This window comes from Macrotis lagotis, chromosome 6 (genome assembly GCF_037893015.1).
Source record: "Macrotis lagotis isolate mMagLag1 chromosome 6, bilby.v1.9.chrom.fasta, whole genome shotgun sequence".
NCBI lineage: Eukaryota > Metazoa > Chordata > Mammalia > Peramelemorphia > Peramelidae > Macrotis > Macrotis lagotis.
Genome location: NC_133663.1, coordinates 108,247,166 through 108,391,344, shown reverse-complemented (window position 1 = coordinate 108,391,344; position 144,179 = coordinate 108,247,166).

Below are 144,179 nucleotides of genomic sequence, written 5' to 3'. Positions count from 1 at the left end.
CCCTGACTGTCTTGGGTTATTCTGAGTCATACTGGCTATGGCAGGGTCCTCTGAATCAGTGTCTTCAGAGTCACTGTCACCTGAGTCACGGGCAGTGCCTTGTAATATTGTGGGAGGGGAAGGATCTTGTCCCGAAAGGCAGGAGTGTACAGCTGTTACTATGGAATAGAAGCAAAGGGGGGGGGGGGGGGGGCTTGAAGTCCCCAAAGGCTTCCCTCCTCTGGGCCAGTGCAAGAACACAGCTCCAAATGTCAGGATTGATGACATGTGAGGCCTCTACCCAGGGAGCTGCTGTCTTTACCAGGGACAAGGTGGCTATGCATTCTTTGAGGGAGCATTTTACTCTTCAAGATTTAAGAAGTGATTGAACCACCAGTGCCTGGGCCATGCAGGACCCAGAAGGATAGTTGCCCATCTTTGGCTATCTCGCTTTCTTTTCAGGAAACAGTATGAGAAAGAAAACTAGAGGAAGAAAAGAAGACAGGAAAGTGAAAGTATGATAAGAATGGTATAACTGGTTACAGGGCCTGCAGGAGGTGGGGAAGAGCTGTTGCTTTACTCAAGGTTGGGAGGGGGGACCTGCCAGAGATTGCCTGAAATTTCAGACTGGTTCCCGGGTTTCCGGCACCATTTGTTGTCAGGCGGGACTCTTCCCTCTGTGGAACCTCTGTGACTGCTGAAGAGAGACAACTCACACAGGCGATCAGGGGGCAAGTCCAATTTATTTCTGCTTCTGTAAGCTTATATACTATATTCTATATGCAGAAGCAGGGTATGCGAGGATCTCCTGAGGCCTATATCAGATTGGCCTGAGCCTCTTGCATTGCCTTAGTGGACTGTCTCTATGCGGAAATTTGTCAAGAAAGCGATGGGTGAAATAGGGAAGTAGATGGGTAGATATGGAGGGGGGTAGATATGGGGTGCTTCCCAGTTTCCTTGTGGCCGAGGATTTGAGGCGACCAAGGTTTGCCTTAGCCTGTATCCCGGAGTTTGCTCTACAGGACTTCATCTCATGTCCTGCAAGGCCAGTAGGTATGCTGTGGGGAGGCCTCCTACAATTTCTGTTGTTTTTACTATTAATATAAGTTAATCCTTACCCTTTACCTACCAAAATCCAGCTTTTTAAGGAATACTCATTGCAAAAACCAAGGAAAATCCATTTATCTTAATCAGAAGCAAAATAGAAATCTGAATATATGGTAGATAGAGTGGAAGTGTTCCCATTGAATGTGATATAACCACTGAAACAAACAAAAAAAAGATACCTAGATGTTACTAGAAAGGTCTCCAAAATCTCAAGAGTAGCAAGCAGGGGGATGTGATGAAGATTTCCATTTTATGTTGCATCTTTCTAGTGTCCTTTTCCTTTAGCAACATGAAGTGCAGCTATTTTATTCCATTTTGACTCTTAAAGCTGTAAATTAGTAATGTCCAATGTGACTGAAAACTCAGTTACTAAAAAGAAAGGAATTAAAATTCTCTAGATTTTGTCAACTTCATGAGTCCCTTTGCAATCTTCTCAACCAATGATGGGGGAATCCAATAACAATGAGATTTGGGACAGATGCTAATATAATAAAAAAATATAATTTTCATGAGGTAGCAATTTAAATACATTGTTCAACTTTTTTAAAATTTTTCTGAGTTAACTCTATTATTAGGGAACTTAAGATTTATTTTCTTTTCCTTTCTCTTGAAAAGAAATATTCATTTTGAATACTGCTTCCTCACCATGAGGACAATTAATGTGAGGAAAAATAATATATAATAAATATATATATATATATATATATATTTAAGTATGCAAAACATACATCCAAACAAATCATATGTCAAAAAAGCAAGGAACTTAAGGAAAATGGTACAATTATGCTTCATTATGAATATAGACTTCATTGGTTTCCTTGGAAGGGAATAACATTTTTCATTTTAAATTCATTGAAATTATCTTGAATCATTGTATTTCTGAAAATAGGTAAAATGTTCACAATTGAACATTTACTATAATTATGTTACTCTTCATTCTCCTTTATATTATTTCATGTAATTCTTCCCAGTCTTTCCTAAAACCAACCCACTCATCTTTTTTTTAATAGCACAATAGTATTCTATCCTAATCATATGCCACAGTTCATCAGTCATTTACCAATTTTGGGGTATTCCCTAAAATTAAACTTCTTAGTTTCTATTAAAAAAGAGTGGCTATAAAAATTTAAATGTCTTTGGAATAGAAATCTAGTAGCAGCATTATTGTGTCAAAAGGTTTGAACTGTTTTATAGGACTTTGGCCATAGTTCTAAATTGATCTCCAAAATGATTAGATAACTTCACTACTTTAGCAACAATTTTTTTTCACATCCTCAACAATTGTTATTTTCCCTTTCTAACAGCAGGATGAATGTGAGATAGTAATTAATTTTTTGAAAAAAATTAATACATATATATTTAAATCCTTTTCCTAGAACCATAGGTTTTATTTTCTCTTCTTTAAACTGTTTTTGTTCTTGTATTTTGACCAAATTTCAACTGAGGAATGATTAATATTCTTAAACATTTGACATATTTGAGAACTGAGTTCTTTATCAAAAAAGTTTCCTGCAAAATTTCACTCACACACACACAATTTCCTGCTTCTATTGTTAGCTGTATCTGCTTTGTTTTTATAATTATAAGAATTTTTATATAATCAAAATTAAATCTCTGAATCTGGTCATGCTTTCTGTCTTTTATTTGGCTATAAAAAATCTTGCCTTATCCATAGATCCTACTAGCAAAATTTTACTTCATTCCCCAATTTATTTAAGCTATCACCCTTTATATTGAAATCATGTACTCATTTTACCTTATGTTGCTATAGAATGTGATATACTAGTTTTCCCAGCAAGTTGTGTTTCTTATTTGTCAAGCACTGAGTTCCCATAACAAAAGTTTAGATATGTGGGTTATCAAACACAAGATTACTATCTTCATTTACATTCTGTTTTGTGTACATAATATATAGTATGCCCCTCTCCTACTCTATTTCTTTTTTTAATGTTTTCTTTTTTTTATTATTTTTTGAATTTTACAATTTTTCCTCCAATTTCACTTCTCTCCCCCCACCCCTACCAGGGGACAGTCTGATAGTCTTTACATTGTTTCCATGCTACATATTGATCAAAATTGAATGCACTGAGAAAGAAACCCTATCCTTAAGGAAAAAAAATAGACTATAAGAGATAGCAAAATTACATAATAAGATACCGTTTTTTAAAAACTAAAGGTAATAGTCTTTATCCTTCATTTAAACTCCACAATTCTTTCTTTGGATGCAGATGGTATTCTCCATCATAGATACCCTAAAATTGTCCTTCACTGTTGCACTGATGAAATGAATGAGGCCATTAAGGTTGATCATCACCCCCATGTTGCTTTTAGGGTGTACAACATTCTTCTTGTTCTGCTCATCTTGCTCAACATCAGTTCATACAATTTCTCTGAATTCCCATCCCTCCTGGTTTCTAATAGACCAGTAGTGTTCCATTACATACATATACCACAATTTGTTCAGCCATTCCTCAATTGATAGACATTCGGTCAATTTCTACCACAAACAGAACAGCTTTGAATATTTATTTGTGCAAGTGATGTTTTTACTCTTTTTCATGATCTCTTCAGGGTATAGGCCCAGTAGTAGTAATAGTAGTATTGCTGGATCAAAGGGTATGCACATATTTATTGCCCTTTGGGTGTAATTCCAAATTGCTTGCCAAAAAGGATGGATGAGTCCACAGTTCCACCAACAATGTATTAGTGTCCCAGGTTTTCCACATCACTTCCAGCATTTATCATTGTCCTTTCTGGTCATATTGGACAATCTGAGAGGTGTAGAGTGATACCTCATAGATGCTTTAATTTACATTTCTTTAATCAATAATGATTCAGAATAATTTTTTTTATTTGAGGCTTTTGTCAGAAATGCTAATTGTAAAAACTCTTTCCCAATTTACTACATTTCTTTTGATCTTGGTTACAGAGATTTTGTTTGTGCAAATCCTTTTTTAATTTAATGTAATCAAAATTAGTTTGATTAGATGTTCTCCGTCTCTTTCTTGGTCATAGACTGCTTCCCTTTCAATAGATATGACAGGTAAACTATTCCTTGATCACCTAGTTTGCTTATAATATAATACTTTATGTCAAAATCTTGTACCCATTTTGATCCTTTCTTGGTATAGGTTGTGAGGTGTTGGTCTAATCCAAGTTTCTGTCATAACAATGTCCAATTTTCCCAACAGTTTTTGTCAAAGAGAAAGATTTTATCCCTGAAGCTGGACTCTTTGGGTTTATCAAACAGCAGTTTACTATAATCATTTCCCGCTAACTCATTTGCACTTAGCCTATTCCACTGACCCACCACTCTGTTTCGTAGCCAATAGTAGACAGTTTTGATGACTGGTGCGATATATAATATAATTTTAGATTTAGTAGAGCTAAGCCACCTTTTTATTTTGCACTTTTCTTTTCATTAAATCTCTGGAAATTCTTGACTTTTTTATTTCTCCAAGTCAATTTACTTATAATTCTAACTCTTAAAGTAATTTTTTAAAATTTTGATTAGTAAGACACTAAATAAGTAAATTTAGGTATAAATGTCATTTTTATTATATTAACTCAGCCTATACACAAGCAGTTGCTATTTGCCCATCTTTTTAAATCACATTTTATTAGTAAGAGAAGTGTTTTGTAATTGTTTTCATAGGGTTTCTGAATCTGCCTTGGCAGGTAGATTCTTAAATATTTTGTATTTTCTGAAGTTACTTTGAATAGGATTTTCTTTCTATCTCTTGCTGCTCTATCGTTCTAGTAATATATAGAAATTCTGAGGATTAATGAGTGTTTATTTTCTATCCTGTGACTTTGCTGAAGTTGCTATTGTTTTCAATAGTTTTTTAGATGATTTTTAAGGGTTCTCCAGGAATACCATCATGCCAGCTGCAAAGTGTGAGAATTTTGTTTCTTCCTTCCAAATTCTAATTCCTTCGATTTCTTTTTCTTCTCTTATTGGTGAAGCTAATATTTCTAACACAATATTGAATAGTAATAGTGATAATGGACATCCTTGTTTAGCCTCTGATCTTATTGGAAATGCCTCTAGCTTAGCCTCATTGCATACAATGTTTGTTGATAATATCAGATAGATACTGCTTATCATTCTAAAGAACAATGCATTTATTCCTATGCTCTCTAGTGCTTTTAAGTGCTTTATTTTGCCAAAGAGTTTTTCAACATCTATTGATATAATCATATGATTTCTGATAGTTTGTTATTGATATAGTTAATTAAACAAAGAGTTTTCCTAATACTGAATGAACCCTGCATTCCAGGGATAAATCTTGCTGGGTCATAGAGTATGAGTCTAGTGATAACTTGTTGCAATTGCTTTGCTAAAATTTTATTTAAGATTTTTGGATCTATATTCATTAGGGGAGATAAGTCTATAATTTTCTTTCTCTATTTTGACTCTTACTTACTTAGATATCAGCAGCATATTGATGTCATAGAAAGAGTTAGGCAGAATTCTGTCCTCATCTATTTTTGCCAATGAGTTTATATAGAATTGGAACCAAATGTTCTTTAAATGCTTGTTGCAATTCACTTGTGAATCTGTCTGGCCCTAGAGATCTTTTCTTGGAGAATTCAATAAAGGTGTTTTTGAATTTTTTTTTTTTGAGGTAGGGTTATTTATGTATTTAATTTTCTCTTCATCTAACCTGGGCAACTTATATTTTTTAAATATACACCCCTTTGACTTAGATCATCAGATTTATTAGCAAACAGTTGAGCAAAATAATTCTACATTGTTACTTTAGTTTCCTCCTCATTGGGGGTGAGTTCACCTTTTTCATTTATGATACTGGTCATTTGGTCTTCTAATTTCCTTTTTAAAATCAAGTTAACCAGAGGTTTATCAAGTTTTAATTGTTTTTTTTCCATTAAACTAACTCTTGGTTTTATTTATTAGTTCAATAGTTTTCTTGCTTTTCATTATGATAATTTTCCCTTTAATTTTTAGAATTTCTAATTTGATATTTATTTGGGGGGTTTTTAATTTTTTCTTTCTCTAAGTTTTTTAGTTGAATATTTAGTTCATTTATTTCTTCTTTCTCCAATTTATTCATTAAAGCATTTAAAGAAATAATATATCCCCTGATACCTGCCTTGCTGTATCCCATAAGCTTTGGTATTTTGTCTCATTATAGTCATTATTTAGGATGAAATCATTAATGCTTTCTTTAATTTGTTTTTTGATCCATTCATTCTTTAAAATGAGGTTATTTAGTTTCTAATTAGTTTTAGGTCTATCTCTCCCTGACCCATTATTACATGTGATTTTTCTTGAATTATGAACTGAGAAGGATGTATTCATTATTTCTGTAATTCAGCATTTGATTATTAGGTTTTAGTTCATGGACAATTTTTGTGTAACTTCCATGTAATGTGGGGAAAAAGTATATTCCTTTAAGTCCCCATTCAAATTTCTCCAAAGGTCTATCATATCTTGGTTTCCTAGCATTATTTACCTCCTTAACTTCCTTCTTTTTTATTTTATGGTTAGATTTATGTATATCTGAGAGCAGGAGGCTGAGGTCTCCTACCAGAAGAGTTTTTCTGTCTGTGTCTTCCTGTAACTCATTCAACTTCTCCTCTGAGAATTTGAATGCATTGCCACTTGGTGCATACATGTTAAGTTTTGAAATATCTTCATTGTCAATGGTACTATTTTTGCAGTTGTTTTGTCTGAGAAAAGGATTGATACCCCTGATTGCCAGCCAAGATGGCAGAGAGAAGACAGGCACAGTTCTAAAGTTGCTTGATCGTTCCCTATCTATTTTATGAAACAAACTTCTTAACAGAAATCTGATCCACAAAACCCAGAAAGAAAATTGAGGAGAAAGAATATCTACCTCCAGATTTGTTTTCCATTTTACTGGGTAAGTCTGAGGATCAACTTAATTAGCAGCAGGGTGGGAGCCCCAGGAGCCTGAGGGCCCAAGAGCCAGACATGCTTGATCAGTGAGGTTAGAGCCCATTCCACCTGGACCTCTGGGGCTTGGGTCAAATACCGAGCAGAGGTGTTGGTGTTGGTGCTGACCCTTTGCAGCTTGCTGACAGGGATGGGGGGGTGACTTCCAGTGCAGGAGAGCTAGGGACACCATCCCTGGGCTCCTCTGGTCCTGAGGAACTCTGAGTCCACACCTCCATTACAGCCAAGGCCTCTTCCCAGAACAAACACAATTACAGACAACTTCTGCCCCAGGCACGGGTATGTGAGCAGAAGAACCAGCCCAGCTGACAATAGGGAGAAGGATGACCTCACCCTAGGGTAAAGCCCACCACTGATTGAAAACAAAAGCATTTAACAACTTCAATCACTCCCTCAAGGCTAAGGGAGTAGGCCTCAATAAAGGTCACAGGCACTCCAGAGAAAGCAACCAGTACCTCTTACTGGCCAGCCAGAGAAATTGTACTCAGTGAATAAAGCCTCTAGGGATCCTAACAACAAACCTCTGGAACCAGCCCCTTCCCAAATCAAGGTCTTAGCAAAATGAAGAAAGGTCAATGGAAAGGTAGATCCATAGAAAAATTCTTCAAAGGAAAAGACTCTAACTCAGAAAAACCAAGAAACTCTGAGGAGAATATCATCTGGTCTCCAGCACAGGAAGACTTCATTGAAGAAATAAGGAAGGAGTTTAAAAATCAATTGGAAAATTTGGGAGAGTCAATTAACACCTTGAAAAAAGAAAACAAATCATTGGAAAATACAATTGGACAAATACAAAATGAGAATAATTCAGATCATCAATTGCACAAATACAAAATGAGAATAATTCTCTCAGATCCTCAATTGGTCAAAGGGAAAGCTCTTTCAAAAGTACAATTAACCAATCGGAAAACGAATTGCAAAAGGCTAATGAAGAAAACTGCTCTCTAAAAAAAAAAAAAAGAATGGAGTCTTCAGAAACTCTTGACTTCATAAGATAGCAAGAGCCTGTTAAACAAAACCAGAAAATAGAAAAAAATAGAAGAAAATGTAAAATACTTCATCAGCAAAACCATTGACCTGGAGAATAGATGAAGGAGGGGCAACCTGAGAATTATTGGACTTTTGAAGAGAAAAAAAAAGCCTGGACTTAATAATACAGACTCGTGATGGAAAATTTCCCTGATGTTGTGAACCAGAGGGGAAAATAGTTATTGAAAGAATATCTGGATCCCCTCCAACAAGTGAACCTAAAATAAAAACACCAAGGAATGTTGTGGCCAAATTCCAGAACTATCAGATAAAAGAGAAAATCCTGCAAGCAGCCAGAAAGAAACAATTTGAATACCAAGGAGCCACAGTAAGGATTATGCAGGACCTGGCTGCATCAACATTAAGGGAGCAAAGGGCCTGGAATGAGATATACCAAAGAGCAAAGGAGCTTGGAATGTAGCCAAGACTCCACTATCCCACAAAGCTGGGCCTTATTTTTCAGGGGAAAAGATAAACATTTAAGGAAATGTAAGAATTCCAAAAATTCCTGATGAAAAGACCAGACCTAAATAGAAAATGTGGACATCAGAGGGGAGCTTCAAGAGACATATGAAATGGTTAAAAAAAAAGTGGGGGGGGGAGGTAAAGAAAAAATCTGCTATCCAATAAGTTGAAACTGGCTATATCCAAGCATGGGGAAAAGATTCTTATAACTCTTGAGAATTGTAAAAGAGTGAATATACCTAGGCAGAAATGATGGACACTCATGACTTATCCATGAGACTGCTATCCAATGGGATGAAACTGGCTATAACCCTACTTGGGAGAAAGACTCTAATAACTCTCAAGAATTATAACTCTATTAGATAGAATGTACTTAGCTAGAAGTGATGGATACTTAGAATTTTCTATGACTTAGATATAATGATTTAAAAACACTAACTCCTTAAAAAAGGGGGACAGCAAAGAGATGAGAGGAGGTGGGGATCGAATGGGGTAAATCTCATTACAGTAAGAGGTACAAAATATCTATGATAATAGAGTGAAAGAAGGGAAGAGATGAGAAACACCTGAGTCTTCTTCTCATCAAACTTGGCTTAAAGTCAACTTACACACAGGTTAAGTTAATTTAAAAAACATCTAATTTCTCAAGTATTAAAAAGGGAAACGGAGAGGGAAGAATGGAGAAGTGGGGAGAAAAAAAAGGGGGAATTAACAAAAGGAAGTGAAGGGAAAAGGGAAAAGGCAAAGGGGAAAGAAAGGGGAGTGTGTGGATACAGGAAGGCAAACACTTAAGGGGGTGGTAATCAGAAACAAAATGCTGGGGAATACAGATAAAGTGGTAGAAGGGGAAAAAATACAAACAGAGGGAAGATAGCATGGAGGGCAATAAAGAATTATTATTTATATGATGATGTTTATAACTGGCTCCTCTGGTCTGAGGAACTCAGAGTCCATGCCTCCATTACAGCTCAGACCTCCTCCTGAACAAACTACTTCTGCCTCAGGCCCAGGTGTGTGAGCAGAAGAACCATCTGACAAATGACCTCAGGCCAGGGTAAAGATCACCATTTATTGAAGGCAAAAGAATTCAATAGCTCCAACTCCTCCCTTCAAGCAAAAGGAGAAGGCCTCAATCAAGGTCACAGACACTCCAGAGAAAGCAACCAACACCTCCTACTGGCCAGCCAAAGGAACTGCACTCAGTGAGTAAAGCCTTTAGCGATCCCAAGCCCCTGTGAACCAGCCCCTCCCCAACTCAAGGTCTTAGCAAAATGAAGAAGGGTCAGCAGAAAGGTAGATCCATTGAAAAATTCTTGGAAGGGTAAGACCCTAACTCAGAGAGGCCTAGAACCTCTGAGGAGAACATGATCTGGTCTTCAGCACAGAAAGACTTCCTTAAAGAAATAAGGAAGGAGCTTAAAAATTTGGGAGAGACAATTAATACCTTGAAACAAGAAAACAAAACCTTAGAAAGTACAATTGGACAAATACAAAAGGAGAACAAATCTCTCAGACAAAATGAGAATAGATCTCTCACATCATCAACTGGACAAATACAAAATGCGAATAATTCTCTCTGATCCTCAATTGGGCAAATGCAAAAAGAAAATAATTCTCTCAAAACCTCAAAATTTTCTATTACTTAGATAGAATGATCTAAAAAACACTACCTCCTTAAAAAGGGGGACAGGAAAGAGATGGGAGGAGGGAGGAGATTGAATGGGGTAAATCTCATTACTCATTACAAGAATCCTATGGTAATAGAGGGGAAGAAGGGAGCAGATGAGAAACACCTAAATCTTCTTCTCATCAGACTTGGCATAAAGTCAACCTACACATACTCAGTTAACTTATAAAACATCTAACCTTTCAAGTACCTAAAGGGGAAAAGGGTAGGGGGGGATGTAGAAAGGGAAGGGGAGTGGGGAAAAAAAGGGGAAATAACAAAAGGAAGGGAAGGGAAAAAAAGAGAAAAGGGAAAGAAAGGGGAGGGTGTGATATAGGAGGGCAAACACAGTGAAGGTGATGGTATTCAGAAACAAAATACTGGGGAATATGGATAAGGGGAGAGAAAGGGGGAAAATACAAACAGAGGAAAGATAGCACAGAGGGCAATAAAGAATTAGTAATCATAACCTTGAATGTGAATGGGATGAACTCTCTCTTAAAACGTAAGCAAATAAAAACCAGAATCTTACAATATGCTGCTTATAAAGAACTCATTTAAAGCATAGAGGTCCATATAAAGTAAAGGTAGAAGCTTGGAGAAAAATATATTTTGCATCAGCTGAAGTACAAAAAGTAGGGGTAGCAATCCTTATCTCAGAAAAAGCAGAAGCAAAAATAGATAGGTTTAAAAGAGATAAGGAAGGAAACTTTATCCTCCTAAAAGGCACCAAACACAATAAAATCATTTCAATACTGAATATATATGCACCCAGTGGGATAGCACTCAAATTCTTAGTGGAGAAGCTGAAAGAACTACAGGAAGACATAGACAGCAAAAATCTACTAGTGGGAGACCTCAGCCTCCCACTATCAGATCTAGATAAATTGAATCATAAAATAAACAAGAAAGAAGTTAAGGAGGTAAATAGATTCTTAGAAAAATTAGATATGGGAGACTTATGGAAGAAACTGAATGGGGATAGAAAGGAATATGCCTTTTTCTCTGCAGTACACAGAACTTATACAAAAATTGACCATGTGCTAGGTCATAAAAACCTAATGATCAACTGCAGATAGGCAGAAATAATGAATACATCTTTCTCAGATAACAATGCAATAAAAGTCATATGAAATATTGGGCCAAGGAGATATAGACCCAAAACAAATTGGAAACTGAATAACCTCATTTTAAAAAAATGAGTGGACCAAAAAACAAATTATAGAAAGAATTAACCACTTTATCCTGGATAATGATAATAATGAAACAACATACCAAATCCTATGGGATTCATTCAAAGTTACTGTCAGGGGATATATTATAGCTTTAAATGCATACTTAAATAAATTGGAGAAGGAGGAAATCAATGAACTAAACATGCAACTAAAAAAATTAGAGAAAGAACAAATCAAAAATCCCCAATTAAATAGCAAATTAGAAATTCGAAAAATTAAAGGAGAAATTAATTAAATTGAAAGCAAAAAACTATTGAATTAATAAATAAAAACAAAAGTTGGTATTATGAAAAAACCAATAAAATTGATAAACTTCTGGTCAATTTGATTAAAAAAAAGAAAGAAGAAAGCCAAATTGCTAGTATCATAAATGAAAAAGGTGAACTCATCATCAATGAAGAGGAAATTAATGTAATAATTCAAAATTATTTTGCCCAACTGTATGCCAATATATTTGATAATCTAAGTGAAATGGATGAATATTTACAAAAATATAAGTTGCCCAGGTTAAAAGAAGAAGATATTAAATACCCAAAAAACCCTATCTCAGAAAAAGAAATTCAACAAGCCATCATTTGACTCCCTAAAAAAAATCTCCAGGGCCTGATGGATTCACAAGTGAATTGTACCAAACATTTAAGGAACAATTGGCTCCAATTCTATGTAAACTCTTTGGGAAAATAGAGAAAGATGGAACTCTGCCTAACTCTTCCTATGAAACCAATATGGTGCTGTAACCTAAACCAGGAAGAGTTAAAAACAGAGAAAGAAAATTATAGACCTATTTCCCTGATGAATATAGTTGCAAAAATCATAAATAAAATATTAGCAAAAGGTTTACAACAAATTATCACTAGGATATTACATTTTGACAAAATAAGATTCATCCCAGGAAATGCAGGGTTGGTTCAATATTAGGAAAACTGATAGTATGATCAATAATATCAACAAAAAATCTATCAGAAATTATATGATCATATCAATAGATGCTGAAAAAGCTTTTGACAAAATACAGCATCCATTCCTATTAAAAATTCTAGAGAGTGTAGGAATAAATTGACTGTTCCTTAAAATAATTAGCAGTATCTACCTGAAACCATCAACAAGCATTATATTCAATGGGGAAAGGCTAGAGGCATTCCCAATAAGATCAGGGGTGAAACAAGGGTGCCCATTATCACCACTATTATTCAACATTCTATTAGAAATGTTAGCATCAGCAATTAGAGAAGAAAAAGTAATTGAAGGAATTAGAATTGGGAAGGAAGAGACAAAACTATCACTCTCTGCAGATGACATGATGGTCTACCTAGAGAATCCTAAGAAATCATCCAAAAAACTACTGGAAACAATTAGCAATTTTAGCAAAGTTGCAGGATATAAAATAAAGCCTCATAAATCCTCAACTTTTCTATATATGTCTAGCAAGATACAACAAGAAGTGCTAGAAAGAGAAATCCCATTCAAGGTAACCTCAGACAATATAAACTTCTTGGGAGTCTATTTGCCAAGTCAGACTCAGACTCTTTTTGAAAACAATTATAAAACACTTCTCACACAAATTAAATCAAATTTAAATAACTGGGCAAATATCAACTGCTCATGGATAGGTAGAGCTAATATAATAAAAATGACAATTCTACCAAAACTAAACTCTCTGTTTAGTACCCTACCAATCAAAATTCCAAAAAATTACTTTAATGATTTAGAAAAAATTATAAGCAAATTCATATGGAGAAATAAATAGTCAAGAATTGCCAGGAACTTAATGAAAAAAAGTGCAAAAGAAGGTGGCTTAGCCCTACCTGACCTAAAATTATATTATAAAGCATCAGTCCTCAAAACTGTTTGTTATTGGCTAAGAAATAGAGTGGCAGACCAGTGGAATAGACTAGGTGTAAAAGCAGGAGATCATTATGGTAATCTGCTCTTAGATAAACCCAAAAAGTCCAGCCACTGGGATAAAAACTCCCTCTTTGATAAAAACTGCTGGGATAATTAGAAGTTAGTATGGCAGAAACTTAGATTAGACCAACACCTAACACCCTTACCAAGATAAGATCCAAATGATTACAGGACTTAGACATAAAAAAAAAAAAACAATACTATAAGCAAATTAGAAGATCAAGTACTAGTTTACCTGTCAGATTTATGGAAAGGGGAGCAGTTTATGACTAAGGAAGAGTTGGAGAACATCACCAAAAACCAATTAGATGATTTCGATTACATTAAATTAAAAAGCTTTTGCACAGATAAAACCACTGTAACCAAGATCAAAAGAAATGTAGTAAACTGGGAAACAATCTTTACAACTAATAATTCTGACAAAGGACTCATTTCTAAAATATACAGAGAAATGAGTCATATTTTTCAAACAAAAAATCATTCCCCAATTGACAAATGGTCAAAGGATATGCAAAGGCAATTTACAGATGAGATCAAAGCAATTCGTAGCCATGTGAAAAAATGCTCTAAATCACTAATTATTAGAGAAATGCAAATTAAAGCTTCTCTGAGGTACTACCTCACACCTCTCAGATTGGCCAATATGACCAGAAAGGATAATGATCATTGTTGGAAGGGTTGTGGGAAATCTGGGACACTATTACACTGTTGTTGGAGCTCTGAACTCATCCAATCCTTCTGGAGAGCTATTTGGAACTATGCCCAAAGGGCAACAAAAATGTACATACCCTTTGACCCAGCAATGTCACTACTGGGTCTATATCCTGAAGATATGAAGAAAAGGGGTAAAAACATTACTTGTACAAAAATATTTATAGCAGCCCTGTTTGTGGTGGCAAAGAATTGGAAATCAAGTAAATGTCCTTCAATTGGGAAATGGCTTAGCAAACTGTGGTATATGTATGTCATGGAATACTATTGTTGTATTAGAAACCAGGAGGGACAGGATTTCTGCTAAGCCTGGAGGGATTTGCATGAACTGATGCTGAGTGAGATGAGCAGAACCAGAAAAACACTGTATACCCTAACAGCAACATGGGAGTGATGATCAACCTTCAAGGACTTGCTCATTCTATCAGTGCAACAATCGGGAGCAAATTTGAGCTGTCTGCAAAAGAGAGTGCCATCTGTATCCAGTTAAGTAGCTGTGGAGTTTAAACAAAGTTCAAGGACTATTCCCTTTAATTTAGAAAAAACAGATATCATCTTATGTCTGATCTTGTTACCTCTTAGAATTCTTGTCTCTTCTTTAAGGATATGATTTCTCTCTCATCACACCTAATTTGGATCAAGGTACAACATGGAAACAAAATAAAGATGGACAGATTGCTTTCCATGGTGGGGGGGGGAGTAAGATTGGGGGGAAAATTGTAAAACTCAAATAATATCTTTAATAAAAATTTTAAAAAATCTATGAGATTCACTCAAAGGATTGCTATCCCTGCTTTTTCACTTCACCTGAAGCAAAATATATTTTACTCCAACCTTTTGCCTATACTCTGTATGTATTTCTGTGTTTCAAATGAGTTTCTTGTAAGCAACATATTGTAGGATTTTGGCTTTTAATCCAGTCTGCTATTCATTTCATTTTAAGAGAGAATTCAAAGTTATAATTACTAATCCTTTATTGCCCTATATGCTATCTTCTCTCTGTTTATATTTCCCCCTTTTTTCACTTTATCCATATTCTCCAGGATTTTATTTCTGAATATTACCACCTTCAATGTGTTTGCCCCCTTGCATCTAACCCCCATCCCCATTATTTCCCTTTGCCCTTTGCCCATTCTTCCTTCTCGTAGTTCCTCTTTTCCTCCCCCCCTCCCCTTTCAACTTTTAATACTTGAAAGGTAAGATAAGTTTCTCAACTAAACTGACTATATATATATATATATATATATATATATATATATATATATATATATATATATGATAACTTTAGGTCTAATCTGATGAAAGTAAGATGTAAGATTCAGGCACTTCTCACCATCTCCTTTCTTCCCCTCTATTGCAATAGCTCTTTGGTACCTCTTTGTCTAATGTAATTCCCTCCATTCAATCTCTTTCATCTTTCTATCTCTTTACTGTTACCCCTTTTTTAAGAAGATATTGTTTTTTTTAAATCATTCTATAAGTCAAGGATAAATAATGAGTATCCATCACTTCTGACTATATTCTCTGTAATAGAGTTACAATTTTCAAGAGTTATGAGTATCTTTCTCCCAGCTGGGGATATAGCCAGTTTCATCTTATTGGATAGCAGGTTTTTTTTTTCCTTTGCCCCCTTTTTTAATCTTTTCATCGGTCTCTTGAGTCTCCTGTTTGATATTCGGATTTACTATTTAGTTCTGGTCTTTTACTCAGGAAAAGTTGGAAGTCTCCTGTTTCATTAAATGTCCATCTTTTCACCTGGAAAAGGAGGCTCAGTTTCTCTGGATAGTGGATTCTTGACTGCATTTCAAGCTCCTTTGATCTTTGGAATATCACCTTCTAGGGCCCTTCAGTCCCTTAATGTTGTAGCTCCTTCTTATCTAAATTGTTTCTTTCTGGCTGCTTGCAGGATTTTCTCTTTTATCTGAGAGTTATGAAATTTGGCCACAATATTCCTTGTTGATTTCATTTTAGGATCCCTTTCCAGAGGGGATCATTGTATTCTTTCAATAACTATTTTGCCCTCTGGGTTCCATGATATCAGGGCAGTTTTCTATCACTACTCTATTTCTTAGCCAGTACCTGATGATTTCATTTGATGATCACTCTTTTGTAATATGGGTGAAATATGATATCTTTAGCTACCCATTTGTTTATATTTTTGGTTAATTTTCTTCATGGACTTGGCATTTTATTCCTCCAAATTAATACCATTATAATTTTTCTAGATCTGTAATAGAATTTAGGTTTGTTTGGGACAGCATTGAGTAAATAAATTACTATGTATAGGGAGTTGTATTGTTTGTTATTTTTATATTTTATTTAAGGCAAATGGGTTAAGTGACTTGCCCAAGGTCACACAGCTAGGCAAATGTGTAATGTCTTTTACCAGATTTGAACTCAGATTCTCCTGACTCCAGAACTGGTGTTCTATCCACTGTACCATCTCACTGCCCCCATAGAGTTGCCCTTTTTAACTCTAGTGGTTCAGTATATCCATGAGCAAGAAATATTTATCCACATTTTTAGTTATTTCTTTATTTTTATAAAAAGCATTTGGCAATTATGTTCATATGGTTCCTTGATTTATTTTGGTAGATAAACTACCAATATTTTTAATTACATGCAGTTATTTTAAATGAAATCTATCTATCACTTCCTTTTTCACTTTGTCAGTAATATAAATATTTACTTATTATTTTTGTTTGTATTATTTTATTCCTGCAACTTGCCCAGAATGTTTTGCTTCTATGAACCTGTCCCCAAGAGATATAATGAAGTCTTCTTTTATGCAAATTGTCTACCTCTTTATATTGCTGTGTTTACATTTATTATCACTTGAAAGTGTAGAAATAAATTTACCAACTTTTGAAAGTGTCTTTCAACATGTTATTTTTATCTCATCTACCTCCATAAATTTTCTACTTGAATATCTTAATGATGTATGAGGGTTATTTGGGGTTATTGAAGAGGAATGAGCCTTTTCTGTTCTTATAAAGTTTTTAAAAATCTTCAGGTAGGACCTGGGCAATAGACTGCAATTCTAATACTAGACTAAAAAATGTTAATGATTTTCATCATGAAATGACAGATATATTCAATAATATATGTTTTTACTGGTTGATTGTGATTAATATATTTAATAACCTGAATTTATTCAACAACAAGCAAAACTATTCGCAGTAGAAAAGGAAAAAAGAGAAACTTCTATGCTTTTCTATCATGTAAAGTTGTGCTTTTAGAAGTACATTTAACTTTAAACACAACAAGAAATAATTCTATAAGATGACTTTCAGATACTCTATGAATGTAGATTCTTTCTTTATCTTTTTTCTATAATCCAAATAAAACTTCATAAAAATGCAATCATTTTTATTAAGCAAATTTCAATAATATTGAATTATATGTGTACAATATGCATACATAGTTTCACATCTATTTGCTATTTCCTTATTGTATTCTCATATGAAGTATCTCCACATTCAGTAAACAAATATGCTTCTAATGAATGGTAAACTGAAGCTGAACCAACTCTAAAATATATAGACAAAAGGGAATTAAAAATATTTTTAAAGTATTGCTTTTCTTTTCCATTTTTTCATAATTCTCTTCTGAGAATCTCAGTTTTCTCAAATTTTTCTTCTATCTCTTTTAGTTTTTTAACATCTTTTTAGAGCTCTTTCAAAAGAACTTTTTAGATTCAATATCAATTCACAATTCCTTTTGAGGCTTTACATGTAGATTTTTGTCACTGCTTTCTTCTTCTGGCATAGGGTTTTTTCCTCTTCCTTGTCACCATTAGTTTTCTATGATTAGAAAGCTCTTTTTGAAAGTTGTATTCTACTCATGGGGGACTCAGGGGACTTAGTGTACAACTTTTTTGTGCTGGGGTCCAGGGGTCTGGTTATTGGCCTTCTTCACTGGGACATCAAGTACTAGTGGCTTCCTACCAGCATTAAGATACCCTTTCTGTGTTCTAAGGCTCTCATGAAGCCCTCTGCACTGGGGTTGGGGTTTTCCTGCTAGCCTGCTGAGGCAACATTTCCCATAGCTATTTTCTGTACTATGGCCATGAGTCTCCTACTGGCTTCTCTGTTTCTCATTTAAGATGAGTTGTGCTTTTTTTTTTAACCCAAGTAAGACTGAGCTTTCCTGAAGGTCTTACAAACTATCTTGAGCTGAACAGTTAGTTGCTTTATTGTCTTTTTGTAGCATCTGTCACTTTAGAGACTGTTTAGAGATTTCATTTAAAGTTGTTTCAGAGGGAAACTAGGAAAAACTCAGGAATCTTCCTGCCTCCTGTCCACCATATTGGCTCTGCCCCAGAAAAATCCCCATATCATTTCCAACGAGCATATATTGGTGCCCAACTGAAAAAACAGCTAATAAGTTAAATTCTATTCCCATCTACCCTAAAGAATTTAGGTAACTAAATTACTCATGAAATATTTAGGTAATCTCTAATTTAAAGGCATCCAAAAAAGTTGCAATGCTAATTACTGACATCTATCCACAAGCAACATAACTGTATTTTTAAGATAGGTTCACTACCCTTCGAAACACTCAAAATGTTGCAATATCATTCCTTCCCCACAATTAATTATTAAAAATGATAATAGGACCAGGAGTTAAAGCAACCATGGTGATTTGTAAATCAATATGTATGACCCCTTCTAAAGTACAAAAAAAAAAAACAAGAGAAAAGTCAGAGTTAGAAAAATGATCTTGATTGTCACTGGCACATTGAATCACAGTACTTTCTTAATGGCAGAAAATAAAAAGGACTCTAGTTGTTCAATATACTATTTACTTCCATAATCAGACATCCAAAATTAGAGATCTTCTCAAACTAGCATCCATGAATTTAAAATAACATTTTAATAAGTTTGTTCTCCTGAATAAGTTTATTTGCTCTATATAATACATTTAATATATTATTCCAAGAGAGCATCCAGTTTTCATTTATGTAGCTAATCATTTGTATATGATTTCATCTCCTTCACTTGAAATTACCACATTTGAGTCTTCCAATATTTCTTTGCCATCTTCATATTGATGTGTTTTGTAAAAATATCTCACTAATATTAACATACCAAAGATTTCTTAATTCATTCCCTTTTTTCTTATTCCTATAGAGATATTATGGATTTTTTAAATTGATCTTTTGTTGACACTGGCAACTCTTCCTTGGTGTATAAATTCAGTACTGCAATGTTATCTAAACTTATGAAAAGTGAGTATTTTTTCATGCAAATCCTATCATTGTCTTAAATACCATCATCCTTCCAGTAATGAAAGTATGAAAAATCTGTTTTCAATAATTACATCAAGAAAGGATTTGATTTTTGTTCTTTTAAAGTATTTCCATAGCATTACGTTAGCCTTGAAAATGTTCTTTCTAATTGTTTCCTTGGTTATCACTCCTGCTGGTTGGGAAAACTATTTGTTCTCTTATTTCTGAAACTTCATTGGTTGGGAAAGAGGAGTCTTATATACTCTGTAAAGCAAATTCAAAAGAAATCAAATTCAAAATCAACCACTATCAAGTGCTAGTTTTGCTTAAGTCAGTGTACTTGTCCCTGAATAAATGGGAAAAAATTCCAAATCCCTACATGACTTTTATAGTCAGTGCTAGTGGTTAGAATTTGAAAAAAATATATATAAGGGATAAATTTTAATTCCTTAAATTGCAAAAGTTCCTAGCAATTAGAACTGCATAAGGGAAAATAGATTGCTTTTGAAATTTAATGTGAATAGCATGGGGTTTTTAAGCAGGAAGGAGTTGCATGGCAATTCACTGATTTTTCTCATAACTAACTCTTACATGGTGCAAAATTTTGATGGTCTTTTAATTAAAATCAGACCTTTAGAATGGTATTGGAGATTCAAGGAGGTTATTAAGTGTTAATTGTCAACTATAAAAATACAACTACATAATAAAAATTTATGCTGAAATTTCAGTGTTATGAGGATCAGTTATCATCTCAACAACAAATTCCATCAAAACAATAACCTACTTGATTTATGTCATATATGGTATCATCATTTACTACAAATTGTTTTTGGAAGGGCTAGAATAATTTCCCCTCTTCAATTCTATGTTCTATTTTACCCATATTGTTTTTCAATTTCAACTAAAATCCAACCTTCTATAGAAGATTTTCTTCATCTCCCTTAGTAGTTTCCCTTATATGATTATTTGCTAATTATCCTGATATAACTTTTTAGGATATAGTTATTTAATATGAAAATCTTCCTCATCAGACTATGAGCTATTTGAAATAAAGAACTGTCACTGGGCTTTCTTTGTAGCTCCATTGTTTACCAAAGTTACTGACACATATAATAGGCACTTAAGCTTTTACTAAAATTATTTGAAAAAATAGAAAATTAAGCTGTCTTTCTTACCAAATTATTTCTTTGATCTAAGTTTAAATCTGGCTCCAGTCACTTGACACTAGTTAAATTATCTTAGGCAAGTCACTGAAACCTGATCGCCACATATCCAGAGGCATCTTCATTCATCCTAATCTATATCTGGCCACTGAACCTAGGTTCTGCAGGAGAAAGTGAAGTCGATGACTATATTCAGCACCCTCTAACTGAAATCCATTTCATGTGCATTTAATGACATCACCTCCTTGATGTCATGTGCTTCTTCAAGAATGAAAAACAAACAAAAACAACAACAACTTATAACACTGACTTCTATCATGAAAATATACCACAGGGAGATTCAAAATATACTATGAAACAATCTCTAATAAACATTAACTCAAGCATTTAAAGTAAAAATATAGCAAAGAGATTATAACAGTATCCCAAAGATTATATACACAATAAATATCTTGGTTTTGAAATTTCAGTGCAAGATTGGTTCCATAATTTGAAAACTGTTGTATACCAGTCTGGAATGGACCTCTAACCTATGACTGGCCAGAATGAAAAGAACAAGCTAAAGAAAGGAGAGTCAGAAATCAAACAAAAATTTGATTAATTTCAAAGTGAAGAAAATTCTTGTGATAAAAGCTTCTCTTCCTGAGGAGATCTTGACTTACTGGAGCAAGAAAAAGGCTTATATGCTTAAAAATCTCAAGAGGGTGGACCACAATCCTTTGGTCTTGAATAAATATTTCTCATGCCAAGCAATGCAGGTATTCTGGGTGCCATAATAAAAGTCTCCAATTTGTCTCAAGTCTTAAGGGTCACTGAATATTGTGATCATGCACTGGGGGTACAGACTAAGAGTTAACATGGTGAGAATAGAAGATGATTGATCACTTTCTTCTGTAGCCCATTGCCTCTCATTTCCCTGGGAAATGGAAAGAGTTCCAACAAATCTAAAAAGTTATTGATTCTTTTGAAAATCATAAAGCCCTTAGTGAACATCTGCTTCTGATCAAAGCAATAAACTTTTCCAGAGTATGAGATAATCCTGAGCACAAAAGATTGCTGCTTATCTCAGAGCAAAGTATGCTTGCTGGTCCTTTGTTCTGGGAAACAAGGCACCTCCAAATATCTTGACACTATAAAGATAATAGAATGAATCAATAACAATAATTCATGTGTTATTATATCAAAATATTCTTTAAAATAAAACTTTTTGGAAAGCAAAATATATATTCTTCTAAAAATCCTAGGAAATAGAGGGGAAAATAGACCCTATCTCAATATAATTCATATCTTTTGGAAAACTGGAGTCATCAGAGGAAAAGCAAGTGTGTAGATTGTCATCAGTACTATTTAATAAACCAATTGTAAATATAGCAATAAAACAAAAATAAATTGATGAATAAGCACAAGCAAAAAAATCCTAAATAATCACTTTTTAGACAGAAAATAGTTTTATTTAGAGAGCACTAGACAATCAAATATAATTAATTATACAATCACTGTATCAAATTAATTGATACAAAGTGGAAGAGTAAAAGTGAAATCTACATAGAACAAAATATCATTGTATATTGCCTATGTCACCAGGAAAAGACAGAGATTTCTATTTAAAATAACTACAAAATGTATAAAATCCTTATGAGTCTTCTTACCAAGGAAAACATTTCTATATTATATGGAGCAAACTATAAGACATTTTCTAAAGAACTGAAGAATTTTTAAAGAATTGAATCAAAACATATAGTAATTGGAGAAATATTCATTGTTTTTATGTAACCAAATCTATAAAATAAAAATTACAAAACTAATTTATAATACTACTTTTTTGTTATGTAAAGTAGGAAAGGATTATTTTACATATAAGTATAATATATTAGATCTTTAACTTATTAAGGATTGGGATTGTCTTTTTGACTTTTTTTTTTGGTATTGTTAGCATTTAACTTAGTTCCTGGCAAATAATAAACACTTAATAAAGAATGATTGAGAAAGGAAAAAAAAAGTTTATAGGAAAATTAATCTTGATGAACTAAAGGCTCAAAAAAACTCAAAAGAAATGATAAAAATAAATGAAGACCAGTAGAAATAGGTTTCATTCTATTCTATAAAACAGAAGTCACCAAAATGACTCAGTAATGATTAAGAAATAGAAAGATTTTAAAACAAACTGATAATTAACATTTCTTAAGCAGGTACTTTCATGGTATTATATTTCAGGTACTGTGCCAATAATCAGGCATACTAATACAAACAAAAGGGAAAGACAACTCTTGATCACAAGTATCTTGCATTCTAATGGCTGAAGACAAGTTTGAAAAAATGCTGAGACTTCTGACCAAGATGATAGGAAAAAAAAAACTAGGAACTTTCTTAAGTTCTCTTAGGTTTATCTGAGAAACAACATTAATCAAATCTCTAAACAGATTATGGACAGAATCTACAAAAGGACAGAGGGGAACAGCTTCCACTCTGTGTATCCAGGGAAAAGCTCAGAAAACCATGGCACAGGAGGCAGGGTGACACTGGGACTAGCCTAAGGTTCTCATCTTGGGGAGAGATCTACAGGGAAATTTCTTGGATTTTGAATTTGGCAGGTTGGCTGCACAAAGGGCTGACTGGAACAGCTTCAATGTGTGTGTGTCCCATACTCTCATTCAGCCAGGAAAGGGCAGTTTGACCTAGATGGCAAGTTCTGATGTTCCCAGTCAGGACATCCAAACCCAGTGATTAACTTTCTGGTGTTGAGGTAAGGACAGTCCAGAGAACAAGCTACTGAAATTGCTAGCACTAACTGCCCTGAGCCAGTAAGCAAGTCTAAAGGGTTCTTAACATCAAAGGTCTCCTAGTAGGCCCCTTTACACACACAAGAACATTGAGATAGTGCCCAGTAACAAATTTCAAAATGAGGAGTTATCTTGGAGATAAAATGGGTACTCTTTTAGAAAAGAATGGTGGAAGAGATAATACATGTGAAGCTGCAGAAGAGAAAAGAAATTGGTCTCCAGTCCAGGAAAGACTTCTTGGAAGAGCTCAAAATGGATTCTGAAATCAAATGGAAAATTGGGAAAAGAAATAGGAAGAAAAATTAAAAACCTACAACAAAAAGAGACAAAGAAACACAAATCCTGTAAAAATTGCATAAATTAAATTGAGTAAATTGGGTAAATTAAAAATAAAATTCATCAAATGGAAAAGGAGATGCAAAAGCTAACTGAAAATGATTCTTTGAAGAATAGACTGGGGTAAGTGGAAGCTAATGACTCTATTGAACACCAAGAATCATTTAAACAAACAAAAAAATGAAAAAAATATAAAATACTTCCCTGATAAAAAAAATTAAGGAGAAATAATGCAAGAGATATTAGACTACCTGAAAGCCTCTATCAAAAAACAAAGCCTGGACAGAATTTTTCAGGAAATCAACAAAAACTGCCCTGATGTCCTGGACACAGAGTACAAAATAGACATTGAACCCACCAATCACCTACTCAAAAGGATCCCAAAATGAAAATGCCAAGGAATATTGAAGCCAAATTCCAGAATTATCAGATTAAGAAGAAAATTTTGCAGGCAGGCAGAAAGAAGCAATTCAAATACTAAGGAGCCACAGTCAGAATTACACAGGACCATAACATCAACATTAAAGGATCAAAGGGCCTGAGATATGGCATTTCAGAAAGCATGAGAGCTTGGATTAAAGCCAAGAATCAACTATCCAGCAAAATTGATCATATCCTTTCAGGGGCAATGTTGACACAATATGTGACTTTCAAACTTTTCTGATGAAAACTCTAGAGTTGACAGAAAATTTGATCTTCAAATGAGAGATTCAATAGAAACATGAAAAGGTAACCAGAGGAAAATAAAATGACTGTTATTCAATAAGGTTAAACTGGTTGCATCCCTACATGGAAAGGAGATTCTCATTAGGATTGAAAATTGTATTTTAAATGAAGTATATTTAGACCATATATGAGCATAATCTGATTTTTATAGCATGATTTAAAAATAGTAAGACATTAAAAAGGGGGTATTGTAATGAGATGGGAGGAAAAGAAAAGCAGAATGGGGTAAATTAAATGCCATGAAGAGGCAAAAGTGACCTATTAAAGTAGAAGGAAGGGAATGGTTGAGAATTGCTTGAATCTTACTCTCATAGAACTTGGCTAAAAGAGAAAATAACACATTCACTCCTTTGGGTTTAGAAATTTTTCTTATGGCTTTTGGGGTAGAGTCAAGAAGGCAACAAGAAGTTAGCAGGTTCTTGGAGGTTTTTTTTCCTATGTGCAACTAAATGAAGCTCGAAAAGCTGCAGAAAAAGAGCAAAACAAGTCCTCAACTCTAGACATCATGGAGGATCTTCAGTGGAGGTCTGTCTCTTGGGGGTAAAGGAAAAGGATAGCCCAGCTAGGAGATTGAGAAAGTCAGTGCAAAGTCCTGGTAGCAGGACAGCAGTTCAGTTCCCAGCAGCTAGGGAGCAATCCAGGCCTTAGCAGCTAGAAGGCAGTCCAGGTTCCAGCACAGAGTGCCAAACCCATAAAAAAGTCTGAACCCTGGGAACAATGGGGTAACAGACAAGACTGCGAGATGAACAGAACACTGCATAGGCAAAACTTGGACATGAAGGAGGAAGCAAACCTCTGCATAACCTGCAGCATAAGCAACACCTTTGCAAATCATAAACCAGGGAGAAAATTCCAGGCTCAGGACAAAAAAAATCTCAGGACTATAATCCCTATACCCCAGGAGCACAGCTCAAGTATCAAAATGAATCAAAAAAAAAGCAAAATGAATAATAAGAATAGAAAACTACCATTCAGTTAAAGATGATAAAAACACCATCTCAGAAAGAAAAGACAGTAACAAATTACATGCATGGGAGTCTCAAAGGATTTTATATATTGGAATCAAACCCAAAACCTTCTGGAAGAGTTTTAAAAAAATTTCTAAAATTAAAGAAGGGAGGAAGAATAAAAATGAGAAAAAGAAATGAGAGCCAACAAAATTATAAAAACTTTACTGAAGAAATCAATTCCTTTAAAAGTAAAATCATATCTCTCTGAAACCATAAATAAGCATTATATGCAACAGGGATAGGTTTGAGGCATTCCCAGTAAGATCAGGGGTGAAACAAGGATGCCCATTATCATCACTACTATTCAATATTATATTAGTAATGTTATCCTCAGCAATAAGAGAAGAAAAAGAAATTGATGTAATTAGAATAGGGAAGGAAGAAACAAAACTTTCACTCTTTACAGATGACATGATGGTATACTTAGAGAATCCCCAAAAGTCATATAAAAAACTACTAGAAATAATTATCAACTTTAGCAAAGTACCAGATCTTCAACATATATATGACTAGCAAGATACAGCAAAAAGAGCTAGAAAGAGAAATCCCATTTAAAGTAACCTGAGACAAAATAAAATATCTGGGAGTCTATCTGCCAAGGTAGACTCAAAAATTTTTGAAAGCAATTACAAAACACTTCCCACACAAATAAAATCAGATTTAAAGACCTGGGCAAACATCAACTGTTCATGGTTAGCTTGAGCTAATATAATAAAAATGACAATTCTACCAAAACTAAACTATCTTTTTAGTGCCCTACCAATCAAAATTCTAAAAAAAATCTTTAATGAGATAGAAAAAGTGGAAAATAAATTCATATGGAGAAATAAAATGTCAAGAATTTACAGGGATTCAATTTAAAAAAGTGCAAAAGAAGGTGGTTTAGCCTTACCATATCTAAAATTATATTATAAAGCCTCAGTCATCAAAACAGTCTGGTATTGGCTAAGAAATAGAGTCATGGATAAGTTGAATAGACTAGGTGCAATAGCAGAAACTGATTATAGTAATCTACTGTTTGATAAAGCCAAAGAATCCAGCTATTGGGATAAAAAACTCTCTTTGATATAAACTGTTGGGAAAATTGGAAGTTAGTATGGAAGAAACTTAGCTTAAACCAACACCTCATACCCTATACCAAGATGATGGATACATAATTTAGACACAAAAAAAACAATATTATAAGCAAACTGGAAGATCAAGGAGTAGCTTACCTGTCAGATCTATGGAAAGGGAAGCAGTTTAAGACCAAGCAAGAGATGGAGAACATCACTAAAAACAAACTAGATGGTTTTGATTACATTAAATTAAAAGCTTTTGCACAGACAAAACCACTGTAATCAAGATCAAAAGAAATGTGGTAAATTGGGAAACAATTTTTGTAACTAGTATTTCTTACAAAGGACACATTTCTAAAATATACAGAGAACTGAGTCAAATTTTCAAAAACAAACAAGCCATCTCCAAATTGACAAATAGTGGACGGATATGCAAAAGCAATTTACAGCTGAGGAAATCAAAGCAATCAATGGCCATATGAAGAATTTCTCCAAATAATTACTTATTAGAGACATGCAAATTAAAGCATCTCTGACATACCACCACACACATCTCAGACTGGCCAATATGACCAGAAAAGGCAATGATCAATATTGGAAGGATGGGGGAAATCTGGGATACTAATCCATTTTTGGTGGAGCTGTGAACCCATCCAGCCTTTCTGGTGAGCAATTTGGAATTATGCCCAAAGGGCAACAAAAATGTCCATATCCTTTGATCCAGCAATACCACTACTGAGTCTATACCCTGAAGAGATTATGAAAATGAGTTAAAAAGTCACTTATACAAAAATATTTTTAAGAGCCCTGTTTGTGGTGGCAAAAAAATGGAAATTGAATGAATGTCCTTCAATTAGGGAATGACTTAAAAAACTGTGGTTTATGTATGTCATGGAACACTATTGTTCTATTAGAAACCAGGAGATATGGGAATTCAGGGAAACCTTGAAGGATTTGCATGAACTGATGCTGAGTGAGATGAGCAGAACCAAAAAGACATTGTATATGCTAACAGCAACATGGGGGTGATGATCAACCTCAATGGACTTGCTCATCCCTTCATTGCAACAGCCAGGGACAATTTTAGTCTATCTGCAATGGAGAATATCATCTGATTCCAGAGAAAGAATTATGTTCTTTGAACAAAGATCAAAGACTATTATCTTCAAATTAGAAAAAAAATATATCATCTTATTATGTAATTTTACTATCTCATACTTTATTTTTCTTCCTTAAGGATATGATTTCTCTGTCATCACATTCAACCGAGATCAATGTATAACATGGAGACAATGTAAAGACTAACAGAATGCCTTCTGTGGGGGTGGGGGAGGGAAGCAAGAATGTGGGGAAAAACTGTAAAACTCAAAATAAATAAAATCTTGAAAAAAAAAAGAAAAAATAATTAGCAAAAAAAGTAAATTTGACCAACTGAAAAAAGAATATATCTCTTCAAAAAGTAACGCAGAAAGTAAACCAACAGGAAAAGGAAAATAAGTCATTGATGAGTTAAGTTAACCACTGGAAATTGAAACACAAAAGGTAATTGAAGAAAAGAAAATCCTAAAAATTTGAATTCAAGAAATAGAAACAAATAACTCTATAAGACACCAAGATTCTATTAAATAAAACCAAAAGACTGAAGAAATTAAAGAAGCTGTAAAATACCTTTCAGGAAAAACAATAACTTGGAAAATGAATTCAGGAGAGAAAATTTACGTATTATTTTTCTACCAAAAGCCTATAGCAAAAAAAAAAGAGCCTGGATAATATTTTTCAGGATATTTTCCTGGAAAGTTATCCTAATATACTAGATCAAGAGAACAAAAGAATGCACAAAGCACCTCCAGAAGGAAACTTCAGAATAAAAACTACAAGAAATAGCAAAGCAAATTCCAGAATTCTGAATCAAAGGGAAAAATCTACTGTAAGCAGGCAAAAAGAAGCAATTTAAATAAAAAGTAAGCCCAAACAGAATTACACAGGATTTATCAGTTTCAACATTAGAGGATTGTATGGCATAGAATATGATATTTCAGAGGGCAAAAGACCTTGAATAACATCCAAGCATTAACTACCCTGCAAAATTCAGCACATTCTGTTAGGGGGAAAATGGATTTTCAATGAAATAGAGGATTTCCAACATTTTATGATATAAAGACTAGAACTGAACATAAAATACAATCTTCAAATACAAAACTAAAGAGATTCATAAATGATAAATAGAAAGGGAGAAAACTTTAGTCAAGAATATTAAGCTGTTTACATCCCTTCAAGGGAAGACAACATGTATAACTTTAAAGAATTGTATTTTTCTTAAGATGGTTAAAGGGTTGAATATAGTTGAAGGAATTGTACTTGGAGATTATGGGTATAAATGAGACATGAAGTGACGTTGATTTTAAGGGTGGCATTTTAAGGGAAATATTTATGGGGTCTATACATAATTAAATCATGAAGTGACTTTAATAGGTACTTTAGTTAAAGAGGGTTTTTACTATATTAGGGACAGAGGATGGTAGATTATTTGGAAGGACTTGATATAAATAGATCAGAAGTGATGTTTCATTAATCCAAACTTTAGTTTTCAAGGGTGGGCAGCAAATTGGTACAGTAGATAAAGCCCTGACCTTAGAGTCAGGAGGACAGGAGTTTGAATCCAGTCTCAGATGCTTGACTCTTACTAGTTGTGTGACCTTGGCCAAGTCATTTAATCCTGATTACATCACATCCAAGGTCATCCCTAGTCATCCTCATTCCAATATAGCCACTGCACCCAGATGATGCTGGAGGAGAAAGTGAGGCTGGAGATTTAGTACAGACTCATCTCACTCAGAAATGCTTCATGTGCTTGCCATGACATCACCACCCTGATGTCATGATCTCCTTCCAAAATGAAGGCAAATATTATTATTATTAGTTAACAAGGATAACAGTGTTTTGTTTGGAGTATTAAAGGCACAGAGAGACAAAGTGTATCTGATAATTTGGTTGGCATGGTAGTAGAGATAGGAGAGTGTCCTTAAAGAGCCTAGACATGAAAAGATCATAAAGTAATTTTGCTTTGCTTAATACTCTGTCTACAATTGGAGTTAGTATGCTTTTTGGGGTGGGGAGGTTTAAACATTTCATGAAATGATTTGATTTTACAAGATACTTTGGTTCATGAATACTATTGTTCTATAAAGAAACAATGCATGGATGGATGTTAAAGGAGGGCAGAAAGAATTAGACAAATTGATGCTAAGCTGAGGGAGCAGAGCCAAGAAAACATTGTATACATTAACAACATTAGGAGATGACCAGCTATGACAGATGCCGCTTCTCTCCGCAGTTCAGAAATTTAAGACAACCTTGGGAAACCCATTATGCACATTGCCATTCATGCCAGAAAGAGAAAATAGTCTATGGAATCTGAATGGACACTAAGTTCAATTTTTCAAAAATTGTTTTTATGTTTTCCCTTCCTATCTCATAGCTTTCTTTCTTTTCCCTTAGTTCTAATTCCTCAGACCAAAAATAACTAATATTTAAACATGCTAAATACAAATGTACATTTTCAATTTTATGAAACTGTCCACTGCTGAGGGGAGGGGGGTGGGAAAGGAGTATGATAGCAAAATTTGCAACATGTAAATATGCAAATGGATGAATTTTGAAAAAAGTTTTATAACTTGCAATTTGAATGGTAAAATAAAAAAGAAAGAGGGGAAGAAAAGGGAGAGTGACTGATGGGGGGGCAGATTGAGGCAGACTATCCAAAAACCAAGCAATGGTGAGGAGGGATAGTGTGAAATGAGAAAGAAAAGTCCAAATAGAGGGGAGATAGAATGGAGGGTAAAAAAGAGTTAGTAATCATATATAAATGTTAATGGGATACATTATACATATAACATATATATGTGTGTGTATCATATATATATATAATATTATATATAAATGTTAATGGAATACATTCTTCAAAAAATGGAAGTGAATAGCAGAGATGATTAAAAGACAGATTTACAATATACTGTTCACAGGAAACAAAGCAGAAAGATATACATAGAGGAAAGCTAAATGGTTGGAATAGAATATATAATGTTTCAACTAAAATGAAAATAGCAGGGGTAGCATCATCTCAGACTAAGAAAATGCAAAAATAGATCTAATTAAAAGGGATAAGAAAGAAAACTATATCCTCCTAAAAGGTATCATAGACAATAAAGTAATATCAATATTAAACATGCATGCACCAAGTGGTATAGCATCCAAATTCTTAAGAGGAGAACCTAAATGAGTTATAGGAAGACATAGACAACAAAACTATATTGATGGTGACTCTCAGTTTTCCTCTATCAGAATTAGATATATTTAAATAAATAAACATAGAAGAAAGAAGAAGAAAGCTAATGATGTAAATAGAATGTTAGAAAAGTTAGAGATGAAAGATCACTGGAGAAAATTGAATGGGGATAGAAAGGGATAATCTTTTTTTCTTTATAGTACATACATTACATATAAAAATTGACCCAGCATTAGAGTATCAAAATCCACAATCAAATGCAGGAAGGCAGAATTATTAAATGCATTCATTTCAGATCCTAATTCAATAAAAATCACATACAATAAAAGGCCATGGACGAGATATTTCTAAAATTAATTAGAAACTAAATGATTTAATTTTTAAAGAATGGGGGGGGGGGCTCGTTGATTGGGGCAAGAGATAGAGTAACCATGCAGGAGACAGAAGGACCTAAGTTCCAGTCTGACTTCAGAGTTTGATACTTACCAGTGTGTGACATTGGAAAAAGTTACATAATCCTAATGCCTTATACAAACCAAAAATAAAGAAAAAAAAAAAGCGAAATCAAGCAGAAGCCAAAAGGAATGAGTGGGTCATATAAAAAACATAGAAGTGACTAATAATTTCATCCAAGAACATAACAATTAGGAGACAACATATCAAAATTTATAGAATACAGCCAAAGAAATTTTGGGGGCGCGGAGGTTTAGGGAAAAATTCATATCAATAAATGCTTACATAAATAAAATAGAGAGAAAAAACATTAATGAATTGGGCATGCAATTAGAAAGTTAAACACAGAACAAGTTAAAAATACCAATTATATATTCAATTAGAAATTCTTAAAATCAAATGAGGAATTAATAAAATTGAAAATAAGAAAAAAAATAAATTTAAAAATTTAAAAAAGAAAGTAAGAAAACTTCAATGATTAAATAAAAATAAGATTTGATTTTATGAAAAATATAAAAATATCTTTGGACAATTTAATTTTTAAAAAGGAAAAAAGAAAACCAAATTACCAGAACAAAAATGACCACCAAGAAAGAAAACGAAATAAAAATTTGAGGCTATTTTGTCCAACTGTATCCCTCTAACTTTGAGTATCCAAGTGGAAAGACTGAATATTTACATAGATATATACTGTCCAATTTAAAGAAAGAAGAAATTAAATATGGAAATGACTTATTCTCAGAAAAAGAAATTGAACAAGCCAACAATGAACTCTTTCAGAAAAAATCTCCAGGGTCCAGTGAATTCATAAGTAATTTCAATCAGACATTTAAAGAACAATAAATTTGAATTACATTTGAAAAATAAGTGAAGTTTTTCTCCCAAATTCCTTCTATGAAAACAATATGGGGCTGATTCCAAAACTAAGAAGAATCAAAAGGGAACGAAAAAAATACAGACCAATTTCCCAATGTATCTAGATGTAAAGAATTTAAATAAAATATCAGCAAAACAATTATAGCAAGTTATAACTAGGACAATATACTATGATCAGATGAGATTTATACCAGGAATATCATATCAATAATGAACCAAATCGAAAACATGAATATTTCAATAGGTGATGTAAAAAATTTTGAAAAAATATAACACTTATTCCTATAAAAACACTAGAGGGGCAGTTAGGTGGTGCAGTGGATAGAGCACCAACCCTACAGTCAAGAGGACCTGAGTTCATGTCTGGCCTCAGACACTTAATTGACTAGCTGTGTGAACTTGAAAAAGTCACAACCTGATTGCCTTAAGTAAATAAAATTAAGAAAAAAATACTAGAGACCATAAAATTTATTTAGTGTTCCTTATTATGATAAGCAGAATCTATCTTAAACCATTGTCAAGCATTATATATATATTGGAATAAGCTGGAAGCATTTCTAACAATATTGAAGGTGATACAAGCATGCCTTCTATCACCACTATTATTGTATTAGAAATGTTAGCACAACTATAAGAAAAGTCAAAGGAATTGAAGCAATTAGAAAAAGTAATGAAGAAACAAACTTCTCACTTTTTGCAGATGATATTATGAGATACTTAGAGAATCCTAGAAAATAATCAGAAAAAACTATTTGAAACAATTAGCAACCTTAGCAACATTGCAGGATATAAAATAAACCCACAAAAATCCTAGGCATTCATACATACAAACATATATATATATATATATATATATATATATATATATGTATATATATATATATTATATTACTGATACTGAATGTAGCTTTTTTTGTGGTAGCATAGAAACACACTCTAAGATGATGTCTACCATTTAAGGGATTGTTGAACAAAAATAATAATAATAATAATGTACTGGAAAAGTATGGTACTCCAGGAAATAATGAAGGATTTAAAGAAATCTAGAAAGATTAATACTAAATGAAAAATAACAAATTGAAAAAAATCAGGAAACTAATTTATATAATAACACATCATTGCAAGGTAAAGACCTTTCAAAATCTTTAGATAGTTAATGAAACTAATGAACAAAAATCATTCCAGTGAATTAATAATAAAGTATACTACCTATCTGCTGACAGAAAAATGATGGTGTTAAAGGGCAAAATGAGTGGCGGCTAGGTGGCATAGTGGATAGAGCATCAGTTCTGGAGTCAAGAGTAATTACCTAGTTGTATGGCCTTGGGCAAGCCACTTGATCCCACTGCCTTGCAAAAAATCTAAAAAAATAAAGAAAAATAAAGTGCAAAATAAGACTTTTTTGATAAGGTCAATTTTTTGTGGGAATATGTATATTTGTTACAGTGATTTTGAGTTTCCTTTTCTTAATAAGATAGAAGGAAAAGAAAATATATTTTTGTTAATTGAAATAAATTCTCTGATTTTTTTTTAGTTTTTTTTAGTTTAGATACATATTTTGGACATAAAAATACATCATAGGGAAGTTTAATCAGTGTCATGACTGGATGCCAAAATATCAAAAAAAAAAAACAAAAAACAAAAGGAGAGTGAGAGAGCAGTCAAAGACTAGGAGAGTATAGCATCAAAAAAGAAGCTCCAGGTGACTTGAAAAAGGATATGATATTAGGTAATTAGTTGCTATTACTAGGAGCATCTGTTAGGCATGGGTAAAGGTTTAAAAATTCAGGACAGTGTGGAAACTAGGAATTCAGTTTTTAAGTAGTGAAGGAAACCTAAGTTATAATAGATGCTGGTAATGAGTGAGGATGATTCTAAAACAAAATTTCCTTTTTTCAATTTGTTATTTGCATCAGCATTATTCCTTGGAGCAAAGAATTTAAATCCTGAGTGTTTTTGTTTTGTTTTGTTTTAGTAAACCTAGCACATGGAACAGAATTAATAATGATCAACACTTTACTATCCAAGGTTCTATTAAATAAACACTAAAAGTGTCTGTGATGGACTTGGCCTATTTTCCACAATTAAAAATAGCATTAATATTTGCTCTTGCTTCTTCTAATAGCTGGCATTTATCTAGCACTTTATACCTTACATTTGATTTGATTCTCACAACAAACCTGTGAAGTATGGGCTAATATTAGTCCCATTTTGCAAATGAAGAGACTAAGGTTGAGAAAGGTTAAATGACTTCTCAGGGATACACAGCCAATGACTGTGTGTGGCAAAATTTAAACTCAGATCTTCTTGATAACTAGTCTAGTATTTATCCACTGAACCATCTGGGTCCCTATAGCTATATTCCATTTGGTAAGCAAGAAGGCTATGATCAAAAACTTAGCAAGAAATCTCACTTTGTGACTATTTTCAGATAAGAAAGTTAAAAATATGACCATTGTACTTCTATGTTAGTTGTTGATTTTGATCTTGCAGTTGTCATACTATAAATGCCATTGTCAAAAAATATGTAATGGCAAGGATTAATGTTAAAAGCATACTAGTCTTTAAAAGAGAACTGGAGGCAGGAGGAAAGGGAATGATTTAGCCATCACAATTTTATTTCTGGAATAACCTGGAAAAATTATAAAACGTCTCACTCGTAGTTATTTTTCTCATTTCCCTAGGTAATTTGAGCACTAAAACATTTTCCTTAATATGATTTCAATTTTGCCTCCAATTGACTGATTCCATTCTAACTTCATCGTATTCCAGTTATTTATCTTCCTAACAATTTTCAAGAAATTTTGTATATTTAAAAAGTTGAGAATGAAATTTTAAAAATTAAATTTGAATTTCCTCTGGATTACAAACTTTAGTGAGCTAGGAATGAGAGTACCACACACATATAAATGACTCCTGAGCACTAACTGGAAATCCTTTGAATCTTCTTAGTATTCCTTTATAGAAATAAAATGTATTACATCTATTGAGCATTTGAGGGTACTCCACTTGCCTAAGAGAAATTAATGTAGCTCCCAGAATTAAAAACACACATTCATGGGTAGCTTACATATTCAAAACACTTCCATGAATCTGCTTACTCCAGCAAATTTTGCTAGCAGCAGATAAATACCAGGTGGATATTCTTATCCCTTGAGAATTTAAGACAATGAAGAAACCTGATCATCAGTCCAGTAGCCAGGAATAGTCTACTACAATTGTTCATTTAAGTAGAATACACTGCTCCCTTCAAATGATTGAATGTTTCTTATCTATTTACAGATTGTCAGTTTCAGATAGAAAAACAAATCACTTCTTAGTCTTGAAGAAGATAATTCCTAAGAAACCAGCCTGAGGTATAAGATCCAGTATACATTCTTGGGTTTCATACTTTGTATTTTCATAAATATTTTATTTGTTTTCCAATTATATACAATGGTTGTTTCTACATCCATTATTTTACAAGATTTTGAGTTTTACATTTTTTTTCCTCTCTACCCCCCCACAGAAGGCAGTCTGAAATAGTTTGCTTCCATGATATGCATAGAATGTGTTAAATACTTTCAAAGAAGGATTGGATTCCTGTTTTTCCAGGGACAGTGCAAAATCAACATTCTCCCATGTGAATTTTCCAAATAATTTCATTTCTTAGTGTTTTCTTCCTTCTTTAATAGCCAAACTCATTTAGCCTTATTAGGGACTTCCTTATTTTATGCAGTATATTCCTTTTGGAATATACATATTGCATTTGTCTCTTAAATAACTTAAATCCTTAAAATCTATCATGTCATATATTCTCTATTTTTCAAAATGACTAGTATGGTATTGAAAAAGAGTAGGTCTTCAATAAATTCTGGAGCAGTTAGTAAATTTAATTGCATTGAATTATGAATTTTAATTTAAGAACAAAGATGGTTTCTGTGTGATGAATATTTGTCAAAAGCAACATTTTTCCCCTGAGGCTAATTCCAGAAAAGCTTGTTATCTTATTTTCCCCACCTATGTTAAGCTTCATTTTGGGTCAAACTGTTACTCTTTCATTTGTTTTGTTTTGCTTTTTCTTAAAACTATTTGTGTCCAGTGAGACAGCCTCTGGGCAGGAGGGTTAAATGAAAACATAGTCTCTTTCAATGATACCTTGGACTCCAGCAGAAATGACACTATATCCTGTGGCAATAAAGTGAAATCTATTCCCAGACCTGTTTGACAGACACTGTCAGGTGTCAAACATTACCAGCTCACAAAAAAATTCAGCTATCTCCCCCAAATTCTGATGTAAATTTATATCATATTATATTTTGATAGAGGCAAAAGTCCTTTTATCTATATTATGTATGGATTGCAGAAATACTAAGATGGCCTATTCTGCAAAAGAAGATGGGAAACTTTCTAGTCATGATTGTTGTTTTCTTTCTTCCTGATTTTCATCCAGAGAATTACCAGTATACAACAGGAAATAATATTAAAATAAAGGTAGCATTTGTTGTTCATTCATCTATCCATGTAGGATTCTTCATGACTCCATGTTCCATATTGTCCATTGAGTAATCCTGGCAAAGATGCTGGAGTGATTTGTCATTTTCTTCTCCAATATATTAAGACAGACATTAAATGACCTGTCCAGGAGGTGGCTAGGTGGCGCAGTGGATAGAGCACTGGCCCTGGAGTCAGGAGTACCTGAATTCAAATCCGGCCTCAGAGATTTAATAATTACCTAGCTTTGTGGCCTTGGGCAAGCCACTTAACACCATTGCCTTGCAAAAAAACTAAAAAAAAAAAATAATAACCTTCCCAGAGTCGCACAAATAGTCAGTATCTGTGTCTACATTTGAACTCAAATCTTTGTGAATCAAGGTCAAGTTATTCAGATGCCCCCTATATCATAAAATAAATATTTTGTTTTTAAGTCTTAAATATTTGTTCTTGATGCTGTGTGAAGTAAGCAGATTCAGAAGAACATATTATACATTGATAACAACATTGTGTGATGATCAACTTTGTTGGACTTGATCATCTCAGCAGTGCAAAATCAAAGAAAATTTTTTTTTCTTTTACATTTTTGCAAGACAATTGAGTTATGTGGCTTGTCCAAGGCCATACAACTAGGTAATTATTGAGTGTCTAAGGTAGTCTGGACTCCTGGGCCAGTGCTCTATCTACTGAGTCACCTAGCAACTCCCAAAGAAAATTCTTAAGGACTTGTGATTCCATCCACATCTAGAGAAGGAACTTTAGAGTAGGAATACAGACCAAAGTTTACTGTTTTCAATTTTAAAAAATTGTTTTATATTTTATGCTTTATTCCCACACATTTTTTCTTTTTTTAATTTTTCTGTCACAACATGACTGATATGGAAATATGTTTAACATAGTTATATGTGAATATCTTAAATTAGATTGTGCTCTGTAGGGGATATAAGAGAGAGAGAAGGAAGGAAGGGAGAAAAATGTGAAACTCAAAACCTTACAAAAATAATTATTGAAAATTATCTTCACATGCTTTTGGCAAAATAAATAATTTAAAAATGTGATCTCACTACTGTTCTCATGTCTCTGTATTGAACAACAAAACAAAACAAATAAAAAACAAACCATGACAAATAAATTACTTAATACATAGCTTCATAACCTCTGCATTGCAAATCCCATATTGGCCATGTCTGTAAAGGTCCAAAAGGTAACCATATTTATAAACTTTCAAAGTTTAAATTTACAATGTTTCCTATATATTAGAGTTTAAGTTACAAAGCAAAACAAATTTTAAAAAATGATATTTCAGTTTCTCATTTTACCTTCCCCTTTGCCTTCTTCCACTTTTCAGCTTTTGGTGTGTCTGTGTCTTCCCCCTTTAAATTGTTATCTCTTGGAGAGCAAGGACTATCTTTTGGGGGGTTTTATTTCTTCCATCTTGTGATAATTGGCATAGAAATTAGTAGTTGCTTAATAAATGTTTATTGACTGACTCAATCATGATATTCAATGGTCACTAATTTAGCTCATTTCCTCATATTCACATCTGAAAAAATTCAAATTGTGACAAAAAAGATAAAGTTTAAAGTCAATGTATATGGTAGACCTAATTATCTATGATCCCTTTAGACAATAGTTCTCCAGTGCCCACACCTGGGTACAGCATTTTAAAAGTATCATTATTCTAAAGCACTATGCAACTTGGCTCCACTTTCTGCTCTTATTCATTAAAAATCCAGGGTCTATCCATTATCCTCAATATCAAATAAGATATCTTCTATTTGCCATGTGACCTTCAGAACCTAGCAAGTTTGAGGTTTCTTACAATTATTTCCCTTTCATGAATTTTATCACCCATCTATATTGCTCTATCTGTTCTTATATATTATAATCCATCTCCCACACTGAATTTATATTGGCTATGCCCTGGGTGGCTAGGTGGTGCAGTGAATAGATCACTAGCCCTGGAGTCAGGAGTACCTGGGTTCAAATCTGGTCTCAGACACTTAATAATTACCTACCTGTGTGGCCTTGGACAAGCCACTATTTGCCTTGCAGAAACCTAAAAATAATACTAATATATTTGCTCTGCTTAGGCATAGAATGCACCTTCTAATCTCCATCTCCTAGTTTCCTTCATAATTCACTTTAAGAGTCAAGATGAGGGGCAGCTAGGTGGTGTAGTGGATAAAGTACCGGCCTTGGAGTCAGGAGTACCTGGGTTCAAATACTTTCTCAAATACTTAATAATTACCTAGCTGTGTGGCCTTGGGCAAGCTACTTAACTCCATTTGCCTTGCCAAAAAAAAAAAAAAACCTAAAAAAAAGAAGAGTCAAGATGATAAAGAAAACAGTCAACTGAGCTCTCCCAATATTCCTTTATAAATAACTTTAATATAATTCCTCACTTTGAATCCTAGAGAGGTATAACTAACAAAAAGTTGGAGTGAATCATTCTTCTAGCTCAAGGAAATTTAGGAGTTTGGCAAGAGAGATCTATGGCATGGGGGGAAAGGGGAGGAGACTAGCTTGGAGATCATTTGGATAAACCACTGATGATGAGACTAATTGATTGTGAAAGAATCAGCAGCAACTTTAGGAGTCCTCGAGCATATGATGGGAAGGGGAACTGACAAAATGTCTGAAAGAAATTAACTTGGACCTCTGTGCAAATGCTGGACATAGGAGCAGATAACGTTTGAAAATCTATTTCCTGGATTCAGTTATGGGTTCAAAGGAAAGAGTAGAACTTTCAGTAAAAAGAAGGAGCAGGATCTCAGGGAGCAGCATCATTTCCAGTCCAAGGGGCAGGGGACCTGAAGAGTAATATTAATTACAGTCCTGAGGGATCAGGGTTTCTTGGCCAAAAACCAGACTGCAGACCAAGAAACCAATGACTACAGAATTTCTTGGATATTATCAGCTTGGAAGTACCAAAACAGTCCAAACACTGAGAATTGTCTCTGAAATACATATTGTGTAGGAAGATGACAGTGTGGGGGAGAAAATTCAAAGGTCTCCAAATATTCCTCAGCAAACAAGACACTTCAAAGTTAACACAGAGAGGCAAAAAAAAAAAATTAAACTTGGTATAAAGAACTTGAGGAAAACCTAAAGAAAGAATAAACCTAGGGCAGAAGTTTCAACTCCACTGAAGCAGTAAGCTGAGTAAAGAAATAGCTTTGGTCTCAGGAGCTTTCACCTCACAGATAATGTGGGGAGTCTAAAGATGGAAGACAGAAAGACTGAGGCATCTCAGGAAGCTCAGAACAGTACTAACTAGATTCTGTATTAGATTGCACCTATAGGCAAGAAGGAGTGAGCACACATCTACTGACTATGGACACTTGAAGAGAGGATTCCCTGATTTTCATTCTAGGGCAATGAGAATTGCTGAAGTTTTCAGCTACAGAAGAAATGACAAAGAAAGAGAATATTTGCAGTCAACAGTGCTCTGAACCCTATCACTGGCTTAAGGGTGGAGAGGAGTGCCAGAGGGTTGGACTGACAGAGAGAGAACTCAGAATATAACAACAAGAAAAACCTTAGACTTTAGATACAACTTGGATTAGAACTTGGTTGCAATTAATAATCAGGTTAAAATAAAGAAAGTAAAAATGAGTAAGAAAAGGAGAAAATATGCAAACATAGATAGTTACTATGGGGATAGAGAGGATTTGGGCTCATATTTGGAGCAAGATAGTGAAGCTAGGGGTGGCTAGGTGGCATAGTTTGATAAAGCACTGGCCTTGGAGTCCGGAGTACCTGGGTTCAAATCCTGTCTCATACACTTAATAATTACCTAGCTGTGTGGCCTTGGGCAAACCATTTAAGTCCATTTGCATTGCAAAAACCTAAAAAAAAAAGATAATGAAGCTAAATAGGTGACTATTACTTGAAAAAGAAATGGCAAATAGTCACAAGAAAAAAAGGAATTCTTGGAAAAGGCATAAAAACATTTCAAAAATCAAATAAAGACTGTCAAGAGGAGTGACTAGGGAAGGGAGGGAGAGGGAAAAAAATGAAGAATTCAAAGACCTTACCACAAAAATGAGTGTTGAATATTTATATGTGGTTGAAAATTTTATATATTTATATGTAGTCAGAATATTTATGGATTTGTATGCAGATGGAAAAATAAAGAGGTAACCTTATCTTTTAAAAAAAGAATCTAATAAAGAGTGAGGAAAAATTAGGGGAAAATAAAGGCTATCTAAGAAAATCAAGAATATTATGAAAAGTGAAGCAATTAGAGAAAAAGAAGCAAGACCATAAGGAAAAGTAATTTTTTTTAAAATTAGAATTGGACAAGGGGAAGATAATGACATTATAAGACAGCAAGAAATAATAAGACATATTAAAAAGTAGAGGAGACTCTGAAAGAACAGATCAAGAAGAGATAATCTAAGAATTGTTGAACTACTTGAAAGTTAATATAAGAAGTGAATCTTGATAAAATATTAGAAGAAATTATTAAGGAAATTGCTTTGAACTTGCAAAACAAGAATATAAAATAGAAATAAAAAAATTCACTGATCATCATCTGAAAGACATTCCAAGATGAAGAAATTCCAGGATTTACTTAGAGGAATAACATGGTCAACTTGTAAAGCACCCAGGTTAAGGAGAAAATGTTGTAAGCAAGACACACAAAAAATTCCATGGAGTTAAAATCAGAACTATACAAGACCTAAAATATTGCATAAAATAAGATCATAGGCCTTGGAACATTATGTTTTGAAAAGCAAAAGACCTGGGGTTGCCACAAAAAAAGCAATTTACCCAACAATTAGTATAATCCTGATGAGAATAAATGGATATTAAATGAACTGAATTTTAAGTATTTGTGGCAAAAAGACCAAAACTTGATGGCAAATTCAACATATGGGATCAAGAACAAATATAAGACCAATTTTATAATAAAACACCAATTTTAAAGAACTCAATAATGCTAAACTACTTACTTCTTATATATGAAAAATCTTATCAGTTTTCTTAAGATGGGATTTATTACTTGATTAGTTCAGATGAAAGGTTGGAGCTGAGCTAAATATGATGTGTTGATGTTTTAAAAAAAGAAATTTGTAGGAAAAAGTAAAAATTTTTAAAAAGATGATATATCATAAAATGAGATGTGAATGGAAGAACTGATCTAAAGAAACAGGTGGGTAAGAAGGTCTTCTCACGCTAGAACATTATTCTCATTATTTCTGTAGTGAAGAGAGAACCTCATGTGCACCTAGAAATTTATAAAAATCTTCTGAATTTATAAAGAAAAAAAGAAGGCAGAGGATTAAGATGCAGGAAGGATTTTAAAAAAAGATATATTCATTAAGATTTAGGAGGGCAACAGAAGATGAGATTGAAATGATTCTTTAAAACTGTATGGATAAAGGAGGTAGTGGTAAAAAGTAAACTAGATGTGGGAAGAGAGATAGTATAGAAAGAATGAGGAAATTCAAAAAGAAAACAGGATAGAGGGAAATAAAAATTATATAACTTAGAATGTGAAGGGAGTGAATTCATTCATAAAAAAAACAGCAGAATGTGTGGGAAAAAATAATAGCCAATTGTTTATCAATTTTATTTCTTTTTTCTTGAAACTAACTTCCAATTTCATCTATTAAGTCGATGGGTTTTCTCCTACTTTGGTCTTCTCTTTCTCTGTTTTTGAATTAAGCATTTATAGATATGAATTTCCTTTTGATTATTTTTTCTGTATCCCATAGATTTCAAATATTATCTCAGTATTGTCTTTCCCTTTAATGATACTATTACCTATTTCTATGATTTGTTACTTTACCTATTCATTCTTTGATATTAAATTTTTTCACATCATTTTAGTTTTTATTCAATATTTGTGTTATTCCTATGGAGTAATTGTAATGCATTTTGTTCTAAAAAGGAATAATTTAATAATTCTCTTTTCTGCTCTTAATTATAAAACTACTTATACCCTAATATGTCAATCTCTATAAAGATACCTTGTATCATTGTATATTCCTTTCTTAAAATATTCACTTCTGTCTATATAACTATTATATCTAGTTTATTTAAAATTCTATTCACTTCGTTGGTTTCTTATTTTTTTCTGCATTTATTTAATGCTGATGGGGAAGGCTATTATTTTTTTCACAATGTAGTGCAAAACAAATCACTAATATTAAAAATGAAAAAGGTAAACACACTACCATGGAGGATAAAATCAAAGCAATCATAAGCAATTATTTTGTACAAGCATATAAAAATATATTTAACTATTTAGAAAAAATGGAGGAATATTTTAAAAAGCATAAACTACCTAGATTATCAGAAAAGGAAAACAAATATCTAAATAAACATATTTTAGGAAAAGATATTGAAAAAACCAGACATATATATGGTTTGTGTGTGTGTGTGTGTGTGTGTGTGTGTGTATGTATGTATATGGAAAAAAATCACCAAAAGCAGATAGATTTATAAAGGACTTTTATCAAACATAGAATGATCAATTAAATAATAAATTATTTGAAATATTAGGCAAAGAAGAGATCCTATCAATTCCTTTTATGAAAAAAATCTTTTATTAAAAGCTATAGCAAGAAAAAAAACCAACGTATAGATCAAATCTTTAATGAATGCAGATGCAAAAATAGCTAGGAGATTGCAACAATATTTACAAAAATTGTGCATGTGATATACCAGATATGGAGGGATGGCTTACTATTTGGAGAACTATTAACATAATTTATTGTTTCAATAATAAAAGCAAAAAAAGTCAATGTTTATATAAATACAAGTAGAAAATCTTTTGAAATTGTACAATTCTCATTTATATTAAAACACTTGTAAGTGTAAGTTTAAATGAATTTTTCCTTAAATTGATAAAAATATTCACCTAAAATCATCAACAAGGACTATTGAAAAATGATGAGATCAAGAGTGAAAGAAGGATGTCTATTGTCACCATTAATAGATTAAAAAAAAAAAAAGTAAGAAGAACCAGAATGGACAATGAGATAATAAAACTATTTTGACAGATTTGACTATTTTCCCAGACCTCTCAACCTAGGCATTACCAAGGATAATTGGGAAGGTCAGCATTAATACTCAGCCACGCAGGAGTGAGAGCAGATCCCAGTTCAACACAGGACTCAGCATCCACCAGGGTACCAGGAGCAGACATGGGGAACCACTCAGCAGCTGTTTCCAGAGTGCTCAGTTAATGGAAGGTAAAAGTGTCAAAGGAGATTGCTGAGGTCTCTTTGTTATTCCTGAGACAGGACTCTGTTGCTTCCCCTATAATCAGATCAGGGTTACAGCCTGGGACCTCAGTGACAGAAAAAGGAGAAGCAGCAAAACAGAGCTCACTGCCTGCAGTAGAGCAAGAATCCTCACAGTTCCAAGATAGAGGGGAGTGCTTGTGATCATCCATAGACTAGAACACAGGCAGGAGAAAAGTCATACTTCTCATAAGACCTAGGAGGAATTAAGAATTTGCAAGTCCCTGGGTCCCTGAAACAGCTGTAAAAATCCTCACAAATTTGGTACAGATTTCTGGTCAAGATGGCAGAAAGAAGACAGACACTGTGATAGGTGCTCTCTCTTTCCCCTCCCAAATAACAAGAGAGAAACCTCTAAACAGAAATTTAATCAACAAAACCCAGGAAGAAAAGCTAGGAGAACACCTATGAACAGAGGGGGCCATGGATGAACCAGGAGACAAGAGCAGAGAATCAGCTGGGGACCAGCAGCTGGGGGAAGACAGAGGGCCAGCCTCAGCCATAGAGACTTTGGTGAGTGGCAGGTGTGAGATTGTGAGATCAAACTTTACCTTCAGAGTAGTCTTTGGCGGGGAGGGGGAGGGGAGCTACAGGAGGGTGAGTACCAGCATAGAGTCTCACATGCCTGGAGAATAAGCAGCTGGGCCAGGGATAGAGAGCCATACTTTCTGTAACAACCCCACCCACTCAGGGCAACAGAGTTCACTCAACAGAAAGAGATTAACTCCCTCCCCCAGGGCCAAGCACAGCATTCAAGGTCAACTCAGACACTTCTGCTGAGGACCTCACTACAGAAAAAACAACCAGCACCCCTACTGGCTGGGCCATGGAATTATTAAGCTAAGTGAACAAAGCAAGTAGGATCTTCAAAAGCAAACCTCTGAGAGCCAGCTCCCCCTCCCAAACACAAGATTAAAAAAGGCCAGAGAAAAGGGGGGGCCCAAGGTTTTGCTGATGAGGTATTTTACATTTTCTTCTATTTTTTTCTATTTTTTGGTTTTGTTTAACAGACTCTTGCTGACTTCTGAAGTCATTAGTTTCCACAGACTCCGTTCTTTTTTTTTAGAGAACAGTGCTCTTCCTTTACCTTTTGCAACTCCTTTTCCAATTGGTCAATTCTATTTTTGAAAGAGTTTTCCATTTGACCAATTGAGGTTTTGAGAGAATTATTTTTATTTTGCATTTATTAAATTGTATTTTCCAGTGATTTGTTTTCTTTTGCAAGGTGTTAATTTTCTCTCCTAAATTTTCCAATTGATTTTTAAACTCCCTCCTTATTTCTTCAAAGAAGTCTTTCTGTGCTGGAGAGCAGGTCATATTCTCCTCAAAGGTTCTAGGTCTTTCTAAGTTACTGTCTTTTCCTTCCAAGCATTTTTCTATGGACCCTCATTTGTGCTGATCTTTCTTCATTAACCTAATAACTTGTGTTAGGGAGGGGCTGGTTCATAGAGGTTTGGTGTTGGGGTGCCTAGAGCTTTTACTCACTGAGTGTAATGTCTCCAGTTCGCCAGTAAGGGGTGTTGGTTACTTTCTCTGGAGTGCCTGTGACCTTGATTGAGGCCCTCTCACTTGGCCTAGAGGGAGTGGTTGAAGCTGTTAAATATGGTTGTCTTTAATCTATAGTGAGCTATACCCTGGTGTGAGGTACTCACTCTATTGTCAGCTGAGGTGGTTCTGCTGCTCACCCATCTGTGCCTGGGGCATGAATAGTTTGTACTTGTGTTTGTTCTGTGAAGAGGCTTCAGCTGAAATGAAGTGTGGGCTTTGAGTTCCTCCAGACCAGAGGAGCCAGGGATGGATGTCTGCAACTCTGCTGCTCTTGAATTCTCCCTCCAGCTTTGCTGGCAAACTCCAGATGGTCAGTGCCACCACCAATGAATCTCTTTCCTAGATGGCCCACACCCCAAGGTTGACCAGGCTCCAGCCCCACCTCTGATGAAGACATTCAGCTTTTCAGGCCTTCAGGCTCCTGGGTTCCAGCCTGACAGCTAATCAGGCAAATCCTCAGCTGATCCAGGCTCCCAGGTTTTCACTGTCCCATGCTCCGAGCAGAGTCCATCCTCTGCACCCTGACTCACCCAGGGTCTCAAAAGACAGATTCTGAGGTGGATGTTCTTCTCCTGGTTTTTCTTTCTGGGTTTTGTTGATTGGATTTCTGTTAAGAGGTTTCATATTATTTATAAAGAAAGATCAGGAGACTTTAAAAGGGTGTACCTGTCTTCTCTCCACAATATTGGCTGCAAGCTGAAAAGATGGACTTTACATGAAAGAGGGGAATTTCAAATGTTCCTGTTGAAATGACCAAAACTGAATAAGAAGTTTGATCTTCAAGTACAGGACTCAAGTGAAGCATAGAGAGGGAGGAAGAGAAGGGTAAATGATGAACTGTCAATATTCTTGCATGGAAAGATGATACTGATAATATTCATATGAAGTTTCTCAATTAATAAAGCAAGTAGAAGGAGCTTTTATAGATGAGGCACAGGAGAGAGCTGAATTTGTAGAATTGCAAAAATGGAGTCAATGGGTGAAAGGGAAATGTACTAGGAGTAGGAGAAAGGAGAGATAGAATAGAGAAAGATATTTCATGTAACTTTTGCAATCTTAGGGAAGGGGGAAGGTGAGGGGCAATGAGGAAACCTTCATTCACATCAGAAATGACTCAGAGAGGAAACAGCACACACACACACACTCAACAGGGTATAGAAATCTAGCAGAAAAAGGAGAGAAAGAGGACTGGGAAGGGGAGGGAGGATGTGGATGCTAAAGGAGAGGGTAAATCCTAGGAGAGGATAGTCAGATGTAGCACATTTTCTATTTTCCTTTTTGCAAGGTGCTGGGATTGGGTGGTCTTGTCTGGACCATGGGATCAGGTGGTTGCTGGGTCTCTGGGGTCAGATGTGGGCTTGGGGTCTCCTGACCCCAGGGTCAGTGCTCTGGCATTTGCACCACTTGGCTACCACACAGCACATTTCTAAAGAGGGACAGAGTGAAAGGAGAGAAACATGTAATAAAAGATGGTATTGGGGGGGAATGGATGGAGGGAATTGCAATCAACAACAGCAACTGTGAAAAAAATATGGAAGTAACTACGATGATGGACTTATGATGAAGAAAGTGATCCACCCAAGGCAGTGCTGTTGGTATCAGAACACAGATCGAAACACTTTTTTCTTTCATTTACTTTATTTATCATGGGGTTTCATATTTTTGTGGGGGGGTATTTTGTTTACTCTCGAACAAGAATATTTCAGTAATATGTAAATAAATTAAAGAAAAACAAAAGTTTTTTAAAAAGACATTATTTTCTTCAGTGTTTTCTGATATCTTCTTCTCCAAGCTGCTGCCTTGACTTTCATGATTTTCCTATAGCGCTTTCATTTCTCTTTCCAATTTTTCCTCTACTGCTGTTAGTTACTTGATTTTCAAATACTGTTTTATATTCTTTCATTTCTAAGACCAATTCATATTTTTCTTCAAGGATGCACTTTGCTATCTTCTTGTGTGTGTGTGTGTGTGTGTATTTTGATTCTCCATAGGACCAACTTAATTGCCTATGGTCAAATTATTTTCTTCTGTTGTTTGATCATTTTCCCTACCTATGACTTGATTTTTATCCTTTGTTAAGATGGGACTCTGCTTCCAGAGCAGAAGATATGCTGTCTCAAGCTTTGTTTTGCTTGTTTTAAAGAATGATTTTTATTTATTTTGAGTTTTACAAATTTTCCCCCATTCTTGCTCCCCCCCCCATAGAAGGCATTCTGTTAGTCTTTACATTGGTTCCATGTTATACATTGATCTCAGTTGAATGTGAAGACAGAGCAATCATATCTTTAAGGAAGAATAATAAAGTATGAAATAGTAAAATTACATAATAATATCACATTTTTTTTCTAATTGGATGGTAATAGTTGTTGGTCTTTGTTCAAAGTCCATAATTCTTTCTCTGGAGACAGATCGTATTCTCCATTGCAGATAGACCAAAATTGTCCCTGGTTGCTGCACTGAAGGAATGAGCAAGTCCATCAAGGTTGATCATCACCCCCATGGAATGTTTTTTCCTGGTTCTGTTCATCTTGGACACAATCAGTTTATGCAAATCCTTCCAGTCTTCCCTGAATTACCATTCCTCCTGGTTTCTAATAGAACAATAGTTTTCCATGACATACATATACCATAGTTTGTTAAGCCATTCCCCAGCTGAAGGACATTCACTTAATTTCCAATTTTTTGCCAATACAAACAGGGCTGCTATAAATATTTTTGTACAAGTGATGTTTTTATACTTTTTTCATATTCTCTTCAAGGTAGAGACTCATTAATGGTATTGCTGGGTCAGAGGATATGCACATTTTTGTTGCCCTTTGGGATAATCCCAAATTACTGGAATGAGAATAATTCTCTCAAATCCTCAATTGGGCAAATGCAAAAGAAAATAATTCTCTCAAAACCTCAATTGGTCAAAAAGAAACCTCTTTCAAAAATATAATTGACTACTTGGAAAATGAGTTGCAAAAGGTAAAGGAAGAAAACTGGTCTCTAAGAAAAAGAATGGATTCTGTAGAAACTAATGACTTCAGGAGACAGCAAGAGTCTATTAAATAAAACAAAATATAGGGAAAAAAATAGAAGAAAATGTAAAATACCTCATCAGCAAAACAACTGAGCTTTAGAACAGATTGAGAGGGGACAACTTGAAAACTGTAGGTCTTCCTGAAAACATTGAAGAGATAAAAGCCTGGACTTAATATTATGGGATTTATTGTCCCATAAGGAAAATTGTCCTTATAGTATGGAACCAGAGGGGGAAAATAGTTATCAAAAGAATACATCGACCCCCTCCAGAAAGAGATCCTAAAATGAAAACACCAAGGAATGGTGTGGCCAAATGCCAGAACTATCAGATAAAAGAGGAAATACTGCAAGCAGTCAGAAAGAAACAACTTAAATACCAAAGAGCTACAGTAAGGATTACACAGGACCTGGCTGCATCAGCATTAAGGAATAGAAGGGCCTGGAACAAGATATTCCTAAGAGCAAGGGAACTTTGAGGGCAGTCAAGAATTCACTATCCGGCAAAAGCTGAGCCTTCTCATTCAGGGGAAAAGATGGACATTTAACAAAATGGAAGACTTCTAAAAATTCCTGAAGAAAAAAAAGAACTAAACAGAAAATTTGGACATCAAACAGGAGGTTCAAGAGACAAATAAAAAGGTTTAAAAACGGGGGTAAAGAAAAAAACTGCTATCCAGTAAGATAAAACTGGCTACATCCCAGCATGGGAAAAAGATTCTCAGGGTGGCTAGGTGGTGTAGGGGTGGCTAGGTGGTGTAGTGGATAAAGAATTGGTCTTGGAGTCAGGAGTACTTGGGTTAAAATCTGGTCTCAGACACTTAATAAATACTTACATGTGTGGCCTTGGGCAAGCCACTTAACCCCATTTGCCTTGCAAAAAAACCTAAAAAAAAGATTCTCATATATTTTGTAACTCTCTGAGAGAGAATATACTTAGCCAGAAGTGATGGATACTCCAGAATTTCTATGACTCAGGTAGAATTATTTAAAAAACACTTTCTCCTTAAAAAGGGGGAGAGGAAGAAGACAGGAGGATAAAGGGGATTGAGTGGGGGTAAATCTAGTTGCATTAAGAGGTACAAAAGACCTCTTTTAATAGCAGGTAAAATGGAGGAGATGAGAAACACCTGAATCTTTCTCTTGTAATACTTGGCTTAAAGTTAACTTACATACTCAGCTAACTTTAAAAACATCTTACCTTTCAAGTACTAAAAGGGGAAAGGGGAAGGGGGAACAGACAGGGAGTGGAAAAATGGAACTAACAGAAGGAAGGGAAGGGAAAAGGGGAAAAGGGAAAGGGTGGAGGGGTGGATCTAGGAGGGCAAACACACTGAAGGTGGAGGTATTCAGAAAAAATACTGAGGAATATGAATAAAGGGGTGAAAACGTGAAAGATACAAACAGAGGGAAGATAGCATGGAGGGCACTACAGAGTTAGTAATTATAACTTTCAATGTGAATGGAATGAACTCTCCCTTAAAACATAATCAAATAACAGAGTGGATTAAAAACCAGAATCCTACAATATGCTGCCTACAAGAAACTAATCTGAAGCAGAGAGAAACATACAGAGTAAAGATAAGAGCAAAATGTAATTTGCTTCAGTTTAAGTGAAAAAAACAAGAGAATTAATCCTTATCCCCGACAAAGCAGATGCATAAATAGACATCAAGAAAAGAGATAAGGGAGGAAAAAATATCCCCCTAAAAGGTACCTTAGATAGTAAATGAATTCAATACTGAATATGTGTATACCCAATGGGATAGCATCCAAACTTTAGAGGAGAAGTTGAAAGAACTACAGAAAGACATAGACCGCAAAACTTTACTATTGGGAGACCTCAACCTCCTGTTCTCGGATTTAGATAAAGTGAATCATAAAAAAAAAAAACTAGAAAGAGATAAAGAGGTAAATAGATTGTTATAAAAACCTAGATATGATAGATTTATGGAGGAAATCGAGTGGGTATATAAAGGAATATGCCTTTTTATTGCAGTATATGACACACAAAACTGACCATGTTCTAGGATATAAAAACCTAATTGTCAATTGCTGAAAAGCAGAAATAGTGAATACATCTTTCTCAGGTGATAATGCAATAAAAATCATATGTAATACTGGCTCATGGAGATATAGACCCAGAACTAATTGCAACTGATTAACCTAATTTTAAAGAATGAGTGGTTCAAGCAACACATTATAGAAAGAATTAATTATTTTTTCCTAGATTGTGACAATAATGAAATAACATACAAAAACCTATGGGATTCACTCAAAGCTGCTCTCAGGGGATATATTGTATTTTTAAATGCTCACATGAGTGAATAGGAGAAATAGGAGATCGATGAATTAAATATGCAACTAAAAAAATTAGAGAAAGAACAACTTAAAAACCCCCAATTAAACACCAAATTAGAAATTCTAAAAATTAGAGGAGAAATTGATAAAATCAAAAGCAAAAACTATTAAATTAATAAATAAAACCAAGAGTTGGTTTTATGAAAAAAACAATAAAATTGATAAGCCTCTTGTATCTAGTATCTTATATCTAATATCATAAATCAAAAAGGTGAACTAATCACCAATGAGGAGGAAATTAAAATAATAATTCAGAATTATTTTACTTAACTCTATTCCAAAAATTTGACAATATAAATGAAATGGACAAATATTTATAAAAATATAAGTTTCCCAGGTTAAATGAAGAGGAGATTTCAAAACCTAAATAAACCCATCACAGAAAAAGTAATTCAACAAGCCATTATTGAAATCCCTAGGAAAAACTCTCCAGGGTCTGATGGATTCACAAGTGAATTCTATCAAATATTTAAATTAAATTGATTCAAATTCTATATAAACTCTTTGAAAAAATAGGGAAAGATGGAACTCTAACTCTTTCTATGACAAATATGGTGCTGATATCTAAACCAAAAAGAATTAAAACAGAGAAAGAAAATTATAGTCCTATCTCCCAGATGAATATAGATGCAAAAATCTTAAATAAAATTTTAGCAAAATGATTACAACTAGTTATCACTAGGATAATCCATTATGACCAAGTAGGATTCATCTCAGGAATGTAGGGTTGGTTCAATATTAGGAAAACTATTAGTATAATTAATTTTAGCAACAACATTATAAGAAATTATAGGAATATATCAATAGATGCAGAAATAGCTTTTGAAACAATACAGCACCTATTCCTACAAAAGAAATATAGAAAGTGAAGGAATAAATGGACTGCTCCTTAGAATAATAAGCAATATCTATCTTAAACCATCAACAAGTATTACATTCAACAGGGAGAGGCTAGAGGTATTCCCAGTAGCATCAGGGATGAAACAATGATGCACATTATCACCACTACTATTCAATATTGTATCAGAAAGTTTAGCTTCAACAATAAAAGAAGAAAAACAAATTGAAGGAATTAGAATTAGGAAGGAAGAGAAAAAACTTTCTTTGCAGATGACATGATTGTATACTTAGAGGATTTCAAGTAATCATCCAAAGAACTACTGGAAAATATTAGCAACTTTAGCAAAGTTGCAGGATATAAAATAAACCATCATAAATCCTCAAAATTTTTATATATGACTAGCAAGTTACAGCAGGAAGAGTTAGAAAGAGAAATTCCATTCAAAGTAATATCAGGCAACATAAAATACCTGGGAGTTTATTAGCCAAGGCAGACTCAGAAACTTTTCGTAAACAATTACAAAACACATCTCACGCAAATAAAATCAGATTTAAGCAACTGGGCAAACATCAACTGCTCATCATTAGCTTGAGCTAATATAATAAAAATGACAATTCTACCAGAACTAAACTATCTGTTTAGTGCCCTTCTAATAAAAATTCCAAAAAATTATTTTAATAAGTTTAAAAAAAGTGGTAAGTAAATTCATATGGAGAAATAAAAAGTCAAGAATTACCAGGGATTCAATGAAAAAAAGTACAAAAGAAGGCAGCCTAGCCCTACCAAATCCAAAATTGTATTATAAAGTATCAGTCATCAAAACTTTTTGTTATTGGCTAAGAAATAAAGTGGTGGACCAGTGGAATAGACTAAGTGCAATAACAGGAAATAATTATAGAACTCTGCTCTTTGATAAACCCAAAGAGTCCAGGTGTTGGGATTAAAAACTTACTCTTCAATAAAAACTCTTGGGGAAATTGGAAGTTAGTATGGATGAAACATAGATTAGAACCACACCTCACACCCTATACCAAGATAAGATAAAAATGGATATAGGATATAGACATAAAAATATTATAAACAAACTAGAAGATCAAGGACTAGTTTACCTGTCAGTTCTATTCAAAGGGAAGTAGTTTTTGACTAAGGAATAGATGGAGAACATCACTAAAAACAAACTGGTTTTTATTACATTAAATTAAAAAAGATTTTGCACAGAAAAAAGCACTGTAACCAAGATCAAAAGAAATATAGTAAATTGGGAAACAATTTTTGCAACTAGTATTTCTGACAAAGGACTCATTTCTAAAATATATAGACCACTGAGTCAAATTTTTAAAAAGAAGCCATTCCCCAGTTTACAAATGGTCAAAGGATATGCAAAGGCAGTTTACAGATGAGGAAATCAAAGCGGTTCATAATCATCTGAAAAATTCCTCTAAATTATTAATTATTAGAGAAATGCAAATTGAAGCATCTCTAAAATACCACCTCACATCTCTCAGACTGGTAAATATGACCAGAAAGGACAATGATCAATGTTTGAAAGGTTGTGTGAAATCTGGGACACTAATACATTGTTGGTGGACCTGTGACTTCATCCAACCTTTCTGCAGAGCAGTCTGGAACTATGCCCAAATGGCAACAAACATGTGCATACCCTTTGATCCAGCAGTACCATTAATGAGTCTATACTGTGAAGAGTTGATGAAAAAGTGTTAAAATATCATTTGTACAAAAATATTTATAGCAGCCCTGTTTGTGGTGGCAAAAAATTGGAAATTATGTGAATGTCCTTCAGTTGGGGAATGGCTTAGCAAACTGTGGTATATGTATGTCAAGAAACACTATTGTTCTATTAGAAACCAGAAGGGATGGGAATTCAGGGAAGCCTGGAGGGATTTGCATGAACTGATGCTGATTGAGATGAGCAGAACCAGAAAAACATTGCACACCCTAACAACAACATGGGGGTGATGGTCAACCTTGGTGGACTCACTCATTCTATCAGTGCAACAATCAGGGACATTTTGGGGCTGTCTGTGATGGAGAATACCATCTGTATCCAGAGATAGAACTGTGGAGTTTGAAGAAAGACCAAGGAATATTTCCTTTAGTTTTGAAAAAAAACTGATATCTTATTGTCTGATATTGCTATCTCTTTTATGTTTCTTCCATAAAGATATGACTTTTCTCTTATCACATTCAACTTGGATCAATGTATACCATGGAAACAATGTCAAGACTGACAAATTGCCTTCTGGAAGTAAGATTAGCAGAAAAATTGTAAAACTCACAATAAATAAAATCTTTAAAAAATGTCCATCATTTCCTCTGGATGAGGATATTCAGTTTTTCTGGGTAGTTGTTTCTTAGTAGCATTCCAAACTCTGTTGCCTTTCCAGAATATTATATTCCATGCCCTACAAGCCCTTAATGGATATGCTGTTAAGGTCTGGGTAATCCTAACTGTAGCTCCATGATATTTGAAATGAGTCCTTCTGGTTGCTTGTAATATTTTCTCTTTAACTTTGGAGTTTTATAACTTGGCTATAATACTGCCAGAGTTTTTTTTTTATATTTTTTCAGGGGAGATTCAAACATCAGGGCAATTTTCCTGTAGAAATTATTTTAAAATGAAGTCAAGGCTCTTTTTCTGATCATGACTTTCTGGTAGCTCAATAAGTTTTAAATTATCTTTTCTAGATCTGTTTTCCAGATCAGTTGTTTTTTTCAGTGAGATATTTCACATTTTCTTCAAAGTTTTTGATTCTTTTGGTGTTGAATTATTGTCTCTTGATTTCTCGCAAAGCTATCAGCTTCCTTTAGCTCCATTCTACATCTGAAGATTTTGTGTTCCTCAGTGAGCTTTCTTATCTCCTTTTCCATCTGGCCAATTCTCCTTTTTAAAGGCTTCTTCTCCTCAATCACTTTATTGATTTGACCTAAGCTGATTTCTAACATGTTATTTTCTTTAGCATTTTTTTTGATCTCCTGGACTAAGCTGCTTATTTTATTTTCATGTTTTTCCTGCTTCTCTCTCATTTCTTTTCCAGAGTTTTCTTATATCTCTCTTACTTGATTTTCAAAATCTTTTTTGAACTCTGTCATAGTCTGAGCCCAATTTCTATATTTCTTTGAGTCTTTATATACAGAAGCTTGGCCTTTCTCATCTTCAGATTGAGTATTTTCATCCTCCATGGGACCAAAATAATTGTTTATAGTCAGGTTCTTTTTTTCCTTTTTCCTCATATCCCCATCCTTTGCCTGGTTTGTGGAGCTTCTTGAGCTTTTAAGTATTATTAGGACACACAACCCCCCACAAGGCCCTTAGTGTGTGAGGCTCTGACTGCTCTCCTGGTCTATGAATGTCTACAAGTTCACCCCTCTACCACGGGATTGTGAGGGAAGTCCCTGCTATGTGTGGGGCCTAGACTGTGACCAGGGTCTGAATATGGTCAAAGCCCAAGAGTCCTGTTCCAGGGACAGAGGATAGACCTTGGCAGTCTTCTTCCACTCCCTTACATTCAGTAGGCTGAGCACAGCTGCCTGGAGGATCCTGCTGGGTGGCTCCATGGACCTGTTGCTGTTTCCTGGCATCTGGGCTGTCCTGGCAGAACTGAGTGCTATTGCCAAGCTGAGGCCCTTGGTCTTTGTGCTCTCTCTGGTAGAGGTCTTGCTGATGATCCTCCAAGTTTTGCTTGATGTTCCCTGGAGTGTAGGTCAGGAAACTGCTTCTGCTGCTGGGAAAGGGCACCCCCAGGTGCTGTGGGACTGTTCCCAGGAGTTTGAAGTTCCTTAGCATCAGAGTGCTGGTGCCTCTCCAACCCTGTGGAAAACAGGTTTCCCACTATTTTCCAGGTTACCTTGGGCTGGAGAATTGCCTCACTGGATCTTTCTGTGGGTTCTATCTCCCTCAAAAATTTAGTTAGAGTCATAATTTTAAGATTTTTTAAATAATTTGGAGAGGGCACCTAATAGAGGCTATTCTCCTGCTGCTATCTTGGCTCCACCCCCCAAAATAACATCCTAAATACCAGTTTGGTCAAATGGAAAAAGCAGTGCAAAAAATAAGAAGTTGAATGCCTTACAAAAGCAGAACTGGCCAAATAGAAAAGGAGATACAAAAGTATCAGGATATAAAATAACCTCAAATAAATCATCAGCATTTCTATATATTACTGAAAAGTGACAGTATAAAGAGAGATAGACAGAAATGACTCTAGACAGATAAATTACCAGAGGGAACATCTGACAAAACAAAGCATGTATATAAACAAAATTATAAATAATGTTTATTCAAATGAAGTCAATTTTATTTTTTATTTTTTTTAGGTTTTTGCAAGGCAAACAGGGTTAAGTGGCTTGCCCAAGGCCACACAGCTAGGTAATTATTAAGTGTCTGAGACCGGATTTGAACCCAGGTACTCCTGACTCCAGGACCGGTATTTATCCACTGCACCACGTAGCCGCCCCTGAAGTAAATTTTAAATAACTAGAGAAATATTAAATGTTCGTGAGTAGTCAAAGCCCATATAATAAAATGACAACTTTACCTAAATTAATTACCTAAATTTACCTAAATGTCATCCCAATTAGATCATCAAAATAGCATTTTATAAATTTAAAAAATGACAATAAAATTCATTTGGAAGAAAAAATATCAAGAATAACAAAGAACTAATAAAAATCATAGAGGAATGTACTACCAGGTCTTATACTATATTATAAGGCAGCAGTTATTATATTATCTGATATTATCTAAGATCAATATAGATGTATAATCTCCAGCAGCAAATAACTTTATGTTTGACAGCTAAAAGAAAACATTTTTATGGATAAGAATTCATTATTTTGTTGAACAAAAAGGGCAACTAAGTGGCACAGTGGATAAAGAAGTGGCCTTGGAGTCAGGATGATGGGATTTTGAATGCTGCCTCAGACACTTTACTCTTATTAGCTGTGCAACCATGATTGTCTTACATTCAGTATCATGACCATATTTGACCATTAGATCTAGATGACTTTGGAGGAGAAAATGAACCTGGTGATGTAGCACAGCACCGCCTCATTCAAATTCAATTCATATGCTGTCATGGTATTACCACTCTGGATGCTATGGTCTTCATCAAGAACAAAGGACAACCATCATCATTTGGCAAAAAAACAAAACAAAAAAAACAAAAAAAAAACCTTGGGAAAGCTAGAAAGATATATGGCAGAAATTTGGCATGGGTACATATCTTACATCATTTACTTAGATAAGATCAGAATGGATACATGACCTATATAAAAAGAGAAAAATTTCAAGAACATGGAATATAAGAGTAGGCAAATAATTTATGAACAAAAAAAGTTGTAGAGAAATGGATAATTATAATTATATTAAATTTAAAAGATTTGCACAAATAAACTTAATGTAGGTAAGAGCAAAAGAAAAACCAAAAATTGGGCAGAAATTTTATAAACAGCTTCTCAGATTAAAAAGTTCATATATCAAATATAAAGAGTTTTGTCATATCTAAAATATGAATCATTTCTCAATTGCAAAATTATCAAATGATGTGAATGCATAGCTTTCTGATGAAGAACCCAAATAATTTATTGTCAAATGAAAAATGCTATAAATTGCTATTATTTAGAGAAATGTAAATTAAAACAAATTTGAGATATCTTATACTGTTAGATTGGCTAAAATAATAAGATTAAGTGATTAAAATTACAGATAATAAAGGAAAAATTGTGACATTAGTCCTCTGTTGATGGAATTATAAACTGGTCAAGAATCTCAAGGGAATTTATTTTAAAAAATGATGGAAGTTAATCCAGAATTGCTAGATCTCAAATTGTTTAACAAATCATCAGTCATCAACAAAAATCTTGCACTAGCTAAGAAATAGAGTGACAGAGCAGGGGAATAAATTAAACATACAATTATAGTTCAGTCATGTTATATGACCCTACTGATCAAACTATACCTGAGTTTTTCTTGGAAAAAAAAATACTAAAATAATTAGCTATTTCCTTCTCTAGTAGATTAAAGCAAAAACGGTTAGGTGACTTGCTTAAGTTCACCTGAGACCATATTTGAACTTAGATCTTCTTAACTCCAGTGCTCAGATCTCTATCCACTGAGTTATCTAGCTTCCCTAAGATAGGTAGACAATTGCTTTTGCTCAGTCATTTTAAATTATGTCTGATTCCTTATAACATCATTAGCAGATTGCCTGGCAAAGATATTGGAGTGGTTTACAATTTCTTTCTTCAACTAATTCTACAGATGAAGAACCGAGGCAAGCAGGGTAAAGCCACTTGCTCAGTCATACAACTACTAAGAGTATGAGACAGATTGAAACACATGAATATTAACCTTTCTGACTTCATTCAGTATGCCCCTTAGCAGCCCTCAACTACTCAATACAAAGAAGTATATGATCATATAATTCTTTTGTTTGATAAAATCAAAAATCCAAGATTTGGTAACAAGTTCACATTCTGATAAAAATTGCTGGGAAAATTGAAAATCAGATTGGTTAAAAACTAAATACAAGCTCCAATCTCAAAATGTATACAAGCCAACATAATGTCAAAATAGGTGATATTATAAGCTTATATTATATTATATTATATTATATCATATTATATTATATTATATATAATTTCACAGGACAGGTTGTCCAAAATACAACCCATGGGCTTCATGCAGGGTGCAGTGTGAATTTATGAAATCCACCTATGGGTTTTAATTTTCACAAGTGAAAAAGTAAAATAATATTTTGCATGGAATGCATATTAGATATTCTAATTCTATCTCTAATAAATAATCTCATTGATGTTAATTTTCTTTGGTTCTTTTAAACCGTTATGGATGGAATCACTCAGAATTTTCGGTCAATCTGTGAAATGCATTATGTTTGTATGAGGCAGACTAGTCTGTATGCAACTACCTTTATATTATTCTGTTGTTACTTTGTTGATTGTATTTGTTTTTGAATTTCACACTTTCATCTGTCCTATTGATGACTCACAGTCCCCCACTTTCTAAGAAAATAAAAGTACCATAATTTTTTGTTGCTCTTGCTAAACCTAAGTAAGATAATACAAAGATTAACTATTTATTCTGGGTGCAACCCTTGAATAATTATTTTATTTTAATGTCGCCCTGAGATCACCTAATGTTGGACAGCCCTGTCATAGGATAAAAAATGGGTTATTTGCTTTAACTCTTTTGGTAATAAAAAAGATTTCCTTTTATCACAGTGCTGAATATTTTATCCCAAATTTGAGTCAGAATATGAATTTCACAAGGGATCTATTATAGCTGCAGTTTATGCTAGTTTCTTACTAATTATCATATAAATTAACCTAAAATAACTAAATAACAAATAAAACATTCAGAAAACATATTTTTCAGTATAACATGCTTTGTTATCAATGCAGCAAAAATCACTGCAAGCTATGTTTTTCAGTTACAACTTATGTTGTTGAACTGCTTGCTAAAGATCAAAGCAAGCATTTACAAGCATAGGCACATTACACTGTTAATGTTATGTGTGTACCATACACTGATATCTCTCATATTTTCCTCTTTTACTGCACACTTCACAATCATATTTGTAAGTCTTCTTAAAGTTTGATGCTGAAAACTTCTGTTCAACCAGTTGATTAGGAAGAGCTTTAGTGGATGTTCTGCCAAGTGTACTGAATGTAACTGCACATTAAAAGTGAAGGTAGATGGTTCCATTAGCATAACCAGTTAAATGAAATTGAGGTAATTATCATTATTGTCAACTTCCATGGGCTTGTAAGCTTGACTATAATACCAGACTCCTAGAAGACAATACTACAGCCTTCTGAACACAATCCCTGAATTGGACTCCCACATTGAGAGATTTAATTATGTTAAGAAACGTTTGTAGAAACAAAACCAATAAACCCAAGACTAGAAAGAAATCAGGAAAACTTTTTACAAATTTTTTTGATAAAAATGTATCTCAAATATTGAAATCCTATCAAAATATCAAAATATATCAAAATACTGTTAAATTCATAAGAATGTTAGTTATTCTCAAAGGATAGGAAAAAGACTTTCAAAAAAAAAAGAAATCAAAACTATAGCCACATATATCTACTCAAAATAAGTATTTACTAGAGCAATATAAATTAAAACAAATCTGAGGAGCCTAAACTAAATCAAATACCAGATGAGTTAATATGGCAGAAAAAGAAAATGATAAATGTTGGAGGACATGTGGAAAATTCTGGAGAGGAATTTGGGAAAATGCCCATAGAACTACAGAACTGAGTTTAGCCTTTGACCAAGTATTACAATTATTATTTATATATCCAAAATAGATCAAAGAAAAAAGAATAAAAGAACTATATATATATAATATATATATATATATTATATATATATACACAAAAATATCTATGTCAGTACTTTTTAGGGTGGCATAGATTTGAAGAATGAGGAGTTGTCCCTCACCTGAAGAATGACTGAACAAATTAAGGTACTTAATTTTGATATACTATTGGGATATAAGAAATGATGAGCAATTATGAAGCTATCTGGAAGAAGAGCCAAGATAGAGGACAGAAGCCAGGAAATAGACTGGGTTATTCCCAGCTAACACCAGAAAAAACTTTAGATGAAACTTCTGAAGATATTGTGGGGCAATAGAACCCAAAAACACTGGTGGAAAACATTTTTCCAGCTTGGCAGACAAGTGCTAGTTTTTGCTAGTTTCTTACTAATTATCATATAAATTAGCCTAAAATAACTAAATAACAAATAAAACATTCAGAAAACATATTTTTCAATATAACATGCTTTGTTATCAATAGCAGCAAAAATCACTGCAAGCTATGTTTTTCAGTTACAACTTATGTTGTTGAACTGCTTGCTAAAGATCAAAGCAAGCATAGACACATTACACTGTTAATGTTATGTGTGTACCATACACTGATATCTCTCATATTTTCCTCTTTTACTGCACACTTCACAATCATATTTGTAAGTCTTCTTAAAGTTTGATGCTGAAAACTTTGATGCTGAAAAAAGTATACCAAAAAAGTGAGGGTACCACCTCCCGGAAAGAAGGTATATTATAAACCCAAGAAGTCCTGAGCAAAATGGAGGACTGTGTGGGTTTTACCTAGTACAGGGGCAATCCACCGGAACCCAAGGCCTGAGCATGGAAAGCCAACATCGAACTCTGGGTCCCACAACAAGAATCTTGGGATTAAGCTACCTGTGCCTCAAGAGCAGAGTTCAACTTAAAAAAAAATGAATAAACAGTCAAAAAGAGCCCTAACCATATAAATTTACTGTGGTGACAGGGAAGATAAAAACTAGAACTCAGAAGACAAAAATGGAAAAATGTCTATATGTGAAATGGGAATATAATTTAGTCTCAAGTCCAAAAAGTATTCTATGAAGAGCTCAGAAAGGATTTTAGAAATCAAGTAAGAGAGGCAGAAGAAAAATTGAGTAAAGAAATTATAATTATGCAGGAGAATTATTTAGAAGCAAAATTGGTAATAGAAATGAGAGTTATGCAGGAGAATTATGAAGAAAAAGTAAATAGCTTGAAAAAAGAGTATAGAAATTGATTGAAAAAATTACTACTTAAAAATAGAACTAGATAAATTAAAAATAATGTAAGAAAAAATCCTTTAAGAGAAGAATTGATCAAATAGAAAAGAAGATACATTAGCAAACTACAAAAACAAAAACCTTAAAATTAAAATTGGGAACATGGAAACTAATGATTCTATGAGGCATCAAGGATCAGTGAAACAAATTCAGAAATAGAAGAAAATGTAAAATACCTCAGAGGAAAAACAACTAACATTTGAAATTGATCCAGAAGAAACAATTCAAGAATTACTGGAATACCTGAAAGTCATGATTTAAAAAAAAAAGCCTGTATAGTATCTTTCAGGACACTATGAAGAAAAACCTAAAATGTGAGGCTAAAATAGTCCTTGAAAGTATTCTCCGATCACCTACTGAAAGAGATTCCAAAATGAAAACATCAAGGAATACTATAGCCAAACTCAAGAATTATGATTTCGTGGAGAAAATACAGCAAACAGCCAGAAAGACAGAATTTAAATACCAAGGAACTATAATGAGGATAATGTAGGACTTAACAGCTTCAACCATAAAGGATCTAAGGCTTAGAATATGTTATTGCAGAGGACCAAGGAGTTGAATTAGAACCAAGAATTAGCTACCCAGCAAAATTGAACATGTTATTTTAGAGGAAAAAGATGAACATTTCAATTGATATTTTATTTTATTTTTCCAATTATATAATTTGAAAACTTTTCAACAATCATGCACATGTATATACATATTTTAAAGTTACACAATTTTCATTCACCATTCCTTGCCTTCCCCCTCCCCTCAGCATTGAAAACTCTGATAAATATTGTACATACACATTTGTGGGTAGAATGTTTATAGATTTATCATTTTCTGAATAAGGAATCAGGATTAAGGGAAAAGAGGGAAAACATGGGATAGGAAAGAAAAACATAAGAGAAAATTTGAAATATAAATATAGTATTCTTAAGATTATGAAGATTCATTTTGTTTTCTTTTGTTTTAATTTTCTTCTTCAGGGTATGAATAACATTGTCCATGGCAAGTCTCCTAGACTTGTCCTAGAATCTGAACTGCTGAGAAGAGTAAATTACATTAAGGTTGACACATTTACAATGTTGGGTTATTTTTAGTTTTTTGCAAGGCAAATGGGGTTAAGTGGCTTGTCCAAGGCCACACAGCTAGGTAATTATTAAGTGTCTGAGGCCAGATTTGAACTCAGGTACTCCTGACTCCAGGGCCGGTGCTCTATCCACTGTGCCCATCTAGTCACCCCTACAATGTTGTTCTTAATGTATGCAGTGTTCCCTTGTTTCTATTCCCTTCATTCAGCATCAGATCCTGCAATTCATTCTTCTCTAGAGTATAATCATTCATGGTTTAGTACTGCATAACTCATATACTTTAACTTGTTCACTCATTCACAAGTTGATAGGTATCCCCTCAATTTACAATTCTCTATTGCTACAAAAAGAGAGTCTATGAATATTCTGGAACATGTGGGGCTTGCCCTATTTTTTTATGAATTCTTCTAGATATAGTTCTAGAATTAGTATTGCTAGATCAAAGTGTATGATCAGTTTTATGACTCTTTGGACATAGTTCCATATTGCTCCCCAGAATGGTTGAATCAGTTCACAACTCAACCAGAACTGCCTTAATATCCCAATTCTCTCACAAATACTCCACTCCAACACTGATCATTTTTCCTTTTTAACATCCTAACCAATTTGATATTTGTGGGGAACCTCATAATTGCTTTAATTTTTATCTAATCAGTAATGATTTGGAGCATTTTTTTCATATGATTATATATTGCTTTAATGTCCTGATTTGAAAACTGTTTTATTCATAACCTTTGATCATTTATCAGTTGGGGAATGATTGTAAACATATTAATTTGATTCAATTCTCTACATATTTTAGAAATGATAACTTTATCAAAACTCCTAGCTGTGAAAATTGTTTCCAAGTTTTCTATGATAACAGCATTGGTTTCATTAATGCAAAACCTTTTTAATTTAATATAGTCAATATGATTCATTTAGCAATTTATAATGTACTCTATTTCCTGTTTCATACATTTCACCCCTTTTAGATCCAACAGATAAGAATATTTCTTGATTTGTTATTTGGTCTATGTTATTACCCTTTATGACATGCTATTTTCCAGTTTTTGCAACAATTTTGTCATAATGAGCTCTTATCCCAAGAATTAATATCTTTGGGTTTGTCAAAAAGTCAATTACTGTATTCATTAACTACTGTTTCTTTTGAAGTTATCCTAATCCACTGATCCCTTGCACTATTTCTCAACCAGTACCAAGCACCTTTGATGACTACTGCTTTATGGTATTGTTTTAGATCTCATAGAGCTAGACCAACTGTTGTTACATTTTTTCATCAATTCCCTTGTTATTCTTTTTTAAAATTTTATTTATTTAAGTCAATGGGGTTCAGAGACATGCCCAAGGGCACACATATCTGAGGCTGGATTTGAACTCAGTTACTCCTGACTTCAGGGCCAGTGTTATCTCCACTTTGTCATCTGCCCCAATTGCCTTGATTCTCTTGACATATACATTTTGATGATATGTTTTCTAGCTTGGTAAAATAATTATTTGGTAGTTTGATTGGTATGGCACTGAATAAGTAATTTAATTTGGATAGAATTTTCATTTTTATTATAGTAATTCGACCTAACCATGAACAATTGATATTTTCCAGTTCTTTAGATATCACTGTATTCATGTAAAAAGTAATTTGTAATTGTAATTTTGTTCAAATGGTTTCTGGGTTTGTTTTAGGAGGCAGATTCCCAAGTTTTTAATTGTGTCTGCAATTACTTTAAATGAAATTTTTCTTTCTATCTCTTGCTCTTGGACATTGTTGTTCATATATAGAAATGCTGATGATTTATGTGAGTTTATATTATATCCTGCTACTTTGTTGAATTTGTTAGTTGTTTCAAGTAGTTTTTTAGCTGATATTCATACATCCTCTAAGTATACTATAATATCATCAGTGAAGATTGAAAGGCTTTGCTTCCTCATTACCAATTCTGATTCCTTCAATTTCATTTTCTTCTCTTAATGCTAAAGTTAAGATTTCTAATACTATGTTTAATTGTACTGGTGATAAAAAGACATCCTTGTTTCACCCTTGATTTTTTTGGAAATGCTCCTAGCTTATCCCTATTACGTAAAAATATTTGCTCATGGTTTTAGATAAAAATTGCTTACTAATTTAAGGAAAATGCATTTATTCCTCTAATTACTCTCTAATGTTTTTAATAGTAATAGATACATTCTGTCAAAATCTTTTTCAGCATCAAATGAGATAATCATATGGTTTGTGCTGGTTTTGTCAATGATATGTTCAATTATGTTGAGTGTTTTGTTATTAATAAACCAGCCCTGCCTATCTGGTATAAATCCTACCTGATCATGGTGTCTTATTCTAGTGATAATTTTTTGCAATCTCTTTGCTATAACGTTGCTTAAGATTTTTGCATCAATGTTCATTAAGGAGATTGGTCTATAACTTTCTTTGTCTATTTTAGTTATTCCTGGTTTAGTTAGCAGCAACATATTGATGTCATAAAAGGAATTTGGCAGATCTTCTTGTCTTCCTAGGTTTTCAAATAGTTTATATAGAATTGGAATTAATTGTTCCATAAATGTTTCAGAGAATTCACTTATAAATCCATCTACTTCTGGAGACATTTTCTTAGCGGTTCCTCTTCTGTTAATCTGGGCAGTTTGTATTTTTCTAACTGTTCATTCATTTCACTCAGGTTATCAAATTTATTGGCATACAATTTGGTAAAATACTTACAAATTATCTCTTTAATTTCCTACTCATTGATGGTGAGTTCACCTTTTTTGATACTGCAAACTTTATTTTTTTCTTTCTGTTTGATCAGATTAAAATAAGGTTTATCTATGTTATTGTACTTTATATATAAAACCAGCTCTTAATTTTATTTATTATTTCAATGGCTTTCTTGCTTTATTTTTTAGATATTTTATTAATTTCTCCCTTGATTTTAAGAATTTCTGATTTCATATTTAATTAGAGATCTTTAATTTGTTCTTTTTCTTGCTTTTTTTAGTTGCATACCCAATTCACTTAGATCCACTTTATTTTATTCATATAAATATTTACAGTTATAAAATTGACCCTAAAAATTCTTTGAAAACATCCCATAAATTTTAGTATATTGTCTCGTTGTTTTCAATTTCATGGAGGAAATATTATTTCTATGACTTGCTGCTTGATTAAAATTAAGTTATTTAACTTCCAATTAACTTTTGATGTATCTTTCTATTGTCCATTATTACATGTAATTTTTATTGCACCATGATCTGAAAAGTATGCATTCATTATTAACACATTTCTGCATCTGATTGTAATTTTATGCACTAGCACATCATCAGTTATTGTAGAGGTTACATGAACTGCAGAGAAAAAGTATCATGAATTTTTTCTATCCCCATTCAATTTTCTCCAGAGGTCTATCATATCTAAGTATTCTAAGATTTTATTCATTTTCTTAACTTCCTTCTTGTTTATTTTGTGTTTTGGTTCATCTAGTTCTGAGAGGAGGTTGAAGTCACCCATTATTAAAGTTTTGCTCTCTATGTCTCCTTGTACTCCATTCAGCATCAACTCTAAGAATTTGGACAGTAAGCCACTTGGTGCATATATGATTAATAATGATATAACTTTATTGCCTATGGTGCCTTTTTAGAAGAAATGGCTTTCTTTCGTAACCCCTTTAATGATATCTATTTATAATTTTACTTTGTCTGAGATCTGGACTACTACCCCTGATTTCTTTGATTCAGTTGAAGCATAATATATTTTTCTCCAATCTATTAACTTTACCCTGGTGTGTATCTCTCTCTCTACTTCAAATAAGATTCTGTTTTTAAATCCATTCTTCTATCCATTTCCTTTTTATGGGAGAATTCATCCCAATCATATTTGTAGTGAAGATGACTAATTCTTTCCATTTATGCATTTTTCTTTCCTTTCTTCTTACTCCTCCTCAGCAAATTTTACTCTATTTTCCCTTTAATTTTTTCTTTTAAATTTTACCTTTCATCTTATTTTCTCTAAGATCTGTACCTTCCCTTTTATCAGACCCTTCTTCCTTTTACTTTCCTTCCCCCCCCCACTTCCCTGTAGAGTAGGATATATTTTTAAGCACAATTTGGAATGTATCTTATTCTCTCCCTGGGGCAAATATATTAAAAAAGGATTTATTCAGTGTTCACACCTGCCCTTCTTTCCCTCTCTTATAGTATATCTCTATGATTCTTCACCAAGTGTTATTTATCCACTAATGCCTAACCTTCTCCTTCTTTTATGTTTATATTGTTTTAAAGCTGTCTGATACATTACATGCCTTTTATCTAATTATACTACTTTTAAATAGCCTGAAAGAACTACTATCAACCAAAGTACTATCAAAGGTTGATTGCTTGCTTGCTTGCTTGTTTGATAAGCACCCCCCTTCTGTCTTTTTTTTTTAAGTTTTTGCAAGGCAGTGGGGTTAAATAACTTGCCCAAGGCCACACAGCTAGGTAATTATTAAGCATCTGAGATGGGATTTGAACTCAGGTACTCTGGACTTCAGGGCTCTTGCTCTATCCACTGTGCCGCCACTCCCCTTCTGTCTCATTAGAAATACACTTTTCAAAAATCATGAATCTCATCAATTATAATCACTTTATACCTTATTCTCTTTTCATATACTCTCCATGGGCACACAATCCTCATGAGCCAAAGCATTATGCAAAACCAAATCATTTCATGAACCATTTGTTGCCTCCCAAGCAAAAGCTCTCCCATGCTCCCCTCCCTTTATTTACCCAACTATGGTACTTAAAACCTTTTAAGCATGGATTAAGATAAAATCACTTCTTAATCTCCTTATGTACAACCCTTCTAAATAGGTTCCTAATGTCTGCTCCTATGGTACTACAAACCTCTGATTATTTAGTAAAGTAAGGTCATTTCTCATTTAATTAACTATAGAATATTTAAGAACTTTAAGTACTGGGAAACTCTAAAGGTCTCTTAAGATCTTTACAATTGATTGTAAGGAATGGAAGACAGTGACTCAGGACTGCCCACATAGAGAAAGTGTTAAGTTCTAAGGGAAAGACAGAATTGAAATAGGTCAAAGGAAATATAAGACACATTAGTTTAAACACCCCAGCAAACCACCTGGGCTCTTTGTCTGCAAACATAGTGATATCATTTTGGTCTTCTTCTACAGAAAGAGAAGAACCAGCCATTTACAGATCCTTTAAATTCAATCTCTTCAACTATATTCAACATGTTAACTATTTTAAGAGAAATACAATTATCAAGAGTTACAAGTATTATATCTTCCCTTGTAGGGTTGTATATAATTTAATGTTCTTGACTGCCATTTGTTTTATTTTTCCCCTTCTTTTTTTTCTAACCTTTAAATGCTTCTCTTCAGTCTTATGTTTGGAGACTGAACTCTCTATTCTGTTCTTCTATTTTTATCAGGAAATTTTGGTACTCCTCAATTTCATTGAACAGCCTTCTTTTCTACTGCAGAATAAGCTGAATTTTTAAGGTTAGTAAATATTTGTTTGTAAACCAAGATTCCTTGCCTTCTGAAATATGATATTCCAGATAATCCAGTCCTTCATTGTAGAAGTTGATAAATTCTGTGTAAGTGTGATTTTTATTTGTTGTTTGAAGCATTTTCTCTTTTATTTGAGAATTATGGAATTTGGTTATGTTAGTCCTTGTAGTAACTATTCCTGGAGTCTCTTTCTGGAGGGCTGCTGCCTATTCTTTCAATGGCTATTTTGTCTTCTTGAGCTATCAGATTTGGACAGTTTTCCTTGAAGGATATTTTTTCCAGGCTCTTTTTTTGATAGACCAATAATTCGTAAACTATGTTTCCTAGATCTATTTTCCAGGTTGTTTGCTTTTTCCTAAAAGGTACTTTGTTTTCTTAAATTTTGTATACCATTTAACTTTCTTTGATGGAATTGTCTACATAGAGTCATTGTTTTTTTTGGCCCAATAATAACTAGGGGGGGGGGTATTTTCTTCAGTTACTTTTTGTGTCTCCTTTTCCATTTGGTTAATTTCACTTTTTTTGCTGACTTGCATTCCTTTTTCAGTTGGATGATTTAAGTTTAAGATATATTGTATTCATGTTCCAGTTGGACCATTTAATTTTGAACATTACCTTCATTTTTCTAGTTGGATTTTTTTATAAGAAAGATTTTATTTAGGGGTAGCTAGGTAGCACAGTGGATAGAGAACTGCGCCTAGCGTCAGGAGTACCTGAGTTCAAATTAGGCCTCAGACACTTGATAATTACATAGCTGAGTGGCCTTGGGCAAGCCACTTTACCCCATTTGCCTTGTAAAAAAAAAGCTAAAAAAAAGAAAGATTTTATTTATTTTGAGTTTTACAATTTTTTCCCCCATTCTTGCTTCCCTCCCCCACACCTCCATAGAAGACATTCTGTTAGTCTTTACATTGCTTCCATGTCGTACATTGATCTCAGCTCAATGTGATGACAGAGAAATCATATACTTAAGGAAGAAAAATAAAGTATGAGATAGCAAAATTACATAATAATATATATATTTTTTTTCTAATTAGATGATAATAGTCTTTGGTTTTTGTTCAAACTCCATAATTCTATCTCTAGATAGAGATGGTATTCTCCTTAGCAGATAGTCCAAAATTGTCCCTGGTTGTTGCACTGAAGGAATGAGCAAGTCCATCAAGGTTGATCATCACCTGCATGGAATGTTTTTCTGGTTCTGTTCATCTTGTTCAGTATCAATTCATGCAAATCCTTCCAGGCTTCCCTGAATTCCCATCCCTCCTGGATTTTAAAAGGAACATAGTGTTCCATGACATACATATACCACAGATTGTTAAGCCACTACCCAAATGAAGGACATTTACTTAATTTCCAATTTTTATTGCCCCACAAACACTGTTATAAATATTGTTGTATAAGTGATGTTTTCACCCTTTTTCATAATGTCTTCAGGATATAGACCCAGTACTGGTATTTCTGGACCAAAGGGTATGCACATTTCTGTTGCCCTTTGGGCATATTTCCAAACTGCACTGCAGAAAGGTTGGATGAGTTCATAGCTCCACCAACAATGTATTAGTGTCCCAGATTTCCCTCATCCTTTGCAACATTGATCATTGTCCTTTCTGGTCATATTGGCCAGTCTGAGAGGTGTGAGGTGGTCTCAGAGATGCTTTAATTTGCATTTGTCTAATACGAAATGATTTGGAACAATTTTCATGTGTCTGTGGATTGCTTTGATTTCCTTAGCTGTAAATTGCCTTTACATATTCTTTGAACATTTGTCAGATAGGGAAATGGCTTGTTTTTTTTTTTTTTAATTTGACTCAGTTCTCTGTATATTTTAGAAAGGAGCCCTTTGTCAGAAATACTAGTTGCAAAAATGGTTTCCCAATTTACAATAATTTGTTTGGATCTTGGTTAAAGTAATTTTGTCTGTGTGAAATCATTTTAATTTAATGAAATCAAAATGATCTAGTTTGTTTTTAATGATGTTCTCCATCTCTTTCGTGGATATAAACAGCTTCTCTTTTCATATATCTGACAATTAAACTACTCCTTGATCTTCTAGTTTGCCTATAATACTGGTTTTTATATCTATATCCTATATCCATTTTAATCTTATATTGGTATAAGGTGTGAGGTGTTGGTCTAATCTAGGTTTATTCCATACTAACTTCCAATTTTCCAAACAGTTTTTATCCAAGGGAGAGTTTTTAATCCCAATAGCTGAATTCTTTGGGTTTATCAAACAAAAAATTACTATAATCATTTTCTACTACTGCACCTAGTCTATTCAACTGATCCACAACCCTATTTCTTAGCCAATACTAGACAGTTTTGATAACTAATGATTTATAATGTAATTATCGATCTGGAAAGGCTAAGACACCTTCTTTTGCACTTTTTTCATTGAATCCCTGGAAATTCTTGACTTTTTATTTTTCCATATAAATTTACTTACAACTTTTTCTAATTCATGAAAGTAATTTTTTGCAATTTTGATTGATAGGATACTAAATAAGTAATTTAGTTTTGGTAGAGTTATCCTTTTTATTATATTATCTCAACATATCCATGAACAGTTGATATTTGCCCAGGTATTTAAATCTGATTTTATTTGTGTGAGAAGTGTTTTGTAATTGTTTTTAAAAAGTTTTTCAGTCTGCCTTGGCAGGTAGACTCTCAGGTATTTTATTTTGTCTCAGGTTGCTTTGAATGGGATTTCCCTTTCTAGCTCTTTCTGCTAAATCTTGCTAGTCACATATAGAAATGTTTAGGATTGATGAGGGTTGATTTTATATCTTGCTACATTGCTGAAGTTCCTAATTATTTTGTTTTTTTAGGGGTTTTTTTTAGATATCTTTTTTGCAAGGCAATTGGGTTAAGTGGCTTGTCTAAGGCCATACAGCTAAGTAATTATTAAGTGTCTGAGACCAGATTTGAACTCAGGTCCTCCTGACTCCAGGGCTGGTGCACTATCCACTGCACAACCTAGCTGCCCTTACTAATTATTCTAGTAGTTTTTAAGATGACTAATTGGGATTCTCTAGGTATATGATCATGTTATCTGCAAAGAGTGACAGTTTTGTCTCTTTCTTCCCAATTCGAATTACTTCAATTGCCTTTTCTTCTCTTATTGCTGAGGCAAAAATTTCTAATATGATATTGAATAGTAGTGGTGGAAAAGGGGATCCTTGTTTCACCCCTGATTTTATTGGGAATGCCTCAAGCCTGTCCCCATGGCATTTAATACTTGTTGATGATTTCAGATAGATACTGCTTATTATTCTAAGGAACAAACCATTTATTCCTACACGCTCTAATGTCTTTATTAGGAAGGGATGTTGTATTTGGTCTAAAGTTTTTTCAGCATCTATTGATATGATCATAAGATTTCTGATAGGAATGCTATTAATATAATTAATTGTACTAACAGTTTTCCTAATATTGAACCAACCCTGCATTCCTGGGAATAAATCCTACTTGATCATAATGTATTATACTAGTGTTAAATTGTTGTCATTGTTTTGATAAGATTTTATTTAAGGTTTTTGCATATATATTAATCAGGGAGATAAATCTATAAATTTCTTTCTCTGTTTTTCCTCTTATTGGTTTATGTATCAACACCATAATGGTGTCATAAAAAGAGTTAGGCAGAGTTTCATCTTCCCCTATTTTTCCTAAGAGTTTATACAGAATTGGAACCAATTGTTCCTTATATGTTTGATAGAATTCACTTGTGAATCCATCTGACCCTGCAGATTTTTTTCTTAAGGAGTTCAATAAAGGCTTGTTGAATTTCTTTTTCTGATTTATGGTTATTTACATTTTTAATTTCCTCTTCATTTAATCTGGGCAACTTATAGTTATGTAATATTCATCGATTTCATTTAGATTTTCAAATTTATTGGCATGTAGTTGTGCAAAATAATTCTGAATTACTATTTTAATTTCATCCTCATTGGTGGTGAGTTCATCTTTTTCATTTATGATACCTGCAATTTGGTTTCCTTCTTTCTGTTTTTTAATCAAATTGATGAGAGGTTTAGCAATTTTAATGTTTTTTTCATAAAACTAGCCCTTGTTTCTATTAGTTCTATAGTTTTCTTGCTTTTGATTTTATTAATTTCTCCTTTCATTTTTAGATTTTTCTAATTTTGTCTTTAATTAGGGGTTTTTAATTTGTTCTTTTTCTGATTTTTTAGATGCATATTTAGTTCTTTTATTTTCTCTTTCTCTAATTTATTCATGTAAGAACTTAAAGATATAATATATCCCCTTACAGACACCTTGAGTGTATCACATAGTATTTGGTTTGTTGTTTCATTATTGTCATTATCTAGGATGAAATCATTAATTCTTTCTATAATTTGTTGCATTATCCACTCATTCTTTAACATGAGGTTATTTAGTTTTCAATTAGTTCTGGGTCTATATCTCCCTGACCCAGTGTTGCATATCATTTTTATTGCATTGTGGTCTGATAAAGATGTATTCACTATTTCTGCCTTTCTGCAACTGATTTTTAGGTTTTTATGTCCTAGTACATGGGTAATTTTTAGGTGAGTGCCAAGTACTGCAGAAAAAAAAAATTATATTTGTGTCTATCCCCATTTCATTTCCTCCACAATTCTATCATATCTAGGTTTTCTATTAATCTATTTACCTCCTTAATTTCCTTCTTGTTTATTTTATGAATAGATTTATCTAAATCTGAGAGCAGGAGGTTGAGGTCTCCCACTATGAGAGTTTTGCTGTCTATGTCTTCCTATGGTTCTTTTAACTTCTCTTCTAAGAATTTGGATGCTGTGCCATTATGTGCATACATATTCAGTATTGAATTCATTTTAATATCTATGGTACCTTTTAGGGGGAGAGAGTTTTCTCCCTTATCTCTTATAATGCTATCTAATTTTTGTAGCTGCTTTTTCTGATATAAGGATTTCTACCCCTGCTTTTTTCAATTCAGCTGAAGCAAAATATAATTTTCTCTGACCTTTTAAGTTTACTCTATATGTACCTCTCTTCTTCAAATGAGTTTATTGTAAGCAGCATATTGCAGGATTCTGTTTTTTAATTCACTCTTCTATTAGGTTACATTTTAAGGGAGAGTTCATCCCATTCACATTCAAAGTTATAATTACTAACTCTTTATTGTCCTCCATACTATTTTCCTTGTGTTTTTATTTCACCCCTTTTAACCTTTAATGATATTCCCCAGTATTTTGTTTCAGAATACCACCACCTTCAGTCTCTCTCTGCCCTTTTATATCAACCTCATTTCCCTTTCTTTCCCATTTCCCTTTTCCACTTTTTCTCTTCCTTCTGTTAGTTCCCCTTTTTCTCCCCCTCCCTGTGCCCCCCTCCCCTTTTTCCTATTTTAATGCTTGAAAGGTAAGATAAGTTTCTTAACTTAACTAAGTGTTTCTAAGTTAACTTTAAGTCATGTCTGATGAGATGGAGATTCAGGTGGTCCTTACCTCCTCCCTTCTTCCCCTCAATTATAATAGGTCTTTTGTACCTCTTGATGTAATGAGATTTAACCCATTCAGTGTCTGCCATCCTCCCATCTCCTTACTATCCCCCATTTTAAGGAGGTAATGTTTTTAAATTATTCTATCTTAGTCATAGAAAAGTTATGAGTATCCATCACTTCTGTCTATGTATATTCTCTTTAATAGAGTTACAATTCTCAAGAGTTATGAGAATCTTTTTCCCAAGTGGGTATATAATCAGTTTCATAGCAGTTTTTTTCTCTACCTTTTCATGTGTCTCTTCAGTCTCTTGTTTGATGTCCAAATTTTCTATTTAGCTCTGGTATTTTCATCATGAAAGCTTGGAAATCTCCTATTTCATTACATGGCCATCTTTTCCCCTGGAAGAGAATTCTCATTTTTCCTAGGTAGTGGATTATTGGCTGCATTCCAAGGTCCCTTTCTTTTTGGAAAAATCTTATTCCAGGCCATTTGATCCCTTAAAGTTGCTGTGGCCAGGTCCTGCATAATCCTTACTGTGGCTCCTTGTTATTCAATTTTTTTCCCTTTCTGGTTGCTTGCAGGATTTTTCTTTTATCTGATAGTTTTGTAATTTGAAGACAATGTTCCTTGGTGTTTTCATTTTAGGGTCTCTTACCAGAGGGGATTTATGTATTCTTTCAATAACTATTTTCCCCTCTGGTTCCATGATATAAGGGCAATTTTCCATCACTAAATCCTGTAATATTAGGTCCAGGATTTTTTTTCTCTTCAATGTTTTCACAGAGGACGATAATTCTCAGATTCTCCCGTCTTGATCTGTTCTCAAGGGTTTTGCTGATGAGGTATTTTACATTTTCTTCTATTTTTTTTTAGATATTTTGGTTTTGTTTACCACAATCTTGTTGTCTCATGAAGTCATTAGTTTCCACAGATTCCATTCTCTTATTTAGAGAAGATTTTTCTTCATTTATCTTTTACAATTCCTCTTCCAGTGGGTCAATTCTATTTTTGAAGTTTTCCATTTTCCCAAGTGTAGTTTTGAAAGAACAATTTTCTTTTTGCATTTGCCCAGTTGAAGATCTGTGAGAGATACTTTAATTTTGTATTTATCCAATGTATTTTCCAAGGATTTGTTTTTTTGTTGTGCGAAGTTAATTATGTCTTGCAATGTGTTAATTTTCTCTTGAGTTTCTTTTACCAATTTTCCCAACTGATTTTTAAACTCCTTCTTGATTTCATCAGGGAAGGCTTTCTGGGCTGGAGACCAATTCATATTCTCCTCAGCAGTGCTAGATCTCTCTGGGTTAGAATCTGTTGCTTCTAAGTATTTCTCCATGATTTAAACATACATAATTTTCTTAAACTTTATCTAATGGAAATATGAGGGGAAAATTCAGGTAAAATTCCTTTCTATAATATCCTTTTCCTATTCCCTTTTCTCTACAGTCACTGTTAATGTTCTCTCTCTAGATTATCTTTCCATTATTCACAGTTTATATTTTGTAGGCAGATTAATTTTTAAATTTGATCTCCCTCATTATAATGTTCCTTTCTATGTATCCCCAGAATTTAGCATAATACTTAGAACATAGTGAAAGTTTAATAAATGATAGGTTGGGGTGGCTAGGTAGCCAAGGGTATAAAGCACTGGCCCAGGAGTCAGGAGTACCTGGGTTCAAATCCAGTCTCAGACATGTAATAATTACCTAGTGGCCTTGGGCAAGCCACCTAACCCCATTTGCCTTGCAAAAAAACCCCTAAAAAAATGATAGGTGAATGATTGATTTATTTCAGTTCTTTCCCCTAGAAATCTTAAAGATAGATTGACCACTTCTCAAGGTATTGTAGAGGGGGTAGTTTTTATTGGTCCCTAAATTTGTATTGTTTGCTTATTTTAACATCCTTCTCTTCTTTAATTTTGAGTTTCTTATTTCTCCACCCCTCCAATATCCTCTCCCATTCATTGGGAAGTCAAAAAACATACTAAGAAGTATAATAACTGAGGAATTGCAATCTGAGTTTTCTAATTTATTAGCAAAAGAAGAACAATAAGCAGGCCAATGAATTCCTCAGTTAGTCCTAAGATCTTGAATACAAAGTGCAATGGAATTAATGTATTACAAAATTAATTAATTAAGACAAAATCATGAAAAGAAAACACTTAATAGACATTAAAAGAGGTAATCTGATTTCAAAATGGAGAAAAGTTTAGTGAAAGTCAAATTGCAAGAGGGAAAGATTAGATTTTGGTCAAGCTAGGAAACATTGACTATTATTAGAGGTTATTTTCCATCACATGTATGAAAAAAATAGATGATTTATGCCATCCTGTTTTTCATGAATGATTTCCAGAAGAAAAAAAAAGTTAGAGAATAAAACATGACAGACCAAGATAGAGGAAAATGTTCATAAGATAGAATCTTATGGGGTCACTTCATTCACATGCCAAACCAATTGTATTTTTTAAAAGGTCTTTACTCAATTTCAAGAGGGAATAAGATTGAAAAGTATTAGAGAAGAGGAGGATATAACAAGGTAATTGGAATTTATTTGACTCTTTGAGAGAGGTTTGATAGAAAATGTAAAGTTAATGCAAAGATGAAAGTGTCACTACAAAGGCTACCTGTGAAAATTAACTAATTGCTAATTCTTTCTAAATATTAGAAATTAAAGGGTAAAATAATAAAATCAAAAGCAAGAAAACTATTGAATTAATAAATAAAACCTAAAGTTATGTTTGGAAAGAAGACTATAAAATAGGAAAACTTTTGGTTCATTTGATTTAAAAAAAAGAGCAAAGCCAAATTATTTGTATCAAAAATGAAAAAAGTGAATTCATCACCTATGAGGAAATTAAAGTAATAATTCAAAACTATTTTGCCCCACTGTATGCAAATAGATATGATAATCTAAGTGAAATTGATGTATATTTACAAAAATATAAGTTGTCCAGGTTAAATCAAGAGGAAATTAAATACCTAAATAATTCTAAGAAAACAAAGTCAACAAGTCATCAATGAAATCCCTAAGAAAAACATCTCCAGGGTCAGATGGATATGCAAATAAATTCCACTAAACATTCAAGGAACAATTGATTCTGATTCTACATGAACTATTTGGAAAAAAAAGGTGAAGACAGAACTCTGCCAAATTCCTTCTATGATGTCAATATAGTGCTGATACCTAAACCAGGAAGATCAAAACAGAGAAAGAAAATTATAGACTTATCTCCCTGATGAATATAGATCAAAAATCTTATATAAAATATTATTAAATCAATCACAGCCAGTTATCACTAGGGTAAGACACTATGACCAAGCAGGATTTATTCCAGAAATTCAGGGTTGGTTTAATCTTAGGATAACTGTCACTATAAATGACTACATTAATAACAAATCATACAGAAATTATAAGATCATCTCAATAGATGCTTTAAAAGCCTTTGACAAAATACAGTATCCTTTCCTACTTAAAACACTAGAAAGCATAGGAATAATTGTGTTGTTCCTTAAAATGATAAACAGTATCATCTGAAACGATCAACAAACATTATATGCAAAGGCAATTAACTAGAAGCATTCCCAATAAGAACAGGGGTAAAACAAGAATATCTGTTATCATCACTACTATTCACTATTGTATTAGAAATGTTAGCTATAGCTATAAGAGAAGAAAAAGGAATTGAATGAATTCACATTGGGAAAGAAGAAAGAAAACTCTCATTCTTTGCATATGACATGATGATACATCTAGAGAACCCTAAAAAATCATCTAAGAAACTACTGGAAACAATTAACAACTTTAGCAAAGTCACAGGATATAAAAGAAACTCTCATAAATCTTAAACATTTCTATCCATATTATTAACAAGAAACAGTAGAAAGCATTAATAAAAGAAATCTCATATAAAATAGCTTCAGACAAAATAAAATACTTGGGAGTCCACCTACCAAGCAGACTCAGAAACTGTCTGAAAACAACTGTGAAACACTTTATGCACAAATAAAATCAGATCTAAATAACTGGGCAAATATCAACTATTCATCGATAGGTTGAGCTAATATAATAAAAAGAACAATTCTACCTAAACTATTTTAGTTCCATACCAATCTGACTTCCAAAAATCACTTTAATGAGCTAGGAAAAAAATAGAAACTAAATTCATAGCAGTCCTTTTTGTACTGTCAAAGAATGGGAAATTGAGGGCATGCCCATCAATTGGGGAATGGTTGAACAAGTTATGGTACATGAAAACTATGGAATATGATTGTTCTATCAGAAATCATAAATGGTCAAACTCTAGAGAGGAATGGAATGTCTTAATGGATCTGATGCTGAGAGAAAGGAATAGAACCAAAAGAACATTCCTCACATTAAGAACAACATTGTTAGATCATCAACTTTAATGGATGCAGCTCCTCTCAGCAGTTCAGAGATCTAGGAAAACCGTATTGAATCAACTATGGTCAATGCTGTCCCCATTGGGGGGCGAGGACAACAAAGCAAAAAGAAAAAAAAAACCCTGCAGAATGTAATGAACATTACATTCACTTAAAAAAAAAAATCTCTCATGTACTTCTTAAATCTTAATTCCATTCTTTTTTTTTTTTTGGTGGGGGGGGTGGGGGTTTGAAAGGCAGTGGTATAGGGGTGGCTAGGTGGTGCAGTGGATAAAGCAATGGTCCTGGAGTCAGGAGTACCTGGGTTCAAATCTGGTCTCAGACACTTAATAATTACCTAGCTGTGTGGCCTTGGGCAAGCCGTGTGGCCTTGGGCAAGCCACTTAACTGCATTTGCCTTGCAAAAACCTAAAAAAAAAAAAAAGGTAGTGGGCTTAAATAACTTGCCCAAGGTCACACAGCTAGGTAATTTTTAAGTGTCTGGGGCCAATTTGAACTCAAGTTCTCCTGAATCCTGGGCCAATGCTTTATCCATGTGCCACCTAGCTGTCCCAATTCTAATTCCTTACACTGAAAATGACTACTCTGTAAATATATTCAGCACAAATATGTATGTACAATATTCACCTGACCATTCCCTACTGAGGGGAGGGGGTAGCAAGGGAGGGTGGAAGCTAGTCACATAATTTAAAATATACATATGTATGTGGATGAATGTTGAAAAACTTTTATAATACATATTTGGAAAAATAAAATATCAATTAAATAACATGAACTATTCAAACTTTTGAGTTCCAAAATTCTCTCTTCCTCCAGTGTTCTGATTTTTAAAGTGTAAGTGCCTAATAGTCCTGCCTGGGAAACCAAAGTTGATTTTCTGGTTTCGCATCCATATTTGATTTTATTGAGATTTTTTTTCCCACTAGCTAAATTATGATACAGAGAAATGAATTATCCAATTAATAATGCCATCAAATACAAAAAAAACAGAAATTCAGTGAAACCTGAATTAAACTCTGATATGAGAAAGGTATTTATTGTATTCTTGAGTTTACTGATCTGTAAAGAGGTAAATAATGATGCCAAGAATTAAATATTAAAATGATTAGCAAACACTTAATACAATGCCTCTAAGTTCTATGTAAATGTTAACTATTAAGATTATTTCTTTAATTACATAACTCCATACCAGATTTTAGATGTGATGCATATAAAAAGTCAAAGGTGACAAAATGAATGAGTTTTACATAAGATAATTTGAAAATGCATTTAGTTGAATTGACAAGCTGAGTAGTATGTTTTTTTCTGTGTCTTAAATACCTGCTATTGTGCGTGTTGTTTTTGGATTTTAAAATATTTTTCTTAGAGTGCAAAATTGAAGAAATCATTGTATCAAAATTGATTTTAGAAAAATGATTTTTGTTTTGTTTCTATGCTGTAAGATAATGAATTGAGCTATTAATATGATAAAAATAGATATTTGAAATATGTTAATTCAAGGGGTATCTTTTATTTTTAAAAAATAATAATAGGTGAAGCTAGATGTCACAGTGAATAGAGCACCAATCCTGGAGTCAGGAGGGCCTGAGTTCAAATCCAGTTTAGCATTTTAATAATTACCTAGTTGTGTGATGTTGGACAAGCCACTTAACTTCATTGCATTGCAAAAACAACAACCAAAAGATAATAATAATTTTGCTGTAATAAAGAGGGAATTCTCATTTGATTATTCTGGCCTAACTTATATAAATTATGAAAATGTATCAGATGGTTTAGTGGTGTAATTTCAATTATGGTGCAAATACAGTGAGTCATCTAAAAGTATTTGCTTTATGTATGAAATTGTAGAACAAATTTACTTTTAATTTCTAAATAAAGCATAAATGAAATGCTTCTCTTAGGAAAATATAAGAAAATTAATATCCAAACTTTAAGTTATAGTTAGTGAAGTTTCACTATTTGATCTCTTGGGAATTCTAATTTACTTCAGTTTTTAGTTTTGATTTGAGGTTTTGGTTGTCTGAATTGTCATGAAGCTAATAGTAGAAAATGATGCATGCTGCATAGTGAAAACTGTTACAAGCCTTATCCCTGGAAAAATTAGAGGGGTGGTCTAAAGTAGGCCACTCTGACTCATTTTCTGCATTATGTAATTTCCTTTTTGAACAGGAAATTTCCTTACCTCATTAAAAAATGTGAAGTGTTACTACATAACTGTCTATCAGATATGACTCATTGTTAGAATCAAGTAGAGAAAAGAGTTTTTTATAAAAAGAGAAAGGTGAGTCTGTGCCCTAAAGGGTAACTTGACTTTATGTTATAATTATGTCCTTTCTTTTCCTTTCATTTCAAATTTCAATAATTATGTCAGGTAAATAATAGAGGTTATATAAAAACAATACTTAATCTATTACTTAGTTTATTGATACTGGGATATCCATTAGTTACTAAAAATAGAAAAGGTATAACTAGGTTATGAATAATGTGAACAATTTATAATGTAAGAATGATATGCTGCTAGAGAGGAAGGTGTGATTAGACAAAGTAAGAAAATAAAGACACAATGTATACATATATATGTTTGCAAAAGTATATAGTAAGAATGCAGGTTTTAAATTACATGATATTGTGTATTCTATTATTGTGATTTTTAGTGTGTTAGTAACAAGTTTTAAAATTTGGATTAAGAAGTTTGCATATAAAATTATATTGATAATTTTAAATAGACTCTTTTCCCATTTTAAAGTATCAGTCTTATGTTGAGACAGAAGAGTTCATTTTACAGTTAGTTTTTTTAAATATTCTGATATTAGGAACAAAATTTAGTAAAAATTTATTTGGAAAAAATTTGGGAAAAAACTAACTCTGAAGTAAATTGTGGGTTCCCAGTATGATTAATTAATAGCATTGGCACCCCAAAGTTTGAACTGGTTTTCACCACATGTACAAGTTGTTAGAAAACCAAAATTTAGAAATTGTCCTAAATTATAGTAATGCTTGTTACTGGTACTGAATTATGGAGGAAGGACGGAAAATCATTTCAAAGTCTCTTTGAAAGTTGCCCTGAGATCAAAGCATATTTTAATAGCATTCAAGAGAAGATAATTTCCAAAGAACAGGTAATACATCTGACATGTCAAAAATGTTATAATTACTGGATATTGGAAAAGGATACAAGGAAACTTTGTTATTTACTATAGATGATTATCATTGTATAGGTATGGTCTTTGCTTCATGATATTGTTCATGACATGATTTGCTTCATATTTATTAAAGTTTCTTTGTTGACCTTAGTGACATTCAGATTTTCTCATACAAAATTAATATATTTTGAGCCCTCTATAAGTAGACTGATTTTTAGTCTGACTTGCATAATTTTAGTTGAGAATATATACCAAAAAAACCTCATAAATTTGACTTATATGTAATATTCATGAAAAAAGGTCTTTTTTTGTGAGGCTGTTCCCTCAACATGGAATCAAAGGGAAAAAAGGAAATTGTGGAAACTGGGTGAACCACAGTGACTCCAACTTGTGACTCAATTTTGAATCTAGCTCAGTTTTCTTTCTATTCAATAATGAGTCTAGTCTAATTTCTGTCTTGTGAGAAAACTTTATTAAAATATGAGTATTATAAAAAATTATTTCATTGGTTGAATTTAGCTGTGAAGCTGAACCTCATCTCTCTGGTCTTAGAGACTCTTAAATAAGGTACAAAATTATGATGCCAAGAAATTCTGTCAGATCTGAAGAATGATGCTAGGACTTTTTTCACATTTATACATGTCAAGCAACCAATGTGTCCTATCTGAAAAATAGACCCATACAGCATAACTAGTTATTGTTTCTATGCTCCTTTGATTGAATACAGACACTATAGAGGGGTGACACACTTCATTTTTTCCTGATTTCAAGGAAGTGTACCTATTTGCTCTTCCCTTTTCAAGTCAGAAAGCTCCTAATAGTTCTTCCAATAAGAAATTAGATTACCTCATTTGTGATTCTGATCAACTGCTTTCCTTTATTTAATTAATCTTACTGAGTAATTGTTTTAATTCATAAAAAGTTTCCGCTATATTTAGGATAAACTAAAAGTGAGGAGGTCTGGTTTATTATTCAATTAGTATGCATTGCTTAATGAATAAATGTGCTCAGAAGTTAAAATCTTTGTTTTCTGAATTATTTTATCTTTCACCCTCACTATACCAGATTTAAAATTATATTATAAAGTAGCAGTCAGAAAAACTATTTGATATAGCTAAGATATAGAATGAGGGAAGAGTGGATTGATTATATATCAAAGAAAAAGTAATAAATGACTGTAGAAATTTAGTGTTTGATAAAACCTAAGACACTAGTTTCTGGAATAAGAACTAACTATATGATAAAAATTGCTAGGAAAATGAAAATTGTATGCAGAAATCATGATTAGACCAACATCTTACACTGCATACCAAGATAAATTAAAAATGTGTATATGTTACAAATAAAAAGGGAGATGCCTTAAGCTAATTAAGAGAATAAGGAATGATTTATCTGACTGATTTATGAAGAGATGAAGATTTTATGAATAAGAGATAGAGAATATTGTAAAATGCAAAATTAAATTAAATTTATTATATTAAATTAAAACATTTACCCAATGCAATCAAGATTAGAAGGAATGCAGAGAGCTGGGAAACCATTTTCACAGCTAGTGTTTCTAATAAAAGACTTATTTCTTAAATATAGAGAGAACTGAGTCAAAGTCATAAGAATATAAATTCCCCAACTGAGAAATTATCAAAGGATTTGTAAAGGCAATTTTCAGATGAAGAAATTGAAGTTATCTATAGCAATATGAAAAATGCTCTAAATCATTACTGATTAGAGAAATGCAAATTAAAAGAACTCCGAGGTACCATCTCACACCTATCATATTGACTAAAATAACAAAAAAGTAAAATGATGAATGTTGGAAGGAATGAGAGAAAACTGGGACACTAATGCATTGTTTTTGGAGTTATGAACTAAACCAATCATTCTGTAGAACAATTTGGATGTATGCCAAAAGGAAACAAAACTGCATACCTTTTTATCCAGCAAGACTACTGTACCCCAAAGAGATATAAAAGGGAGAAAAAACAACATGCACAAAAATATTTATTTTAGTTCTTTTTGTTGGAGCAAAGAATTAGAAGTTGAGTGAATGCCCATCAATTGAACTGAAGAAATTGTGGAATATGAAGGTATTATTATTCTGTAAAAAATTGTGAGTGGACAGACTTCAGAAAAGCATGTATTTGAATTGATGCTGAGTGAAGTGAGCAGAACCAGGAGAAGATTAACAACAACATTGTGTAATGGTCAGCTCTGACAGAGTTAGCTCCTATCAGCAGTTCAGTGATTGAGGACAATTCTAAATGACATATAATGGAAAATACCATTCACAAACAGAAAAAAAAAAAAACAACTGTGGAGGCTGAATGCAAATCAAAGCATACTATTATCACTTGTGAAAATTATTTTGTTATTTTTTTCTTTCTCCTGGTTTTCCTCTTTAGTCCTAATACTTCTTTTATAACATGAAAATATGTTGAAAAGATTATACATCTATAAACTATATCAGATTACTGACTCTTGTGGGAAGGGAGAAGTGAACAGAGGTTAGGGAAAAAATATGTAACTCAAAACATTCCAAAAATGCTGAAATCTATCTTTGTATGTTATTTAAAAAATATAATAAAAAAGAAAGAAAAATTATCTTTCAATTTGCATTCAGTTCATCAGTTCTCTGTAGATAGATAGCCATCATCTTCATGAGTCCTTTGTAACTTAATCTAATCATTGATCAAAACAAATCTTTTGTATATGATCATATTTAAAACAAATGTTACTGTGCGCAATGATCTCCTGCAACTTCTCATTTCACTTTCCATCCCTTTGTATATGCTTTGTCATTTTATTTTCTGAAAACATCCCTTCATCATGCGTTGGAGCACAATAATACTCAATTACAATCATATATGTCACATATTTCACATTTCACATATATCACCACTTGTTCAGTCATTTGGTGTTGAGAATGTCTTTTTTTTCAATTCTTTGCCATCATATGCATATATATATATATATGTATATACATATATTTATATGTGTACACCTATGCATGTATCCATATATAAATGCATATATGCATATTTACATAGAGGTCTTTTTGGACACAGATATGGTAGTAGGATTCTTATTAGATCAAAGATTATACATTGATTTATAAACCTTTTGGCATAATTTTAAATTGTTCTCCATAATGACTGAATCAGTTCATTACTATAAGAACAAATCACTTAAGTACTTGGTTTCCCTACTTCCCTTTTACATTTTATCATATATGGGAGGTTTGAAGAGGTATTTCAGAGTTGTTTTAATTTGGATTTTTCTAATCAATAGTGATTTAGGGCATTTATTCATACGACTATATTAAACTTCAATTTTCATTCTGAATTCTGCCTGTACACGTACTTTGATCATTTATCATTAGGGGAAGGACTTTTGATTATCATTATTTTCAACCCGACTTATTTCTCTATATATTTAAGAAAGGAGTGTGTCATCAATGAAATTTGTTTCAAAAATTTTGATATTGCTTCATTGTTTTTGGCAAAATTTAATTTTCTTAATTATTTTAATGAGGACTATTTTGGCTTTTGTCTGAGATTATGAATGCTACCTTTATTTCAGTAAGAACATATATTACATTCTGTTCCAGCTTCTTATTTTTAACTCTGAATGGCTTTTTTTTTACAATTATATCTCTTTTAAGCAACATAAATTTCTAATCCTTACTACTATATTCTATTTTATAGAAGAGATTATTCCATTCACATTCATACTCTTCCATTTACTTTTCTCTATATATTTTATCCTTTCCTTTCTCAGTATTTTATTTTTCTTCTAATTACCACATCCCTCAATCTCATTCCTCCCCTTTTTCTGATTTTTCTTTTCTTCTATTTCTGTATTGTTTAAGAGATTTCGAGTGTATGAACATATATATTCTTTTCTAAACCAACTGAGATCATAGTGAAGTCCAAGCATTTTCCATCCCAAACTTTGCCCTCTTCTCTTAAAAACAACCTTAATTTAATATCTCTTTTATGTTAGAAAATTTCTCCCACTATGTCTCCTGCCCTTTCTCCCAATGCAATACTCTATATCAACACTTCAGTTTTTAGAGATCATTCCAATATCATCCACTGAGGCCCATATCTTCTGATGAAACTTCCTTTAACTACTCTAGTAATGAAAACAGTTTTGGAGAGTTACATGAACCATCTTCCTATATGGGAATATAAACATTTTAACCATAGTGAGTTGCTTATGTTTCTCTTTCATGTTTATCTTTAGTCTTGTGTATGAATGTCAAATTTTCAATTCAGTTTTGACTTTTTTCATCAAAGCTTCTAAGTCTTCTATTTCATTAAATATCTATTTTCCTCTTAACGTAGTATACTCAGTTTTGCTGGAAAGGTAACTCTTGGTTGAAATCCTAGATTTTTTTGGGTACTGGAATGTCAAATTATAATTCCTTTATTTCACTATGGCTCTATGATAATTTAATTGCTTCTTTCTGGCTACTTGCAATATATTTTTCTTGACCTGGAGCTATGGATTGTGTATATAATATTTCAGGGAGTTTGCTCATTTTTCAGGAAATGATCATTGAATTCTTTCAATTTCCATTTTATTCACTAGATCTAAGATGTAAAGACAGTTTCCTTAATGCTTTCTTGAAACATAAATAATTTATTTTCCAGGCTAGTTTCTTTTTTCTGATGAACTATCTCACATTTTCTTCTATTTTCATTCTTTTAACTTTTTTCTTGCTTCCTGAAATTTCATGGATTAGTTTCTAGCTGCCCAATTTTAATTTTTCCAGAAATTATTTTCAACATTCTATTTTTGTGCCTCTTTTGTTTCTAAGATTTTATTTTTCAATCTTTTTGTGTTAATTTTCTTGTGTTGATTGTTCATTTTGTTTTCTTAACATTTTCATAGCATTTCATAACATGTCATTAAGAATTAATTGTTGGGGCAGCTAGGTGGCACAGTGAATAGAGCACTGGCCCTGGAGTCAGGAGTACCTGAGTTCAAATCCTCCCTTAGACACTTAATAAGTACCTAGCTGTGTGTGGCCTTGGGCAAGCCACTTAACCCCATTGCCTTGCAAAAAAAAGAAGTCTTAAAAACAATTAATTGTTAATTTGCTAAGTTATTAATTTTCTTTTCATAATTTTCTTGCATCTCTCTGATTTCTTTATTCCTCTTTGAGACTTTTCGAGCTATTTTCTTATTTTAAATTTGTATTTTGATCTTCCTTGCCATCTTATTACCTTTTTATGTTATTGGTAGGATCATTGTACAATTTCTTGACTTTGAACATTACTTTAAAGTCAATCTTTGTTCATTTGTGAGTGGGGAGGGACTATCTTGAGATTAAGGCTTTCTTATGAAATTTTTTCAGTTAGTTTATTTTTTTTTTGGTGGTGGTGGTGGGATTCTGCAAGTTTTCCATGCTTTCAAGGTGTTACTATATTAGAGAAGTTCAATCATTCCTTCCTAGTCTACAGTCTAGTCTTTACCAAGAAAGTCCACTTCCCCCATGCAGCCCCAAGGGCTAGATCTCCTTTTGACCCAGAAATTGTATTCAGGGCTCCTGCTTTCTTAGTTTTTTTTTTTAAGGGTTTTTTTTTTTTTTTGCAAGGCAATGGGGTTAAGTGCCTTGCCCAAGGCCACACACAGCTAGGTAATTATTAAGTGTGTGAGCTCGGATTTGAACTCAGGTACTCCTGACTCCAGGGCCAGTGCTCTATCCACTGCGCAACCTAGCCATCCCTTCCTGCTTTCTTTTGACCAATTAGAAATATTCCTCTCTTTTTTGGAACTGTGGCCCAGAAATGTGACTGAGAACCATGTTTTTTTTTTTTTTTAATTTTTGCAAGGCAAATGGGGTTAAGTGGCACCTAAGTAATTATTAAGTGTCTGACACCAGATTTGAACCCAGGTACTCCTGACTCCAAGGCCGGTACTTTATTCACTACGCCACCTAGCCTACCCCAACGGAGAACTATGTTTAAGCAATAGAGTACAATTAACAGCATCTGTACCCAGTGTCAACAATTGGTCCCTAAAAATCTCTTTCTTGTTAGTTGTCTAATCTCCTTACTATCTCGGGGTTAAGATCTCTGGAAGCTGCTGCTGCTGCTGCTGCTATGGTTGTTCTAAAGTACAACAGCCCAGAGTCAGATATCTACTCTGACTTCCCAAGTTTTCTTAGACTAGGAAAAAAAAAAGTCTCACTGACACTTTGATGGCTCTGCCACTCCAAAATTTGATTTCAGGTATTATTTTAAATTTGTTTATGGGAATGTTAAGAAAGTATAGCTGGTTTTCTACCCCTAATCTTCCATCTTGGCTCTACTCCCCAGGAAACGCTTTTATTTTTTTTTAATAGAAGTTGGACAAGACAGCCACAGAGGTTCATTTAAATTGCCGAATTATTTAATTTCATAATTCAATTAATACTGTGCAATATAAGTTAAATATTTACAGATTAATTTAAATAAGGAATGCTTTCTACTTTAAAAGAAATTAAAAATAGCAAAATGACTACATCAAAGGTGTGTGTATATATATAATATATATATGTGTGTGTGTGTGTGTGTGTGTGTGTGTGCAAATTTACAGAAAATAGATATAAACTTACAGAAAACACTAGAAAGAATAATTTCCATTCCAAAACACCCACAGAGTTGGGAATTTTAATATATTTATATTATAAGCTTTTTAGGCAAGCTAATAAACCCTTATCAGAATAATATATTTAAGTGTATAAAATATAATTTCTAAGATTGCCATGATTTATATGAAATGTAATTATCAAAATATTTTAAAAATCTAATTCACAAACCCCAAGTTAAGAACTGTTGTTGTAGAGGAAAATCCTGTTAACAGAAAAAGAAGTAATAAAGGACAGAGTTTCCAAGGGGAGAAACAAAGATGCCACAGAAACCATAATGTTTTAGAAGTACCATTCGTATATAATAATAATAATAATAATTCATGGAAAGTGTGTCTATAATGGATAAATTAAACAAAGTTTATAGTTAAAGTAAATGGAAAAATGGAAATATACAACCCAATTAGTGAAGTAATTAATGAAAATATTCCTAAATTGGGCTATGCTTGTCAAGATCTAGCAAGTGACTAGAATTCCTTCTTGGAACAAGTGTTGAAGAGAGGGCAGATTTTCTCCTGTCAAGTTTGTAACACAACTAAATAGTTAAGAATAATTATGGAATTGGATGAAATGTAGCAATAATTATCCAGATAATATTTAACAGTTAGTAAGCAAGAATCCCAATGGTTCTCACTCCACAGATATATACAAAGTGAGGAGGCTAAAGAGCAACCCACACAGCATGAAGAATAATGTAAATTTATCAGAGATAGTATATCTTGTCCATTTGGCCTTTCTCCTAGGATTCCAAAAGAGAATATTGCAATAACCAGAGTCCCTAAAACAACTTATCAGGAGGATATTTGCTAAAGAATCCATCCATTTTCTTTCATTATTATGAAAAAAGTGAAATTAAACACATTTTTAGAAATAAAGGGGATTTGCTCAAAATAAAACTGGACTAGTGACTGTATTCTTGGTTTTATCAATAGCAACAACTTGAGAGATATCATTTTCCTTTCATGGGCCTTGGTTTCCTAAGATAAGAGGACTAGTCTAATTGATTTTTATTGGGGTGGCTAGGTGGTGCAGTGGATAAAGCACTGGCCTTGAAGTCAGGAGTACCTGGGTTCAAATCCGGTCATAGACACTTAATAATTACCTAGCTGTGTGGCCTTGGGCAAGCCACTTAACCCCATTTGCCTTTCAAAAAAAACCCCTAAAATTAACTAATTGTTTTTTATCTTTGAAACTGTATAGGCCTTTGAAATTAAATATTAAATAAATATTAATAAAATATATAATATATAAATATGTTATATATAAATATATAATATATAAAATATATAAATATAATAAAAATTTAAAAAATATTAAATCTCTTTTCTTTGGTCAGTTATCTAAAGCCAAAAACACTATTTGAAGTAGCTTATTATAGTTGAAAGAATATCTAATGTACCCAATCAATAACTGGGTTTGAATGCCAAGTCTATTCCTTAATATACATATGATCATTAGCAGTCATGCAACTTCTTTTATCCTCGGTTCCCTCATTTGTAAAAATGGATATAATAATACTGATAAGTACCTAATTTCTAAGAAGATTGAAGCCTCTAAAGTGAAAACATATGTAAAGTATTTTGTAAATTTTTAAACACTATAAGGAAACAGCTAGCATTATAAATTGTAACTAAGGAGTCACAAAAATCCTTATATAAATTGGCCAGAGGCTTTGGACTATCTATAACATTTTATAGTAATTAGCAGGCATGAACACACACACACACACACACACACACACACACACACACACACACACACACACACACAGACTCTGAAAAACACCTCCAGAATACATTTTGTCTGCTCACATGAACTAGACATGCTGCTCAAAATATTTTCTACTTTTCCAAATATTTCTTTTCCTTTAATCTCTTTCCTCCCTCCCTCCCTCCCTCCCTCCCTCCCATCACTCCTGTGTGGAATATTAGTTGAATTAGATGAGCTTGCTCATGGGCACTGTTCCTTTGGTCTTCCTTAGTGGAATCAGTGATTAAGTACCTATTGTGGAATTGGTGGATGTGGTAAGGCTTTGATTTGATCTGTTACAAATGAGAAGTCGGGGTATTTTGCATCCATAATGTGTGCCAGAAGTTATTTTGACAGTGCTTGAATTAAGACAAAATAGAAAATCTCCTATGAGGAACGCTATGAATTTACTGTTGTTGAGATATCACCCTCACAGTCAATATTACGTAGTTAGCACCTTAGTATATCTTTATACTTGCAATTATTTTGCGTGATTCATATAGTCCCTTGAATATATTTCTTTTATATATCCTCTTTTGAAGAAATCCCAGAAATGAACCTCAACCTAAGCTTTAGATACTTTGGATTCTGTAGTGCTACGACATTTAAGGGGTGGAAGTAGCAGAAAAGCAAGCCCAAATTCTCTTTCATTAAAGGTCAGACTACCTTCGCCTGAACCCAGGTGTATGAATAATCAGATTTAGAGTGGAGGGGTCTCTTCTTTAGAGAAGTACCTAGAAAAGGATCCCCCCCCCTTGGGCCCTCTTTTACTATTAGAATGGGGGGGTGGGAATTCTAAGTATGACATCTCATACTATGGGCTGTGGTTATGAAATGCAGAGTGAATATATGAAATTTCTTCAAATATAAAATGTCTCAAGCATCATTCTACACAGCCTCCATACAAAGTCCTTCTACTTAGATATCAAAATTTCTCCAACTTTACAGGCTCAAAATAACAGCAATAGCAAACCCTCTTAATTTATAATTTATTCTCACCTCTTAGAGGAATTTACCACATTTAGTTTAATCTCACTTTGAAATATTTTCCTCTTTCATTTCTGTTGCTCATTATCATATGTTTAGCTCTCAACACTTTACACATTAATTACCAAAGTAATTTCTGAGATGGCATTCCTCATTGTAAACTTTTCTTCTTCAAGTATAAATTTATATATTAATGTTTTATGCTTACTAATTTCAAAATGTTTGCATTTGAATGATATAATAATTTTGTAATTTCATATAAATTACATAAATAAAATTAATCTAATTGTACATTTTTTCAATTAAGGCAAATGACATAATATCAATTAATGGTATAGTTCCTCCTTTGGATTTTTATTTAAGGAGAAGTCTTTTCAACAATAAGTGTTTTTCAAAAGACATAGGAAATATTTCCCCAAAACTTTTAAAATGCTATACTGATTTTATTTTATTATTTTCTACTATCCAGCAACTTACCTCACTCTTTCTGCAAAGTTAAAAAAAATCTACCTCATAAAAATATACATATCTAAATATCTATTAAGTACATAAATATATAAAACATTTATATTTAAAGAGTTAAATGTATATATATATATTGCTATTTAAATCAAACATATCAAGGTTCTTACCACAGTTTAAAATGTGTATCTATGTGTTTTTAATCTAGTATTTTTACCAACAGATACTTCAATTGTCTTTTGAACTCCTTAAGTCATCATTTTTATCAAATTTCTGAAGTTTTGCAGAGCTATTACCCTTCACATTACATTCGTCATCTAGATTATTTTTCTTTTCCTATTTTAGATAAGAACTTTTACCCATACCTAATTCATGGTATTTTATCAACTTGTAACTTAAATTGAAATAAATTATATCAGACTCATCTAATAATGAGAATCAAATGAGACTAATTGAACTTTGGGCACACAATATTCATCAAATGAATTCAGGTATCTCTAGGGAATATTGGCTCAGAAAACTATTAACATGTGTAAGACTGTGTGTACAAGATACTAAGCAAAGTAAACAAGCAGACTTAGTTCTTCTTCTGTAGAAGATTGGAACTTGTCTGAACAAGATATGAACAGACTTTTGAGAGGGTATATTTTTACTATTTTTCAAATTCAGGAATATAATAACTCCAAAAGATATGATCATATTTTTAAGAAGATATATTTTATTATATTAAGAATCATAAATATAACACAAGGGTAAAGTAATAAAAAAGATGAAAGATAGATTACAGATAGATAGATAGACAGTCAGAAGAAGGAGAAAGAGTGGTTAAGTATAGAAATAAGACAATTTTCTTAGAATGGATGACACTATCAACTTTTTAATAAATTGTGACAAGTATAATTATCAGTTCCAAGAATATAATGAATAATATAGATGAGCCAAGACTCTGATTAAGTATTTTTAAAATTGTTTTTTTGTTAAATCCTCATTCTCAAGGACACAGTATAAAGAGGGCTAGAATGAGAACCTTGAGTGATCAAGTTCATCACAGCTGAAATTACTTTGAATCATTTGCACATCTCTAGCTATTATACGCAAGTTGAGTTGACATTTTCTACATCAATTAACATTATGCTGAATATACTTCAATTTAATTTCCTCTTAAATACCTTTTTATATGCAATGAGTAACAAGATCCTATAGCACTGCCTTCTTTTCCAGTTTACACACTATATTAAAAAGATAATTTGATTGCATTTCTTTTCTTCCAGTTAAGAAGAATCCTATTAGAGTTTTTCCCATCCAAATGTTCAGCCTGAAACTGAATGCAGAATACTGCTAAGGGAAAAAAACCCTGAACTTATTGACAAGTCAGAAGATTTCAGATATTGTCCTCTGAATCTGAAGAATCTATCAAGAAAAACTCTCTCCCAACTAACAGATTTGTGAAACCTACCGTAAGTTAGACAAAAAAAGGAAGGATATTGTCCCCAGTAAGCCATTGTAAAATTTTTTTTTTCAGCTGAATCAATTACCATGCCTTTAGAAATGGTGGTAATGAAGATGATGATGATGATGAAGATGCAGATAATTCATTGCTATATTGTTTTAGGTAACATATAGAATTGGAGTCAGAAAGATCTCAGGCAGGAAAAATCATAGACACTCATTAACTATATGATCCTGGGCAAGTCACAATCTCTTTAACTTAATCCACTGGAGAAGGAAATGGCAAACTACTCCAGTATCTTTGCTAAGAAAACCAATGTGGAGTTTTTTTTTTTTAAGATTTACTGTGTTTATCTTGAAAAAACCCTGTGAAGAAGAGAGTGCATATATTATTCTCATTATTGATGACCACTAAAATCTCTTTGACTTTAATATATATGATTGTATGGCAATTCTAAGTTACACCTAGTCCTTAGTGACCCAAACAATCCCATAATACTGCTACTCTCTCAAATTCATGACTATTATATATGAGAGGGACCTATGATTTCATTGTCATGTATGCAAACCCACTACTAATGTAGGTGACATTTTCTCTGTAATTTAAACCTTTGGGAGTTGTCAAGCACCCTGAGAAATTATATCACTTGCCCAGGCTTATACAGCCAGTATAGGGTGCAAGATGTGTTTGAATGCAAGATGTGATTCTTGTGTTCCAATTTGGCTCTCCAACCAAAATGGCTTTGGTGTATAAATAAGCTGAGAAACTGACAATAAACTGACAACCAATCATAACCAGAGGAGCAGGAGGGAGAATGAGAATATATAAAACTAATCTAGAAAGAGCAGTTTTCTGACAAAAGAATTGTGAATTCTTAAGAAAAAATCATTATGACATACAGCAGGATCAACTTATAAGAATGGGTAACTGTTTAAATCTGATTAATAAAACTTGTTATTTAAAATCTAAGTTATTTTGAACTTTTTTCTAATCAATTCATTTTAACAAGCACATATAAAGCCCTAATATGTATAAGGTACTAGAATAGGGCACTGATGATAAAAAGTAAAAAAAATAAAGAGAGAGAGAGAAATAGCTCTTGTCCTCAGAGTTTATATTCTATTTAAGTTGCATCAATGGAACCTGATGACACATATACAGACAAGCATAAAACACAGTTATTTCTTGAAGATGAAGAGATCAGTAACCAGTTGGGTTGGTGTGGGTTGAGATGGATGTGTCTTGGAGGATTTCACAAGGTTTCAAACATTTAGTTGAACCTCAAGTTCTGTTGTATGTAAGACACTTGGCTTTAAAGACATGATAAATCTTCCTTTTTTCAATTAAGTAAATATTTCAATTGTTTTCAAATTATATGCAATACTAGTTCCTACCAATCATCTTTTTACAAGGTTCAAAATTTTCAATTTTCCCCCTCTCTCCCTTCCATTCACCCCTCCTCACAACAGATGGCAACCTAATATAGTTTTTTACATTTGTTTCCATGATGTGCAAACATCAAAATTGAATGTGCTGAGAGAAAAAAAAACATATCCATAAAGAAGAAAGAAAATGTTAGAGATAGAAAAAATTTGCAATACTTAAGGCAACCTTTTAGAAATTGAAGATAATAATTTTTGGTCTTCATTAAAACTCCTATAGTTCCTGGTTACAGATGGTATGCTCTGTCATGGATCACCTAAAATTGTTTCTGTTTATTGTGCTGATGGAGTGAGCAAGTCCATCAAGGTTGATCACCACCCCATGTTGTTCTTAAGGTGTACATTGTTCCTCTGGTGCTGCCCATCTCACTCATCTTCAATTCATGGAAGTTGTTTTCAGACTTCTCTAAAATCCTATACCTCCTAATTTCTACTAGAAATATAGTGTTCTATCACAAACATATACCACTATTCAGCCATTCCCTAATTGATATATATATCCCCTTGATTCCAATTCTTTGCAACTACAGAGCTGCCATGAATATTTTTGTATATATGGGATTTTTACACCTTTTTATGATCTCTCCAGGATAGAGACCCAGTAGTAGCAGCATTACTGGATCAAAGGGTATACACAGTTTATTGCCTTTTGGGCATACATAATTTCAAATTGCTGTCCAGGAAGTTTGGATCAGTTCACAGTTCATTGCATATGTGTCCCAGATTTCTCACGTGCCTTCCAATATTAATCATTATTCTTTCTGGTCATATTGGCAATCTAAGAAGTATGAAATGCTTGAATTTACATTTCTCTCATCAGTAATATTTAGAATAATTTTTCATATGATTATAGATAGCTTTGATTTTCTCATCTGAAAATTGCCTTTGCATATTATTAGACCATTTGCCAACTGGGAAATGACTTGGTTCTTTTATAAATTTGACTTAGTTCTCTTTATATTTTAGAAATTAATTCTTTGTCTGAAACAGAGTTGTAAAAATTCTTTCCCAATTTATTAGATTTCTTTTGAACTTGGTAACATAGATTTTCTTCATGCAAAAGCTTTTTAATTTAATGTAATCAAAATTATCCACTTGGTTTTTTATAATGTGCTCTATATCTTCCTTCAAAATAAATTGCTCCCCTTTACATAGATCTGACAGGTAAACTTTTCCTTGTTCTCTGAGTTTGCTTATAAAATTGTCTTGTCTAAATCCTGCACTGATTTTGATATTATCTTGGTAGAGGGTGTGATATGGTGGTCTAATCCTAGTTTCTGCCATACTATCTTCTAGTTTTCCCAGCAATTTTTATCTAAGTGAGAGTTTTTATCCCAGAAGTTGGATTCTTTGGGTTTATAGAATATCATATCAATATAATAATTTCCTTCTGTCTCATGTGAAGCTAATTTATTCCACTAATCTACCACTCTATTTCTTAGTACCACACAGTTTTGCTACCTGATGCTTTATAATTTGAGGTCTGAATGGCTAAATAATCTTCTTTTGCATTTTTCCATTAAACCCTTTGATATGCTTTACTATTTTGTTAACCTCATAAATTTAGCTACAGGTTTTCCTAGTTCACTAAAGTAATTTATTTAGAAGTGTAATTGGTATGGTACTAAATATGTAGTTTAATTTAGGTAGAATTGTCATTTTTATTATATTAGCTTGGACTATGGATGAGCAGTTGATGTTTTCCCAGTTATTTAGCCTGTTTTTATTCATATGAAAAGTGTTACATAGTTGTTTTTTTGCTTGTTGGTTTGTTTGTTTGTTTTTTAGGTTTTTGCAAGGCAAATGGGGTTAAGTCAGTTGCCCAAGGTCACACAGCTAGGTAATTATTAAGTGTCTGAAGCTGGATTTGTACTCAAGTACTCCTGACTCCAGTGCTGGTGCTCTATCCACTGCACCACCTAGTCACCCCCTATAGTTGTTTTCGTAGAGTTTCTGAGTCTGCCCTGGCAAGTTGACTTCCAAGCATTTTATGCTGTCTGACATTATCTTAAATGGAATTTCTTTAATTCTTGCTGCTATATTTTATTAGTATTATACAGAAATACTGAGGATTTATGTGGGTTTATTTCATATCCTGCAACTTTCCTAAAGTTTTTAATTGTTTCCAGGAGTTATTTTAGATGATTTTTTTAGGGTTCTCTAGGTATATCATCATGTTATCTGCAAAGAGTGAGAGTTTTGTTTCTTACTTGCCAATTCTAATTCCTTCAATTTCTTTTTCTTCTCTTATTGCTGAAGCTAACATTTTTAATACAATATTGAATGTTAGTGGTGATAACTGGAATCCTTGATCTTATTGGAAATGTTTCTAGCTCATACTCAATTGCATATAATGCTTGTCTCTAGTGACAAATTTGATGGTTTCAGATAGATACTGCTTATCATTTTAAGAAACAATTCATGGAAATTAAGTGAATGTCTTTCAGTTGGGAATGGCTTAACAAACTGTGGTATATATGTGTGTTAAGGAACATTATTGTGCTATTAGAAACCAGGAGGGAGGGGAATTCAGGGAAACCTGGAGGGATTTGCATGAACTGATGCTGAGTGAGATGAGCAGAATCAGGAAAACATTGTACACCCTAACAGCAACATGGAGGTGATGTTCAATCTTGATAAACTTGCTCATTCCATCAATGCAACAATCAGCGACAATTTGGGGCTGTCTGCAATGGAGAATACCATCTGTATCCAGAGAAAGAACTGTGGAGTTTGAAAAAAGACCAAGGAATATTACTTTCAATTTAGAAAAAAACTGTTATCTTATTAAGTAATTTCTTGTATTTTACTTTTCTTCTTTCATCACATTCAACTTAGATCTGTGAATACCATGGAAACCATGTAAAGACTAACAGACTGCCTTCTGTGGGGAGTGGGAGGAGGGAAGCAAGAATAGGGGGAAAATTGTAAAATTCAAAATAAATAAAATCTTTCTTAAAATAAAGAAACAATTCATTTATTCCTATGCTCTCTAATGTTTTTAGTAGCATTTAGTAGCATTTAGTAGCATATTTAGTAGCAAGTTGTTAGCAACCCTGCATTCCTGGAATAAATTCTGCTTGATCATCGTATCTTATCCTAGAGATAACTTTCAGCAACCGCTTTGCTAATATTTTAAGATTTTTGCATCCATATTCATTAGGTTTAAATTGTTCTATAATTTTCTGTTTTAACTCTTCCTGGTTTAGGTATATTCCACTTTAAAATGATGTAAAGAATTAGGCAGAGTTTCACCTTCACCTATTTTTGCAAATACTTTATATAGAACTGGTACAAATATTCCCTAAATGTTTGAAAAAATTCTCTTGTGAATGCATCTGGCCCTGGTTTGTCAAATTTATCATCATAAAGTTGGGCAAAAATAATTCTTAATTAATACTTAATGTCCTCCTCATTGGTAGTGAGTTTACCTTTACATTTTTGATACTAATAATTTGGTTTTCTTTCTTTTTTAATGAAGTTAATCAAAGGTTTAACTATTTTATTTGTTTTATCATTAGTTCAATAAGTTTCTTGTTTTTGATTTTATTAATCTCTCCTTTAGTTTTTAGAATTTCTAATTTTGTATTTAATTGGAGGGGTTTTAATCTGTTCTTTCTCTAACTTTTTATTTGTACTATCACAGTTCATTGATTTCCTCTTTATTTTATTCACGTAAGCATATAGAGATAAATCACATCCCCTATTAACTGCTTTGAATGTATCCCATAAGTTTTGGCATGTTGTCTCATTATTGTCATTGTATTAGATGAAATCATTCTTGCTATGATTTGTTGTTTGATCCACTCAGTCTTTTTTTTTAGGTTTTTTTGCAAGGCAAATGTGGTTTAGTGGCTTGCCCAAGGTCACATAGCTAAGTAATTATTAAGTGTCTGAGGCCAGATTTGAACTCAGGTACTCCTGACTCCAGGGTCGGTACTCTATCCACTGTGCCACTTAGCTGTCCAGCACCACCTAGCCACCCCCCACTCAGTCTTTAAAATGATGCTTAGTTTCCAATTAGTTTTAGGTGTATCTCTCCATGGTCCATTACTGCTCTTGATTTTTATTGTATTATGGTCTAGAAAAGATGTATTCAATATTTCTACATTTCTGCATTTGATTATGAAGTTTTTATGCCCTAGTATATGGTCAGTTTCTGTGTAGGTGCCAGGTACTGCATAAAAAGTATATTCTTTTCTATTCCCATTCAGTTTTCTCCAAAGCTCTATAATGTCAAGTTTTCTAATATTCTATTTACCTCCTTAACTTCCTTATTGTGTATTTTATGTTTAGAATTATCTAATACTGAGAGAGCAAAGTTGAAGTTTCCCATCAGTAGAGTTTTGTTTCCTATGACTTCTTGTAAATCATTCCGTTTCTCCTCTAATAATTTGGATACCACACCACTTGGTGCATACATATTTAGTGTTGAAATTACTTCATTGTCTATGGTAATATATTCTGCTCCAGTCTTTTACCTTTACTCTGTATATATCTCTCTCCACTTCAAATTCCTTTCTTGCATGCAGCATATTATAGGATTCTAGTATTTAATCCACTCTGCTATCTGCTTCCATTTCATTGCAGAATTCATTCTATTCTATTCACTTTCAAAGTTTTAATTACTATTGCCCTCTATGCTATCTTCCCTCCATTTGCATTTTCCCCCTTTTATACCTTACCCTATTCCCCAGCTTCTGAATAACACTTCCTGTAGTGTGTTTACCCCCTTCTATCCAACCCCTTCCTTTTTTTTATCCTTTTTCCTTTCCCCTTCCTTCTGTCACTTACTCCTTTCCTCCCTCTCCTTTACCCTCTGAATTCTTGAAATGTAAGATAAGTTTCTAAACTTAACTGAATGTGTTAATCACTCTTTGAGTCATATCTGATGTCATACTCGTATCTGATGAGAGTAAGATTCAGGCAACCCTCTCCTCCTCCCCCTCTTCTCTATTGCAATAGGTCCTTTGCATCTCTTTATGTGTTGTAATTTACTGCATTCACCCTCTCCCTTTCTACTGTCTCTTTGCTGTCCCCCCCTTTTTAGGGAGATACTATTTTAAACCATTCCATCAGTGTCATGGACATACTATGAATGTCCATTACTTATGGCAAAGTTTATTGCCTCTAATAGTGTAACAACTTTCAAAAATTATGAGAATGTTCCTCCCAGATGCGGATAATCCCAAATTCATCTTATTGCATATCAGTTTACCTTTTCATGTATCTCTTAAATCTCCCTTTTGAAGGCCAAAATTTCTGTTTAGCTCTGGTCTTTTCATCAGGAAAAGTTCAAAATCTCCTATTTTGTTAAATGTTCATCTTTTTCCCTGGAAGAGAAGGCTCAGTTTTGCAGGATAGTGAATTTTTGGCTGCATTTCAAGTTCCCTTGCTCTCAGGAATATCTTATTACACGCCCTTAGATCTCTTAATGTTGATGCAGCCAGGTCCTTTGTAATCCTTACTGTGGCTAAGTCATATTTGAATTATTTCTTTCTAGTCACTTGCAGGATTTTCTCCATGATTTGATTGTTCTGGAGTTTGGGCCCAATTTTCCTTGGTGTTTTCATTTCAGCAGGAGAGCCATGTATTCTTTCAATGGATATTTTGCCCTTTGTTTCAGGGAAGCAGGACAGTTCTGTTCCACTATATCCTAAAGTATGGAGTCCAAGCAATTTTTTTTCTTCATTTTTAGGAAGTTCTATGATTCTTAAATTGTCTCTTCTGGATCTATTTTCCAAGTCTGTTATTTGCCAATGTGTTATTTTACATTTTCTTCTATTTTTTTCATTTTTTAATATTTTTGTTAAATGGATTTTTGTTGTCTCATGAAGTCATTAGTTTCCATACATTTCATTTTTTTAAGAAAAGAATTTTCTTCATATACTAATTGCACCTCCTTCAATTGGTCAATTCTTTTTGAAGGAGATGATTACTTTTTTCATTTGCCAAATTATGTTTTTGAGAGAATTATTATCTTTTGCACTTGTCCAATTGTATTTTCAAAGATTTTGATTTAATTTTCTCCTTTGTAATGTCAATTTTCTCTTGCATTTCTTTTCCCAATTTTTCCATTTGATTTTTAAACTCCTTTCTGATTTATTCTAAGAAAACTTTTTGGGCTGGAGACCAATTAATACTCTCCTCTGAAGCTTCAGTCCCCTAAGTAAGGATTCATGGCTTCAAGGTGGACCTTGCTTTGAACTGACCTTTCTTCATTTTAGAACCTCACTATAGGGGAAGGGGTTTGTTCACAGACCTTTGGTTTTAAGATCCCTAGAGGCCTTGGCCACTCCAGGGTGTTACTTAGTGGGGGACCTGTAAGGAATGCCAGAAGCTTCCTCTGGATTGTTTGTGATGTTGATTAGTGGCCCACACCCTTGGCTTAGAGGGTGTGGTGGTGTGTGGCAGGATATGGGTTTTCCTTGTACAATGTGGGCTGGGCCCTTTGGGTTGAAAGTTAACATAATCATCTAACTGTGCTGGGAAAGATCTGTCCACACCTGTGTCTTTGGGCAATGTCCAACCACCTGGGGTCTGTTACTGTGTTTGATCAGAAGAGTTTTATTCTCCCACAGGAGTTCAGGGGTGGGGGACTCAGCTAGAAACACAAGGGCTTGGGGTTGGGATTCAGGTCTCCTGGACCAGCCAAGCTGACCAGACAGATGTCTGAGCCACTGCCATGCACACAGCAAATGTTTCCACTTCTGGTCTCAGGTCAGTCCCCCAGTCTCACCCCATGCCCCTGAGTTGGGTCTTTGCTCTCTGTAACTGGATCATCCACAGTCCTCTATGACAGACTTTGTTGATAATGTCCGTCTCCTTGGTTTTTCTCTGGATTCTGTAGATAATGTTGAATAATGTTACTTCTGAGGAAAAACCAAGAAAGCTTAAAATTGTCCCTGGTTTCTCTCTGCCATCTTGGCTGGAAGTAAGACAAATATTCCTTCTTGAAGAAGATTTGATTCCACAAAATTCCACAAACATTTATTTATCCCAAATTATAAAGTAAGATATGATTTTAATGTGTCTATCACAGCATTTAGTATATTATAGGTGCTAAAAACTGCTACTCCTCTTTGCTTTGTTCCCTATTGTGAGGAATATAAGGAAAGATTGGGATCAAAAATGGATGATAATGTCAGGTAAAAATCTGAGTTCAAGGAAAAATTAAATTACAAGGTGATTGAAAATTTTGGAGAGTAAGTTTTCAGTTGAAGGGTACATTTGGAAGTCTTTATAAAAAGGTTTGAGAAATGAATGAGATGAGACTAAAGTGAGGAATGAGTACAAAATGTTATGAAAACTTTTACAATGATATAGCAAAATTGAACATGTCTGAAGAAGAATAAAACAGTTGATCAGGAGGCATAATATTTAAAAGGATAATAATTTAGGGAGCATTTTGTTGGAGAAAAGATTGAATTAGATCAAGGTTGCCTATAGAGTGGTTAGTCTTGGCATTATCAGAGCATAGAGAAAGGGAAGAGAACTTAAGCAATGGTGGTAAATGAGGGGAAGAAATAGTTATCTTATTATTAATGGCTTCAGCTCACTCAGTAAAGCAAACAAAATGCACCCATAATAAATTGGAAAGAGGAGAAGGCATGAGAAACTTAAGGACAGAAAGTGACAATAGTTTCTGTGGAGAATAAGGGGTTATTCAAATCTGTATTGGAATTCAAATTCAAGAATAAAAGGAATTTCTTTATTCCAGCCTCCATTAAGTATTCAGTTAAAGCTTGATTACATAAATACATGTCTATTTTCAGTTCAGTTCATCAAAACACAAGTAGAAGAAAAAGAAGTATATGGTGTGAGTAACCTAAGGCTGAGATTTAGCAAATAACAGTGAAAGTATAGAGAATATAGAGTAGTGTGGAACTGAACTTGTAACTATCATGTTTAGATTAGGAAGGGAAACATTTCAGGCCAAGAAAATATTGATTGATAATAATATTAGAGTTGTTCATGAGGTCAAAGAAAAAGCTTATAAGGGGTAAGATATAAGTCTAACTGCAATGATAAAAGATGTTATGGTCAAGTAATGTCAAAGTTTTTTGCTTTTGTTTGGCTATGTTTTGTTTTATACAAGACATAAAGCACTTATATGTAATTTTGAGAACCAGGATGCAATATCCCTGAATCTTTTTCTCCTTCCTCTGCTTCTACTAAGGATTTCCAACAGGCAAATTGGATTCTATTAATAGAAATTCCATTTTATGGGGAATACAATCTCTTAGGAACAGTTTGGAAAGCTTTTCAGTATACAAACCAGAATTTACAATAGCCACTGAACACAAAGGATGGTAGTTTCTCCACTGATCCCCTAAACAAAATGCTAAAAAAGATGTTTTGCAGAGAAAAGAGTTCCCTTTATACCTCTCCCACTGAAGTGTGGGATATATTTAAGCAAAATGTTTGTCACTGTTTATACTTTTCTCAATAAATATAAATTAAGGCCTAGACACATTTAATTTAAAGAGAATAGTTAATTTTAGTTTTGTATCCTTAATTTAAGTCCTAGGTATTTTTATGGTAAAAAAAAATAACATGCTCTATTCATAACCTTTAAAAGGTAAGTCTATGTTGATATTTGGAGAGCAATTCATTCTTTACCAAAAATTGTAATGTGTCTATGCATAGTTGGGCACATTCTACATATCTTAAAATTTGTATGACTACATTCTCAATAAAAGGAGCAAAGATTTCAGAGATAGACATGATTTTAATTAGTTCTAGTATTATCAATTATCTCTAATTTTAAGTTTCACAAGTTCAGGAAAGAGCTTATGTGAGGAAAATAATATGAAAATTAGATTCCTTTAAAACCCTGAGAGAAAGTATTTGGGATATTAAAATGTTACTTAATCAAAATATAAATGATGAAGATTTAAATGTATTAAATGGACAGGAGAAGAATTCAGGATCAAACAAGAGACAGAAAGTTAAAGAAAAAGTATAATTTTAAAAGAACTAAACCAAGTGCCATGTATGAGGTGTAATAGAGTCTATAGACTCTACATTTATTTCTTCTTCAGGAAAGCTCAAGAAAGTCATTCACATAGGTGGGTGTATCTCATATGGTGAATTGTGAACTTGTGGATATAATCACGCATGAAGGGCATGTAGCATTGATCATTTAAATAACCAATTAATTTGAGCAAAAAGTTATTCATAAATATATTGGCAAAAGTAGTAATTGTTATTGTAGTGACAGTTGTGGTGGAGATAGTAGCAGCACTACTGATGGTAGTGTTGGAAGGAGTAGTACAAGGAATGGCAGCAGCAGTAGCTGTAATAACAGTGATAAGAGTAGAAACAGTAGTACTTGTAGTAGTAGTAGTAGTAGTAGCTGTAGTAGTTGTGGTATAGTAGTAGTAGTAGTGGAATTTTGTTACAAATTTTATTGTCAGACAGACAGAATAATAAAGTAGTTAACTGAGGATTCAAATCCTATATGGATAAGTGAAGCTTGTCAAGACAGGAGAAATGACCTAGTAACAGATTCATAGGGGCTGTTACTGTGGATTTGAGTTTATGTGTTGGTTTTATGTTCTGTCCTCATGTGTACTTAATTTTTCCCCAATATGCCATTTCTTCTATTCTAAAGATTAGATTCAGTAATAGAAATATTTTTGGAGGGGGAGCCATAATAAGTTTCTAGTAATACATGGTTAATATTATTCAAAGGAAAATTTAAATCTGAAAACTGTAGGTTAATGGAATTTTCCATGAATGACAAATTGTAATTTGTTGAAAATAAAAATAAATGAGTATCACTATATGATACTTTACAGTTTTGATTTTCAAAAATCATTTTACCTAAGTTTTCAATCAGTGAATTCAAAATGTCAAAAAAAACACCCCACTAAACTGGTTATTTGCATAGTTCTGCCTTTAGGAATCTATACAACTACTTAATTAACAGATTCTGAAAGCAGTAAAGTGCCAGAAATCAGTAAAAAGAAATTGTACTACTATTGAAAAGAGATAACTTGAAGGACTACATTTCTCTGCTTCAACACAGAAATGAAGAGCACAGTAAGTTGAAGAATTTTTAATACTATGATGTCCCTAGGGGATTCAAAATAGAATTTCTAACTGCAAACCAGATTGCAGTGAATTTTGTTAGTGTTGAAAGTGCTGACCTTCAAAGATGACAAGGATGATACTTGCTCACCATTGCTAAAATAGTTGTCTGAAACCCCCCCAAACACACACACACTATGGTAATATCTTTATTTAACTAGATGAACTCTTTTTGTTGGGACCTTTGCAAAAGGTCTAGTGACAATAAATTGTTCAGTCTGCTTTCTCTAAATCACACATTAAATTCACAACTTTAGCAACATGACTCTCATGCTTGTAGCAAATGTACAAATCTGCCCAGGCATTTCTAGATCTATCTTCATGATCAGGTACCCCTATCATATACTACTCCAAGTGACATTTTTTATGGACCAGAAAAGAAAAGAACAAAATGGGAATACTAAATACCACCTACATAGTGTGCTTTGAATTTCCTTAACCCATGGTAGAGTTGTTGGAAGAAAATCTATGGTTCAGCAAATGGAAGGGGTCACACATAAAAAAAATCTCCATTTCTCTGACTGAGGATAATAAAAACATTTTTCTTATTTTCAGTACTGTTTCAGTAGCTCTCAGCAGCAAATAAGTGAAATAAATCTTTAGTACAAAAAGACACAGTCTACTATCACTCTCATTATTCAAGTGTAATTATCTCAAAAGACTTATTTTAATAAAATCCTATCTCCTAACATGCACAGGATAAAGCATACTATAATACCTTTTCAGGTATTATAAGGGTATGAACAATAAATTCTTACTAACTAGCTTAGAGACAGAATTTGATTAGAGAAACAAGCTCTACAATAAGAAGTCACTTGTAATATAGGAACTGGATTTTTGCCAGTTAGGTTTATTTTCTATGTTCTAGGACCAGGTGTGGGTCTGTTATTGCCAGATGGATGCCCTGTCAGATACTCTCTCTTCTCAGGTGAGGTCTAAATTTACTGTTTGCTCAGATTCTACAATCACATTATCATCAGACTAATTTAATAAGCCATGACCATTTACATTTTACTCCATTCTTAGATATTCATTGTCTTCTTTAAAAATAGGGATGTGGACAACTAAGAATTTTTCTGTTTTTCTTTTCTCTTCTTGTATACAAAGCTGGTCATTTTCAAATTTTACACATCCTCATCTGAAGAAGATATTTTTAACTAGTAAAAAAGAAGTTCTGTCATAAAACCTTTAGCATTTATTAAGCATATTCATTCTATTTTCATTTTATTTCAACAGTTATTAAATGCCTAATATGCAATAGAATATTAATACATATTTAAACCATTACAAAGCGTTTCTCTCCTTTTCAGGAGTTCTTAAATACAGTGCATAATTATAAACTTTATTTTACAAATATATAGTTTTTACAAATATATAGTACCTGGAGCATTTATGCATATATATATATGTAGTCAAAAGGCACTATAGATTCATAGTTCAAAGTATTATGTGAGTTCATTTTAAAATATATAGCTTTCAGGACTCAAATAAATAATAGATATTATTAAAAATGATGAAAAATAGACCCCTCCTCTGCACATAGAGTAAACATTTAAAGGTGATCATATCAGAAATGGAAAGGCAACACAAAAGAGAGCTCATAAAGTAAGGAACTATGAAGGGGAAAACAGAAACAGGGGGCACAAATATCAGGAACTATATTTGATAAAATATACAAAAGGAACCTATGTAGATATGGTGTCTACATGTCAACCATATACATTAGGAATATGTGGGCTTAGGAAATATTCAATATGGTCAAATATGCTTCTGATATTCCCTACACATATCAAAAGAACAATGACAAAAACACCTGATGATGTTCAAGGAGAATTAGCAACTCTGATGTGATGATTTGCCAAGCTCTTTTCTTTGGTTTCTATATGCCTTTCAACTCTTATCTCTGACTATAAGAAGCTATAGCATACATAGCAGACATACCCTACTTATCTGAACTTTTTCTTACCACTGAACTTCAATGACTCTAGGAGAGAGTATGAGAATGACTTTGTATAACTGCCTCTCTGAAATCCAATTCAAGTCCAAGTCAAGGCATCATGCAATTATGGGATATCTTCAAATATAAAGAACAAAGAAGAACAATTTCCAGTGTCAAAGGACTTATTATTCCTTTTGTAATGTCATAAAATTATTCCCTTCTAGGCATCAGTTCTCTGTCCTCTTGAGGATAGTCATTATTCTGTTGTTCTTAAAATTGTCATATACAATGCCATACAGTATGAACCACAATACTGTTGAGTATTAATCTTTGCTACAAAGTTTTGAACCTCCTGCCTTTATTACAACTGGATAGAAATCTATATGTGAATCAAAGTAAACTAGGCAGAAATTATCTTCCTCATCAGGGTAGACTAAAAACTCTTCATATATATATATATATATATAATATATATATATATACACACATATATATGTGTGTGTATGTGTGTGTGTATATATACATACATACATTTATTTATTTATTTATTTATTTATTTATTTATTTATTTATTTATTTATTTATCAAGGGAATACGAGCAATCACTCTCAGCTAAGTAATACAAGACAAAAGAAACAGAATTTTTATTTGAATTCCATGTGCCCAGAAACTCCCAGGGTGGAGCCAAGGTGGCGGTATGAAGCTCATCTGCTCCTGGAGTCTTTCCCTACTAAAGATAAATGAAGCCTCTACTCTGACTTTGCACTACAGATTCCATGAAGAAACAGAGAAGATTCAAAGAAGTTTTCAACTCTTGACATGATGGAGGATCTTCTGTGAATGTCTGTCTCTCTAGCAGGACAGGGAAAGTAAAGTACAGGAAGCAGGAGAGCTGGGAAAGCCAGAAGGAGGTGTTTAGCCACAGTGGCATCCAGGTCCTGACAGGGTAACAACAGCAGATGTATTGGCAGCTAGATAGCAAGCCAGCAGGGAGGATTCCAACCCTATAAAAAGCTGGAACCCTGAAAACACCAGGGTAAAAGACTGTTAAGTCAGAACTTGGACATAAAGGAAGAAGAAAAAAAAACCTCTGCAAAGTCAAGCCCTGGTTTGCATAGGTAACATCTTGACCCAAAGCAAGCCAAGGGAACAGACCACAGCACCAGTAAAATAAAAGTTTTTATCTGTACTCCATATACTCCAGAAGTAAAATAGTAAAGATTAACAAAAAAGCTAAAAGAGCACTCACTATAGAAAACAACTTTATAGACAAAGATGACAGCAATGCCATATATGAAGAAGAAAGCAGCATAAAATCACTCACAGGAGAACTATCAAAAAACCCTATAAACTGGACTCAAATACAAAAGCTCATTGATGAACTTAAAAAAAAGAATTTAAAAAAACAAGAGAGGAAGAAGAAAAATGGAAAAAAGAAATGAAAGTTATGTAGGAAAATTGTGAAAAGTTGACCAAAGAAATCAACTGCATTAAAAGTATAAATAACCAATTGGAAAAAGAAACACAGAAACTAATTGAAGAAAATAAAATCTTAAAATTCGAATTGAACAATTAGAAATCAGTGAATCTGGAAGAGTCCAAAATTTCATCAAACAACATAAAAAGGCTGAAAACATTGAAGATAATATAAGTACCTTCTAAAGGAAATAAATTACCTGGAAATTAGATCCAGAAGAGACAATCTACACATCACTGGATTACCAGAAAGCCTGGATCAACAAAAGAACCCGGAAAACAACATGCAGGAAATTATAAGGGAAAACTGCCCAAATCTATTAGAACAAGATAACATTAGAACCATCGAAAGAATACACAGAATGTGTCCAGAAAGAGACCCCAGGATAAAAACTCCAAGAGCTATAATAGCTCAATTCCTGAACTTTCAAATAAAGCAGAGAATATTGCAAAAAGCAAAAAATACAGAGGGAAGACATTCAGACTAACACAGCACCTATCACACTCAACACCAAAGGATTGATTGAAAGAACTGAAATTACATATTTTAAAGAGAGCAAAGGACCTAGGATTACTAACTAGAATGTACTACCTTGCAAAATTCAGCAGATACTGTCAGGGAAAAATATGAATGTTCAACAAAATAGAGGACTTTCAGAATTTCCTGACACAAAGACCTGAATTGAATGGAGAATTCAATCACCAAATATATGACTGGAGAGTTGCATATAAAAGGTAAATAAAAAGGGTACTGAAAAAACAGAACTTTTAAACAAATGTTCTTTGACTGTTCAATTGTATACAACCCTAAAAGTGAAGATATAACACTTCTGATTCTTTAGAACTTTACTTCCCTTAGGATGACTAGAGGGTAGAATGTAATTGAAGAGAATGAGAGGATATGGGTATAATTGGATCTTGTTTCTCAATTGAAGAGGTCCAAGATGACATCACTATGTTTGAGACAAAAAGCCCTGAAAAATAGTGGGGGTGTTAATTTTAACCAAAGTGTCTCATTATACTTTGACTCACTTTAATCACAAGGTGCTAAGCACCTTGGCTAATGAAGCTGTAAAGACCAGAGAGAGTGTCTCTGTTACTTACAATTATTTCTAAAGTTCTCAGGTGAGAATAAAGCCTCCCATTACTCAGAGGTCTTCAAGGTTCTCTCAATTAGATCAGGATTTGAATAAACCAGTGCTTCGCTTAACAAGGGGTCAAGTACCCTGAATGGGGAGGGCTGGAAAGTGTGAAAGAAAATAGGCCTGGGGGAGGGGCACAAATAGTTCAAGAAATGATATGACTTTGAATGATATTTGGCTTGTGAGGAGGATTGTGTTACTTGAAAGATCCTTGAAAAAGGCAGTAAGGTAAAAAAGATTATAATTATAATTTGATGCAATTTGAGTCAATATTGCTTAGCAAGCAATCAAGTAAACAATCCATGATGATATCTAGATAACATTAAGAACTTTTTAAGCAATCAAATAATAAAATTGTGATTGATGATACATGATTAACAATATTAGAGTGATAAATAACACCAAGGGAAGAAGGACAAAGATTTATCATTTTAGAGTTAAAGATGGGAAACTGTGAATGCTGAGTAAATTCAATTCAATAGATTTAGCCCAGGGAGGGAATAAAATACATTTCCAGTTGGGTTTAAAAATCTAAGTGAAGCTACAGGGAAGGGGGAAATGTGAAAGGGAAAGATAGGAAAGAAGGGACTGATGAAATGGAAGGGAAGGTATAAGGGCAAAAAACCCCAAAAGTTATAATTTTAAAAGAAAATTCAAAGGGGAAAGGTAGTAAATTTGGCTGAGAAAGAATAAGAGAAAGGGAAAGAGAAAAATATAAATGAATAAAGAGATCATGGAGGGTAATAGAGAAATTGTAATCTTAACTATAAATGTGAATGGGATGAACTGTCCTATAAAATGGAAGCAGATAGTAGAATGGAAAAACCAGAATCCTACAATATGTGGTTAACAAGAAACACATTTGAAGCAGAAAATAACACGCAGGATAAAATTAAAAGGTTGGAAGAAAATATATTATGCCTCAGCAGAAGTAAAAAAGAAAATCTAGGACAGTGATCCTAATCTCAGACAAAGTAAAAGTAAAAATCAATCTCTTTAAATGGGATAAGGAAGAAAACTACATCTTTTTAAAAGACAACATTGGAAATGAAGCTATATCCTTACTAAACATGTATGTATCTAATGATAGAGCATCCAGATTCCTAAAGAAAAAGATGAGTAAATTAGAAGGAGAAATAGCAAATCTTTAATAATCAGAGACCTCAATCTCCCTCTCTCAGAACTAGATAAATCTAACAACAAAATAAAAAAGAAGGAAGTTCAGAAGGTGAATGAAATCTTAGAAAACTTAGAAATGATAGACCCCTGGCAAAAACTTAATGGAGATAGAAAAGAATATACCTTTTTCTCAGCAGTGCTTGGCACCTTCACCAAAATTGACCATGTACTAGGACACAAAAACTTTAAAATCAAATACAGAAAGACATAAATAATAAATACATACTTCTCAGAAAATGGTGCAATAAAAATTACATGTAATGAAGGGTCAGGGAAAGATAAACTCAGAACTACTGGAAATGTAATAACTTTATCTTAAATAATTGGTGTATCAATCAGCAAATAATAGAAAAAATCAATAATTTATCCAAAAAATTATAATAATGAGACATCATATCAAAATTTATGGGATGCAGCTAAGGAAATAGAGAAAGAGGAGATCAATGCATTGTGCATGTAACTAAAACAGTAAGGAAAAGGAACAAATTAAACATCCCCAATTAAATACTAAATTAGAAATTCTGAAAATCAAGAGAGATTAATAAAATGGAAAAACAAAAAAATACCCATTGATCTCATAAATAAAACTGGGTTGGTTTTATGAAAAAGCCAATAAAATAGACAAACCTCTCTCTAATCTGAATTTAAAAAGAAAGACAATAACCAAATTACTAGCATCCAAAATGAAAAGTGTGAATTAACCACCCATGAGGAAGAAATCGAAGAGATAATTCAGGGTTACTCTCTTAAACCCTATGCCAATAAATTGGACTTTAGTGAAATGGATGAATATTTACAAAAATACAAACATCCCAATTAACAGAACAGGAAATAAATTACTTAAATAGCCCCACTTTAGAAAAAAGAAATTTTAGAAACCATCAATAAACTCCCTAAGAAAAAGTCTCCAGATCCAGATGGATTAACAAGTGAATTCTACCAAACATTTAACGAACAATTAATTCCTATTTTACATGAACTATTTTTTAAAAAAAAGGAGAGGAAGGAGTTCTGCCAAACTCCTTTTATGGGACCAGCATGGTGCTGATACCTAAACCCGGGAGAACCAAAACTGACAAAGAAAATTATAGACCAATCTCCCTAATGAATACTGATGTGAAAATCTTAAATAAAATTTTAGCAATGAGATTAGCACAAGTCATTACCAGGATAATCCACCATGATGAAGTTTGATTTATACCAACCAGACAAGGATGTTTCAACATAAAGAAAACACTCAACATATTAAACATATCAATAGTAAAACCCAACAGAGATCATATGATTATCTCAATAGCTCTGAAAAGGCCTGTGATAAAAATATGACATCCATTCTTATAAAAAATCCCTAGAAAGTTTAGGAATAAATGGAACTTTCCTTATATGAATACATAGTATCTATCTAAAACCATCAAAAATATTATATTTAGTGGGAATAAACTCAGAGCATTTCCAATAAATTCAATGCCCATTATCACCATTAGTAGTCAACATAGTATTAGAAAGGCTAGAAGTAGCAATAAGAGAATAAAAAAGAAATCAAAGGAATCAGAATTGGCAATGAGGAAGGAAAAGTTTCACTCTTTATAGATGATTTGATGGTATACCTTAGAGAACCTGAGAAAACTTTTACAGTGCCGTTCCAACCAAACTCCCAAGTAAGTCCTTTACCAAGCTAGGAAAAATTCAAAATTCATCTGGAGGAACAAATGGGCAAGACTAGCAAGGGAACTGATGTAAAAGAATGTAAAGGAAGGTGGCCTAGCTATACCAGATCTAAAACTATACTATAAAGTGGCAGTCGTCAAAACTGCCTGGTACTGGTTAAGAAATAGAGGAATGGATCAATGGATTAGGATACATTCAGAAGAAACTGCAGTAAATGACTACAGCAATCTGCTATTTGAAAAACCTGAAGACATCAGCCACTAGCATAAGAACTCACTATTTGACAAAAATTGCTGGAAAACCTGGAAAATAATATGGCAAAAACTAGGCATACATCCAAAGCTCACACCCTATGCCAAAATTAGGTCAAAATGGGTACAGGATTAAACATAAAGAGTGATACTAGGCCAAAAATATTTTTTATGATAAATGGAAAAGGGATAAATTTATGACCAAACAAGAATAAGAGCACATTATAAACTGCAAAATGAATGATTTTAACTATATTAAATTTAAAAGTTTTTACAACAATAAAATCAATGTTGTCAAAATTAGATGAAAAGAAAAACAGTTGGTAAATAATCTTCACAACTAGGAGTTCTGAGGTCTCATTTCTAAAATATATAGACAATTACATCAAGTTTATAAGATCACAAGTCATTCTCCAATTGATAAATGATCAAAGGATATGAGCAGACAGTTTTCAAATGTAGAAATTAAAGATATTTTAAATATTGTTCCAAATCATTATTGATAAGAGACATGTTAATTAAAACAACAATGAGGTACCATTTCATACCTATTAGATTGGCCAAGATGAGAAAAAGGGAAAATGATCAATGTTGGAGAGGTTGAGGGAGGATTAGGACATTGATGCATTGCTGGTGGAGTTATGAAATGATCCAGCCTTTCTGGAGAGCAATATGGAACTATGTTTAAACAGCAGTAAAACTGTTCATATCCTTTGAGCTAGTAATTCCAATTCTAGGAGTATGTACAGAAGAAATTGTAAAAAATGGGAAAAGTCCTACATGTTCCAAAATTTTCCTAGCAGCCCTTTTTGTTGGGGCAAAGAACTGGAAACTGAGGAATTGCCCATTAATTGGAGAATGGCTAAACAATTTATGGTACATGTATACTATATGGAATATTAAGAAACCATAAATAGTTGGACTCTAGAGAAGCATGGAATGACTTATGGGATCTGATGCTGAGTCAAAGAAGTTGAGCCGAGAGAACAATATACACATCAACAATGTTATTAGATGAACAACCTCTCCATAGTCTGGAGAGCTTGGACAACTGTATTTGACAGTTTATAGACTATATTATCCCCAACCAGAGGAAGAAAAACAAAACAACGCAAAGCACACAGAAAAAAAAAACCCTTCTGATTCTGATGAATACTTTATAAAAAATATCTCATATGTATCTCTTTCCCTTAGTCCTAATTCCTCATGCCAATTATTACTAATTTGTAAATATGTTTAACAAAATGCTAACCGTACTATTCCCTGCTGAGGAGAGAGGTAGTGGGAAGGGAGGGTGGAGGGAAATTTTGTAACTTGGAAATATGCATATAGAAATGGATGAAAATAAATAAATAAACAAGCAAACAAATAAATAAATACATTTAAATAAATAATTCCATGTGACTAAAACTGAATCACATTATATTGTCCCAAACAGTTCTTTGACTTAGGGCTTTTTCCAGATCAGTATAACAGAATTCATTCTGTTAATCTAATGAGATAAATAACAAGTACATACAAACATATATTCACAAATACCCACAGAGAGAGACTGAGATAAAGAAAGGGGGGGCAGGGAGAGAGAGAGAGAGAGAGAGAGAGAGAGAGAGAGAGAGAGAGAGAGAGAGAGAGAGAGAGAGAGAGAGAAAGGAGAGAGAGAGAGAGAGATACAACAAAAGAGAATCAGAGACAGAAATAACCTTTGGAACAAAGGAAAGTAAAATAAGCTTGAAGAAACTATCCTAGAAAATGGTAAAGGAAATTTACTTGCAGTCAGTAAATGGGGAGTAGAATAAGTAACCTAATCAAGGTATATCTGTCACAATAAGCTTCATCCAAGAAAATATATTTCCGTAACCTCTTACCCCCGAGTGGAGGGTGGTAGAGCTATAAACTGTACTATTTAAGGAGAGGAGAGCACAGATAAGTCCTCAAATATCTCATTTCCCATGTCTAGCACTTATTTTGAACTTCCCGACTTATCCAGCAACACTCATTTTAGTGATATCTGAATTGTGTAACAAAGTAACTTTCTTACTCTTCCCTTTTAGCTTTCTTTTTCATGTTTTCTTATTTCATCATTTCAAAAGTTTCTTGAAAACAGTGTCCATCTTTTTTTTTCTTATTGTTATCCTAAGCACACAGGGCAATGACCAGCACACAGTAGGTGTTTAAAAATGTCTATTACCTATTAACAATTGGTCTTTGAATTGACCTGTAAAATGTAAAAAGAGAGATAGGGAGCAACAGGAGGAAAGATATAATATCAGAAAATTCCATACTTCTTACACTCTTCCAGGGTAATAATATACCTTTAATGACCAAGGATCATCTTTAATGACCAAGGATCATCATTAACAATTTACTAAGATCTGAGGGCAGCTGAGTCTTATAGTGGAAAGAGTACTGACTCTAGAGTCAAGAGGTCTGAGTTCAAATCCAGTCTCAGACAGTTAATAATTACCTAGCTGTTTGAACTTGGGCAAGTTACTTAACCCCACTGCCTTACAAAAACAAAACAATTTAAAAAATTACTGAGATCTTCAGCTAAAAGATACAGAGAGTATATCATTCTAACTACCCTTCAAAATTTTAATTTCATTTTTACTTTCCTTTTGGCCAATCTTCCATTCAAAATCTTCCCTACTCATTGAAGAAGCAAGAAATATGATAGCTATTATTACATATAAATTCACACAACCTATGTTCTGCAAAATGCATGAAAAATAATAACAAATAAAATATACTTTAATCTGTACTCCAAGTTGTCAGTATGCTATCTGGTGATGAACAGAACTTTATATGATAAGTAAAATTCTGTGTAAGTTAATTTGCATATTCAGTATTTTGCTAATCAAACTATAAAAATATTTTATAGAACTAGAAATAATACTAACAAAATGCATCTGTAAAAACTAATAGTCAATATTGTCAAGGAATTTAGTAAAAAATGTGAAGGACAGCTGTAGTTTTAAACCTTTATTACAAGGCAATAATGATCAGAACAATGAATACTTTGTTTTTAGCATATGTGCATTTTCCTTGAGTATTTAGATTTAAAACATTTGTCTCATTAACCTCCTTTTACATATTCAATTGTTTGTATATTTAATTTTCCTTTTGCTTCAAGCATACATATTTTGTATTGTATAATAAATTTATATTAAGCTGAAAAAGCAATATACAACTTATTAAGAAATATAGCCATTAGGGCAACTAGGTGTCACAGTGGATAGAGCACCAGCCCTGGAGTCAGGTTGATTTAAGTTCAAATATTGCCTCAGACACTTAATAATTGCCTAGCTGTGTGACCTTGGGCAAGTCATGTAACCCCATTGTCTTAAATAAAAAAAAATTAAAAAAAAGAAATATAGTGATGAATCAGAGATATACAATACACCATAGTAAATGACCACATTGGTCTAGAGTTTAAATAAACTGCTGAATTTAAAATTTTGAACAAAGATCTCACCCTTAACAAGAATTTTTGAGAAAACATGGAAATCTCTGTGACAGAAACTGAAGATAGAACCACACAATATGTAAAAAAAAAATTAAATAAGGTAAATGATTCAGACATAAAGGGTGATGTAATAAGCAAATTATGAGAGAGGATCACAGGAAATATAATTGTATATGATTATTTAGAATTTAAAAAGCTTTTGCATAAGCAAAAGTAATATGCCAAAAATTAGAAGGAAATCAGGAAATTAGGAGAAATATTTAAAAATTCTCTGATAATGGACTCATTTCTCCTCTATATAGGCAATCAAGTCAACTTTATGAAAATAAGAGCCATCCTTTAGCTGATAAAAGATCAAATTATATGAACAGGGAATTTTCAGACGGAGAGATCAAAACTCAATAGTTACATGAAAAAAATGCTTTGATTCACCTCTGATTTCTTATATCTGCCCTCTTCTTTATCACTTCCTTTTTCTCTTATCTCCTTCCCCTTTTATTTCACTGTTGGGTAAAACATATTTCTATTGCCAACTAGATAAGTATATGTAATTGTATATATGTATGTATGTATTTTCTTTTTTTGAACCAATGTGGATGTTAGATGCAAGCATTACCTCCCCCCCAGTAATATTACTATTAAACTTTTACTCCAAAAGTATTAAAGAAAACGAAAAAGGATTGCTATTAGCAGAAATATTTGTAACAGCTCTTTTCTTTGCAACAAAGAATTAGAACCTGAGGGTAGTCCTGTCAAGTGGGAAATGGATTAACAATTTATTGAATATGAAAGCAATATAATATTATGGTACTTTAAGAAATGATGAAGGTGATGGTCTTAGAAAAAAACCTGGAAAATGATACAAAATAAAGTGAGTAGAACCACATAAATAGTGCACATAGTAAAAGTTAAATGGTAAAGATAATCAAATGTAAAAGACTCAGTAACTCTTATTAATATAATTATTCACCCCTTTCCAAAGACTTAGTAAGAAAGTTCTATGCTTTCTTTTTTCTTTTTTTGGGGGGATATGGTTAATACCAAAATATATTGTTCTTTGTTGGGTAATGGGTATCATATTTCTTGCCTACTTATTAAGAATTTGGAACTATAAGTTAAAATGATTTTTTAAATAATGTTTCTTATTTTCTGATATTATATTGCAAAGCAGGATCAATATGCCAACCAAATCACTATCAAAGTTTTCATCTTATGTTACTATTAACTTGTTATTATTAGCTAGTGAAATGTCTTCTCAGTGTAAAATCCTAATTTTTATTTTGTTTTGGGGTTTTTTTTAGGTATTTTGTAAGGCAATGGGGTTAAGTGGCTTGCCCAAGGCCACACAGCTAGGTAATTATTAAGTGTCTGAGGCCGAATTTGAACTCAGGTACTCCTGATTCCAAGGCCAGTGCTCCTGACTCCAGGTCCAGTGCTCTATTCACATAGCCACCTAGCAGCCCCTAAAATCTTATATTTCAAAAGAACTTACAATTAAAAATATCTGCATGCTAACACATACAAAGCACCTATAAATGAGTTCTTCAGATTTCAAATTTAAATTATACTAAATTATATTTATATTATATTTAAATTATTAAATTTATTTGAAGGTGAAATAAGACTTTCTTAAACAGCTTTATAATCTTTAAAACCCCATATAAATTCTAGTTGTTATCATTACAACTACAACTACGATTATATCAATACCTGCAATAATAATTATGGTAGAAAAATCAGTAGATCTAAGAGTGCCAAAGTGAAGCACAATAGCAAAGTGCTAAGTGCTGTGAATACAAAAAAGGTTAAAAAATAGATGTTACCCTGAAATAATTCATAATCTAGAGGAAACTAGATGAAAACATATTCAAATAACATATTTGTGTGCAATCGTCTGTGTGTTGATGATGAAGTTATCAGTCCATTCTTGAAGAAGACCATGACAACAAGGAGGTGATGTCATGACATGTGAGGTAATTGGTTTTGAGTGATAAGGATTCTGTGCTGAGCCACCATCTTCACTTCCTCCTCCAGAACCATCTAGATTCAGTGACCAGATATGAATCAGAATGACTTGAAATTGCCTTGCATATGAGGAAATCAGAGTTAAGTGACTTGTCCAAGGGCACATGGTTAATATAGATCTGAGACCAGATTTAAACACTAGGGCAGATTGATTGTGCGGTGGGTGGAACACTGACCTGGAAGCTAGAAGACTGTATATATGTGTGTCTGTGCATGCATACATACATATATATATATATATATATATATATATATATATTCACATGCACATATGTATGACAAATAAGAAATAATTGAAAGAGGGAAGACACTAGAATTAAAAGATGTTAGGAAAGGTTTCATATAAAATATGGAATTTTAGTAGGTACTTTTAAAAAATTCAGGATAATAAGTTAGGAATCCTTGAGGAAAGAGAGCATTCCAGGCATGAGGGACAGCCAGAGAAATTAACAGTCAAAGAAAATGTTTTCTCTCCCATGCATCTTTCTTCCTTATTTTTTTTTCATTTACTCCTTATGGTTGTCCTTTGCTTCTCTGCCTTATTTCTTTTTTTTTCTCCTTTCTCCCTTCTCCCTTCTTTTCTTGCCTCTTTCCTTCCTACTTTCCCTTCTTCCTTTCTATATTATTTCCTTCCTCTTTCCATTTTCCTTTCTTCTTCCCTCAATCCTTTTGTTCCTTCCTTTCTACTTCATTCCCAACCTTCCTTCTTTTTTTTCCTATGGTTCAGAGGTCTCTCTGCAAACACTAGAATCCCAGGAATTAAATAACCTACTAGTAATTAATTCTCTTCTGTCTAACTTGAAAGTCACAATAAATCAATCAATATATATTTATTTTTCCTAGTGTTTTCTAGGCGTTGATAATATAAAAGTAAAAATGAAAGAGTCAAGTTGATTCACCAGTGCTATTTCTGAAGAGGATATTTATAGAAGTAATTCAAGATTTCTAGTAGTCTACACAATAATATATTTGAATATTATAATGTCAGAAAAATTATGGCTGCTGACAACTCTACATCTTTAAGAAACAATTCAGGAGAGTTGCCATAATTTAATTTAAATTACTAAGAATTTAATAAACTTCCATTTGTGCAAAACACTAGGTACCGGAGGCTTTGACAGATTGCTTGGGTTGAAGAAATTGTAGTTACAAAGACAAAAACAAAAAGGACTTTCTGTGAAGTACATTATATTATTACCTAAGCTACAATAAGTACAGAAATATATAAATTGATAAAATAATATGTTTATGAGGAAACTAAAAAAGAGCAATGAGGAAAAGACCTATATCAAATGTAGAACCTGATTCTTAGGGGAAATGGGGATATATTCCAAGGAGTAGAAGTAAGGGGTGGGGAATTAATCTTTGCAGAAATATAGAGGGAAAGGCAATCATTGGATGCACATGTTCATGCATAGATACACACATATGCGTGAACATATACAAACACATGTAAAACCCATTATCCTGAAAAATTCAAAACATATTACAAACTGGCATGTCATAGAATCCACATCTCAGTTTTGGATTTTCTTTTTGGTCACAGATCATTCTCTCATCTTGATCTGAGCTATTCTAGATCATTGGTTCAGAGAGAGATTCATGTACACAGTTGATTCAGTTCTTCCCTAACAGAAAATCTTAGGATGTTTTAAGGAAACTAATAATCAAATATTGCAAATTAAATGCCATTTAAAAATGGCTAATGAATAAATTAACATAATTTATAGTCAATAAATAGCTTTGAGAAAGATGATGTGAAACTTAATTTCTAGCTCAAAATAAGAAGAGAAAACATGTCAAGCAATGCAAGATATACAAGCAAAATAAACCATTGAATTTTCTATTATATTAACTTATTTTGCAATTGCAAAAAGTGTCCAAGGAAATGAACTCACTTGCCTGGCATCACACAGTTCATAATAATTAAAATATTTGAACTCTAATCCTATGGAATCCAACCCCCTCCCCAAGTGTCCTTTTCACTGTACTACAGTAAAAGAAGTGGAAATATAGACTCAGGGGAAGTCAATAATATACCCAAGACTCAGAGATGTCAATAGTATACCCAAGGGTCAAATAAATTCATAAGGGCCAAAGCTTGTCTTTTAAAACTAAAGATGGGGAAAATCATCTTAGTTTTCCAAAGGACAGTTAGGGAATCAGTTAGTGCATGCTAATAAGTTTCAGATATTTAATAATGCATATGATGCTTTGGAAATATATATCAGTGAAGAGGACAATCTTCACTTTGAATCTGAATAGCACTTTCATTACTACTTATATATCCTTTCAGCACACTGATCTCAGTGAGGGGTAAATGGAAGCATCAATTTAAAGATGTGCATTGAAAAGGATATGTGTATAGTCCACAGCAAATATAGCCTTTGTGATTAATATTTATTTATTGGGGTGTAGAAATAAAAACAAAAATTTATTTAAAAGGTTACAAGACATAGGAACGGCTCAAAAGAAAGAGAGAGAAAGAGAGAGAGAGAGAGAGAGAGAGAGAGAGAAAGACAAAATAACAACCAAGTAATGTTGACTTGGCCATGGTCAGAGAAGATTGCTGGCCTTAAGATTTTATTTAGAAGGAAAATACTCAATGAGACAATTACTTGCTTTCTAAAAAACAGGAAATAATAATGCATCATTTCTTCTGATTAGTCTTTTATACTTAATAAGATATTGTCATTGATTTTAGTTGTAATAGACCATATATACTTTACAATATGAGAAATAGTACATTCTAAGGATCTGTGTAAAAGTTTTATTACATAAAGCTTTTTTGCCTAGAAATATGGATATATCTTTAGTTTAATTTTAGTCAGGCACAGTAATATAAATTATTCCTAGTTTTGATGAAAACTAGCATGACAAATGAACAAGATTCCAAGTTATATTCCTTGAGTCATTCAAACCATTCACAGAAAAATATGTTCCAAAAAAAGTATCTCCATTTCAAGATAAGGAAAGAATAAATAAAGTATTCTATTATAGAAAAAAGAAACATCCTGAAAAAATACATCAAATAAGGCAAAGTGACATTTCATACATCCAGAACTACTTTTTGGATTTTATTTGGTTCACAACTAATGCTTAAATTTCAGGTATTAAATACATGAGCCTTGGCAGAAGTTCAGGTGGATGCAGTTGATTCACCTCTTCTCTACCAGAATCTCTTATGATTTTTTTAAGCAAATAAAGAATATAATACCATGATAAGTTAAATAATAGACAATAAATGGTCAACAAATAAAGACAATAAAATTATAATAAATCTTACTCCTAGAACATCTGACTATTAAGGACAAATATTAATAAATATCCAATCAGGTTCTGACTTTAGGATAACTGCACAACATGGAATCTGAACTAGAACGAAGGCTGCTATTTAGGTTCTTGACCAAACAACTTTGACAAGTTTCCATTCCCTTCAGCCTAACAAGGGATCAATTATGCAAGGGTTCCATTTGACTTGGCTGTATATTACATACAGATTTTGCTTTTGAAACTGCATTTTGCTGAGACACAAAAAAATATTGTTTGGGTAAGGATAGTTATGTTTCTGAGCAGATACTTTTAGGACTAAAATGAGTCATTTTTAGCAGATAGTGTTTAAATTTCCAGAGAGCAGAGAAATGAAATAAAGCCCTCTTCAGGGCTGTTTGAGAAAATCACAACACACAATGGGGCTGATTTGGGATCATAGAATTGGAAGATATCTCTGAGTACATGATTATGATTAATTTGGAAGTTTACAGGGTGGCAGCATTTTTATTTATCATTTTGGATGAAGTTCAGAAGAAAAACATTTTGGATTTATTAGCTATTACCGTGTTTGAAATGTCAAGCACATAAGAAAATAGTTGTTAAAGAAAAGAAGAACTTTACAACTTAAAAAAATAAACTCCACTTAAGAAACTATGTGGAAATCAGCATTTAAAATAAAATGAATTTAATTGAAAGAATGTAGTTGAAATAAAAATGCTTTTATAACATTCAATCCCATTTTGTCCTTTGCTATCTTAATTGCTAGTGTTCTTTTGAACTTTGGGGGAATTTCTAGTTACTTATTTTAGGAATGTTTCCTTAGTACTATCATTTTTTATCGACTCCAGCACTCATTTCCTCTGTTTTTACTTTATTTCCACAACTACTCTTTCCATTTGCATCTTCTTCAATTTTATACAATTTTATTTTCTTTATTTATTACATAAAGAACTATTAGAGTTCCTATAAGGAGATTCTACTCTCCTTGATTGATTTTTTTTCCTTTATTTTGCAACTTGTTATTTGATGTCTTCATTATCTTTCTTACACATTTATCCTTATAAGATTTCTGGGTAAATGTAGTTTTATCTTTAGATGAAAATAACTGTTCTAAGTCTTTACTTCGCATCTATGCACCCTCTTCTTTTGGTCAACAATTCAGTCATGTGTTCGCATTTCATTCGGTTAAGTGAATTGGGCATTCTAGAAGTATTTCTAGTCTTAGTTCTTTGGACTCATATTTAGGACGCGGACCAGGTGGTTAATAAGTAAATTTGTAAATACCAAGTTACCACTATCTACAAATCATTGTCTTAAGTGTTGGGAATACAAACACAAAGGAGAAAGACAGCCTCTCTTCCCTCAAAAACCTTAAAATCCAATGGAGAAAAAAAATACATAAAATGAAGCTGAAAAGCAAGGTGGGGGTGGATATAGGAAAGGTCAATGAATGGGCATGATAAAAATATCAAAGGAATACAGCTATTGGATAAAGAAAGAGAAATTTCCTGCTTCACTGATGTGAAGGCTGATGTGACCTAGCAGGATGATGTTCTTGGATGCATAATGAAGCACAAAGAAATGAACCTAGTAAAAAATTAAAATGTTATAAACTCCATCCAATTTCTAGTATTCTCTGCCCCCTTTCTGCCTTTGATTTTGTCAACAAAGGAGCATAATAAATGTCTTATACATGATTAAAGGGTTTATTATTATTATCATTATCATCATCATCATTATAATTATTATTATTATTTTGTTTGTGTGTGTCAACAACTGATGTGTATCATTGAATATTTATTTTTTCTTTTAATGAGTCTTTCTGTAATGAGAAAATAGATAAATAGTACTTAGTAAAGAGACAGTAAATGGTACAGAAAGCACACTCAAAGTCTTCTGTATATGATAAAACATTACTGAATTTTTTATTCATTGATATCATCCTTGACAATCCTGGATTACCACCACATCCAGATGAGTTATCAGAGTAGGTCTTTTTGAAAGTCTGAACATTATGCTTCAATTACTTTAAAGTAAAATTATTTGGATAATTGCAGGTATTATCCCTTACCCATATTTGATTGATGGTCCACTAGAAACTAATTTCTTTATTTGCATAAGCTATTATCTAGCAAGATGCTTTCATATTAGATTGTGTTATTGATTTTTAAAATCAAATTTTGACATCCAAAATCCATTACTTAAGCAAATATTTATTGTGTCTACTATTTTCAATGTACTATACTTGGGTTAGAAGGGTGTAGTTAGAAAGAAAAAAACACTTTTGCCACTTTTTCATCTGTATTCAGTGGTCATTAAACACTTATTAATTACCTACTATTTTCTACATACTGTACTAAGTGCTGGTCATTAAAACTTTCTGTATGTCATTCAGATAAAAAAATTTAGTCCTTATCTTCAAGAAACTTACAATTTAATCAAGTTAGACAATACAAAAGAGGAAAGTAAAAAAGGGAGGCAGAGAGAAAGAGACATGTCAAAGGAGTCAAAGAAGTCTCAAATTAGTCTGGACAGGGAGAAAATGAAAAGTAAATATCTTTAACATGAAAAGAATATGCTGGAAAGTCTATGAAGTTCCATCTATATTCCAAAGACTCAAGTTTCACTCAAAATTAGTTGAAAAATCTAGGAAGGCATAAAACATGTAGCTAAGTCACTCTAAGAAGTTATAATGTGATAAATTCATAGAAGAGATCAGAGAAATATAAGAAATTCAGAATTTTTATCAGGAAAGTTATAACATCAGTCTGCATATTGAAGTTCCTTTGGTAATAGTGTGATGAAGAATTTTTGATAAAAAGAGAATGTGATAAAACTTTATAAATAATCAGAGGAGAACAGAATTAAGAATGCCAAAAGAGGAGAACATATTTTTAAAAAGAAGTGGGTGGAAATCAATAGTTTCAAATTTAAGAGAAAGTTCCTTTAGAGAAGATTGTGAAGTGGGTGATAAAATTCCAAGCTCTCCAGATTTCCTCCACAAACAACATAAAATAGCACTTCAGAATGAACATAGAACAACAGCAAAAATAAATAAGAATTGGAACAAAACAATGGTCCTCCTGGAACAGAGGCTAACTTCACTAAAATAGCAAGGAATAAGCCCTAGAGCAACTGATTTGAAAGGCAGCCTCAACCTCAATTACAGGAATGTTCAATGTCTTGATAATGTGGTTATTGTGTTAAACATCTGAATGGGGGAAGATTGAGCGACTCTGCTGACAAAGGACATAAGACTCAGGTTGTGTTACTAAGACATGGAACCAACACACATATGGTAAGTGCAGAAGCAGTGGCTTGGGAATGCTTCTATCTTTGGGCACTTACAGGAGAACTGAGTTACTGATCTCACTTCAAACCTATAGGACATTACAGAAGGTTATAGTCATTGAAGAACTCTCAAGGAAACAAGAGTATTTCCAGTATAGTGAGAGTGGGGGACAAGCCATGGCTTGGAAGGGGAAAGATGTGCAGAAGTTGGGACTAGTACAGAGCTCAAAAATAACAGTAAAAATGGCCTGAGGTAAGAGGTATCATCCCCCACAACCCAAAATTAGAGGTGATTTTAATAATAACTGATAAAAGTATTAAAAAATTTAGTAGACAAAGGAGTAAGACTTCAACCATAGACAGTTATGGGAATAGAGAAAGGCAAGGATCATCTTCAGAGTAGAATACTGAAGCAAAAAAATATTTTTCTAACCCAAATTAAAGTCAAATGATTCCCTGTCACCAAAAATTCATAAGAATATCTGAAAAAAAGATTTAAAAAAATAAATCAAAAGAACAATGAAAGAAAAACAAGATTATGGAAAAAGACAACCAATTCAAAAAGGAGATTTAGAATCATTTTTGCAGTTAATAGTATTATGTATAAAAGATGTATCCAACATTCATATTTGTTAGATTTTGAGTTCCAAATTTTTCTTCTTTCCTCTCTTCTATCCCCCACCCACAATACAACAAATAATCTGATATAGGTTATACATGCAAAATCATATTAAACATATTTCCATTAATCATGTTGTGAAAGAAGAATCAGAACAAAAAGGAAAAATAACAGAATGAAAGAAACAAAAAAAATTACAATCAAGTAGTATGTTTTGTTTTGAATTCAGATTCCATAGTTATTTATCTAGATGTGGATAGCATTTTCCATCACAAGTCTTTTGGAATTATATTTGTTTACCGTGTTGCAGAGAAGAGCTAAATCTATCATAGTTGACCACCTTTCAGTGTTGGTATTAATGTGTACAATGTGGAAATCCATAATCTTAAAGAAGAAAATTGTTACTTGAAAAATACACTTGGACAAGGAGAATTCAGTGAAGTTATAAGAGATCAAGAATTAATAAAACAAAATTGAAAGAAAGAAGAGATATCAGAGAATGTGAAACATCTTATTAAAAAATAAATTGAAGAAGAAATCAAAAAGAACAAATCAAATATGACTATATAAATTACCTGAAAACAACCTAAAAAAATAAAAAAAAAGATCTTGACACAATAATAAAAGAAATAATTAGTGAAAATTGTCCTGAAATGTTACAATAAGAGAAGAAAGTAGAAATGGAAAATAAATCCATTGATCACTATCTGAAAGAGATCCTAGAAATAAAAGCTACAGGAATATCATAGCCAAATTATGAAACCTCCTGGTTGAGAAGAAAATATTACCATGGAACACCAAAAAAGGAATTCAAATATAACAGTCACAATTAGAACTATACAATACTTAGCACTGGCTAGCTACACTAAAACAGTGCATATCTTGGAAAATTTTATATCAAAGCTAAAAAACTGGAATTGTGATAAAAATCCCATGCTCAGCAAAACTAAACATAAACCTGAATGAGAAAAACAAAAATAGACATTCAATGAATCTATAGATTTTTGGATTTTATTGCAGAAAAGACCAGAACTTAATATAAACTATGATATACAAGATCCAAGAGATGAATAAAATAAACTTCAAGACTAATTATAAGATGCTCAGTAAGGACAAATTGCTTACTTTTTTGTATATGGAAATGTAAACCATATTTCTAATATTGTAATGACTATTTGGGCATTTCAAAAAAAGATGGGAATAGAGCTGAATATGATGCAAAATGTTTTAGGAAATTGCAAAAATAAAAGAGTAATTATCTCATACAAATAGGGTGCAAGAGGACAAATTAATACAGAGGAATTAGATGGGAGAGAGGGGCTAGTAGTTCTGAAACCCTCTTATTAGAAATGGATTAAAGAAGGAACTATATATATATATATATGCATATGAGGAAACTATAATTAGATATATAACTATAGATATATATGCAAAAAGGTATAACAGTCTAAATTTAGATAAGGAGGTTGGAGAAAATAAGGGAGGGATTTTTAGAGGGAACCCTATTCACATAAGATCTGAGTTAAAGAGATAACAACATATACATTTAGAAGGGTATAAAAGGATTCTAAATTCATAAATAAGGGCAGCTAGGTGATGCAGTGGATAGAGCACTGGCCTCAGAGTGAGGAGGACCTGAGTTAAAATCCATCCTCAGAGACTTAATAATTACCTAGTTGTGTGATCTTGGACAAGTCATTTAGCCCCATTGCCTCAAATAAAAAAAAAATGGCTAGATAGTAAATTTAAAAGTAAATAAAAGCGTAAGGGAATAGAAGAAAGTGGGTTAAGAAGGGGTGTAAATTAACGGGAATGGGATAAAAAGGGGAAAATGCACACACAGAGATAGAAACAGAAAGAAAGAGACAGGCAGGCAGAGAGAGAGAGAGAGAGAGAGAGAGAGAGAGAGAGGCAAGGTAGCAGGTATAAGTAAAGTAGATGATTGAGGGGGATAGAAATAGGATGAGAGCAATAGTGAGGCAACTAGAAAGGAAGAAAATAAATAAGAAGTATACTTTAGAAGATGAATGGCTGAATTCCACCATAAGGATGAAATGTTTCTATTGTGGAAGAATTGAGGAATTGGTGGATTAAGAAAAATATAGAAAGATGACTTATGAAGGAAGATGCTATCCACCCGCAGAAAAAGAGGACAAGTAGAAATAAGAATATTATGATCTTAATTGCATGAATGTATAAATATATAACTATATATATATTTATCCACATGTGTATATGTTTATGTGTGTATACATGTATGGGACATGTAGATGTAGATATGCATGCATGCATACATATTATATTCTTAATTATATCTTTGGGATGTGGGGAGAAGAAAATGAAATAAAAAATGCACAGCAGAGAACAAAAGAAGACCTATAAGAAAGCAAGGATGAACAGTTTTGAATTGAATGTGTAGATTTATTATATAGGTTTTCTTGAAATGGAAATTCATTGCTTTATATTGAATTCTCTCTTATGTTCTGCTGTGAACTTGAAATTTTTTGGTTATCTTTTAATTTATTTAAAAACATTTAAAAGTTTAAAATAAAATTTTACCCATAGGAGTTCTTTGGAGTCTGGGGATATTCCATGATATAGACAGATTTAGTAGAGTGGTAGGAGCAAAAGTCACATTTCACAACTGTCATGTGTTTCATGTCATGTGTTTAGGAAAATATTTTGGGAACACAAAAGAAGAGTGATAATATTTATTTTTTTTGAAAATAAAAGAAAGAGAATTAAGATAATAAATACAATAATAAAGATAATTAAAGCCCAAATTCATCCTATTCATGATCAAAGGGAGATGAACCTCATCTCTATTCTCTCCCACTTGATTAACAATTTGGAAAATAATTTTTGAGTCAAATTCTATGATCAGAGTATATCCCTACATTGGCCTGATATGAAAATGTAAAGTTCTCTCTGCACTTTGAGTCAATCATCTCTTTCAAGAGATTAGTAGCTTGTATCTATAATTGTAACTGGCTTTTACAATAAAAATGTACTCAAGTATTTTCATTTTTCTTTCTTTATATTATTTCTATTTTGTAAGTTATTCTTCTATTTCTGTTAACTTTGCTATGCACCAGTTCATATAGTTTATCAGGTTTCTCTTTTAGTAAGATTAAAAAAAAACTAGCTATATCTAGTACTCAGAATGTTAAAATACTTTGACAGTTTGAGAATGATAGATTTCTACTGCTGTCACCCTTCATAGTCCTCTAATATTAATGTTCTACTTAACATAAGACAGTGAGAACAACATCTATATTCCATTTAATCAATTAGCTTTGAATAATTTTTACAAAAATATATTTATATAAGTTATCTTAGGAACCAATGTACAAAAATTTCCATCAAAAATCATTTTGGGGCCGATTTCTCTTCTCTGAAACATTTCCATCTCTAAAGAAAGAGGCTTACAAACTTGCTCACTTCTTACATAACATAATTGCCACAAAATTCAGATTCAAATGTGTTGAAATTATCAATTGAGTGCTCATCTCAGTTTTGACTGGTCTTGGTCCAGAAGTTTTTTTCCCTATTCACTTATTATTCCTTGAAGCATTGAAGATAGATTGAATAAGAATCTGTATTCTTGAATACAGAGATGCTAAGACAAAATATAAACCTTTCAAATCTCACAGAGATAAAGGCTCTACCCTTTTCACTTTGATTAGAAATAACAAAGGTAGAACCCAAAAGCAAAGGTTCATGTCAAGGGGCCACTTTGTTTCCCAAGGGAAAAGATAGTTTAAAAATTGTCTCTCATCTGCTATCAACAGAGTCTTCAAATGATGTCAAGAGAGAAGTGGTAGTTGTTGGAAAAGCTTTCTACTGCTTCCATGAAAAAAAAAAAAAACATCCTATCCATTATATGTTTAGTAAAACAGAAACAGTAAGAGAATTTGTATACATTCTTCACACACTCTCTCCTTTACAAATCACTATACTAGGAATAGATTCTAATATCTCTGATTAAAAAAACATATCAAGGAATCTGTGCATTATCCTGACCTGAATTACTGTATAAAACAACCCTTTTTAACATTTTTATAGCATAATAATATTTCATTATGTCCATGCATGATCATTTGTTGGCATTCCTCAATTGTTGGGTACCTTTTCTGATAAAAAAAATTTTTATTTTAATGCAATCTTCATCCAGAAAATCATGGAGGAGAAAAACAATTACTTAATTGAGCCTACAAGATCACGAAGATTGTGACAATTTCACTACATTATTATTTATTTAGTATATTTGGACTTTAAAACATATTCTTTTACTGTAAGATTTTACTTATTTGTGGTAGTCACTTTTTTCCCTCTAGGAGAAAATTCCAACAGTTAGGCAAAAAAAATGGGTAAAGACAAATGGATACATAGAAGTTAAAAGATATAAATAGGACATCAATGTTTCTTTTGTCAAAATGCATATATCAATGTTAGGCACATACTTTGACTTCAAAATGAGCTTTTTTTTTGCCACCAATTACATTACAGTTGAATAATACTTGAAATTAACTGATTAAAATATCACAATCCTGGAAGCTGATTAATGAAAATTTTGACTCTAGCCATCCTGGGCAATTAGCACACAACTGAGATCTCAGTAATTTAGAAAATTGCACTAGATGATCTGCATATGTACTAATTTATAAAGAGACAACATATTTGCTTTTTACTTCACTGAACATTCACTGAAGAAAAAGATTTAGTATTAATGATTAATGTATTTTTCAATGAGGGATTCCATATACTCCCCTTTTTGATATAGTACAGGTTCTTATTTTTTTATGTAATGAAGCACTCTTCTCAAAATGATATGTTAAATGCTTAAAGTAAAATTTACCCTATTACAAATTAAACTAATTAAATTATGGTAATCATTTTTATTCACATCATATAGATTTTAAAACTGCAACATCTCTGAATAATGCTCAAATTTTAAGTAGTTTTTAAAACTGAATTGCGTTTGTTTTTGAGTTCCATATTTTCTCTATCTTCTTGGCAATTAGGCAGGTCATTGGATAAATCACTGAGTCTGGATTCTGGAAGAAATGAATTAAAATTCAACCTCAGACACTTGCAACATAAACTTGGGCAAGTACCTGCACCTCTGGTCAAACATTCCTCAAATTTAAAATGGTAATAATAATAGCTACTACTTCATATTTCTAAAAGTACCTAGCCTAGTGCCTGACTATTTCTTCATAGATATTCATTACATTCCCTTTCTCTTATTTGTAATGGTTTCTATTACATTCTCTCTTATACACAGAAATGGAAAAAAAATCTTCAACCTGCATTTATTCTTCTGGACTCTCAAACCTATGTCCTTAAAATGGGAGACAAAGCATTGACTACATAACTCAGACATGGTCTGACTAGACAAGATGACTGAGGATCTGTCATCTCCTTATAGGAAGCAAGTGGGATAATGTATATGCTGGGCTTGGAGTGGCAAAGTAGTTCATTCCAGAGGTAGAGTTTGAACCAGATAAAATGAAATATTTAAAATCTATTTATACATACATATGTATCTATCTAGACACATATGTACATATGTGTTTACATGTATAAAATTTATGCACATGAATGTGTATATAATACATTTATATATGTGTATGTATGCATGCATTCATATATATGTATATTTCCTTATATTATTACAAATAGGAATTCCACTAATAAAGGATCTGCAAAGTTTAACAAAATACAGATTCAAAATATATAGCATTGATAATATATCACTGAGTAAATGGAATGTTATAGAATTTTTCCTACATCGTCCAATATTTCATTGAGAGATATATTGGAGATCTTCCCGGGTGGAGTCAAGATGGCAGCAGGAAGTTAGGAAGCTTCCAGTGATTATCCCAACAAAACTTTAAATGAAACCTCTATATAAAGACTTTGAAGTTGCATATTCCTCCAAAAACATTTAGACAAGTTCTCAGCTCAAGACAGCATGAAGGATCTTCAGTAAAGTTTCATCTCTTCTGGAGTGAAGATGAAATATAGCCCAGAGTAGGCAGGAAAATGGGAAAACCAGCAGAAGGCTCATAGCCACCGCACAGATCAGGTCCCAGTTTAGCAAGCCAGTGGGGCAGCAATAAGAGTGCCAAACCCAGATAGAGTCCAACTGCTGGGAATGCTGGTGCAACAGATGGAACTGGTTTGAGAAGAAGCTGCTGCATCAGCAAAGCCTTGACAAAAAGAAGGAAACAAACCTCTACATAGGCAATGTCTGGGCTGCATGCATAACACCTTAGTGAACAATAAGCCAGGGACCAGATCCCAAACACCAGAACAAAAGGTTTGAAAATATATACCCTGAACCCCAGGAGCAAAGTTCAACTATCAAAAATGAGCAAAAAAAGTACAAAAAAAAAAGTAGAAAACTCCTTTTCAGATAAGAATTGTTTTTAATTTTATTTATTTTGAGTTTTGCAGTTTTTCCCCCTTATCTTACTTCCTTCCCCCCACCCCCCACAGAAGGCAATTTGTCAGTCTTTACATTGTTTCCATGGTATACATTGATCCAAATTGAATGTGATGAGAGATAAATCATATCCTTAAGGAATGTGATGAGAGAGAAATCATATCCTTAAGGAACAAACATAAAGTATAAGAGATAGCAAGTTCAGACAATAAGATATCAGGTTTTTTTTTCCTAAATTAAAGGTTATAGTACTTGGTCTTTGATCAAACTCCACATTTCTTTCTCTGGATACATATGGTATTCTCCATCGCAAACAGCCCTAAATTGTCCCTGATTGTTGCACTGATGGAATGAGCAAGTCCATCAAGGTTGATCATTGCCCCCATTTTGCTGTTAGTGTGTACAAAGTTTTTCTGGTTCTGTTCATCTCTCTCGGCATCAGATAAGATTTTTAAAAATACCATCTAAGAAGAAGAAATCAGGGACAACTTGCCCACATGTGAAGCCTCAATGGAGTTTATGAATTGGCTTCAAATCCAAAGTCTCTTGGAAGAGCTCAGAAACAAATTTTGAAAACCAAAGAGGAGAGGAAGAAGAAAAATGGAAAAAGGAAATGTGAACTATGCAAAAGAATTATGAAAAATGTCTGAAGAAAGCAACGCATTAAAAAAGTAAAAAAAGGAGTGGAATCAAGAGGGCAGAGTGAAGGAAAGAATTAACAGGAGCTCTCTCCAGAGCACTCCAAATACCTTTGAATAATGACTCTAATCAAATTCTAGAGTGGCAGAACCTACAGAAAGACTGAGTGAAACAATTTTCTAGTCCAAGATAACTTGGAAGATCTGTGGGAAGGGTCTGTTATACCAGGCATGCCAGAGCAAACAGCTCCAGGAACAACATGCAGGGCTCTGTGACAGCAGGTGGCTTCTAAACCTCTCATCCCAGGGATTGCCAAGGACAACTTGAAAATTCAATGGAAGAACTCTGCTGCACCAATGTGACAAAGTCCAAATCTCAATGCCAGGGGGACCAGAAGCAGGCCTGGAGAACCACTCAACAGAGAGCCGCCACCTAGCAGCTGCTTCCATGAAAGTTCAGTCCACAGATGTTAAGAGGTTTGGGGTAGAAAGCAGAGATCTCTTTGCTATCCAGGATGCAGGACTCTATGATTAGGGCTCCAGTCTCAGGAAAAGGAACTCTACTGACATTTTCCCTATGGCTCCAGGGCAGAGGAGAGTGGTTCTGGTCATCCACAGACAAGAGCACAGGTCGGAAGAGTAGTCACAGTCTCTCATAAGACCTTGGAGCATTTGTTGTCCTGGGGGTGTCCCTGGAAATAGCTGCAAAAACATTCAAAAGCTTGTGACAGAGGCAGCTAAGTGGCCCTGGAGTCAGGGGGACCTGAGTTCAAATACAATTTCAGACACTTAATAATTACCTAGCTATGTGACCTTGGGCAAGTCACCGAATCCCACTGCCTTGCCAAAAAAAAACCTTGGGACAGTGACATCCTCCATCCTGGAAGTAGAGTCTCACCTTAATAGTCAAAATCTGACCATAGATAATTACTCTGGACCTTTGGAGGACCAAATTAACACCAAGAAGATATAAAAGTCAAAGTTTCTGTATCCAAAGCCTCCAGGAAATATATGAATTGTGCTCAAGCTAAAGAAGATTTCAGAAAAGGTTCAAAAAAATCAAGTAAGGGAGGTAGAAGAAAAATTGGGAGGAGAAATGATAGTGATGCATAAAAATCCTGAAAATCGATTAAGCAGCTTGGTGAAGAAGGTTCAAAAACTACTGAAGGAAATAACATCTTAACAAACAGTTTAGGTCAAATGGGAAAAAAAAGTCCAAAAGGCCAAAGAAGAGTGCCTTAAAAAGTAAGTGTTTCAGTGTTTAGAGCACCAGCCCTGTAGTCAGTAGGACCTAGTTCAAATCTGGCCTCAGACACTTAGTAATTGCCTAGCTGTGTGACCTTGGGAAATCACTTAAACACATTGCCTTAAATAAATTGTTTTTAAAAAAGTAGAATTAGCCAGAAGGTAAAGGAGTTGCAAAAGCTCCCTGAAGAAAATAATTCCTTCAAATGTAGAATGGAGTTGAGAGAAGCTGATGACTTTGTGAGAAATCAAGAAACATTAAAATAAAACCAAAAGAATGAAAAACTGGAAGAAAATTTGAAATATCTCTGGAAAAATAAGTGACCTGGGAAACAGATTCAGTAGAGGCTATTTAAAAATTATTATACTAACCAAAAATCATAACCAAATGAAGGGCCTTGACTTCATTTTTTCAAAGAATAATCCAGGAAAACAACCCTAATATCTTAGAGGCACAAGGTACAGTAGAATTTGAGGGAATTCACCAATCACTTCCTGAAAGAGATCTCAAAATGACAACTGCCAAGGATATTATAGGCAAATTTCAGAACTCCCAAGTCAAAGAGAAACCAGAAAGAAACAATTCAGAAATTGTGAAGCTACAGTCAAGATAACATAAGATTTGGGAGCATCTACATTAAGGGCTCATAGGGCTTGGACTATGATATTCTGGAAGGCAAAATAGCTTGGATTACAACCAAGAATCAACTCCCCAGCAAAATTGAACTTATATTGTCAGGGGAAAAGATGGATGTTCCATCAAATAGGTGACTTTCAAATTTTCATCTTGAATTTACCAGAGTTGAAAAGAAAGTTGATCTTCAAGTACAGGACGCAGGTGAAATATGGAAAGAGTGAATGGAAAGGGTAAACTATGAGATGCATAATGATGGTGAACTACTTGCATTCCTGCTTGTGCAGATGATACTACTAACTCATGAACTTTCTCATTTATTAAGGAAGTTAGAAGGAGCATATAGACAAGGTATAAGTAGGAGTTGAGTTTGAAAATATCCTATCTTTTGATAGAGTTAATGGGGGAGAAAGGAATGCACTGGGAGAAAAGGAAAGGAGAGATAGAAAGGAATAAGGTATTTCATAAAAAAAGAGGAAAGAAAAAGTTCTGCAATGGAGCAGACAAGGGGAAAGAGGAGGAATGAATGAGCCTTTACTTACTTTGGAAGTGTCTCAGAAAGGAAATGACACACATTCAATTGGATATAGAAATCTATAGAAAAAAAAGAGAGGGAAGAAATGGGAAAAAGGGGACAGATGGAGGGGGAAGAGGATGTAGTGATAAAAGATAAGGAAGATTGTGGGAGAGGGTAATCAGATAGAACATATTTTTGAGGAAGGATAGGGCAAATATTGAGAGAGAAAAGAATAAATGGGGGTGTGGGAATAGAATGGAGGAAAATACAGCTAGCAATAGCAACTATGGAAAAAATTAACTTTCTAGAAATAACCTAGTCTGGAAATTAAGTAAAAATATATAACAGGCTCTATTTTATTTGAATGCTATTCATAGAATTCAGTCTTGGATATGGACAAAGTAATTTACACCTGACTGAGCAAATACCCTGTATCCATCTTTAGGTCTAATTTGCCAATCTTCTGTAAGGTAAACTCTGTTATATCCAAAGGAATTGGATTTATGATAAAGAATGCTATCCATCCCAAAGATAGAGCTAATGGAATGTGAATACAGACTGAAGCACACTTTTTTGTCCCTCTCACTTTATTTTTTCTTACTTCTCTTTTGTGTGTGTGTGTGTGTGTGTGTGTGTGTGTGTGTGTGTGTGTGTGTGTTGGTTATGTTAACTTTTACAAGGTAAGTATTATCACAAAAATGAATAAATGTCTAAGGTTATTCCTTCCATATTAAATAAATAAGACATTAAAAATTAAAAAAACAAAATGAGCCATTGGAAAACAAAAAAAATAAAATTTACTAACTGTAAAGGAATCAACTCATTAAAAAATAAAATTAATCAACTGAAAATGAAAAAAAATTAAAATAAACAACCAACTGGAAAAGGTATTGCAAAGCTAACTGAAGAAAATAAAAGCTTAAAACTTATAACTGAACAAATGAATACTAATGATTCTAGGAGACACCAATATTCTACCAAACAATACAAAATCTTTTTAAAAATAAAAGAAAATGTAAAGTATCTTTTAGAAAACAGGACTTATAAGATTCAATATTTATGGATTAGAGGGCCTGGAGTATGATATTCCACAGGGTAGAGAGATGTAGTATAGGATACCAGGAGCTCAAAACATCACTATTCTGCCTTTGAATAATCATATTTAAAGGATGATATTTGGGTTTTGCTGCCATATCTTTAGAGGGCCATTGATGAACTAGAATATGTCTAAGGAAAAGTAACTGGATGTTGTAATTCCTCAAGATCATGATATGTTAGTTACTTTTAAAATGGGCATATTTAAGATGAAGAAGAGATGATACAAAGGGGTTATTTGTCTGTGATTATTAAACAATTTTCTTAGGTAAGACATAAGAGAGCAGACTTAGGAAAATTTGGGAAATGTTTAGAAAAACATAATTAACCATGATGTAAAGAAGAACTTCCATGAAATTGAAGTTACTAAGAGTGGAAGGAATTGCTTCAGGAGATAATGGGGTTTATTTTACAGAAGACTGCCAAATTAGGGCTAAAGATGGATAAAGGGTATTTGGTCAATCTGGTGTGTGATGAATTAGTTGTTCTCTAAGTTACTTTTTTCCCACTCCAAGACTGAACTCTATCAATAGTATTCAATTAAAAATAGAGCCTGTGAGATATATATATATATATATATATATATATATATATATATATATATATATATATAAAACTTAATTTACAGACTAGTCTATCTCTAGAAGGTATACAGATTGACAAGGGTAACTGCTACTCTTGATTAAATTATAATTAAAATAAAGGAGTCATTTGTTGACCTGAACCTAATTGTAAACTTTGAAGGAAATGATGGCATTATATTATGGTTTATGATAGTATATGCATATTTTCAAAAACATTTTTTGTTCAGGAAAATTATATTTTTCATTCTCTGATCACTCTAATGTTGTGAATCTAACTAAAAAGAACGACTATGATACCATCAAAAGGGATAGGGGGATTTTGAGGAAAGAATAGGTGTGAGGTAAATTAAATGAGAAATGTTTGGGATTTGTTGAGTTAGAGAGGTCTATGGGACTTCTAGTCATGAAAGTTGATGATACCCTGGAACTAAAAGTGATGAAGTCTGTCAAAAATGATAAAATGCTAACTTTGTGCTTGAAATCATTGGCAAAAATGTTGAATAACAGAGAGTAAAGGGCAGAGGTCCATGGTACTACACTGTAACCTTCTTCCAATCTGACAAAGAAAGGCAACTCCACTTTGACTCTGAACATTGACAAGTTCCAAATTCATTTATTTTTTTCAACAACTGACAATTATTAAGTCCCTTTAAAATGCCAGGTACAGTTCTAAGTGATATGGCTATAAAAGCCCTGCCTTCAAACATCTTATATACCAAGTCACTATAAAAGTAATTGGGATGGGGTGTGACCCTAAAAGTTGATAGCATTAGAAAGTTTTCTTTTAAAAGAACTTTCAACTCTTGAACTGAGACTTGAAAAAAGTATGCATATTCTTTTGTTCCTCTTGTTTCACGAAGTCAGATCTTAAATGCAATTAACAATAAAGAAGTGAAGTTAACATTTGTGTTGTCACTGTGGAATGTGTGTGCATTTATGCAGAGAAAAATTTGGTCACAGTAAAATTTCTACTTAAACATCTATTAATTTGGATGATGGCTGGAATACTATGAGGGGGAACAAATAAGATTCCACTTAATTAAATAAGTGGTAGAGGAGGGTAATTAGGATTTAAATGGCCCCTTACAATGTTCCTGGCACTGTGTTAATTGCTTTTCACCAATAACATATTATTGGATCTTTGCAATGCTACACGTAGGGTTGTTAATATATCAATTTTATAGTTGAAATAACTGAAACAAATAGGGGTTAAATGACTTACCCATTGTCACACAATTAGTAAGTATCTGAGTTCCTGACTTGAATTCAGATTCTCTGGATTCCAGGTCCACTGCTATATTCACTGCACCACCAAATGCTTTTAAATAACTGGCAATAAAACCTACCAGTAATCACCATGTTAATTGAAGATCATGGATTTGTAGTTAGAGGGGACCCCAGAGGTCATTGTTTTCAACTGCTTCATGGATAAGTGAGAAAACAAGTTCCAAAGAAGTTAACTGATGTCATAAAAGGTCTAAATGGTAGGGGCATCTATGAACCAAAATCTTCTAATATTAAATTTCAGACTTTATCCTCTGTGACATGAAAAAAATACAAATTTCCTTAACAGAATTATTAGAAAGTTTTCTCTTCATATTAAGGTTCAATTTTTCCAGGCTAGTAATGTGTGGAAGAAAAAAAAAATGGTGGAGGCCCAATTTGACATAGAGATAAGAACTATGGCAAGAAGTGAAGAAAATGGAATGAGTAGAAGCAAGTATCATTGGACTTAAAAATTCTAGGTCTGGTGGGGTGGGGGTGGAGGGTGGGGAGGGCTGGAGCAAAGGTGATAATGTGAAGTCAGGAATTCCCAGAAACTCATTCCCTCAAATCTCCAAAACCCATCAAATTATGACTCTAGCCAAAATCCACAGAAAAATTGAGTGAAACAATTTCCCAGTCCAAGACAAGTTAGAAGATCTCCAGGACAGTTCTGTTCCTTGAGTTCCACTCGAACTAGGGGTTGGAAAAAGCCACAGTGCAGCCACAGCACACACAGCCAGGCTGGGTGCCTGGGTCCATGGCAGAGGGGGTGGTTTAATCACCAGGAAAAGGCAGAAGGGATGGTGAGAGAGCTCTGACACACCAAACTGAGTGCAGAGCAGAGTTCTGGCTTCAGAGCAGCAGCCTTGTGGTGAGAACCTGCAGCTGGAGTCAGCAGAGCCACCCAGCATGTCCAGAGTTCTCAGATCATAGACAGTAAGAGGATCAGGGAGACTGCAGAGGTTTCACTGCTCTCCCTGGGACAGGACTCAACTATTTTCCAAACTCAGATCCAGATTGTAGCCTGGGCCCCCACCTTACCACTATAGTCAAGCAGGGACCCTCCTCATATCTCCAGGGCAGAAGGGAGGACCTGAACACAGGCAAGAGAACAGTCCGAGCCTCTTATAAGACCTTGGAGGAATTAAGGTCCCAGTGGGTTGTCCCAACCCCACCCCCTTCCCAAAGCCTTGGAAGTGTGGTAAATTAGTGTTAGGCTGAAGAAATGAGCAAACAACAGAAAAAGATGAATCTGACCATAGAAAATTACTTTGGTCCCATGGAGGATCAAAACACATATTCAGAAGATACAAAATGGACACTTCTGTATCCAAAACTTCCAAGAGAAATAGAAAATGAGCTCAAGCTATGGATGAGCTCAAAATAGACTTTGAAAAGGCTTTTAAGGGGAATAGAGGAAAAATTGGGATGATATGAGAGTGATTCAGATAAATCATGAAAACCAAGTCAGCCGCTTGGTGAAAGAAATGCAAAAAATACTGAAGAAAATAACATATTAAAAAATTTAAGTTCAAATGGATAAAAGCATCACAAAAGGGAAATAAGGAGAAGAATTCCATAAAAAGCAGAACTGGCCAGCTGCAAAAGGAGATTTAAAAAAAAGTTCTCTGAAGAAAATAACTCTCTCAAATGCACAATGGAAGTAAAGGAAGCCAACTACTTTATGAGAAAGCAGGAAGAAAAAAAACAGTACCACCCCCCCCCCATTAGAAGAAAATGTGAAATATCTGGATGGAAAAATAACTGACCTTGAAAACAGATTGAGAAGAGATAATTTAAAAATTATTGGGTTACTTGAAATTCATGACCAGGAAAAAGAACCTAGACTTTATTTTTCTAGGAAATAATACAGCAAAATTGATGAGATCCTAGAAGCAGAGGGTAAAGTAAAAATTGAGGGAATTCACTGATCACCTCCTGAATGAGATTCCAAAAGAAAAACTTCCAGGAATATTATAGCCAAACTCCAAAACTTCCAAGTCAAGGAGAAAATACTAAAAACTGCCAGAAACAAACAATTCATCTACTGTGGCTCCATAGTCAGGATTATACAGGATCTGGAAGCATCTACATTAAGTACTCAGAGGGTTTGGAATGTGATATTCTAGAAGGTAAAAGATCTTAGTTTATAACCGAGAATCAGCTACCCAGCAAAACTGAACATCCTCTTTCAGGGAAAAAGATGCACTTTCAATGAAACAGGGACTTTCAAACTTTCCTATTAAAGCAACCAGAGCTGAACAGAAAGTTTTATCTCTAAGTATAGGACTCAGGTGAACCATAGAGAGGGTGGATGAGAAGGAGTAATCATGAGGAACTTAATGATGTTTAACTGTTTGTATTACTGCATGGGAAGAAGATATTGATAACTCATATGAACTTTCTCATTCATAAGAGTTGTTAGAAGGAGTATATAAAGACTAGGCACAGGAGGGAGCTGAATATAATGCTATAATATAGTAAAAAGATGTAGTCAGTGGATGATAAAGGAAAGAACTGGGAGGAAGAGAAAGGAGAGGAAGAAAAGACTAAGATATTTCACATAGGAGTCAAGAGGAAGTTTTTTCAATGGAGTGGAAGGGGAGAAGGCAAAGAGGATTGAATGCCTTCATTATCATCAGAAATGGCTCACAGAGGAAATAACATACACATTTAATAGGGTATAAAAATCTATCTTACCATAGAGAAAACTGAGAGGAAAGGGATGGTATAAGGGGGAATGGGGAGAGGGAAGGAGAGAGTAGGTGATTAGAAGAGAGGGAAGATCATGCGAGAGGGAACTCAGATCCAACACATTTCTGAGCCGGGACAGGAAGAAAGGAGAGAAGCAACAGAATAGATGAGAGTGGGAAGAAATAGAGCGGAAGGAAATGCAACTAGTAATAACAACTGTGGGAAAAAATATTGAAGCGACTTCTTTGGTGGACTTATGATAAAGAAGGCAACTGATTCCAGAGAAAAAGCCGTTGGACTCTGAATGCAGACTGAAGCACTTATTTTTCTCTCACTATACTTGAGGTTTTCTCATTCTTTTTGTGGGGACAGGGGTTTATGATTACTCTCACAACAAGATTATAATAATATGAAACTTACAAAAATTAAAAATGCGAGGACTCAAATCAGGAAGATTGAGCTAAAATTCAGCATCATTTTAGTAGTATTTTCTTGGACTGTCTGCCTTAATTACCTCTTCTGCAAAATAGGGACAATACTTATAAAATAACATCGAATCTAGAAAGAGGAAGAGAGAGAGAGAGAGACAGAGAGACAGAGAGACAAAGACAGTGAGAGATAGAGTTAGAGAGATAATATGTAATAATGGCATATTGGGTGATGTGGTGGTTAAGTAGCTGGGCCTAGAGTCAGGAAAAACATCTTCCTGATTTCAAAGATGACCTCAGACACATAATAGCCATGTAGCCCTAGGCAAAACTTTTAACAATTTTTGCCTAAGTTTCCTAATTTATAAATGAGCTGGAGAAAGAAATGGCAAATTACTCCAGTATCTATGCCAAGAAATTCCAAATGGAGGTCACAAAGAATCAGATATGAATGAAAATAACTGAACAGCAGTATTTTAGTACTTACTACTACTAGGTTAACCAATTATTTAACTTAATCAGAAAGGGAGTTATTGTTAAGCTAGTGTATTGCAATTCATCAGCATTATGGTATAATTTCTACAATATAGGCTAGCCAATTGGCTTTTATGCATATCTTTCTTTATGACCAAAAGAAGAGTGAATTCAAACAGTGATTTAGTTGTGGATTTTTAAGGGTTTTTTTTTCCTCATGAACTCATTACTATAAACAACAATGTAAAATAGGTTACTATAGATTTCTTCATTCATCTTTCTCTTTTGGGATTTGACCAAGACAATGAAATTGAAAGCAGTGACAAAAAGAACATAAATAAGAAAAGTAGGTGTCATATAATTTGTAGTTTTTTTCTGAGTAATGAAGTCATAAAATGCTAGATGGTTATGAGATTCTTATTCACAAGCATTAAAGGTCCTACTATTTCATTACCAAACTATAATTGAATTGTTTTGTTGTGAGTTTTAGAAAAAGGACAGTTGAAAGGCATCAGTTGTCACATCTCTATTACTATGATGTTTACAGTTTTATATAATTGAACTTCACAAAGCTTGATAATCAACATTTACATTGTCTGCAAAAGTGTAAACTCTCTTTGACTGCCTATGTAAAGGAGAGTAGACAACTGAACTGATTGCCTGAAATTGCCAGAATCACATTTGGAGACCCATGGATAATTAGCAAAAAAAGCAAATCTTTAGAGATATTTATATAGTTCTCTCCCTCTGGTTCCCAGTTCTCAAAGTCAAATTACAAGTTGTATATGACATTCTTTACTTCAGGTATTGACTTAGAAAAGAATATTTCATCCCTATGATGAAGTCTCCCATCTTTAAGGTCACAATGGCTTAGGACATTACAGAAATGTCAGAACAATAAGAACTAAAGATTATGTTAAAAGAATATGTCTGAAAAAAAAGAATATGGTTCAAATTCCAATCTGAAATGTACAAGTCAAAATCAAACAGACACTTATGATTTTTATATTATTTAACTATTCTTTCAAAAGTACATATTAATCCAAATCAGAAGAATTAGTCCAAATTGATATAATTGGTATAGAAACACATTGGTTCTAGATTTAGAAGACCTGGACTCCAATTCTGTCTCTGACATTTATTACCAATGTAACCTATATGAAATTTACTTGGCTTCATCTGTAAAATGAGGGAGTTTTATTAATTGCCTTCTGTGTTTCCAATTACTTATAACAAAAAAAAAGAAAATGAGACAATTGTCTTGATTATTCTGGAAAAATATAGATACAGAAAAATAAAAGTCTTAAATTACATGAACTATATATCAAAGAACTGATGCTTGGTGCTCTCTAAAAACAAAGGAAATTTACCATTACAACTATCTATTAAGTCCTAACTTGGCTTCTTAGTACATTACTCCAGTATATTGCAATAGTAAATTATAGGGGGGCAGCTAGGTTGGACAGTGGATAGAGCACTGGCCCTGGAGTCAGGAGGATCTAAGTTCAAATCTGGCATCATACACTTAATAATTGCCTAGCTGTGTGACCTTGGGCAAGTCACTTAACCCCACAGCCTTGTTAAAAAAAATAGTAAATTATATGTATTAACCCTATCTTCTGTTGTTTTCATAAATTCATCATATAAATCAATACAATGATATCTTTGTCATGTGAACTTAACTATTCCTAAATTACTGAATGATAAACTATTTAGTAGCTTTTATTTCATGGAAAGATGTTTCAATATTGGCTTGTACACCTCTGTTCAACATTAAGGAAATAAACAATAGATTGAAATATTATGAATAACTGCTGACTTTTCAGTATTATCAATCTTCCAAATAACTTGTAATAAATGACATTTTTATAAGTCATGATTAACATATTTTAAAATAAGCAATTAGTAATTAGATTTGTCCAGAAAATTATTCTCATAATCAGAACTGCTATTGTGTTTTTGCAATTCTCAATTTCACATGCTGCTGCTGCAGAAATAATTTAATTGCAAAAAGAATGAACTAATTCAGTCCAAATTTTTTCAAAAAAGTCACTATGAGTTGTTATTCAATGAACTATAACAATTTGTGCTCATCCTCAAAGGCAGGAATATATCTGTAGAAACATAGATAACAAAAGATACTAAAACATGCTGCTAAAAATTACCAGTAGTTTAATCAATGTTTTGTATGAAATTTTTTTCTTCTTATCTTCATCCTGGCATTTCAATGATGAGCATTTATCTATGAAGGTGTTAAAAAAGGTGAAAAGAAGGAAGGAGTTGTGCAATTATCTGGTGAATCAAGAGAAGAAGCAATATGAATTAACAACAATTTTACTTTGAGATTAAATTACTTAGAATATTTCCCTAGATTTTCTTGAAAATTATTCAATGCCTCTACTTCATATTGAGGGGAAGAAACTGTAAAAGTCTGTGGAGTACATTATACTATGTCTTAAAAATAATGATTAACTTATCAAACTTCTCGATTGCTTATCAAAGGAGTTGGAATAAAGTTCTAAGTTATAGTCTTAGGTTCTTTGTTAGTTGTTTGACCACAGACATTTTGTCTAACTTCATTAAGCTTTAGAGGTTTAAGGTGTGGACTAAAAAAGGTCATCTAAAATTTATGTTTCCACACTAATTAACTATAACATTGCCTATGAATGAGCATAACCTAAAGAAAGGAATCATAATTTTTTATAATATGTACCTTTGAAAATCTGATAAAAGTAACAGAACCTTCTCAGAATATTTATCATAATTGAAGGAAATGCTAAGTATCTAGAAGAGATTAGTGCAAATAAAGATTTAACATTTCCCATTCAACATCATAGAACCTACCGAAAGCAAAGTACATAGACTCCAGGTTAAGAATCCCTTCCCGAGGCGGCTAGGTGGTGCAGTGGATAGAGCATCGGCCCTGGAGTCAGGAGTACCTGAATTCAAATCTGAGCTCAGACACTTAATAATTACCTAGTTGTGTGGCCTGGGGCAAGCCACTTAACCCTATTTGCCTTGCAAACCCTGCCCCCCCCAAAAAAAAAAATTCCTTCCTGGAGGCAGCTAGGTGGCACAGTGGATAGAACACCAGTCCTAGATTCAGGAGGACCTGAGTTCAAATCAGGACTCCGACCCTTAATAATCACCTAACTGTGTGACCTTGGGCAAGTCACTTAACCCCATTGCCTTCAATAAAAAAGGAAAAAAAGGAAAAAAAAAAGAATTCCTTCCTTAAAGGCAATGGATGGGAGCAATAAATATTTGGATGAATAAAGTCACAAAAGAGGTATTTCACTTAAAATCTCAAATGTTACCTAGTTTAGGATGTGTTTTACCTATCACAATTCTTGCAATAGTTTGATGTGATCTTATACAATAAACTGATGATTAACCCTGACACAATTACATGAAAAAAGGAAAAACCTTCCATGGAAATACATAGTTCTCCCTTTAACTTCTGAGGAAGCCACCATTATCTTTTAATATTTATAGTACTATAAAAATGTGTATGATTTATACCATGAATGATGCACCATGTAAAAGTAGCAGGAAAATTCCATGTGATAATACATTTCTAATCCAAATAGGCTGATGTAATAAAAAATTTGGATTACTGCCTAAAGTTTTCAAATAATAAAGATGTATAATATAAAAATATAATAGGACTTATCTATCCTAGGTAACACTGAGGAATTCAAAGGGATTTTAAAAACTTTATCATCAGTTTCATCAAAATCAATGACATGGGAGAAAATACCTACAACAGTTTCACTTTTTTTAATGCTAGCTACTTCATAAAAAATGAGGACAATACTGAATCAAGGAAGTAAGACTATTTTACCTAAACTTTAGCCAGATTTAAATACGTGTGTGTGTGTGTGTGTGTGTGTGTGTGTGTGTGTGTGTGTGTGTGTTTTGGGACAAAAATGGGCATAAAGCGGCCCAAACATGAATAATTAACATGCATATAATATTTTAAAAATGTATTGTTTCATTTGAATTTCATGTAAGTCCAATAAGATCAATGTCTGTATAAGATTATCATCATCTTGCAAGTGAGGAAATGAGACTGAGATAAATTAAGGGACTGGCCCATGGTTTTAAATTCTATAGGACAAATTCAAATCTGTCTTTTTTAACTCAGGGAACTTACTTATACTTGTTATCGTTTTCACTCTGAAAATTAACAAGACAAGACAAAGTTGCTAATTCATCACTCTCCCCCATCAGAAATATTTTATTCAGTGTGCCACAGAGAAATGTGTCTTAAATATCTGAATGTTAAGTCA